General features: G+C 45.0%; 2 protein-coding genes across 5 annotated transcripts; both read left to right on the top strand.

The window, feature by feature from the left end:
• Positions 1-9,724: 9,724 nt before the first annotated feature.
• On the top strand, positions 9,725-43,812 carry THAP1 (THAP domain containing 1). 3 transcript variants are annotated; one of them, XM_068234260.1, is made up of 4 exons: positions 9,725-10,041; positions 23,272-23,365; positions 33,602-33,797; positions 40,861-43,812. In XM_068234260.1, the coding sequence occupies exons 1-4, from the start codon at positions 10,011-10,013 to the stop codon at positions 41,245-41,247; spliced, it is 708 nt and encodes a 235-aa protein (XP_068090361.1). In that variant the 5' UTR covers positions 9,725-10,010; the 3' UTR covers positions 41,248-43,812. The 3 variants fall into 3 exon arrangements, with proteins under 3 accessions (XP_068090361.1, XP_068090363.1, XP_068090362.1); XM_068234261.1 differs by lacking the exon at positions 9,725-10,041 and adding an exon at positions 14,311-14,347 and having other exon boundaries at positions 23,275-23,365; XM_068234262.1 differs by lacking the exon at positions 23,272-23,365 and having other exon boundaries at positions 9,727-10,041; positions 40,861-43,811.
• A 20,194-nt stretch (positions 43,813-64,006) lies between these two features.
• LOC137551191 (coiled-coil domain-containing protein 17-like) lies at positions 64,007-130,662 on the top strand. Of its 2 annotated transcripts, none has more exons than XM_068271327.1 (13): positions 64,007-64,359; positions 85,824-85,943; positions 88,688-88,817; positions 95,872-96,025; positions 98,105-98,230; positions 99,818-99,954; positions 101,292-101,429; positions 106,159-106,340; positions 106,452-106,537; positions 116,403-116,612; positions 120,649-120,871; positions 122,337-122,447; positions 130,105-130,662. In XM_068271327.1, the coding sequence occupies exons 1-13, from the start codon at positions 64,225-64,227 to the stop codon at positions 130,243-130,245; spliced, it is 1,893 nt and encodes a 630-aa protein (XP_068127428.1). In that variant the 5' UTR covers positions 64,007-64,224; the 3' UTR covers positions 130,246-130,662. The 2 variants fall into 2 exon arrangements, with proteins under 2 accessions (XP_068127428.1, XP_068127427.1); XM_068271326.1 differs by having other exon boundaries at positions 101,289-101,429.
• The last annotated feature ends 13,517 nt before the right edge of the window (positions 130,663-144,179 follow it).

Here is a 144,179-nt window from a genome sequence, read left to right as displayed (position 1 = left end):
GCAGTGTAATCACTCTGAAAATACTGCAAGACCAGCGATTGCGACTGCACTTTCAGCATATCACTATTTGGGATCATCGGCCATCCCAAAACGCTGTGGAAAGCGATGTAGTGGGCCCTGGGGCTTAAGGAATGCTTGTATAGATAATTATAAACTGGCTAAGTGGCTTGTTATGTTTTATTTGTCCTCTAAATTCCTCAAATCGCAGTCGAATCAAGTGTCAGTGGGATGTACTGGAAAAAATATTCTAAACCATGGAAGCTCCACCTCAGAACTTACAGGACTGTAGCAAAATTGCTCAGTTACATTTCTAATTTTATGAAAACTTGTAGTCACCAACTGGGCTATTTGTGGCTTCTATGCTGTTTGCATGTCCTTGCAAATAGCTTATTTTAATGGTTGGATGCTCTGGCATGTGGCATGTCCCAGGTTATTGTGAGTTTTACACTGGAGAAGTTCTTGAAGGGAATGTGAGACATTTCACATAAATATGTACACATGCCTTCAAGTAGGCTGTCAACAAAATGCACTTCTATTTTTTAACTGACAAATAGAAGCATATCTAGTACTCCATTGTATTTCATATTGTGATAAAGGGGAAATGCTGGACTCAATCTGCGAGTCTTCAGCAAAATGAGTATATGGTGGACTTACATGGATGGAGCTGCCATGAAGTTGTTATAGCGTAATCTGGTTGGTCTTTGTGTGGCAGGCTTAGCAAAGCTCTTTCTTGCAGGGCTTGGGCAGATTAAGAGGTCCATTTGGTTGGATTTTTGTATGTCTTCTCTTATTATGATGACTGCTTCTTCTTGGAGATGATAACCTGGAACTGAACCTTACCTTCCTCTTATGCCTGCTGTACATTTTGTCTCCTGTCACTCTCTCTTCTCCAACATTATTTCTTCTCCTACCCATATGTCTGCAGGCCAGGACTTGATATACCCAAGTCCACTTTGGGGGTTGGCAGGTTATTATATAGAGGTAATAGAAAATGATCTACAAATCATTATAAGATCCCTTATCCACCTAAACTGTACCGGTTGAAGTGCTAGTGGTCCTGGGTCACCATGAGCTATCTGGGTACTCTGTAATACTGGTAACGTGTCAAGATTTTTGGAGGTTTAAATACACAAAACTGTAAAAACAAGGCAGCAAACACAACCTACACCACATATGCTAAAAAAGATGATTCCTATTAGTACAGTTGTTCTTCACACGACAATATTAACATGCTTATCTCTATCCCCTCCCCCCCTCACAATTTTCCTCCTTGTCCTTAGTCCCTTTCTTCTCCCCTTCCAACCACACCAAGTCCAACAGCTGTGTTTTTTACTGTTGCTAGTCTCCCTAAAGACATGAGTGTTTATTAGTTGATATGGTAGCTTAACTGGATTTACACAGAAAGTGCAATGCCAAATAGTAGTAATTAAGACACACCTATGATTAAAAAATTGCCTTCTCTGTATCTCCGGCACTGGAGACAGAGAAAGTCTCAGCCTTTTTTTTTCCAAGGGGGTAAAGCTATGCACCGCAACCCAGCAGAAACGGGGCTGCGGAGGGCCTTCTTACTAACACAATGGCCTCAATTCACCAGAGAGGCGTTAGTAAGAGATAAAAGGTCGGTATTTTATCTCATGTGGTATTTTAACACTTTGTTTGCAATTCACCACTGTGAGAGGATAGAGAGAGGAGTGTTCGGTAGCAGTCGATAATGGAGCGATATGGATGCGGTGTTAGTGATTTGCATGCGACACTTTGCCTCTCTGGATGCTGGAAGTAAAGGATTGTGGGTAGGAGGAGGAGGTTATTACCAGCATGTGACTGCAGAGGGTTTCTCTCCCTGTATTTTGACCCTCTCCTTCCATTACAAATCCCTCCCTCCATTCTGCATATTAAGCAATATTAAGCATTTACAATATTAAGTGGATGGGTGAAACGGAGGAGGTATTTGGATACATTTTCACCCTCACTCCCGATGAAAAATGTATCCAGATTCCTCCTTCGTTTCACCCATCCATTAAGCATGTAAATGCTTAATATTGCTTAATATGCTAAATAGTGTAAATGGGCTGCTCTCTGGTGCCTGAAATATGTACAGTATAGGCTGTTACTGTGTGCTGCTAGCAAACTAGCTGCAGAGTGAGCTGCAGCAGCTGTGAGAAAAAACAGATATCTCCAGGTACATTCAGGGGATAAATAGATGAAAAACTAATGAATGGCCACACCCCCTTTTTTCCTTGGTGATTTGTGATTTTGAGAAAAATTAACGACTAACTATCGCCTATTTATCTCACATTTATTGCATGGATTTCTCTCTGTCGATATTTCATCCTATACTTCTGGAGAACTATTTGAAAATATTACAGGAGGTAAATTACCTCCCATGAGATAAATAGGTCAGTAACCTCTGGTGAATTGAGGCCAATGTGCTGGGGTATTATAACTCTACTTCATTAAATTACCGATTAGTTTATTTGTTTTAGCAGAGATATTCTATAAAGCAGTTTTTACATCTGTTAGGCCTCTTTTCCATGGGCAGTTGAACTGTGTGCTCAGCAAGCAGTTACCAGGCAGCAGTGCAGCAGTGAGCAGTTATCTGGCAGCAGCAGGCAGTTGTGAGGGTTTGATACGGATTTCACTACCTATCAACTGTCCATGGAAAAGCGGCCTAAGATGGCTGATTACTAATAGGGATAGTCAATGGAATTCCCATTTAATGCCAATGTATGCATCTTGAAAATAGACCCATAGACTGAAGCGAGGGTGATGTTTGATAGGTCCATTTTCAAACTGCAGAAGTCTGTATAATTCTGTGTCAACTTGGAATTATTTGCATCTCATTGACAACCCCTAATGGTCAATGAGCTCTTTAAAATGAGACTTAAATTACAATAAAAAATGTGTTTAACTTGTCTGGGGCTTCTTGCAGCTCCCTGAAGTGATCTTGCTTCCACGCAGTCCTTCTGAGTCCCTCCAGCAAGCAGCGGCAACCACGCAAAGCTGGCCTTTTACCACCACTGGTCGGTGGCTACTGCGCATGCGCGACCCCGAAGCCGTGTGTACCCTGATCGCGCTCCTGCTGCCAGGAGCAACCTTATAAGCAAGTAGCCATTTTTGTGCACTGTGCAAGTGCAGCATGTTCCCAGTGTCGAGAGCGGAGTGAGAAGGCACGTGGCCTGCCAGCTTAGGGGGGGTCGCCACTGCTGGCCGGAGAGACTCAGGACGGCGTGGGAGCAGAATCACTCAGGGGGCTGCAAAAAGCCACAGGTAAGTAAAACTATTTTTTTTTTATTGTCGCATAAGATTTCCTTTAAAGAGAATCTGTACTCTGAAATTCTTACAATAAAAAGCATACCATTCTATTCATTATGTGCTCCTGGTCCCCTCTGTGCTGTTTCTGCCATTCTCTGCTGCAAACCTGGCTTGTAATTGCCAGTTTTAGGCAGTGTTTACAAACAAACTAAACAGCTTCTAATAGGCTCAGCTAAGCAGAGTGTGTTAGTCACACAGAGCCTGCAGGGGGTGTGTACAGCTTCTAGCTAATCACAAGCAGCCCTGCACATTCCAGTCTGACTGCCTCAGCCTGACTGTGCCGACTATAGAGAGAAGATTAGATCATATAACAGAGATAACACAGCTACTGTGCAATTAGGAAAAGCTGCAGTAAGCCAGACCACATTAGAAAAGGCATAGGAACTTATAGCATAGAAGAAATAAAGATAAACAATTTGTTACAGAGTCTCTTTAAGCCTGACACACAGCTTCAATTTTGTTTGGTCCATGAGTAGGTAATTTTGCCACCTCCATGTAATATGAGGGTCCAACAGATATTGAATACTAAGAACAGATTGTGTAGGTAAACCTACTACATGGAGGAGGTAAAATTGGTCAGTGATTGGCCCTTCAAAATTGAAGGTGTGTTCAAGGATTAACAATTTTGAGTTGATGCAACTTTTTTTGCTAATTTTATACAAATGTATTCAGCTTAGAACAGGACCAACTGGATCAAAATCATCAGATACAGCAATACATTTAATTGGTCCAATTCATAACTGCTTATACTTTCATACAATTAACATAGAATTTGCATCATCAATTTTAAATTATTCGTACTTGTAGTTATGCACACCGTCTAGACAAACTGTGATGTGCCCGACCAAAAGATCACCACTCCAGTATTTCTTGAGTGAAGCTGGCGCCATCTGATGGTGCCGGCTACTTCATTCAATCAATTTTAATATTATTAGCATCTCATGATTAGCTTTACCGCTTACTATAAACACTTATTTCCATGTAAAAAAAGCAATCCTGGCTTTGTGCAGTATCAAATATTTTGAATAAATGACATCTACTTACCCGGGGCTTCCTCCAGCCCCTAGCAGCTGATCTGGCCCTTGCCGCTGCTCCAGTGTTCAGTCCACAGTACTACTGCACCTGCACAGTCCGCTCCGGCCCACTTGGCGGTGATTGACAGCGTCGCTCGAGCAGGCGCAGTACAGAGCGACCTGGAGGTCGCTCTGACGTCATCGCCGGGGACCGCGATGGACCTGCGGCGAACGGCTGCGGGCAGAGCTGCGACGAGGGACGTCCTGGGAGCTTGGAGCTGGAGGAAGCCCCCGTAAGTACAACTTCTTTTAGAATATTTAACCTGATGACTCCTTTAAGAACAGAGGTTCATTCAAGTGTTTTCGATCAGGTATTGAAAACACCTGTGGATGTTAACGAGCAGCAATCAAGCATAAGCACCAATTAGGCAGATTTAAAATGACTGTGATACTTAGCTCCTTCTAGACATTTACTGGTGTGTTTACAAACGTGGTGAAGTCAAGAGAATGGTCCAGGAAGACAAGAGAAGAGGTGATTTCTCTTCACAGGAAGGGCAATGGCTATAAGAAGATTGCAAAGATGTTAAACATACCAAGAGACACCATAGGAAGCATCATTCGCAAATTCAAGGCAAAGGGCACTGTTGAAACGCTACCTGGTCATGGCAGAAAAAAGATGCTAACTTTGACTGCTGTGTGCTTTTGCCATGAAGAATGGGCTAAGATACCCGTAGATCGCTGCAAGACACTTGTGTCAAGCTATGCTTCACGTTTAAAAGCTGTTATAAGTGGAAAAGGATGTTGTACTAAGTACTAAAGCTGGCCATACACTGGCCAGATTTACCGCCGTTTCGACAGCAGATTCGATCACTGGGATCGAATCTGCTGCCAATCGTTCGCGCTACACGACGAATTTCGATTCATTTCGTCCGATCCCGTCGATCGCGCCGTGCGGAAAATTACCGTCGATCGCCCGCGGGTAAAGAGCGCATCGCTAGCGGCGTTCGAGTGCTCGACGACCGACGCAATAGAGCCCGCATACATTACCTGGTCCGCCGGCGCGACTGCCCCCGCTCGTCTCCGCTCTGGTCTCGGGCATGCCTTCACTTATTCCTGCCCGGCAGGAAGTTTAAACAGTAGAGGGCGCTCTACTGTTTAAACTTCCTGCCGGGCAGGAAGAAGTGAAGCATGCTGGAGCCGGAGACCAGAGCGAAGAAGAAGAGCGGAGAGAGACCCGGGAGTCGCGCCGGCGAAGCAGGTAATGTATGCGGCGGGGGGGAGCGGCGGCAGCAGCACCACCACCACAACAGATTGTGATCGGTTTCAGGCTGAAATCGGTTCACAATCTGTTTGCAGTAAAGGTAGCCATACGATCCCTCTCTGATCAGATTCGATCAGATAGGGATCTGTCTGTTGGTCGAATCTGATGGCAAATCGACCAGTGTATGGCCACCTTAAAGGGAACCTTAACTGAGAGTGATATGGATGTTTCCTTATAAACAATACCAGTTGCTTGGCAGTCCTGCTGATCTCTTTCACCAAAGTAGTGGCTGAATCACAGACCTGAAACAAGCATGCAGTAATCCAGTCTGACTTCAGTCAGAGCACCGGATATGCATGCTTGTTCAGGGGCTGTGGCTAAAAGTAGAGACACAGGATCAGCAGGAGAGTCAGGCAACTGGTATTGTTTTAAGAGGAAATATCCATATCCTTCTTAGTTTAGGTTCCCTTTAAGAATGAATGTCACTTGGGGGTTGAATAAAACTGATAATGATGTGAGCACAGAAAAGACATTTGTGGTTATTTCATTATAAATGTTATGTTATATTTGTCTGACTTACAAGTGCCTCTTTGATTTAATTGTAAACAAGATGACTGAAATTATGAAAATCAATGTCAAACTGGCCAAAACATTCAATTTCAGTGGGAGATGAATAATTTTGAACACAACTATATGCTGTAAATAATGTTTTAGAGCAAAGAGGAAATGCTGGGTTATATTTTGCTTTAATAGAGGACCCGTTGAATTTAAAATAAACAGGGTGATCCTTGCAGCAATAATAGCAGACTCTCTATTTTACACTGGAAGTAGATTTTAAAGGACCACTATCGTAAAATTTTAAATACATGTAAATGTATTTAAATAAAAAGTATATTTCTTCCAGAGTAAAAAGAGCCATACATTACTTTACTCCTATGTTGCTGTCACTTATGGTAGGTAGTAGAAATCTGACAACAGTCAACAAGTTTTGGAGTAGCCAATCCTCTCATGGGGGATTCTCAGGGTATTATTTATTTTCAAAAGCACTTAGACCTAGTGCACACCAGAGCGGTTCGGCTGCGGTTTGCGATCCACTTGCGGGTGCGGATCCGCTTGGGTAATGTATTTCAATGGGCTGGTGCACACCAGAGCAGGAGGCGTTTTGCAGAAACGCATACTCCCGGGCCGCAGCAGATTTTGGATTGCGGAGGCGTTTCTGCCTCAATGTTAAGTATAGGAAAAACGCAAACCGCTCTGAAAAACGGCACTTCAGAGCGGTTTTTGTTACAGTAGCTGTTCAGTAACAGCTTTACTGTAACAATACATGAAATCTACTACACCAAAAACGCTTCACAAAACCGCAAAATGTTAGGTAAAAACGCTACAGAAAAATAAGAAAAAGCGTTTCAAAATCTGGTAGCATTTTGCGGATCTGCTAACGGTTTTTGGTGTGCACCAGGCCTTAGTGAATGGCAGTTGCTCCGTCCAACTGCCAAAAAAGTGTGCAGCGAGCAGCAAGGCTGGCCAGCATCACTGTATAAATCCATTTCAGGGAGTGTCTTTATAAATAATAAAGGCTATGCTGAGAATCCCCCATGAAGAGATCGACTAGCCCAAACCTGTCAGCTCTGTTATATTTCTACTACTTACTGTAAGTGACAGCAACATAGGGAAAAGTAATTTATAGCTCATTTTACTCTGGAAGAAATGTACTTCTTATTCGTATGTATTTACATGTATTTTAAATTTTACATTTTTTCGCGATTGTAGTCCTTTCAAGGACACCAGTCACAAATTTAAAAAAAATGCATGATATAAACAGCAATTAATTGACGTAAGGAAAGATGTAATTAGATTTAATAAAAAAAATTTTTTAATGAAATGTCATTAGAACGTCAATGCATGCTATGACTGACATCTGACAGAGGGGCGCGAAAAACCAAGTGGAAAGGGAGTTTCAAATAACGTTTCTTTTTTCTTCCTCATGAAATGAACTGCAGCCTACCTCTTGTAGATGGTACTTTCCTGTACCATGCTAATGCGCCATTATCTAACTGCCACAAGCTACACTTTGAATTCATCTGCAGGAGCTCCTCACAGAGAGACTCGAGGACCCTGTATGTGTAGCTGGTGCCGTGGCAGCTGCATCTGTATCTATGTGTCCCCCAACTCCCAAGTGTTTCAAATAGCTGTAGTGAAGGCAGAGAAGCAGCAGACGTTTTCCTCTATAGCGGAATAAAAAAAAGCTCATTGGTTAACATAGGTTCTCAGTTTTCCTATGCAGAAAATGCACAGAAAAACAAGTGTAAATCCAGCCAAAGTGTAGCTTGCAGCAGTTAGATAACAGCACGTTAGGCCCCATTTACACTTAATCAGTTGGTAGGCGTTTTTTTTTTCTTCCATAGAAATGCATCATGAAAACATTTTCAGTTAAAACACTTTAGTCTGGACTGAGCAATTGAACTGAGCCATTGACTGACTCCAAGCATATCACCTGTTCTAGGTTCTTGTATTGGATTTAAATAGCAAAAAGGTGCTGGGTAATTTGGGAAATACTGCCGATATTCTACTACCTACACTTAATTCTACCCCTAGCCAATTCCTATTACAGCCCCTCCTGTAAACTCTACACCTAACACTGCTTGTCCCTTCTTGCAATGATCCGGGCTCCAGCTATTGCCCATGCCCAAATTAAACACTGGGCACCGCTAAAGACGCAATTAACATTACGGTCTATGGCGGCGCCCAAATTACCTGCTTTGTATACAGGAAGGAAACTAAGTGTGACCACAGAGGCATGGGAAGTGTAAAGGCCCATACACAAACCAGATGAAATTCGCCTGAGGCAGCTAACGCAGCAGTGTGATGCGCTATCGCACTGCTGCTCGCATTTTTGACAAAGCACATTGCTGATCCTATTCACTGTAATGAATGGGATCAGCAACACACTGCAATGCAGATGGCGTGCGATCGAATACGCTTGCATCCCGAATGCACAGCCATACACGTTGCTTTATGTGAACAAGGCCTAACTTGCCAAGGGTACAACACGTCTGGATCGGATGCCGATCCCCTTCGGCCTTTAAGGTGGCCACACACCATACAATAAAATGATCCGATTTTACGGCAATTCGATAAAAACGATTGGATCTCCCGAAAAATCTAAAGCTTTTTTTCCATTTGACTGAAAAATCTGATCGGATTTCCCGTTTTCTTCGATTTTTATCGATCCGGAATGCCAGATATTTTTCTTCAATCTTTCTAAAGATTGTATGGTGTGTGTTAGATTGTCAATTTATTAATATACACACCCTAGCAATTTTCTCAGATTTTCCAATCATTTTTATCATAATTGGGGAAAAATTTAACACAGGTGTGTGGTACATTGGTCATATTTTTGAAATGTTAGTCAGAAAAATTGATTGCAATTGTTAAATTGAACAGATTTTTAAAAAATTGTATGGTGTGTGGCCACCTTAAGGGCCTGTTTCCACTACGGCGATTCTGCAGTTTCCCCGCACATGATTCGCACGGGGAAACTCTGCCATAGGGGATGATGGGGCCGCGGCGGAATCGCTTGTGGGAGCGATTCGGACAGAACCCCCCGCAGAATTCACGGTTCATGGGATTCGCCTGCGATCCCGCCCACCCGCTCAGTGCCGGCGTGCGTCTATGAGATGCACACCGCACTAGTGGAAACGGGCCCTAAAGAGGGACTGAATATATTACCTATTTCTCCTACTTAGTGCTAGCCCCTAGCACTTGCAAGCTCCTTTTTTTTCTCCACTGCGATATCAAGTCAGCTTTCAGGCTAAGCTTAACACAAAAGCTTTGCTTCTTGATAAAATGTGCTAGGTGCATTTTTCAATATAATAAAGAGAGTTATCCATCACTGCTGAGGTTATCGCGTTCCCGGGGTACCACAGCCTCAGCCTGCCTAGCAGCCATTGTGCATACAAGCGCACACCTCAGCTTGTTCATTGTCCGCCCATGAGCACAATGCCAAACCTCATCTGATGTAATGACAATCGTTCAGTTACATATTCCTTAGGAAACATTTCGCATTGAACATACGAGATAGGCGTGCCTTATGCAAATATGACCACATGACTTAACATAGCAAATTAGAGAGGGCGTTTATTTAACAAACGTTACGCTGGATGAAGCGCTGTCGGCCATCTTGGACCAGGGAGGGGAGCGCCCCACTAATTTGCTCTCTTATAATTCTTTATTTTCGGGCATACGGGAAAGTTAGCGCAACAACACTCATTGCGATACTGACGAGGGGAGACCGGTAAGTCTCATTACAAAAGTCGGAGACCACAAGACGCGGCGAGGCCAGCGAGGTTCCCCGAGGAACACAAAGCGAAGCGAGCGGGCAATCATGGTGCAATCCTGCTCTGCCTACGGATGCAAGAATCGCTATGATAAGGATAAGCCCGTTTCCTTCCACAAGTAAGTACCGGGAACGCCTGAGTTTAGCACCGAGTTGTTACCATTCGCGGTACCATTGAATATAAGACTGCGCATGATCCTCCGGTGCACGAGCTGCGCGTTCTGCTGCTATAGGAGGGGAGTCTCCAGCGTGGAAGCGGGAGCGGCTTGCGCGCCTCTGATCGTTGACCTGTATGGTTCTCTAGCGTGGTCCAGTCTGTATAGGGCGGGGAAGATGAGCCAAAAATGATTATGCTGTTGTGTATCTTTCAGAGCAGAGTATATATATATATATATATATATATATATATATATATATATAATCTCTGCTCTGAAAGATACACAACAGCATAATAACGTTTAAACAAAAACATTTTTTTGTTACAGCTGATAGGAATCCTAAAAAAAATCTGCAGTGTCTACTTCCTGCTTTCATGTTAACATCCTGTGGTGCTTTCAAATGAGCTTATCTGCTGTGGCAGTCAGCTGACATGGGAGAACGCAAATTACAACTTGTGTTTAGTCACAGAGGGGGAATTAGACAGGCTAAAATCTCTAAATAGATACAGGGTGCATTTCTATATGTTTTACTTCTGTCCTGTTCAAGAATTCAGGTTCACTTTAATCTTAACGAGAACCTGTAACAAAAAAAAGTTCCCCTGGAAGGTACTAACCTCGGGAGGGGGAAGCCTCAGGGTCCCAATGAGGCTTCCCCCACCCCTGTAGCTGCAGGCAGTCCAGTGCTGGTTCCCCCGAAGTGTCGGGCAATCCTCCCTTGACAAGCGTGATTTGTTTACCTTTCCTGGGTCCAGCGGGGGCGCTGTTTTGGCTCTCCGGACGGAGATAGGCGGAAATAGCCGATCTCTGTCGGGTCCGCTCTACTGCGCAGGCGACTTGCACCTGTGCAGTAGAGCGGGCCAACAGCGATCGGCTATTTCTGCCTATCTCTGAGCGGAGAGCCGATACTGCGCCTGCGCTGGAGCCAGGAAGGTAAATATTTACATCCCCGCTGTTCGGGGAGCTTTATCGCCGCTGCCATGGAACCGAGGAGGACAGGGGAAGCCTCAATAGGATCCAGAGGTTTCCCCCACCTGAGGTGAGTACCCCCCAAGGGAGAGGTTTTCTTTTTTTTTTGTTACAGGTTTTCTGTAAAAGAAACCTAAAGTAAAACATAGCCGTCTGGTTACTGTAAACTGCCCAGTAACTTACCTTGGACGTCTTCTGCAAATGCTGTAATTACTACGCAGGAGATTTGGGCGCAGCCGGCGCCACCATAGTCCGTAATAGGAATTACGGCCATAGCGGCACTCAGTCAGTAACTTACTAATACAAGGATCGCACACACGTCGGTAGGTAGGCTGGTGCTGGACCCCCAGGCAATGTGCAAGTAATTTTCATGAAGGAGTCCGCACACAAACCGTAGAAGCAATAAACGTGAAGTATTTATTCTCCCATCACATACATGTGCAGACACGGTCTGACCTGCTTAGGTGACCTAAGCAGGTCAGACCGTGTCTGCACATGTATGTGATGGGAGAATAAATACTTCACGTTTATTGCTTCTACGGTTTGTGTGCGGACTCCTTCATGAAAATTACTCAGTCAGTAACTTAGGCACCGTCAGAAGATGGAGCTGAAGTTACTTTTAAAACACTGTAATTCGGCCTCCAGCAATAGCTGGAAGCTGAATTACGTAATTCCCCACTATCCACGTCGACCTAGAGGGGGAATAGTATTTAACGCCGCTGGGATCCTACGCCCAAGTCTCCCAGTGGCGAATTCATATGTATGCTTCTCCCAGCCCCTGTAGTTGTTTTAGTCCCTTGTCATTGTGGTGAAAGATTTTGCAAATTTGCCATACAGTGCATGTTCACTGTACGGACTGTGCAAAACTGCACGTGCGTGGCACCTATCTGATTTTTGGGGTGGGTTTATTTATTTATTTTTTGCCGGATTTGAAGCTGGAGGGGAGCGGTTAACGTTAGTTAGGGTTAGGCATTGGCGGGTGGTAGTTAGGGTTAGGCCTTGTCAGGGGTATACTTAAAGGACTTCCGAGGCCAAATAAAAAAAAAAAAAAAGTTAAATACCTGCATCATATTTGAAGGCACGGAGGACGCCGTCCGCGCCCACCGTGCCGTTCCGCTGGGTCCCCGCCGCTCAATAGCCCCCCGGGCCGGCTCCCGACCTCACGGCCCGGGTCGGGCTCTCCTGCCTCTACAAACATGGCCGCATGAGCTGGCCGCGGCTGCGCAGTCCGCATAGGCGCAAGTGCGGCTGCTCAGCTCTAGGACCAACCCCCCCCGATCCACGCTACAGGCTGTTTCCTGTAGCATGGAGCTGCGCCGCCGCGGCCAGCTCATGCGGCCATGTTTGTAGAGTTATGAGAGCCCGATCCGGGCCCTGAAGTCGGGAGCTGGCCCGGGGGGCTATTGAGTGGTGGGGACCCGGCCGAACGGCATGGGGGGCGCGGACGGCGTCCTCTGTGCCTTCAAATATGATGCAAACATCTGTACCCACCAGATACACTTAAACCCATCCCACCGGCCGGCAAGTAGAAACAGCCATGCAGCTATTAGGGGAGTGCAAGTTTTGTACTGCAAGATTGTGCTATAGTCAATTCTTTTACGAATGTTTTAGTCCTCTGTACAAGAAAAGCCAACGGTCTGTTCTGTGTGACAATAGGGTTAGGTTGGGTTGGATTTTCTGACACTAATAGCTTTAAGTCAGTGGTTATGTTGCAGTTTTTGATAGTAATACCTATAAATTATTGCAACTACTTGCAAAATCTGACAAAGTTGCAAAATCTTTCACCACACTCATTTCGCTCTGATCTATTCCGCTCTCCCCTCTGAAAGCTGCATGTGCAGACTGCTCCCAGCTATGGGAGTGCAATCGAGGAGGCGCGGCGCTGCTCAAGTGCAGTATCTTACTAATGGACCAGTCGGCCAGCTTTCAGAGGTACACAGTGTCTGAATGGAGAAGAGCAGAACGACAGTGTGGGACCTGAAGAACTGGAAGAAGCCTCAGGTTACCGTAGTTAAAGTGTACCAGAGCTGAAAAAAAGATTTATACATACTTGGGGCTTTCTCCAGCCCCATCCACTCCAATCGCTCCTACGCCGCCATCGTCTGCTGTCCACAGCTTGGGGAACCGGGTCCCATCACTTACATCAATCGGAGCCAGTCTACGCAGGAGAAGTGTGCCCTCTATGTATGTCTCCAGCGGCTGCTGGAGAGATACATAAACAGCACACTTCGCCTTCGTAGACTGGTCCCGACTGACTTAACCACTTGAGGACCACAGTGGTAAACCCCCCTAAAGACCAGGCACATTATTAATAAATTGGCCACTGAAGCTTTAAGGTCAAGCTGCAGGGCCTGGGGTTTGATCGCTCCACTGTTGTTGTTGTTGTTTTTTTTTTTTTTCCCACTTCCCCCTGCACCCTCCCCCACCAGCCGATCAACGTGATCGGCCGTCATAGGCTTCAGCCTATGGCAGTCGTTCACTGTCCAGCATATGGAGGGGACAGCAGTGTCACATGGCTGTCCCCAGTACATCGCTGCTGCCGATCGCAGCGCTGTACATGTAAATAGACGGCGATTACGCCATCTAACAGTCTCCCGAGCGAGGGGGGGAGCTTCGCCCCCCCCCCCGAGCAGGAGATGCGCGCGCAGCCTGCACGCGATCTCCTGCAAACTGCAGCCCCAGGACTTGACGCCGATCGGCATTAGGTGGTCCTGGGGCTGCCGCCGTGGCCATGCCCATTGGCTTTAGGCAGTCCCCAGGAGGATAAAGAGGGACTGTCTGTTTCTCCTATGTTGGTGTCACTTACAGCAGGTAGTAGAAATCTGACATTACTGACAGGTTTTGGGTTAGTCCATCTCTTCCTGGGGGATTCTCAGCATGGCCTTTATTCTTTATAAAGACATTCCCTGAAAAAGATTTATACAAAGATGCTGGCCAGCTTCCCTGCTCGCTGCACATTTTTTTGGCAGTTGGATGGAGCAACTGCCATTCACTAAGTGCTTTTAAAAATAAAGAAAACCCTGAGTACCCCCCATGACAAGATGGGCTAGTCCAAAATCTGTCGGTAATGTCATATTTCTACTACTTACTGTAAGTGACAGCAATATAGGAGAAATGTAATTTATGGCTTATTTTTACTCTGGAAGAAACGTACTTATTTGTACATGTTTACATGTATTTTTAATTTTAAGATTTTAGCGACAGAGGTCCTTTAAGTGACGGGACCAGGTTCCCAACACTGGGCAGGGGAAGACGGCGGCGTGGGAGCGATCAGAGCGGATGGGACTAGAGGAAGCCCCAGGTATGTATAAATCTTTACTTTTTTTTTTCAGCTCTGAGTCCCTTTAAACTGTGTACATTACTTTAACAACCATTTATGGTTAATTTCCTAGCTAGATCAGTTTTTGTATACTTTTATGTCTCATCTCCCCTTCCCTATACAAATTTTAAAATGGACTGCAATAGAAGCATGCAGGTCAATGATTTGCAGCTCGAGAGCTGCTTCCACTTCCATGCTAGCGACTCCCCCTCCGACATCAATAGAAAACCACATGTTAGCTTACCTGCTAACGGTATTTTTAGTCACTCCAGGACAGGTACACTTTGAGACCTGGCTCCTCCCAGAAACAGGAAACATCCCAGAGCCTCCCTATAAATTAAAAATGGAACCGGAGGTCAGGCAGTATAATGACAAGTAACAGGAACAAACCTAACTTCATGTTTATACATACTATATAAAACACAACCATTCCATTTACAAGATCGTGAATATACAGATATTAATAAAATCATATGTACATTAGATACATTATTTCCCCATTGAAAGGGTGGGTACCCCTACCTGTCCTGGAGTGACTAAAAATACCGTTAGCAGGTAAGCTAACATGTGGTTTTTCCAGTACACTCCAGGACAGGTACACTTTGAGATGATAAACAAGAAAATACGTTTACACACACCTTAGGGCGGGTTTACTGCCTCCAGGACAGTTCTCCCAAAGCTTTGATCCTTTGCAGATAGTCGGTCAAGCTTGTAAGGTTTCATGAAGGTGTTGAGACTCTTCCACGTTGCAGCTTTACAGATGTCCAAAGGCGATATTCCCTGCCTATAGGCCCAGGTCGTAGCAGCTGCCCTTGTAGAGTGAGCTTTTAAGTCTAAAGGTGGGTCTCTCCCTGCGGCTCTATAAGCTTCTATTATACAATCTTTGATCCATCTGGCTATCGTTGTGGCTGAAGCTTTAGCTCCTTTATGTTTACCTGAAAAGTTTACAAACAAAGATTCCGTCTTCCTAAACTCTTTCACTTTGTCCAGGTATGCTAATAGGTTTTCTTTAACATCCAGTCTATGCCATCTTACTTCTTCCTTCGTTTTAGGGTTTGTATAGAATGATGGTAGTATAATCTCCTGTGTTCTATGGTAAATATCACTTACTTTAGGAAGAAATTCCTGACTTGTTCTTAACACTACCCTATCCTCATAAAAAGAACAAAACGGCTGTCTGCAAGATAACGCTTGTAGCTCACTAACCCTTCTCGCAGAGGTAATGGCTACCAGAAATACTGTCTTTAACGTAGAAATACGTAAGGAATCTTTCTCCGTAAAAAAATCAGATGAAAGAGACTGTAAAACAAAAGGCAAATCCCATCTGGGAAAATTTTTAACCAAAATTGGTTTACTCCTTTCAATTGACGTAATAAACCGTATAACGAGCGGATCCATCGCTAACTTTTTATAAAAAAAAAACGATAGGGCTGAAATTTGGACTTTTATCGTGCTCAAAGCCAGCCCCTTATCCACGCCTTCCTGTAAAAATTCTAGAATGGAAGCGATTTCAGTGGATTTGAAGTTTGACGTTTGCAACCATAAATTATGTTTTCCAGTATTTCTGGTAAATTAATCTAGTATTACGTTTTCTGCTGTTTAGCAGTGTTGTAATCATTCTTGAAGACAGCCCTTTGGTTCTAAGGACTGCTTCCTCAGTAGCCATGCTGTTAGCTTCCACGTAGTTGCTTGTTGGATAGGCTGTCCCTGACAGAGAATCATATCCTTCGCTACTGGCAGTCTCCATGGAGGATCCACCGAGAGAGCCAGCAGCAAGGGGTACCATGACCTTCTGGGCCAATCCGGAGCAATTAACATCATTGTTCCGGTTGACCTTAACAATTTTTGTAACACTAGGGCCATCAGATTCAGAGGTGGGAATGCATACATCAATGGCTTGTTCCAGTCCTGCGACAGAGCATCTATTCCTAATGGATTGTCCATCACATTCAGAGAGTAGAAATGACTGCATTTCTTGTTCCTCCTGTTCGCAAATGAATCTACGTGAGGACGACCCCATCTGATCACCAACTGATCGAAAATTCTGTCGTTTAGACTCCACTCCGTATTGGAGATTTGTTGTCTGCTTAACTGGTCGGCTAGAACATTCAATGTCCCCTTCAAATGTACTGCCGTTAAAGATAGAAATTTCTTTTCTGCAATTTTCAAAATTTCTAACGCCAACTGCAACAGTCTTTTTGACTTTGTTCCCCCTTGACGGTTGATGTAGGCCACCACCGTGGAATTGTCCGTTCGTACTTGAACGTGAGTGGTCTGTAACATATGCATCATGCTGATGATTGCCATCTTTACCGCATACAACTCTCTGAGATTGGAAGAACTTCTGGCCATTGACTGATCCCAAATGCCCTGTGTCTGAAAAGAGTCCACATGTGCCCCCCAACCGACTGCACTTGCATCTGTGGTCAGAATTTTTTGTATCAGAAATCTCCATAATTTTCCTATCTCTAGGTTGCTCACTGCCAACCACCATTGAAGATCTATTTTTACTTCGTCCTCTACTTTTATTAATTGGTCTAACGAATGTGGATCTTTGTTCCAGTTGTCTAACAGCCAGGCCTGCAAAATTCTGGCGTGCATCATTGCCCACTGTACTGCCGGCGCAGATGACGTCAGAAGGCCCAGCAACCGCATGATCTGTCTCAAGGATATCACCTGAAGCGTCATGAATTGATTTATCTCGTTTATAATCTTTAGGATCTTTTCCTTTGGTAAATATAACTTTTGGTCTATCGAATTTATGATAAATCCGAGAAACTGGATTTCCTGAGTGGGCTGAAGCTGCGATTTTTCTTTGCTGACTAACCAGCCGGCTAACTGAAGTTCCTGCAACGCTGTTTCCCTGTGTCCTATCAAATTTTGCTTTGATTTTGCAATAATTAATAGGTCGTCTAGATAGGGGACTATTAGTACCCCCTTTTTGTGCAGTGCTGCGACTACTTCTGCCATGACCTTTGTAAAGATCCTTGGAGCAGAAGTAATCCCAAACGGGAGGCAACGGAACTGTAGATGTTGTATTCCGCTTCCCGTCTGGACAGCGAACCTCAGAAACTTTTGAGATTGCAGTTCTATCGGAATGTGCCAGTACGCGTCTTTTAAATCTATGCTGAGCATAAATCCTCCCGGAATTAAAAGATTCCTGATCGAGTGAATTGGTTCCATACGAAACTTTTCGTATTTTATGAAAGGATTGATCGGTTTTAAATTCAGAATCAATCTGAATTTTCCCGACTGTTTTGGAACCAGAAAGATTTTTGAATAAAAACCTTTCCTCCTTTGATCCACTGGCACTACCGATACAACCTTCCTCTCCAACATATCCTGTATTATTGAGTGTATGGCCTCCTGATGGACCGAGGATATCAAATTCTTGGTTATCACAAATCTTGATGGTGGGATCTTTTGGAATACTATGTGATAACCGTCTTTTATCGTATTGATAATAAATGGGCTGTCTGACATTTCTCTCCAATGTGTTAGGAAGTAGCCCAACCTACCTCCCACCGGAATTATGTCACTGTTTAAATTGGGTTGCAGGATTCCTAACTGTCGAGTCCTGCCTCTTCTGACCTTTCGAAAAAGGCCAGTCTCTTTTTTTGGTTTGAAATTTTTTTTTAAAGTTCTTAAAGTTTTGTGGGTCTTTTCGAAAAGGACGCTTCCCTTGAACCTGTGATTTCTTTCTGGGAAACTACTTTTTCCTGTCAGCTGTACGTTCTAGAATTTGCTCTAGTTCCGGCCCAAACAGTGTATCCCCCACTACCGGCATTGATACCACCCTATTCTTTGATGACATACTAGCTTGCCAGGTTTTTAGCCATAGATGACGTCTAGCCACACTGAGAATACCCGCAGCTCTGGCCGTAATTCTTACTGACTCTGATATTGCGTCGGTAATGTAAGATACTGCTTTGTCCATTACCGTCATAGAGTTCAGTAATTGATCTTTAGGAGTCTCAGCAACTATATTCTCCCGCAACTGGGACATCCACAGACCCAGTACTCTGATAACACAGGTAATTGCCGTTGCCGGCCTGAAATTTGTACAAATCGCAGGCCACAACTTTTTAAGCGCAAATTCAATCTTTTTGTCAGATTGGTCTTTTAAGTGACCCAAGTCCTCAAAAGCCAATTCGTCATCTCTGTCCACCTGTGAAAAAGCTGCATCTAGTTTAGGTGACTTATCCCAATTTTTACAATCGTCCTCGGCAAAGGGAAACCGTCTCTTAAATCCTCTAGACATAAAAAGTTTCCTATCAGGATTCTTCCACTGGCTGCTAATCATATTTTTTGTGGATTGATGTATTGGAAATACTAAATCCTCCATGGACTCCATTCCTTCATATAGCCTATCATGAACGGATAATTCAGTGGGCTTTGACTTTTTAATTTGTAATTCCTCATATATTGCTTCCAATAACATCTCTGTCTCTGATACTGGAAATTTAAATCGAGATGGCTTCTCCTGACTATTCCCATCCTGTGACATATCAGACTCCGCCCGAGGAATCGTAAACACTTAATGGTTCATTTTCTTCATCTGACTCCACCACCCGATTAGATTTTCTAGATGCTTTTTTATGTATGTGTTCCACCACTGATTGTTCCTGCACTTGTGCCTGACCCTGTGGCTGTGCTTGTGCCTGGGACTGTATTTGAGACTGAAACTGCACCTGAGGTTGTGCTTGTGTTTGAGTCTTAGACAGTGTTTGTATCTGAACCTGCTGAGGCCCTTCAGGCTGTTGAGATACTGCCGGCACTGATAATGAAGCTTTAAAGTCTTTTAAAGTATCCTTCAATTCTTTCCTAAAAGAGTTTATTAATTCTTTAGTAGAACCTCCATCCTCCTTTACTGCTTTAGATAGACAATGCTGGCATAGAAATTTCTTCCAGTTAGTATCTAATTTTTTGCTACATGCAGGGCACTGCTTATGACTGGGCCTAGGCACCGAATCGCCTGGGTTAGTCTGAAATACAAAGAAACAAACCCATATGTGATTAAATGCATGATATCCCATAACCAACAGTGAAGAAACTCCTGTTCATATACTGTTATCCACCAGATCAGTTAAAGTATTGCTGGCAAACAATTTACAGGATATCAGTCAAACATGCATAAAAACAAAATGCCCACAGTGCATGAACAGCATATTCCAAAGTTTAAGTCAAGAAACCACATGCTGATATTACAAAACAATTGCACTTCATACTGCACCGTAGTCAGATGAATAGGCGAGGACCATACACCGCTCCCCACAGGCAAAACACAGCCCCAGCCCCAGCCCCATCCCAGCACCCTACCGCTCTCACCTTCGGCGGCTCCTGTGTCTCCTCCATTGCCACGAGGAGATTGTGGTGCTGGGACGCTAACAGGCCGCTCCTCTTCAGTCAGCGCGCATGCGGTGACGTCATCTGCCCCGGAAACTGACTCCGGACCCGGAAGTGCTCCACATGCGGCCTCTGCCCGCACAATCCGGCGTCCACCGCCCGGCTGAAAGCCTCCTGCAACACTGCGTCCTCGGAGCGGCCCTCCCGCAAGCTCTCTCTCTTCCCCAGGAAAAAAACAGTCTGCTGCAGGGACCTGGGTAAGCTAAATGGGTACTTTTGATAACCCAGCCTCCCAGAAAAAACTCTGCGTGCACCACTCGCCCCTAGCCCCCCAGGCTCTCCGGGACAGCTGTACACTTAGAGAGGCATGTTCCTGGAACAGGAAACATCCTAAACTGCCTGACCTCCGGTTCCATTTTTAATTTATAGGGAGGCTCTGGGATGTTTCCTGTTTCTGGGAGGAGCCAGGTCTCAAAGTGTACCTGTCCTGGAGTGTACTGGAAAAACAAAGCTTGTGCAGTAGAGGCTCATGCACAGTCTTATGTTCTTCCCCCATTCGATCGCCAAAACTGAGGTTACTATGGGCCACTATGAGAATTATAGTAACTATAATCTATAGTTAAGTGTAGGTACTTGTCAACTTTTTAAATGATAGTGAAAAAGACTGTGCCTGTCTTTTTAGTCGCTTGCCATTGTGGTGAAAGATTTTGCAAGGCTCTGTCTTAATGATTCCGTGACCGGTAGGTGTGTAAGAAATACGATATTGCTGAAAATATTGCATCAACACTGGGATATTCATAAAGACAACAATACCGATTTCTCGTAAGTTCTAGGTGGTCGTTTGGCAAAGAAATACACATCAACAAGAGTATAAATAACGTTTATATTGCAAGTGGTATTTGGGATACAGGTACAGATACTGATGAACTACAGAAAACAACATGCACAGCGCAATCCAACCATATAAACACATAAAGTTTAGGAAACCATGCCCGCAATGTATCCATTAATACATAACATTAGTGCAGCTTCCCAATATATCCTAAAATACAGCCCACAATGCGCAGAGACAGCTTACCTAGCCATGGTTTCCCGCTAACAGCCTCACCAGTCCATTCCAGCAAAAGCCCCCATTCCAGCAAAAGCCCCCCTCACAGCACATGCTCAAAGCCTTTATCCTGCTTGACTCCACCCCCTCACCCTACATCACTTCCCTTAATGAAGCTCAATGTCATTGGCTGAAAGGATGCAGATTTGAACTTTATCTTCGCCTAAGGTCAGTTAAACAGGAAGTGTCTTTTGTCTCTAGGGCTTTTGTTTAACTGTTGCTTGTGGAAGAAGAATCCAGCACCCAGACTATTGTTTACCTGTGTGATTGGAAATGGCTGCTCACACAGACAAAAGCATTGAGACCTGTATAGTCCATATCTTACAGGTGTCTGTTAATAACTCACCCGTAAATCATCCCCCCGCCCCACTTCCTTGGCAAAGCCACCTTGGCATTCTTTTTTTTTTTTTTTTTTTTTCTCCTAACACTTCCAAAGTTCTAACCACCCCCATCTGCATTGCCATGGCCAGTCCCCAGCTTGGCAGTCATTGGGGATCTGCATATATTATCTGACATCTTTAAAAATATTAATGAAAGCCAGAAGAAGGGTTATTGGCCGCTTTCAGATTACTGCCTTAGATTCCTCTGTTGTAACGGATAGACACAGTAAGACCAACCAGCCCATGCCACCAAAACCTTAAAAACAACTGACTTGAGAACGATATGGAGACTGCCATTTTTATGTACTTTCAAACAATAGCAGTTTCCTGGCAGTCTGCTGATCTTTCAAGCATCAGTAGTGTCTGAATCATACACCTAAAACAAGTAAACGGCAAGTGCAACCAGACTTCAGAAACCCCAGACCTGCATGATTGTTCAGGGTCTATGACTAAAATTACTGGAGCACTGGATCAGCAGGACATCCAGGCACTCTGCATTAATACATTTATAAAACAATTATGGCAGCCTCCATATCCCTGTCAGGTCAGTTGTCCTTTAAGGCTCTGGTCACACCTTTTTGTGAGTTTTGTGGAAAAGGGCTGCATTTTTCCTTGGCTGAATAAGCAGTCTGCACTCTATTGGCTGACAGCAGCTGATTTTTGGCAATAGGGAATTGCACATGCAAAAAAGCCAACAGAGCCGGTATTTTTCCCCCCACATCGTGAAAATGCACATTACCTCCACTTCCCTGCAATTCTTCATAGGATGTGCATTTTCACATGGCGAAAAAGCATGCAAATCCTTGCAAGTGTGACTTCCCCCACTTATGGTGCCCATACATGGTACAATTTTTTTTTTTCATCCAATCTTACCATTTCTATGTAATATAAGGGAACTGCCTAAATTATCATTTCAGTATATTCACTTAATTTACCCTAATATTACATAGAAATGGTAAGATTGGATGAAAACAATTGTACCATGTGGGGTCCCATTAGGGATTTTTAACAGGCATAGTTTAGAAGATGTGGATTCAATCATTTGGATTTCCAGTGTAGGATATTGTGCCCAGAGAGCTTGTCATATCTGAAACTGCCTACAGTTAGTGTTTGGGCAAAAAGAAAATTCATCTTTGATACTACCAAATGCTGAGAATTTGGCATTTTCAAACACCTGTCATAATGACCAGACCCCGTGTATTTTTTTTTCCTTCTATTTAAAGCCAGTCTAGTCCGGCAAACTCATCAAGGCCATGATTTTTCTATAGTGGGGTATGAGAATCTCAGCCTTCTAATATGGTCATCTTGCATGCCATTGACCATTTTAATTTCTCTTCACATAGTGCTGTGTGTCCCCAGTTTATACCGGGGACACCATCTATTAGTAGTAGTTTGAATTTGCCATTGCCTGGGTAAGGCTCTGTTCCCACTTGAGCGGAAAAATGGAAATTTTTTGGTCGCCTCCGCTCATTGCTAAACAGACAGCGAACGGCTCCTATTTTTTTTTTAAACACGGTTTTATTGATAGATCTGCAAATTGTATACATCAGAATAACATTGTCTCCAGTAGAGTAATACACAAATAGGTACAGCACATTATTTATAATAAGTATAAACCTGAGACCAATTATTACATTTGCAGGATAAACTATCATATTACAACCAATAACATACGTCAACATGACATATTATAACATAATAACAACAAGGCTATCATTGATTAAAGAAAATAGCATCATAATGAAGGGTTATCAAACAGGGTGAAGATTATTAGGAGATACTTGTATCACGACTGTCAGTGGTGATAAGGTTCATTTACCCCATACTTTAGTAAATTTACCAGGATAATTCCTTTGTTGATATACCAGTTTAATATACGGCAAGACTTTATTAACCTGGAGAACCCATTCAGAAATTGATGGAACTCTGGTAGTAATCCAACACATTGTAAGAGACCTACGTGCAGATAAAAGGGACTCCCGTCACATAGTATGTTCAAATTTGGTGTATTGGTGCTCTGGAATTAAACTAAGTAAACAAAATTTGGGGCATACATCTATTTGTTTCTCCAGCAGCTGGACCACTTGTATCCAAAAGGATCCTATCGAGGGACATTCCCATAGCATGTGCCAAAAGTCAGCTGATGGAGCCGTACATTTGGGACAGGTCGGAGAATAGTTAATTTTGATTTTAGACAATCTAAGAGGTGTAAGATATGCCTGTCTAATGAGATAGAACTGCATTAATTTACCACTTGCTGAAATTGATGTATAAAAGTAAGATTTAAGAGCATCCTCCCGCTCCTCATCCATATCTGTCAAAAAAAATCAGACCATTTACACTTTAACCACTTGCCGACCGCCCACAGCCCATGGGCGGCGGCAAAGTGGATCCCCTAAGGACCGCAATACGCCTTAAGGCGGTGCGTCCTTTTCCTTAGCCGGGGGAGCGATCGCGTCATTGATGACGCGCGCTTCCCCCGGCAACTGGCTCCGCCCACCCGCCGTAACATCCCGCCGGCCATACGGAAGCGCCGGTGGGATGTTAACCCCGCGATCGCCGCTACAAAGTGTATAATACACTTTGTAATGTATACAAAGTGTATTATACAGGCTGCCTCCTGCCCTGGTGGTCCCAGTGTCGGAGGGACCACCAGGGCAGGCTGCAGCCACCCTAGTCTGCACCCAAACACACTGATCTGCCCCGCCCACTGATCGCCCACAGCACCCCTCAGACCCCCCCTGCCCACCCCCCAGACCCCTGTTTGCACCCAATCACCCCCCTAATAACCCATCAATAACTCCCTGTCACTATCTGTCAACGCTATTTTTTTTTTTATCTCCCCCCCCCCCCCTGCCCCCTCCTGATCACCCCCCCACCCCACCCCTCAGATTCTCCCCAGACCCCCCCCCCCCCCGTGTACTGTATGCATCTATCCCCCCTGATAACCTGTCAATCACCCCCTGTCACTGCCACCCAACAATCAGCCCCTAACCTGCCCCTTGCGGGCAATCTGATCACCCACCCACACCAATAGATCGCCCGCAGATCCTACATCAGATCACCTCCCAAATCCATTGTTTACATCTATTCTCTCCTCTAAACACCCACTAATTACCCATCAATCACCCCCTATCACCACCTGTCACTGTTACCTATCAGATCAGACCCTAATCTGCCCCTTGCGGGCACCCAATCACCCGCCCACACGCTCAGATTGCCCTCAGACCCCCCCCTCCCCCCCTTATCAATTCGCCAGTGCATTAATTACATCTGTTCTTCCCTGTAATAACCCACTGATCACCTGTCAATCACCTGCCAATCACCTATCACCCATCAATCACCCCCTATCACTGCTACCCATCAATCAGCCCCTAACCTGCCCCTTGCGGGCAATCTGATCACCCACCCACACCATCCGATCGCCTGCAGACCCGCAGTCAGATCACCTCCCAAGTGCATTGCATCTGTTCTCTCCTCTAAACACCCACTAATTACCCATCAATCACCCCCTGTCACTGCTACCCATCAGATTAGTCCCCCATCTGCCCCTAGGGCACCCAATCACCCGCCCACACCCTCAGACCCCAGCCCTGATCACCTCGCCATTGCATTACTTGCATCTATTCCCCCCACTAATCACACCTTGAGACACCCATCAATCACCTCCTGTCACCCCCTAGCACACCTACCCATCAGATCAGGCCCTAATTTGCCCCGTGTGGGCTCCTGATCACTCGGCCAAACCCTCAGATCCCCCTCAGACCCCCTTCCGATCACCTCCCCAGTGCATTGAGTGCATCTATTTTCCCCTCTAATCACCCCCTGAGACACCCATCAATCACCTCCTGTCACCCCCTAGCACTCCTATCCATCAGATCAGGCCCAATACAACCTGTCATCTAAAAGGCCACCCTGCTTATGACCGGTTCCACAAAATTCGGCCCCTCATAGACCACCTGTCATCAAAATTTGCAGATGCTTATACCCCTGAACAGTCATTTTGAGACATTTGGTTTCCAGACTACTCACGGTTTTGGGCCCGTAAAATGCCAGGGCGGTATAGGAACCCCACAAGTGACCCCATTTTAGAAAAGACACCCCAAGGTATTCTGTTAGGTGTATGACGAGTTCATAGAAGATTTTATTCTTTGTCAAAAGTTAGCGGAAATTGATTTTTATTGGTTTTTTTTCACAAAGTGTCATTTTTCACTAACTTGTGACTAAAAATAAAATCTTCGATGACCTCGCCATACACCTAATGGAATACCTTGGGGTGTCTTCTTTCTAAAATGGGGTCACTTGTGGGGTTCCTATACTGCCCTGGCATTTTAGGGGCCCTAAACCGTGAGGAGTAGTCTAGAAAACAAATGCCTCAAAATGACCTGTGAATAGGACGTTGGGCCCCTTAGCGCACCTAGGCTGCAAAAAAGTGTCACACATGTGGTACCGCCGTACTCAGGAAAAGTAGTATAATGTGTTTTGGGGTGTATTTTTACACATACCCATGCTGGGTGGGAGAAATCTCTCTGTAAATGGACAATTGTGTGTAAAAAAAATCAAACAATTGTCATGTACAGAGATATTTCTCCCACCCAGCATGGGTATGTGTAAAAATACACCACAAAACACATTATACTACTTCTCCTGAGTACGGCGGTACCACATGTGTGGCACTTTTTTACACCCTAAGTGCGCTAAGGGGCCCAAAGTCCAATGAGTACCTTTAGGATTTCACAGGTCATTTTGCGACATTTGGTTTCAAGACTACTCCTCACGGTTTAGGGCCCCTAAAATGCCAGGGCAGTATAGGAACCCCACAAATGACCCCATTCTAGAAAGGAGACACCCAAAGGTATTCCGTTAGCAGTATGGTGAGTTCATAGAAGATTTTATTTTTTGTCACAAGTTAGCGGAATATGACACTTTGTGAAGAAAAACAATTCAAATCAATTTCCGCTAACTTGTGGCAAAAAATAAAATCTTCTATGAACTCACCATACTCCTAACGGAATACCTTGGGGTGTCTTCTTTGTAAAATGGGGTCATTAGTGGGGTTCCTATACTGCCCTGGCATTTTAGGGGCCCTAAACCGTGAGGAGTAGTCTTGAAACAAAAATGACCTGTGAAATCCTAAAGGTACTCATTGGACTTTGGGCCCTTTAGCGCAGTTAGGGTGCAAAAAAAGTGCCACACGTGGTATTGCCGTACTCGGGAGAAGTAGTATAATGTGTTTTGGGGTGTATTTTTACACATACCCATGCTGGGTGGGAGAAATACCTCTGTAAATGACAATCTTTTGATTTTTTTACACACAATTGTCCATTTACAGAGTTATTTCTCCCACCCAGCATGGGTATGTGTAAAAATACACCCCAAAACACATTGTACTACTTCTCCCGAGTACGGCGATACCACATGTGTGGCACTTTTTTGCACCCTAACTGCGCTAAAGGGCCCAAAGTCCAATGAGTACCTTTAGGATTTCACAGGTCATTTTGCGGAATTTGATTTCCAGACTACTCCTCATGGTTTAGGGCTCCTAAAATGCCAGGGCAGTATAGGAACCCCACAAATGACCCCATTTTAGAAAGAAGACACCCAAAGGTATTCCGTTAGGAGTATGGTGAGTTCATAGAAGTTTTTATTTTTTTGTCACAAGTTAGCGGAAATTGATTTTAATTGTTTGTTTTCATGTTTAATTGTTTTTTTTCAGTGTCATGTTCCGCTAACTTGTGACAAAAAATAAAATCTTCTATGAACTCACCATACTCCTAACGGAATACCTTGGGGTGTCTTCTTTCTAAAATGGGGTCATTTGTGGGGTTCCTATAATGCCCTGGCATTTTAGGGGCCCTAAACCATGAGGAGTAGTCTTGAAACCAAATGTCGCAAAATGACCTGTGAAATCCTAAAGGTACTCATTGGACTTTGGGCCCTTTAGCGCAGTTAGGGTGCAAAAAAGTGCCACACATGTGGTATCTCCATACTCAGGAGAAGTAGTATAATGTGTTTTGTGGTGTATTTTTACACATACCCATGCTGGGTGGGAGAAATAACTCTGTAAATGGACAATTGTGTGTAAAAAAAATGAAAACATTGACATTTACAGAGATATTTCTCCCACCCAGCATGGGTATGTGTAAAAATACACCCCAAAACACATTATAGTACTTCTACTGAGTATGGCAATACCACATGTGTGGCACTTTTTTGCAGCCTAACTGAGCTAAGGGGTCCAAAGTCCAATGAGCACCTTTAGGCTTTACAGGGGTGCTTACAATTTAGCACCCCCCAAAATGTCTGGACAGTAAACACACCCCACAAATGACCCCATTTTAGAAAGTAGACACTTCAAGGTATTCAGAGAGGGGCATGGTGAGTCCGTGGCAGATTTCATTTTTTTTTGTCGCAAGTTAGCAGAAATGGAATTTTTTTTTTTTTATTTTTTTTTTGTCATTAAGTGTCATTTTCCGCTTACTTGTGACAAAAAATAATATCTTCTATGAACTCACTATGCCTCTCAGTGAATACTTTGGGATGTCTTCTTTCCAAAATGGGGTCATTTGGGGGGTATTTATACTATCCTGGAATTCTAGCCCCTCATGAAACATGACAGGGGGTCAGAAAAGTCATAGATGCTTGAAAATGGGAAAATTCACTTTTTGCACCATAGTTTGTAAACGCTATAACTTTTGCCCAAACCAATAAATATACACTGGGTTTTTTTTTATCAAAAACATGTTTGTCCACATTTTTCGCGCTGCATGTATACAGAAATTTTACTTTATTTGAAAAATGTCAGCACAGAAAGTTAAAAAAATCATTTTTTTGCCAAAATTCATGTCTTTTTTGGTAATTATAATAAAAAGTAAAAATCGCAGGAGCAATCAAATAGCACCAAAAGAAAGCTTTATTCGTGAAAAGAAAAGGAGGTAAAATTCATTTAGGTGGTAGGTTGTATGAGCGAGCAATAAACCGTGAAAGCTGCAGTGGTCTGAATGGGGAAAAAGTGCCTGGTCCTTAAGGGGTAGAAAGACTGTGGTCCTCAAGTGGTTAAAAAGATCTGTATCTTGAGTTGCCAATACAGTAATGAGAGAGGTGTATAGCATAGATACAAGTCCCCCTACCCCCCCCCCCCCCCCCAATACCCTGCATGCGAAGTACACCAATTATCGGAAAATCAGAAAATGGCATTTGAAGGTTGCCAAATTAAGCGTGCCAGCAATGTCGTAGTTGTAGGTACTTACAAAACTGAGCATTCGTAAGGTTATGATTCTGTTTGAGTTGGTCAAAAGATCTGAAAGAGCCCTGATCCAGAACGTGATTAAATGAGGTAATCCCTATCTGTTGCAATTCCAAAGCACCATGAAATGAAGCCAGTTGCGGATACTTATAATTGGACCACAAGGGGGTAACATCAAGTAAACCGCTCACACCATAAATACGGTTAGATTCATCCAAAACCCTAACAGCCAATCTATGAATCGAAGTACCACTCCCAATTAACTGAGGTTTTTTAGGGGTTTGAATGGCTCCTATTTTATAAATAGTAGCCGGTCACACTTGTCACTCTGCAACAGATCTGTGGGATCTATTGTAGTAAGCGGACCTTGTGTGCAGTGCGCGATAATCCTGGGCAGGCAGATGCATTCCCACATATAGCCTATGGGGGTAACGCATCTGTCCCAGGCTCCAGCCTGACCATGTCCGCTTCTGCTGATCTGGTACAAGTGGGAACCAGGCCTTAAAACTACGGACTTCAGATTTATGTATGCCACCTAGAAACCCATGCGCAAGATAAGATAATTGAACAGCAACATAAAATTTCTGTAGAGACGACTGGTAGGCCTTACTAAAAATTCACATTTTCCAGTTGTGTGTATTTAACTCTGGGTCTGGATTTGTTTTAGACGAGGGATACAAGGATTGACTAAGACTTCTAAATATTGCAAATGCAAAATACATTGGCAACTGCTGTACTTGGTACAAAATTACTATTTTAGTTAAAGTAACCCATCGTGCCACTGATTGTGGGAGCATAGGCCATGCCAAAGGTGTGACCAGCACTCACAAGTACAATCCATTCTTTTCTAGTCCTTTTGATTGCTTAGAGATACTGACACCTAAATAGACCATAGTGTCTGTACATTTTATGGAAGCGCTTAACGTGGATCTGGACAGTTCTAGTTGTATGCTTCCTCCTAGTGCCTGATTGAAGCAGGGTCACGCCTGCGAAATGCGTTACAAATTTATGTGGAGTGTATAAATAAAATTTCTTTGTTTAAACGTCACTATGGTTATGGTATGTTATTTGGAGTAGGTAAGTGCACCACTACCTCTCCTATTTTTAAGAATTTTAGCTGTATGCGGGATCTGACCGGCTTATTGGTTTCGCCCACGTACATCCAGCAGAGGGTCATGCATGTAATAAGACTGCAGTTAATTTTAAAATGCAGTAAATAATCGCAGGCGGCCAGGATGCCCAGTATGTCCTGCCCTCATCATGTGGATAGTGCCACTGCAGTTCCACATAATGGGAAAGACTTCTCACCCAGTTGCAGGGGAAAAAATGCCTTTAAACATAAGTGTTTTAGTAGCCAGACAATGACTTGAATGCCCATTCAGAGATGCATCTAATGGCATTGCAGGTTGTTGTGCAATGTGTTTACAAACCTTGCAATTAATTCAATTAATAGAACTGAAGTAATTCAAGATTGCAGAACATTTTCCACTATACTGCATTGCAGTACTAAAGGCCACCATATACAGTATAGAACTGTTGTATATATTTATTGTGCACTCTGCATTTGTTGTGACACTCCAGGCCACATGGTTGTGTGCTAACAGGCCAAAAGCATTGTAAAATGCTGATCCATTAATTCAGGTGTACAAATTCAACTGTTGCCCTGTTCAGCAAATCACATGAAATAAACTCTCTAGCCAATCCTTCGTAGATAACTGCTCGCAGTTTGAATTTGGCATTGGCCTTTCGTACCTTGCAGTGCTTGATATTGATACATGTTTTGTTAATATAGCTATAAAGAAACCTAGCAGTACACAAATTTTTGAATTTGTGTAAGATCAGAAGTTCTACTCCATGTTTTAGTGTAGATAAAATAGTTAAAGGGGCACTATGGCGAAAAATTGTAAAATTTAAAATCTGTGCAAACATAAACAAATAAGTACGTGTTTTTTTTTTTGTTTTTTTTTTGTTTTGTTTTTTTTTTTCCAGAGTAAAATGAGCCATAAATTACTGTTTTCTTATGTTGCTGTCACTTAAATAAGGTAGTAGAAATATGACAGAAGCGACAGGTTTTGGACTAGTCCATCTCTTCATGGGGGGATTCTGAGGGATTTATTTATTTTCAAAAGCACTTAGTGAATAGCAGTTTTTCTGTCCAACTGCCAAAAAACTGTGTAGCGAGCAGGGAAACTGGCCAGCATCACTGTTAAATTTTTTTTTTTTTTTTTTTTTTTTTTTTAGCGAATATCTTTTTAACCTCCTGAGCGGTCTGGACGAGCTCAGCTCGTCCATCACCGCCGGAGGCTGCCGCTCAGGCCCTGCTGGGCCGATTTTTATCAAATAAAGTGCAGCACACGCAGCCGGCACTTTGCCAGCCGCGTGTGCTGCCTGATCGCCGCCGCTCTGCGGCGATTCGCCGCGAGCAGCGGCGAAAGAGGGCCCCCCTAGCCGCCTGAGCCCTGCGCAGCCGGAACAAAAAGTTCCGGCCAGCGCTAAGGGCTGGATCGGAGGCGGCTGACGTCAGGACGTCGGCTGACGTCGATGACGTCACTCCGCTCGTCGCTATGGCGACGATATAAGCAAAACAAGGAAGGCCGCTCATTGCGGCCTTCCTTGTTTATTCTGGGCGCCGGAGGCGATCGGAAGATCGCCTCCGGAGCGCCCTCTAGTGGGCTTTCATGCAGCCAACTTTCAGTTGGCTGCATGAAATAGTTTTTTTTTTATTTAAAAAAAACCCTCCCGCAGCCACCCTGGCGATTTAATCAGAACGCCAGGGTGGTTAAAGAATAAAAGCCTTGCTGAGAATCCCCTATGAAGAGATAGACTAGTCCAAAACCTGTCGCTTCTGTCAAATTTTGAATACCTACTGTGACAGCAACATAGGGGAAAAGTAATTTATGGCTCATTTTACTCTGGAAAAAAAGTACTTCTTATTTATATATGTTTGCACATATTTAAAATTTTACAATTTTTCACCATAGGGTCCCTTTTAATGCAGAATATTACCTGAATAGTTATAGCTAGGAAAAGGTCCATACTACATGGCAACCACTCATTTTTGAGGTCAATAAGTCTTTATGACGCATGCCATTGCAGCTTAAGGATTTACTTTTATGAAGTATTGCAAGGTTCCTGCTGTTGTAGAAGTGATTTAGGCACCCATAATGCAACCCGATCAGCTCTGTAGGTTCTGCAATGCTTATTGTCGGAGTTGTCACAAGTTGCTAAGCAACATAAACTAGGGATAACTCTAACATACACTGCAGACAGCAAAGGTCTTATTAGACCCCTGAAGTCTCTGTAAAGAGGAACTGTCAGTCATTATTTTACATGGGGGCATATCTAGCGGCGGTAAACTGCTAGTACACTACATACATATTGGATATCCCCACATGCATTAGAGATTCAGAATGAGTGTTTTAGGGGGTTTATTTTATCGTTTAAACTAAATCACCATTTTGTATTCAGTTTGTTACTGCCTTTTTTTTTAATTTATTTTTTTGTAGATTATGCAATTTATATGGGAGAAAATATTTGTTTGTAATTTTAGTTATTTTTAACTACCTGCGGACCGCCGCAGTTTAAATCTACAGTGGGCGGGTGGCGCTGCGGTCCCATTGACCGCGCGCCACCGCCCGTCCCTGCCGCAATGTGCTGCCCTGCCATCTCAACGACGGCAGAGCACTGTGAGCCGGGAAGGAGCCGTTTTCATTGGCTCCTGGCCCTGTCATTCCTGTAAGCCGTTCCCATTGGCTTACATTGAGTGACAGGGTCAGGAGCCAATGAAAGCGGCTCCTGACCGGCGCACAGCACTCTGCCGTTGTAGCGACGGCAGAGAGAGCAGCCTGCGGCGAGGACAGAGCGGCGTGACCGTCGGGAGCGGCGCATTTTAGTGGCGATTCGTCGGGAAGCGGCGGTTTACTGTACCAGCACCCTCTGGTCCTTAAGGGGGCAGAGGATGCTGGTACTGAAGTGGTTAAACATCTCAAATATCAAGGGCTAATAATCATGGTAATGCTACTCTTAAATTTAAAGTGGAATATAACCCTGCATTTCAACTTTGCTCTAAAACATTATTTACAGCATATTATATGCAACCAGCATTTTTTTTTTTTTACTAGAGCAGCATTCGAAGGGTTACACACAGAGCTTGAAAGGTCCATGCAGAGAGATGCTTCCGCAGCCGAACTTTCACATAATGATACATTTTAAAGATAACCTAAAGTTAAAAAAAAAAAAGAGATTAACTCACCTGGGCCTTCCCTCAGCCCCCTGCAGACGATCGGTGTCCTCGCAGCTCCGGTCCGATGCTTCTGGACCCGCCGGCGAGCACTTCCGGTTTGGCCGTCACCGGCCGACAGGCATGGAAACGCGAGTGATTCTTCGCGTTCCCAGCCTGTATATCGCCCCCTATGCTGCTATTGCGGCCTCCTGGCAGCTCCTAACGGCTGCCTTCTTTGTTCTCCCCACTCACCCTGCCCGCTGTCAAAACCGATGCTCTGTCTGCCCTCATTTTCCGCGCATAGCAACAGAATAAATTGCTAGCCTGTGTCCGTTCTGCAATGTCGCCTGAGGGATCGGGTTTTAGATCCCTTCTGGGAGACATAAAAACCACTTCTGGACCACATTAATTAAAATCTACGTCCTGTTTGTGAATTGTTATCCCTGCCAGGACGTTGATTTCAATTAGCCTACCGCTGATCTCGCTGCTGCAGCCCACTTGCATTGCCATTGGTATGACGGCAGAGCTCTGTGAGCCGGTTTCATTAGCTCCTGACCCCATGATCACTGTGAGCCAATCTCATTGGCTTACACTGATCACGGGGTCAGGAGACGATGAAATGCAGTCATAGCGACGGCATAGCGAGTGAGCTTCAGCGACGGATGATCATCATCAGCAGCAAATCTGTGCGACATGACGCTGGTAGGCTCAGTTTTCCTTACCAGTGATCTCTGGTCCTTAAGGGGCCATAGACTGCTGGTACTGAAGTGGTTAAACGAGCGTGTGTACAGGCCTTAAATCTGGATTGTGACTTTTATTCCTGTCATTTGAAAATTGCAATTAGAATGTTTCATTACTAACGTAAGCCAAATAACTCATTTCAGTTAGATGTATTTATAGCATAGTTCTCATGAGTTTTGCATCTTTTCAACAGATTTCCTCTGACCAGACCTCTCTTGTGTAAGAAATGGGAAGCCGCAGTTAGGAGGGCAGACTTCAAACCAACGAAATATAGTAGCATCTGCTCTGATCATTTTACTCCTGACTGCTTTAAGAGAGCCTGCAATAATAAACTTCTGAAGGACAATGCAGTTCCAACTGTATTCTCGTACACAGAGTCTAAACCATCAGTAAGTTTAAGACATGTAGATTTTTTTATTATTATTATTATTTAATATTTATATAATGCCGACATCTTATGCATCGCTGTACAGTATCTATCTATCTATGTGTATGTATGTGTGTATGTATGTGTGTGTGTATATATATGTGTGTATATACATACAGGATCTTCTCAAAAAATTAGCATATTGTGATAAAGTTCATTATTTTCTGTAATGTACTGATACACATTAGACTTTTATATATTTCAGATTCAAATACACACAACTGAAGTAGTTCAAGCCTTTTATTGTTTTAATATTGATGATTTTGGCATACAGCTCATGAAAACCCAAAATTCCTATCTCAAAAAATTAGCATATTCTATCCGACCAATAAAAGAAAAGTGTTTTTAAAACAAAAAGTCAACCCTTACATAATTATGTTCAGTTATGCATTCAATACTTGGTCGGGAATCCTTTTGCAGAAATGACTGCTTCAATGCGGCGTGGCATGGAGGCAATCAGCCTGTGGCACTGCTCAGGTGTTATAGAGGCCCAAGATGCTTCAATGTGGCCTTAAGCTCATCCAGAGTGTTGGGTCTTGCGTCTCTCAACTTTCTCTTCACAATATCCCACAGTTTCTCTATGGGGTTCAGGTCAGGAGAGTTGGCAGGCCAGACTCTGCCACCTTGATCTCCGAATGACATGTAAAAGTTGCTTTCATCCGAAAAAAGTAGTTTAGACCACTGACCAACAGTCCAGTGCTGCTTCTCTGTAGCCCAGGTCAGGCGCTTCTGCCGCTGTTTCTGGTTCAAAAGTGGGTTCATGCTTCCATCTGCTGAAAAGCTTTATGGAGATGAAGATTTCATTTTTCAGCACATCCTGGCACCTGCTCACAGTGCCAAAACCACTGGTAAATGGTTTACTGACCATGGTATTACTGTGCTCAATTGGCCTGCCAACTCTCCTGACCTGAACCCCATAGAGAATCTGTGGGATATTGTGAAGAGAAAGTTGAGACACAAGACCCAACACTCTGAATGAGCTTAAGGCTGCTATCGAAGCATCCTGGGCCTCCATAACACCTGAGCAGTGCCACAGGCTGATTGCCTCCATGCCATGCCGCATTGAAGCAGTCATTTCTGCAAAGGGATTTCCGACCAAGTATTGAGTGCATAACTGAACATAATTATTTGAAGGTTGACTCTTTTTTTTGTTTTAAAAACACTTTTCTTTTATTGGTCAGATGAAATATGCTAATTTTTGAGCTAGGAATTTTGGGTTTTCATGAGCTGTATGCCAAAATCATCAATATTAAAACAATAAAAGGCTTGAACTACTTCTGTTGTGTGTATTTGAATCTAAAATATATGAAAGTCTAATGTTTATCAGTACATTACAGAAAATAATGAACTTTATCACAGTATGCTAATTTTTTGAGAAGATCCTGTGTGTGTGTGTGTATGTATGTATGTGTATGTGTGTGTGTATATGTATATATATATATATATATATATATATATATATATATATATATATATATATATATATATATATATATATATATATATATATATATATATATATATATATATATATATATATATATATATATATATATATAGTGTATGTCTGTGTATATATATATATATATATATATATATATATATATGTGTATGTCTGTATATATATATATATATATATATATATGTATATATATGTGTATGTCTGTGTATATATATATATATATATGTATGTGTATGTGTATGTCTGTATATATATATATATATATATATATATATATATATATATATATATATATATATATATATATATATATATATATATATAATCTTGCCACGAACTGTCCCTCTAAGGAGCTCACAAACTAATCCCTACCATTGTCATATGTTTATGAATGTATCATGTAGTGTATACTTTTGGGACGTGGGAGGAAACCGGAGTGCCTGGAGGAAACCCACGTAGACACGGGGAGAACATACAAATGTTGTAGTGTTTTCTGTTCAGAGCTGAAGTCCAAGCAGACAGTGAAATACACAGTCAAAATACAGTCTGTGAACAAAAAAAATGTAAAAATACTCTTAAAGGATACCTGACCTCTGAGGCAAAGCTACCTTAGATTAGCATAGAGGTATGTTCATGCTGGATCCACATACCTTTGTGTATTGTCCATTCCTCCACTCATTCCACCAAGTATCCTTTAATGGTAGTGCTTAATCTTAATTTACATGTTTGTTTAGACTAGTTTTAGCTTATTAAACCATTTTTTTAAACTAGATTTTACATTTGAAATGCATTCAGTATATTTTTTCTCAGTTTTGAGGTTTTTTTTTTATTGATTTTTTTTTTAACTATTTTTTTATTAATCTGAATCCTGAGAACTGGATTAATCTAGCAAAAATAAAATCGATTATGGTGAACCCACATGCTACAAAGCCTTGAGCGTACATTTTAACCACTTCCCTACTGAGGGTTTTTTCACTTTCTGTACCAGAGCAATTTTCACCTTTCAGAGCTCCTTCCATTCATTCACCTGTAACTGTACCACTACTTATCACAACAAAACGATCTATGTCTTGTTTTTGTTTTTTTTTCTCCACCACTTAGGCTTTTTTTATGTGGTACATTTTGCAGAGTTATTTTATTCTAATTGGAAAAATAAGAAAAGAATGAAAAAAATACATTTTTCAGTTTCTGGCCATTATAGTTTTAAAATAAAACTCTCTACTGTGGATAAAACCCACACACTTTATTTGCCCATTTGTCCTGGTTGTTGCAACTATTACATTGTTTCCCTAGTGCAATGTATGGCGATAATATTTTATTTGGAAATAAAGGTTTTTTTTTCCCGTAATAGTGTTTTGTTTTTTTTTGTTTTTTTTACCTTAACAATAATTACAAGCCTTTATTTACAAAAGCAACAGTAATATACCCTAACGACATACATATTAAAAAAAGTCCCCAAGGTAACGTTTTATGTAGTGTTTTTTTGTTTTTTATTATGTAATGTTTTATTTTGGTAACTATGGGGTAAGGGTGGTAGGAGTTAGAAAAATTATTCATTTTTATGTAAAAGTGTATAATGTAGTATTAGGGTGTATTTTACTTTTTGGCCACAAGATTCTGCTACCCTAACCCAACTCAACTCAGAGCTGCTGCCGGAGGCTCTGATTCATTACAGTGATCAGGGGTTGGAAACAGCTGTTTCCTATTCCCCGATTACAGAAGTACAGGATTGCGGCGGTTAGTAAACAGAGGCGTATCTATGACCCTGTGCCTGAAGTGAAATTCGCAGGGATGAAGATACAGTGGTGTGAAAAACTATTTGCCCCCTTCCTGATTTCTTATTCTTTTGCATGTTTGTCACACTTAAATGTTTCTGCTCATCAAAAACCGTTAACTATTAGTCAAAGATAACATAATTGAACACAAAATGCAGTTTTAAATGATGTTTTTTATTATTTAGTGAGGAAAAAAAAACTCCAAATCTACATGGCCCTGTGTGAAAATGAAATTGCCCCCCTTGTTAAAAAAATAACTTAACTGTGGTTTATCACACCTGAGTTCAATTTCTGTAGTCACCCCCAGGCCTGATTACTGACACACCTGTTTCAATCAAGAAATCACTTAAATAGGAGCTATCTGACACAGAGAAGTAGACAAAAAGCACCTCAAAAGCTAGACATCATGCCAAGATCCAAAGAAATTCAGGAACAAATGAGAACAAAAGTAATTGAGATGTATCAGTCTGGTAAAGGTTATAAAGCCATTTCTAAAGCTTTGGGACTCCAGTGAACCACAGTGAGAGCCATTATCCACAAATGGCAAAAACATGGAACAGTGATGAACCTTCCCAGGAGTGGCCGGCTGACCAATATTACCCCAAGAGCGCAGAGAAAACTCATCCAAGAGGCCACAAAAGACCCCAGGACAACATCTAAAGAACTGCAGGCCTCACTTGCCTCAATTAAGGTCAGTGTTCACGACTCCACCATAAGAAAGAGACTGGGCAAAAACTGCCTGCATGGCAGATATCCAAGGTGCAAACCACTTTTAAGCAAAAAGAACGTCAAGGCTCGTCTCAATTTTGCTAAAAAAAACATCTCAATGATTGCCAAGACTTTTGGGAAAATACCTTATGGACCGACGAGACAAAAAGTTGAACTTTTTGGAAGGTGCATGTCCTGTTACATCTGGCGTAGAAGTAACACAGCATTTCAGCAAAAGAACATCATACCAACAGTAAAATATGGTGGTGGTAGTGTGATGGTCTGGGGTTGTTTTGCTGCTTCAGGACCTGGAAGGCTTGCTGTGATAGATGGAACCATGAATTCTACTGTCTACCAAAAAATCCTGAAGGAGAATGTCCGGCCATCTGTTTGTCAACTCAAGCTGAAGCGATCTTGGGTGCTGCAGCAGGACAATGACCCAAAACACATCAGCAAATCCACCTCTGAATGGCTGAAGAAAAACAAAATGAAGACTTTGGAGTGGCCTAGTCAAAGTCCTGACCTGAATCCTATTGAGATGTTGTGGCATGACCTTAAAAAGGCGGTTCATGCTAGAAAACCCTCAAATAAAGCTGAATTACAACAATTCTGCAAAGATGAGTGGGCCAAAATTCCTCCAGAGCGCTGTAAAAGACTCGTTGCAAGTTATCGCAAACGCTTGATTGCAATTATTGCTGCTAAGTGTGGCCCAACCAGTTATTAGGTTTAGGGGGCAATTTCTTTTTCACACAGCTCCATGTAGGTTTTGAGTTTTTTATCTCACTAAATAATAAAAACCATCATTTAAAACTGCATTTTGTGTTCAATTATGTTATCTTTGACTAATAGTTAACGGTTTTTGATGAGCAGAAACATTTTAAGTGTGACAAACATGCAAAAGAATAAGAAATCAGGAAGGGGGCAAATAGTTTTTCACACCACTGTATGCGTGGCAAGGGGACAGAAGTGGTAAAAAGTACGCATGTTAATTTGGGCTCAAGAGAATGTGGATAGTAATAACTTCACCGATATTTTACCATTACCTCTTATCAATAGTGGAATACTGGTGATGTTACCAATATTCTACAATTTTAGTTTTTCATTATTTCTGTATTTTTTTTTTTTTTTAAACCCACAGTTTATTTTATTTTGTGCTTTGAAAGCTAAAAAAGTAGGTTTAATATTTTTGTCTCAGTTGAATGACACAGATTTGTAGTGTTCTACGGCAAAAGCAAAACAAGCAAGCACCTTTTTTTTTTTTTGTTTGTTTTTTTGTTTTAGGGCTCGATTCCACTGTTGCGGTGCAAAATTGCCTGGATTCCACCGCGGACGAAATCGCATGCGGATGCGTTTCCGCATGATGTTTTCCCCGCGATTTCGCATGGCTAAGAAGCATGTGAATTTAACCATGTCACTGCCTGTGTAAATTGTCATAGCAGTACATGCGAAATCGCGGGGGAAAACTGCATGACAAAGCCGCATGCGATTTTCCCTATTAAAAGCATTGCGGGCGATTCGTCCGCATTCCAGCCGCACACGAAATCTGACGGCTTGTATTGCCTATGCGAACCCGCATGCGGTGCCTGCATGCGGATTCGCTATAGTGGAAACGAGCCCTTATTTTTTTTTTTATTCTAATCCCTGAAACGAAAAGTTTGTTTGCCGGAGAAGCGTCTTATGGCTTGTAATTAGTCATCAATGAGGGTTACACTGAAATGCAATAGTCTGACTGAGGTTCGACTAGAGAAAAACTGTATTCTTAACCCGAAGGGCCTATCGCCAATAGTGCCAGTGCCAACTCTAACAGAAATCTGTAGCGTTTCCCCACACACGAGAGGGGCAGGAAAACTCTGCCGACCCCTAACATGGGCTTGCCGTCCAGATTGCACTTTGGTGCAAATCTGGACAGCATGCTGCAATGTTATGCAGCACGCAGCTGAATCACTATAGCCGGGCATAGCATGGCTTAGAGATACGGGCTGCGGCTGGGCAGCAGAACAGGAGCCGCGGCTGAATCAGAAATGGCCACAGCTCCCGGTGGAAATCAGCCCTTACAGTGAGATAAAGGAACACCGACTACTTACATGCAGAAATATTAGTGTACATCTTTATCTCATCATGTGATCTGTCCGTTCCCCAACTCTGTCCCCAAGGCCCATCAGCAGTACATGTTTTGCAGGAAACCACCAGCATTCACAGGTGCATGCAAAGCTGATTACCTAGCTTCTCTTTATTTCCACAAAACGTGGACTGTTGGTGAGTCTTGAGGACCTGGTTAGGGAACAATGCTTTAACACTTTTCTGTCCTTGTGGTTGCTATTAAAAATAAATTTAAAAAACGTGTGTTTAGCTTTACAGATAATTTTTTTTTTCTGGCTACCTGGTCAAAAGCCTGGTACACACATCCAGTTTTGATTGGCTCATTTTACCACTACCATGCAGTATGCGAGCTTACCTACACAATTTGTTCATAGTATTCACAATCTGTTGGCCCTCATACTTCATGGAGATGGTAAAATTGCCAGTGATTGGCCATTGCAGTGTTCTCCCCAGGCTCTTTTAGCCGGGTGCTCCACCCGGCTAGATTTGGTGACCACCCGGCTGTCATTGGCTCACCTCCTCACCACCTCCTATGCTGTAAGCAGAGTTGCCCTGCATTTTCATCTCTCCCCACCCGGCTGCTTTTTCATGCCACCCGGCTACTATTTCATGCCACCCGGCTGGAAAATAATTCTGGGGAGAACACTGCATTGGATGTGTGTACCAGGCTTAATTGTCCTCGTGACTGTTTTTATGTGGGGTCACCCATTCATCCTCCCACCACTAGATGTTGCTGCTTGCATATTAAGCATAACTGTGAGTCTGTCATGTCTGTCATCTGTACCGAAAGCTGTCTCTTATACACTAAACAGTGAACGCTAGCTGCGACAGAGAGTAGACGTTGCTGTCCTCTACACCTCCTGAATAAATGTATTCATCCTGGAATATAAAAAAAGAAAGCAGTTACATTTATTTGGGATAACTGTATGTTCTTTCAAATCAATGTGCTATAAAACTCTTGTTTTTGTTTGTTATTATAGAGTGGAGGCTCTGTTAAAAGAGAGGAGATCACTTCACCTATACCTGTTGCTGCTCCTGAAATAGACCCTGCTATTGGATTATTGCTGCCTCCTCCATACACACCAAGTCACATAGCAGTGATTTGTGACCACAATTACACAGTGGAAGATACTGTCCATCAGAGAAGGAGAATACAACAGCTAGAAGAGCAAGTTGACAAACTCAGGAAGAAACTCCGGATTGCAAACCAGAGATGCAGAAGACAAGAACGTACTTTGGAAAAACTTGAGAAAGAGGTTACTGATTACAGAAATGGAGCTGGTATTGTGCTTGTTCCCAGCAATTACTTTGAACTGTACAATGAATGTGAAGCTGAAACAACTGAAGCTCAAACGATTATCATCTGAATGTTTAGCTTGCGTGTTTCATCGTGTAGTAGTGAGATAACTGTTTGCTATTTAAAAAAAAAGAAAAAAAGAAAAAAAATCTAATGTGTTTTAGTAAACTGCCTTAGACCAACACCTGTTTTGTAATAACTGCTTGCTGGTATTGAGGATATTTGTTATTTCAATAGTACAGGGGAGAAGGATTTATTTTTTCTCTTGAGATCTTAAATGATATTAATATCTGCTTGTATACCTCACTACTGCACTGTTCAGTTCCACCTTTTTAGTTTCTGTAAAATAATTCTTCTCATTACAAGTTAATGAATTAGTGTAAATATAGTTGAACAGTTTCATTACAGAAAATGCATCCTGGGTTATGGGATACGATGATGGGCAACTAGTATGAATCAGTAAATTTCAGCACAGTGGTGTGGGTGCCGCCATAGGCTGTAATGAGAATTACGGCTATAGCAGTGCTCAGAATATCATTTGGCTGCCAGCAATACCCAGAGCTCAAATTAGAAAGAAATAAGAGGTAATTCTGCTGCCGGCAATGGCCGGTGGCCAAATTAAGTAGCCACCCAGTTGCGACAACTCTGAGGGGAAATAGCATGAGCACCACCCAGGAGTTTTCCTGCAGCAGGGTGAGTAGTCTGTTGGCTTCACCCTGCACCGGAATTTGTCTGTGGCCATTTCAAATGTACACAACTAGCATGCTTCTGATTACCTAAAGAATGATCTATGATCAGATTTGAAGTCTAGGTAATATTTACGTACGTGATTTCTCACAATAACATAGTATCTTAGAGCCATCCCTAGCAAAACCTTGCACCTCCACCATCATCGTCCACATTTATTTCCACCTCCTCTCGAGATGACCCCCACTGCCTTTAGCCAGCATTCATATGAAGCAGCATTATCTGGGAAAAAATGTAAGATTTAAAATGCTTAGATATAAAATGTACTCCAAATTACTTATTTCCTATGTTGCTGTCACTTACAGTAGGTAGTAAAAAACTGACAGATATAATGGATTTTGGTCTAGTTCCTCTCGTCCTAGGAGATTCAGTATTACTTTTTTATTCTTTACAAAAACACTCCCTGTAAGGGCTCGTTCCCACTGTTGCGACGCGATTTCGGCCGCATTCCGACGCTTGTAAAAAACGCATGCGGATGCGTTTCCGCATGCGTTTTTACCCGCGATTTCGCATGCGATTTCGCATGGCAGGGTGCCATGCGAAATTAACCATGACACTGCCAGGGCTAAATAAAATTGAAAAAGGTGCGAAATCGCGGGTAAAAACGCATGTAACAAACGCATGCGTTTTTACTATTAAATACATTAGCGGCGATTCGCTCGGATTCCCGACGCAGGCGAAATCGTTGGCTCTTTTGTGCGTTTTTTTACCGCTGAAAAAAACGCACATCACCAACGCTACAGTGGAAACAGGCCCACCTACTTGCATACCATGTGCGAATCTGCATGCGTTGGACGCATGCAGATTCGCGATAGTGGAAACGAGCCCTAAAGGATCTATACAAAGATGTATGGATCCAGCTTCCCTACTCATTTGTACACTATTTTGGCAGTTGGACTGAGCAACTGCAGTTTATTGTTTTTGTAAATAAAGAAATGACTTCCCCATGAGGAGACTAGCCCAAAACCTGAAAGATCTGTCAGATTTTCACTTCCTACTGTACATGACAGTGACATAGGGAAAAAAAAGTAATTTATAGCGCATGTTACTTTGGGCGAAATGTACATTTATATGTATTTAAATTCTACAGTTTTTCATTATGGTCATTTTTAAGTGTGGCTATTATGACTCTTTGTTTCACTCTTGTGCTTTCTCTCTCATTTAGCCATTTTTCTCTGATACTGTGTGTCCCCTCTTTGCCTGCCTTTTATGCACCCTCTCCCTGTCTCTGCACCACTTTGTGTACTGTTCTTTCAATCTCTCCTTCTCTGCACTAAATCACACTCTCTGCCACTTCAACTTCTCTATCTCTATGCCACCTTGTGCTTGCTTTCCCTGTCTCCCTCTCTTGGCACCAGTTGATGCTTCTGCCACTTTGCCAGGGCGCGTGTGTTCCCTTTCTCTGCGACATTCTTTTGATAGCAATTTATAATTACGTGATGTGTTTTCATACAGCCTTTTTACCTGTCTCGAAGGGATAGAACCTTTGACAGATCATTATCGCTGTCAATTTTTATATCCCCCCCCCCCCCCCCCCCTTCCCATGCATCTAGAGGTGAAATGGCATTCAATATATGGGTGGCTCTTCCTAGTGGTAGTTTAAAAGAAAATAAAAATAAATCCTAAAATGCAGGTTTCCTATGACGGACCCAGAAAGGGTGTGAGAGCTAACCAAAGCAGGTAGCCAGTCAGTTATCAAATTATTTAACCAATGATTAAAGGGTTTATTGGTTACTTGTTAACACCCTTTCTGAATCAATGCAGAGTTGTGTGTTAAGGCCACATACACACATCAGACTATAGTCTTTGGAAAATGAAAGATCACAGACCAATCCTACCCCCTTCCATGTAGTATGAGAGCCATACCTACACAGTCTATTCTATTGAGCTGAACTCCCCATCAGAAAAAAAATCTTTGCAAAATGCTGCACACAAAGATGCTGTACAGACACAAAAGATCAGTATCTGCAAAAGATCTGTTCCTGCCAAAGACTCGTTCCTGCAAACTGCATTCATAGTCTATGAGATTTGCAGATCATCATACACACCTTGTTTAACTGACATTCATCTGCAGATCAGACAATCATCTGCAGATCTGAAAATCCATCCTGGTGGATCTGATCTGCAGATGAATGTCAGTTAAACAAGGTGTGTATGATCTGCAGATCTCATAGACTATGAATGCATTTTGCAGGAACAGATCTTTTGCAGATACTGATCTTTTATATGTCTACAGCATCTTTGTGTGCAGCGTCTTGCAAAGATTTCTGTCTGATGGGGAGTTCAGCTCCATAGAATAGACTGTGACGGTATGGCTCTCATACTACATGGAAGGGGGTAACATTGGTCTGTGATCTTCCATTTTCCAAAGACTATGGTCTGAGTTCTGTATGAGCCTTCAGGAGAATGTTTTGCTCCTCGTTCGTTGTTTTTATCATCTCTGATTTGCAGTCTTGAAGTATCGTGTGAATTGGAATCCACAGTGTCTGGGAAGTTTTTTTTTTTTTTTTTTATAGTCCTCAAGTACCTATAAACTTCACATTATTTGTCTCATTGTCATTACACTATCAAAAAGTGCTACAAAATGTAACTAATGTAACCTGTTCTGCTTTTCCTGCTTAAGTGAAAGTTTTTAATTGGAATTTGTTGTGCCTGTTATGTATGACAATCGTCTGCAAATTCTATGTGCACATTTTCAAATGATTTAATTGTAAAAGGTTCAAAACACGCTTTCCTTATGTTTTGCATTTAAAATTGGAAATTGCCTCTTTTTTGTGAGTCTTACATTAAAATAGAATATGTGATGAAACAAAATATCTAAAAGCATTTCTACTTACATGTATTTTGCGTATAGTTTCCAAGGTTTCTTATTCTGTTGTACTGAAGAAGTATACTGGGTTTTTCAGGTACTTAAAAACAATAAATCCAGCAATGTAAAAAAAATCAAGTTGCTGATTTTTTCCTTTGGCTGATTTCTATATCTATCATATAATGTGTACACTGAGGAACATATACTCAGCACCAACAATTCTATTAGGACTTAGCTATGCAAACAGAAAGTATAACGTAAATATAAGGAAAAAGGAGGGTCGGGGAGCATATGTCACAAATAACAAAATCCAAAAATAAGTGAAAATTTACAAAAATGTATTAATGTTATAATTAAACATATTAAAAAAGCACCAATGTAACCTGCCAAGAAGCCACGCTCGGCCACCAATCACACATCAAACACACCACTGCCTGAGACCACCTAGTATGGTCAGGGATCCCAAATAAAAAATAGGCCTAGACAAATATGTAGTAAAAAAATGGGGGTAATAGGAAAATGATGGTTGAAGCAAGCCGGTACAAATAACAGAAGCAGAGTGAGTCAATGCATCCAGCAGAGGCTAGAAAGCCAATATCGCATCTGCAAATCAAGTTCAGATGAAACAGCACAGCCAGCATGGACAGATGGAATGCAAGTAGCAACAAGCACAGATCAAAAGGAATGGCATAAAGCATGAGCCATACTATACCCAATCCTGGTACAGCGATGCGGAGTCCAGTTAGCTCCTGAAGGTTGTCTGGTCGCTCAGCCCCATGTGTAGAAGCCCAAGGCTGGGGGAGTGATTAAGAATCCAGTAAAGGAGTCAGGTCCAATATGCTGGTATAGCAGGCTGTGATGGCTGTAATGATCAAGCAGAGTCCCATATGGCAAAGTCCCATGTGTGCAGGAAGCTAGTAGCCTTTCCAGGTGGAGGTCAGAAAAGTGCCTCAGGCCAGCAGAGGGTGGATGCGGAGGGTGGGCGGGTGGCAAAGCAAGGCAGTCATGTGCTAACACCACGCCTGCAGCCCTGACATGTTTCGCCGGGTCTACCGGCTTTTTCAAAGGGAGGCGTGGCTAGAGACGTGTGCCGCCAGAGGCTCCTTATAGGGCCGCGTTATCAGCCGCGCGCACGCACGCATGCGTAATTACGTACGCGTCAACCAACGCGCACGCGTACACATGCGCACTAACGCGGCGACGGACACGCAGCTCAGCCTCGCCCCCACCAGAGCCCAATAGGCAGGCCAGACAAATTAGGTCGGCCTGATGCGTAGGATGGCAAAAATACGTGAAAGGGCAAGGCGGGGGCGAGGGGAAAGGGGGCCATATGGCGGCACACGAGGACAAAAGAGTTTTTTTATTATATGTGTAAACAACCAAACATATATGAAAATAAAATAGTGCAAAATCATGCAAACACAACAAACACAAGCAAACCAAAAGAAATGTATATATAACATAGCTCAGAGTCAGCAAATATTATCATGCTACCATCAGCGACTACAGAAGTTGGATCATGGGGGACTGTGAAAACACAGTGCCAAGATCCAAACCGTGCGAGAAATCAACGCACTCAAAGAGCAAAAAGGTGAGCAACAACATATGCCAGCTATAAGCGGCGAATGTCACAGGGAAAAACACATGGAGGCAACAGTTCGGAGCATGTACAAGCCCGCAAACACAGGGGGCAGTGGAGGAGCAGAGCAGCGGAGGGGGGCAGGGAAAGGGACAGCAGGACAGGTAGGAAAAAGTGATGAGCATCAATTAGGCAGAAAGGCCGCAAAACCGACCGTTTCATTAAGGCCAGGATATTCAGTGGCCTCTAACTCGTAGATCCACCTGGATTCTTTCTGTAACAGTAAGCGATCGAAGTTACCCCCTCTGATCGTAGTATGTATACGGTCGAGACCGACAAAACGTATACCTGAGGGCCTACCATCGTGCTCAGATCTAAAGTGCCTCGCAACGGGTGTGGTGGATGCAATGCTTTTAATATTGGCGATGTGTTCGCCAATTCTAGACTTCAATTCACGTCCGGTCTTACCTATATAGAATGCGCCACAGGGACACAATAGGAGGTAGACCACAAATTTGGTATTACAATTCACAAAATGTTGTAAACGCCAGTGATGACCGTTGGGGAGGACAACCTCCCTCCCAATAAATAAAAAGCGGCAAACAGTGCATCCACCACAGCCGTATGTCCCGGTTACAGTACAATGGGGGCGCGTGATCTCAGTGCCCCGAAAATGGCTCCTGACGATCAGGTCGCGGAGAGACGGCGCGCGCCTGCACGTGATCTTGGGTTCCGGTGTCACCAATGGTTCAATTTTGGGGTCATTGGTAAGAATATACCAATGGCGTTGTAAAACGCGTGTGATTTCTTTAAACTGCGCAGAATAGCGCACGCAAAGGCGTGCACATTCCGCCACGTCTCTCCGAGACCCACCAGAGGCCAATAGGGCACTTCGATCAGCCATCCGAGCCCGTTGGTACGCCTGTCGTAAAGTGCGATCGGGGTATCACCGATCCCTGATCCCTAAAGCGTGATCTTAAGGTCACAGCCTCCTCCCCAAAGTTCTCAAGAGAGGAACAAACAGAAAGTAACCTGATATCTTTATTATTAACTCTTTGAACTTTGAAATTGAAAAAAAAAAATTCAGAGTAAAGGTAAAGAGTAGAGTCTGCAGGCAGCGCATTTAGCCAATGCTAAAACTTCTGCAACTGAGCAGAAAAGCATTTGGCATCTTTCTGTTGTCACATCGCAATTCACCGCGGCGGATCGATTCTGCACTTGATCCCCACGGGCGGACAATAGAAAAACGAGCGGCTGATAAGCGCCTGTGCGGGAATCGATCCGCGGGAACGTGCCGGCATTGAGCCAGCGGCTCGATTCCGTCGCATAAACGTACCATCTATGCCCAGCATTAGGGCTCGTTTCCATATGCATGCTTTTAGACGCGCTTCTGGAAACGCGTTCTCAGGGACATCAGAGAGTGCATAGACCACACTGTCTGATCTTTCTATACATGCTCTGCGATTCACCCCTGAATCACAGCACATGGTTGCACGCAGTTCGGCATGTTTGCACTGCTATCCCATTCATAATAAATTAATGGGATCGCAAGCGCCGCCTCCAGAGAAAGCGTTGCCTGCAATGCAGAGCCGCGCTGACACACGCCCACCTGCATTGCAGAAGGAAATAGCCTGGTTACAGAGTAGTGTAAAGAATGATACAGGTCTCTGAGTAGAGGCAGAAGGCCATTGGATTGGATCAAAACCAGATAGATACCTTTTTAAAAGAGGGAAGCCTCAGGATCCTATCGAGGCTTCCCCCGCTTCTCTTCTTCGGGAAGTGGGTCCGTGCAGTAGCCACACAAGCCCATGCAAAGTAACACGGAGCCTGCGGCTCCAGCTTACTGCGTATGGGCAGGCTGGGTCGGATATTATGCGGCCATGCTGGAGCAGGAAGAGCTGCACGGCCTCATTAGTATTAGTGACAATGCATTGTTGCTAATCTTCTGGGGGGCCCTGCACTCAGCAATGTGGGAGGCTTCCCTCTCTTTAGGTAAGTATCTAATTCTGTGCACCCTGAGCTTCAGCTCGGGTACTCTTTAACCAGCTGAGCGGTCTGGACGAGCTCAGCTCGTCCAACACCACCAGCGGCTGCCGCTCAGGCCCTGCTGGGCCGATTTTAATGAAATAAAAAGCAGCACACGCAGCCGGCACTTTGCCAGCCGCGTGTGCTGCCTGATCGCCGCCGCTCTGCGGCGATTCGCCGCGAGCAGCGGCGAAAGAGGGTCCCCCCAGCCGCCTGAGCCCAGCGTAGCCGGAACAAAAAGTTACGGCCAGCGCTAAGGGCTGGATCGGAGGCGGCTGACGTCAGGACGTCGGCTGACGTCAATGACGTCACTCCGCTCGTCGCTATGGCGACGATATAAGCAAAACAAGGAAGGCCGCTCATTGCGGCCTTCCTTGTTTATTCTGGGCGCCGGAGGCGATCGGAAGATCGCCTCCGGAGCGCCCTCTAGTGGGCTTTCATGCAGCCAACTTTCAGTTGGCTGCATGAAATAGTTTTTTTTTTATTTAAAAAAAACCCTCCCGCAGCCACCCTGGCGATTTAATCAGAACGCCAGGGTGGTTAAACTGGGGATGGCTGACATCAAGTTCAAGCCTGTTAGAATTACTGCAAGAGGGGAGTCGAGGGCCTCAAGTGAGTCAATCCCGGTTAATTTGTAAACCTGCCATTCACACACCTCTCGATGCCGCCCCCCCTCCCTTCCCATGCACTGAACACTGTTTTGGATAACACACTTTCAGCAAGGCGGGCACGCACCTCTAATTCAGCAACCCTTGACCCGGAAGGCTGTACTCTGCAGTGCTCAACAATTCAGACCTACACTCACCTAAAGGATTATTAGGAACACCTGTTTAATTTCTCATTAATGCAATTATCTAATCAACCAATCACATGGCAGTTGCTTCAATGCATTTAGGGGTGTGGTCCTGGTCAAGACAATCTCCTGAACTCCAAACTGAATGTCAGAGTGGGAAAGAAAGGTCATTTAAGCAATTTTGAGCGTGGCATGGTTGTTGGTGCCAGACGGGCCGGTCTGACTGAGTATTTCACAATCTGCTCAGTTACTGGGATTTTCACGCACAACCATTTCTAGGGTTTACAAAGAATGTTGTGAAAAGGGAAAAACATCCAGTATGCGGCAGTCCTGTTTGCGAAAATGCCTTATTGATGCTAGAGGTCAGAGGAGAATGGGCCGACTGATTCAAGCTGATCGAAAAGCAACGTTGACTGAAATAACCACTCGTTACAACCAAGGTATACAGCAAAGCATTTGTGAAGCCACAACACGGACAACCCTGAGGCGGATGGGCTGCAACAGCAGAAAACCCCATCGGGTACCACTTATCTCCACTACAAATAGGAAAAAGAGGCTACAATTTGCACGAGCTCACCAAAATTGGACAGTTGAAGACTGGAAAAATGTCTGAGTCTCGATAGTCAGAATTTGGCGTAAACACAATGAGAACATGGATCCATCACGCCTTTGTTACCACTGTGCAGACTGGTGGTGGTAGTGTAATGGTGTGGGGGATATTTTCTTGGCACACTTTAGGCCCCTTAGTGCCAATTGGGCATTGTTTCAATGCCACGGGCTACCTGAGCATAGTTTCTGACCATGTCCATCCCTTCATGACCACCATGTACCCATCCTCTGATGGCTACTTCCAGCAGGATAATACACCATGTTACAAAGCTCAAATCATTTCAAATTGGTTTCTTGAACATAACAATTAGTTCACTGTACTAAAATGGCCCCCACAGTCCCCAGAACTCAACCCAATAGAGCATCTTTGGGATGTGATGGAACGGGAGCTCCGTGCCCTGGATGTGCATCCCACAAATCTCCATCAACTGCAAGATGCTATCCTATCAATATGGGCCATTATTTCTAAAGAATGCTTTCAGCACCTTGTTGAATGAATGCCACGTAGAATTAAAGGGACTCCGAGCTCAGGAAAAAAAGGAAAGTCGTACTCACCAGGGGCTTTTTCCAGCCCAGTGCTGGTCGGGAGGTCCCACGCCGGCGTCCTGGCTCCTCTCCTTCTCCCCGCTCCGGAATGGCTGGCAGGCCGCAGCCCGGGCGACACTCTCCCGAGTGTCGGGCTGCTTCTTCCGCATATGACGCGGATTACGTCACACGCCGGCCGCCTCGCGTCATCACGGCGGCCGGCGTGAAAGTACTGCGCATGCGCGAACAAAGCGCGCATGCGCAGTACTTTCACGCCGGCCGCCGTGATGACGCGAGGCGGCCGGCGTGTGACGTAATCCGCGTCATATGCGGAAGGAGCAGCCCGACACTCGGGAGAGTGTCGCCCGGGCTGCGGCCTGTCAGCCATTCCGGAGCGGGGTGAAGAAGAGGAGCCAGGACGCCGGCGTGGGACCTCCCGACCAGCACTGGGCTGGAAAAAGCCCCTGGTGAGTACAACTTTCCTTTTTTTTCTGAGCTCGGAGTCCCTTTAAGGCAGTTCTGAAGGCGAAAGGGGGTCAAACACCGCATTAGTATGGTGTTCCTAATAATCCTTTAGGTGAGTGTATGTGACGGGAGCGTGCATGCTCATAAAGCTTAGTAAGGAGTTGCTGTGCATTTGCAGAAATCTTTTTTTTTTTTTTTTTTAGTCTGGGAAAATAAATTCTGGTTATCCCCACATCTTTGCCATATATACGGTAATATTTACATAATAATTCTGGTGCTTAACATCCTCTACATTTTTTTATTTTTTTTATTATTCTTATTCTGAGCAGTAAGCCAACTTTTTCACTTTTTTTCTTTAAAGGATACCCGAACTGACATGTGACATGATGAGATAGACATGTGTATGTACAGTGCCTAGCACACAAATAACTATGCTGTGTTCCTATTTTTCTTTCTCTGCCTGAAAGAGTTAAATTTTAGGCATGTAAGTAGCTGACTCAGTCCTGACTCAGACAGGAAGTGACTACAGTGTGACCCTCACTGATAAGAAATTCCAACAATAAAACACTTTCCTAGCAGAAAAATGGCTTCTGAGAGCAAGAAAGAGATAAAAAAGGGGAAAATCTTATCAGTGAGGGTCACACTGTAGTTACTTCCTGTCTGAGTCAGTATGAGTCAGCCATTTACATACCTGATATTTAACTCTTTCAGGCAGAGAAAGAAAAAAAGGAACTCGGCATAGTTATTTGTGTGCTAGGCACTGTACATACACATGTCTATCTCATCATGTCAAATGTCAGTTCGGGTATCCTTTAAACCTCATCACCTGCCTATTTATCTCTTCCTTGCAATCAGCAAGATATTACATGGTTGTTATATTCAGTGTGATTCCCCATAGAAATGTGTGCTTGGTCTGAGGCAAAGGCAAATACTGTTCTTTGGAGATAAAAGTAGGAGCAATTGGTTTAAAAAAATTCCATGACTGATGGCAATTCTGCTGAGCATTTTTGCTGTGCAGGATAGTGGCTACCTCCACAGACAATACATTTCCCTCAGTCCATCATAAATCATTATCTGTTTGGTTGACTGAAGGCTGGTATACATGATGCAATTTCCTGTGACATTGATAATTTCCACCATGTATAAAGTGCTCCGGATCGATAACTGGATCGATTTTTATTTATTTGTTGTATTTATAAAGTACCAACATATTACACAGCGCTGGACATTAGTTGAGGTTACAGACAATATTTAGGGGTTACTTACAGCAATACAACAATACAGGAATACAAGAAATACCAGATAACGCAGCACAGTATGAGTACAAGGTAATGCTTAGTCAGTCACTGGATGGGAGCATGGGGATTAAGCAAGTTGAGTTCACTCACATCCATAGGATGGGTGTACGGTAATGGAGGTGCATGAACAGGTTGGAGACATAAGGAGGACCCTGCCCGAAGGCTTACAATCTAGAGGGTGAGGTAGGGACATGAAAGGTAGGGGACCAGAGTTCAGTTGTGGGTTTAGAGCACTATTGAGGGGTGGTAGGCCAGAGTGAAAAGGTGAGTTTTGAGGGCCTTCTAGAAGATAATGGAGGGGACTGCTGTATTGGATGGAGGTAGGAAGTTCCATAGTGTTGGAGCAGCTCTTGAGAAGTCCTGGAGGCGTGCATGGGACTGGGTGATGCAGGGGGGCGGTCAGGTGAAGTTCATTGGAGGAGCGGAGTGAGTGGCTAGGTGTGTCTGAGTAAGATTGGACATGTAGGTTGGACAGGTTTTGTGGACAGATTTGTAGGTCAGACATGGTATCTTGAATCTGATTCTTGAGTGGATAGGATGCTAGTGGAGGGATTCACAGAGGGCAGCCGCCGTATTAAAACAATGGGAGGAGTGGATAATTCTGGCTGCCACATTCATGATGGTCTGCAGTGTGGCAATTCGGGTCATAGGGAGACTAAACAGAAGGGCATTGCAGTAGTCAAGGCAGGAAATTATGAGGGCATAGATGAGGAGTTTGGTGGTGGCAGAAGTCAGGAAAGGGCAGATCTTGCTGATGTTACAGAGATGGAAGTTGCAGGACTGTGACACCGGGCGACGCCCAGTCGGCCAAAACGCAATTGCGGTCGGTTTGCGACACAAATCGTTAAACCAAGATTTGATGTGTAGTCTCCATCTGTCTAGGAACAGCTGGGGGATTTGTCTTAGCTGAGTAACAGCCTGGGGGGAGGTGTTAATTAGCTTGGACATATTCCCTGTGGAAGGCAGAATAACATGGAGGCATGAATTCCCTTTTCTGTTCTAGGAACCAGGTGACACCTAGATGTTAATTAGCCTGAGCCTTTCATAACTTGGAGAGCCAGGAAGCTAATCCCAGCAGGGGGCTATTCAAAACCTGCTTCCACTCCAGACTCAACGGCACCGAGCACGGGCCATAAGAAAGCATGGGTGGTAGGATTTCCTGTCGGTATACGAAAACCGTATATCGCACAGCTATGATATTCATATAGTCTTGTTCGGTAAAATCTGGCCATCAGGTTGATATGAAATTCATTGTGATGGCACATCCCGGTATTGAGATATGAATCTTCTTGGGAGCCTGACCCGCTGGCTTAGCCATGTCTGATGTCATATTAATCTGTATTTTCCAACAAGTATGAATCTCTTACCCCCCTAAATATAACGTGTATGGTTCAGGAGTTACAGCATTTCATAAGTTTAGCCCTTAAATTTCTCAGAGGGAATGAACTGTCATTTGTTGGTAACTCAGAGGGGGTCGACATTGCCACACCCCCAAACCAGCTTCATCAAAAGCACAGAGCCAGCAGGCGGGATTGAGTCCTCCAAATTACACCTTCCTGAGAGCACATTGCCAGCCAGAGGACACATGGTTGGCGGCCATCTTGTCTAAGCTGAAACAAAGGACACATGGCTAGCGGCCATCTTGATTGGCCATCTTCTGTAACCTGGAACAAAGAACTCTGCTGAACTTGAAACCAAGGACTTGATGATTTTCCCACAAAAGGATGTATTTCCACAAACCCTAAGTATTTTCTCCCTTTTATTTTTCATACTGGCTATTACTGTTTTAATAATTGTTGATTTTAATAATTGTCTGTATATATTAATTATTTATTTTGCCTGTGAATAAAATACTTTATCAAAGTCATTCACTTTTCCGCTACCCTGCTTTTCAGCACGCACAGAACTGAACTCAGATCTCTGAAGAGACGCTACTATTGGTTGTCGTTGGCTAGACAGAATAGAGTGTGTTTAACCGTTTTTATTCGCAGGACTAGTCAGTCAGCGGGCTCCTCGGGCCCATGGTAACCGAGGTGGTGGCAGTTATACCCTGAATTAGTGTGTATTTTTGTAATTACCGTACCTCACAGGCTCCCTTCTGGTTTGTCTGCAGCTAATTCCCAACGGTTCCTGCGCATTGACTGCGACCAGAGTTCGCACGATACGTGCGCTGGCACCGTTTAGAAGGCCATTTGTGGTCAGCCACCAGGGCCTCCTGTGACAGTGTTAGGCAGCGGTTGGGACCTGTGTTGTGCTAAAAAGTATCTAAGATAGCGCTAGCGCTATCCAGAAACGAACTAATTCGTTGGTGTAGCTGGAAGGCAATATATTTTTTATATATACAGAGAGACTGTGTAGCCAGTACCCCTCCCCAAAAGTTTTATTTTATTTGGCATGGAAATGTCCGGGAACTACCAGAACATGTGCCTAGCAGACCTGGAAAATCTTTGCGAAGCGAGGGGCATTGACATCCTCCGCAAGAACAAACGGGACCTGATAGCAGACCTGTCCAGATGGGATACCCAGCAACTGCGGGAGCCGGGAGTGTCCGCTGAAGTGGATACCAGCCCATCTGACCCAAATCGAGGGGAACCAGAGACTGAGAATCCTGACCGTACAGAGGTTGTGCATCCTGAGGGCCCTGCATTAATGGCTACGCAGGAGGCTGTCAGTGTGGTCCCCAATCCCAGAGTATCTGAAAGTACTCGCCCGGAACTGGTCAGTACTGGACTGTCCACCGGTGCTGACCCGGTAATGCAGCAGGCATTACGAAAGCTGATGGAGACTGACCTGGACAAGTACCTGCAGTACATGGCGGAGCAAAAGCGAGAGGCTGCTACGGAATGGGAGCTCCAACGACAGCATGAGCTGAACCTGGCAAAAGTTCAACAGGCCAGCCGGAGTTCTTCGCCCAGCCTCCCTGCTGAAGGAGCTGCATCACCCGTAAGTACAAAATTTAAATTTGCTAATATTGAAAAAGACACTGACATTGACTTGTTTCTGCGGTCTTTTGAAAAAGCATGCCGTCAGTATCGTCTGTCCCAAGACTAGTGGGCCAGACATCTGACACCTTTGCTGCGCTACAAAGCGCTTGATGCTTTCGCAGAATTGCCTGCGGAGAAAGATAATGATTATGCCGCTATAAAAGACGCTATCATTACTAAGTACCAGCTGACGCCAGAAGCCTATCGCAAAAAGTTCAGGTCCTGGCAGAAAAAGCCTTCTGATTCGTACCGAGATGTGGTCAGCAGCTTGCTTACCACACTCCGCCAGTGGACTCTAGGCCTCACCAAAGGGTCTTATGGTGTCCTGGAGGACTTGATAGTCCTGGAACAATTTCTGAACATTTGCCCTGCTGAGGTACGACAGTTTGTGCTAGAGCGCAAGCCGGCGTCAGCAACTGTCGCTGCAGACCTCGCTGAGACTTTTGCGACTACCCGGGTGCCTGATGCACGCAGAACCGCACCATCCAGCTGGAGGGGAGGTCAGCCCAATACCTCGGCAGACTCTCCTGCCCCTGTGGGCCGTCAGCCACAGAGGCCACTCAGCGCAGCTGCTGCACCCAGGTCTGCAGCCCCTGGGGAGGTCACCTGTCACTACTGCCACAAGACAGGACACATGAAATTCACCTGTCCGGAGCGGAGGCAGACCACCCCAACACCTGGACCACCTGCACCTCGCCCGCGGCAGACACCACCCGCCAGTGTACCCCAACCAGGAGCCGCATCCAACATGATGTCTGCCAAGGAGGCAGGGAACTCCCCCATCACAAGCAATCACCAGCTGGTTACTGTGAATGACCAGCTTGTCACTGGTTTCCGTGACACCGGAGCAGATGTCACTCTGGTGCGTACGCACCTTGTCCCCGCAGATGCCATCATTCCTGACAAGTACCTCACCCTCACTGGAGTGGGGGGCACTCTTTCTCACATTCCCCAAGCTCGAGTGTCCATCGACTGGGGGGTGGGAGTTCAAGAGAAAGTTGTTGGGATCCTGGACCAACTACCGGTCCCTGTTTTGCTGGGGACCGACTTGGGCACGCTGGTGTCGTACTATGAACCTGCACCAAGCCCTGTGGAATGCCAGGACGGAGACGGACTCTCTGCCCACACCCAGGTACTTTGCACCCAGGGGCAAGAACAGGGGGGGGATGGGTTGAACGGGCCCAGTTCAAGGGTACCTGTGTTTAATGTACGAACTGTCTGTGATGAAAATGTTCCTATTACTGTTATTAATGCTTGTAACAATGATGTAGGTAATGCCAATATGTGCCATTCTGAAGGTATACCTGTGCTAGCGGTAACACGCAGCCGTACTGCTTAGAACCTGAGCTCAGAACAGGTGGAGGAGGTTCCGGCCTCCTCCCCCTCCTCTCACCACAGAGATGGTACCCTTCAGCCACTAACCTCATATGCCACGGGCCAGCTGGCTGAGAGTGAGAGCGCTGCATTTGTGCAAACACTCCAGACTGACCCTAGCCTCGAGGCCCTCAGAAGACAGGCTTCTGAGCCCCTCACAGACGAGGCTACATTCAAGGTATACTGGGAAGGTGGGAAGTTGTACAGTGAGCCTGTACACCCCACCGAAGGTGAAATGAGGATGGGTACCAAGTTGCTTGTGGTACCTAGTGCCTTCCGGGGGCATGTGCTGAAGTCCGCACATGACATTCCCCTGGCCGGGCACTTGGGGATCCACAGGACACTTGATCGTATCCGGGGACATTTCTGCTGGCCTCGAATGCGGATAGATGTGACAAACTACTGCCGCTCATGTACCATTTGCCAAAAGGTAAAAAGGGCTGGGAATCCCCACAAGGCTCCCTTGTGTCCACTGCCAATCATAGGTGAGCCCTTTCACAGAGTGGCAGTCGACATAATTGGACCGTTGCCCACAGGGCCGGCCTTAGGTTTCACAGCGCCCTGAGCGTAACCAGATTTTGGTGCCCCCCACATTCATTCTCTTCGCGTGTGAGCGCACTACACACATACACTAATGGGGGGGGGGGGCTTAGTGCCAGTGTAGGTGCCAGGATTCTGGGAGCAGGAGATAAGGACTCGTCGTCACTCAGGATATTGTCACAGGGCTGAGTGGCACACGTGCTGCGTGCTTCTCTGCTGCAGCCTGAGGCTCAGCGTGCCTCCGACCATCCTGATTCCTGACATATAGCTATAAGTCCCCCCCCAGTATAGGTAGCCAGGCATAGGTGACCCAGTAAAGGTAGCCAGCTATAGATTCCCCCCAGTATAGGTTAGCCAGGTAGGTGCCCCCAGTATAGGTAGCCAGTATACTTGCCCCAGTATAGGTTAGGTAGGCATTTGTCACAGCTATAGGTTAGATAGGTAGGTAGGTACCTGCAATATAGGTTAGATAGGTAGCTGCCCCCAGTATACATTAGATAGGTAGTTGCCCCCAGCATAGATTAGATAGGTAGCTGCCCCCAGTATAGATTAGATAGGTAGCTGCCCCCAGTATAGATTAGATAGGTAGCTGCCCCCCAGTATAGGTTAGATAGGTAGCTGCCCCCCAGTATAGGTTAGATAGGTAGCTGCCCCCAGTATAGGTTAGATAGGTAGCTGCCCCCAGTATAGATTAGATAGGTACCTGCCCCCCAGTATAGGTTAGATAGGTAGCTGCCCCCCAGTATAGGTTAGATAGGTAGCTGCCCCCCAGTATAGGTTAGATAGGTAGCTGCCCCCAGTATAGGTTAGATAGGTAGCTGCCCCCAGTATTGGCTAGATAGGTAGCTGCCCCCAGTATTGGCTAGATAGGTAGCTGCCCCCAGTATAGTAGTAGGTAGGTAGGTAGGCACCCCCCCTCCCCTCCTCCTCTCCCCTCATAGTGGAGGGGGGAGCCGCGGAGAGGGCTCATAGTTACTGATACACACTAAACTTCCTGTTAAGCAGGAAGTTTAGTGTGCATCAGTGACTAATGTAGAAGATACCAGCGGCAAGTGAGAGGCGCCGGTGATCGGAACCAGGGAGGTGAGTTGTTCTCTCTGCTGCATCGGAGGGGGGAGCACGGAGGGTGGCCCGGAGAGGAAGGGAGGGAGAGGTCGGGCTGCCCTCCCCGAGCTGCGGCTCCCCCCTCCATCACGGCGGCCGCACGGACATGTTTGCCCCCCCCATCACCCGCAGCAGCGGCACCAGGGGGCGGAGCGGGAGGACCCAGCTGGGGCCGCAGCAGCAGCTTCCAGGTTTAAACATGCAGCCAGGGGACAGGAGTGCCCCCTGGAAGCCGGCGCCCTGACCGATCGCACCGGTCGCTCAGGTCAAAGGCCGGCCCTGGTTGCCCACTCCCAGCAGCAGTGGCAAAAGGTACATTCTGACGGTGGTGGATTACGCCACCCGCTATCCTGAGGCCATGGCACTCTCCTCCCTGAGGGCGGACAAGGTAGCCGACGCGCTACTTAACATTTTCTCCCGAGTCGGGTTCCCTGCGGAGATGCTCTCTGATCAGGGAACCCAGTTTATGTCCGGACTCATGGAGGCCCTGTGCAAAAAGATACAGATGACGCACATTGTCTCCAGTCCCTACCACCCGCAGACCAATGGACTGTGTGAAAGGTTCAACGGGTCGCTGAAGCAAATGCTGACCACGTTTGTTGAGTCACAAGGTGGGGACTGGGAACGATACCTGCCTCATCTGTTGTTTGCATACAGGGAGGTGCCGCAGGAATCTACCGGGTTCTCCCCGTTCAAGCTCCTGTATGGTAGGAATGTCCGAGGACCCCTACGATTGATGCGGGAGACGTGGGAGGGCAAGGGGGACCCCACAGATGTCTCTGTAGTTGATTATGTTCTCAAGTTCAGGGACAAGATGGAGTCCCTCACGGAAATGGTAACGGAAAACATGGCCCAGGCTCAGGCCAAACAAAAACTCTGGTATGACCGCACTGCTGGAGAGAGGTCATTTGAAGTAGGTGACAAAGTGTATGCCCTTCTTCCAGTAAGGCAGAACAAGCTGCAAGCGGCCTGGGAGGGACCCTACACTATAGTGCAACGGTCAAACCCTCTGACATATCTGGTGAACATGAGAGGCAGGAAACAGAAAAGCTTTCATGTCAACATGCTGAAGGCCCACCATGACAGGACCAAGTATGTGCTGCCAGTGTGCAGCCGGTTAGAGCAGGGAGAGGCAGACCCCCTGTTAGACCTGCTGGCTGACATACGAGATGTGGACAGCGACCTAAGCGTCAACCCACAACTCTCCTCGTCCCAGCAAGAGCAGTTGCAGGAGGTGCTGGGTCCGTACCAGCACACCTTCTCTGGTGTCCCGGGGCGGACCAGTCTGGCAGTGCATAGGGTAGATACGGGCACCCATCCCCCCATCAGGCAATGCGCTTACCGCGTCTCCCCAGAGGTGCAAGCGGACATGCAGAAAGAGGGGAGGGAGATGCTGGAGCTAGGGGTGGTTCAAAAGTCCTGTAGTGCCTGGGCAGCCCCTGTTGTCCTGGTCCTCAAGACGGACCAGACAACTCGGTTCTGCGTGGACTACAGGAAATTGAACGCCATCACCACTACAGACGCCTACCCCATGTTGGATACACTGGCGTCCACCAGGTACCTATCATGGATCTGAGCCGGGGGTACTGGCAGATACCACTTGCACCTGACGCGAGGCAGAAGTCGGCCTTCATCACCCCTTTTGGCCTCTTCGAGTTCACGATGATGCCCTTTGGGATGAAGAACGCTCCTGCCACGTTTCAGCGGGCCGTAAACGACCTGCTGGAGGGACTGCAAGGGTTCGCTGTAGCGTACTTGGATGACATTGCGGTGTTCAGCCCCACCTGGGAGGAACACCTCAAACACCTGTCCCAGGTACTAGAGAGGCTGGCCGCAGCCAATCTGACAGTTAAGCCGAGTAAGTGTCAGATTGGTATGGCCGAGGTGCAGTACTTAGGTCACCGGGTGGGGGGTAACACCCTGAAACCTGACACGGGAAAGGTTGACGCCATCCTGGCATGGCCTCGGCCTATCACGAAAAGGCAGGTCCAGGCGTTCCTGGGGACCGCCGGCTACTATAGGAAATTTGTTCCAGCCTATAGTACCCTGGCGAAGCCCCTGACCGATGCCACTAGCAAGAAACACCCCAAGGTTGTTAGCTGGACCCCCGCTTGCGAGAACGCCTTCCAAGCGTTGAAGCAGGCACTCGCGAGTGCCCTTGTGCTTCAAGCCCCGGATTTCAGTCGTCGGTTTGTTGTGCAAACCGATGCCTCTGACTACGGTCTCGGCGCAGTCCTCAGCCAGGTGGATGGAAAGGGAGATGAACACCCTATCCTCTACCTGAGCCAGAAGCTCCTGCCCCGAGAGGTAGCCTACTCCACAACTGAAAAGGAGTGCCTAGCCATCGTGTGGGCCCTACAGAAACTACAATCGTATCTGTACGGCCGCTCTTTCACGATCATTACCGACCATAACCCCCTCAGTTGGCTAAACCGTACTGCTGGGACCAATGGCAAGCTCCTACAGTGGAGCCTGTCATTGCAACAGTAGGACTTTATGATCCAACACAAAGCAGGCAGCCGACACCAAAACGCCGATGGGCTGTCCCGGTGTCAGGGGGAACTAGACCCAACAGCGCCAATGGCTGCTACGGAGGATGTCTTGGTGACACCCCCCTACACAGCGTCAGGAGGGGGAGGTGTGACGCCGGGCAACGCCCAGTCGGCCAAAACGCAATTGCGTTCGGTTTGCGACACAAATCGTTAAACCAAGATTTGATGTGTAGTCTCCCTCTGCCTAGGAACAGCTGGGGGATTTGTCTTAGCTGAGTAAGAGCCTGGGGGGAGGTGTTAATTAGCTTGGACATATTCCCTGTGGAAGGCAGAATAAGATGGAGGCATGAATTCCCTTTTCTGTTCTGGGAACCAGGTGACACCTAGATGTTAATTAGCCTGAGCCTTTCATAACTTGGAGAGCCAGGAAGCTAATCCCAGCAGGGGGCTATTCAAAACCTGCTTCCACTCCAGACTCAACGGCACCGAGCACGGGCCATAAGAAAGCATGGGTGGTAGGATTTCCTGTCGGTATACGAAAACCGTATATCGCACAGCTATGATATTCATATAGTCTTGTTCGGTAAAATCTGGCCATCAGGTTGATATGGAATTCATTGTGATGGCACATCCCGGTATTGAGATATGAATCTTCTTGGGAGCCTGACCCGCTGGCTTAGCCATGTCTGATGTCATATTAATCTGTATTTTCCAAGTATGAATCTCTTACTCCCCTAAATATAACGTGTATGGTTCAGGAGTTACAGCATTTCATAAGTTTAGCCCTAAAATCTCTCAGAGGGAATGAACTGTCATTTGTTGGTAACTCAGAGGGGGCCGGCATTGCCACACCCCCAAACCAGCTTCATCAAAAGCACAAAGCCAGCAGGCGAGCTTGAGTCCTCCAAATTACACCTTCCTGAGAGGATATTGCCAGCCAGAGGACACATGGTTGGCGGCCATCTTGTCTAAGCTGAAACAAAGGACACATGGCTAGCGGCCATCTTGATTGGCCATCTTCTGTAACCTGGAACAAAGAACTCTGCTGAACTTGAAACCAAGGACTTGATGATTTTCCCACAAAAGGATGTATTTCCACAAACCCTAAGTATTTTCTCCCTTTTATTTTTCATACTGGCTATTACTGTTTTAATAATTGTTGATTTTAATAATTGTCTGTATATATTAATTATTTATTTTGCCTGTGAATAAAATACTTTATCAAAGTCATTCACTTTTCCGCTACCCTGCTTTTCAGCACGCACAGAACTGAACTCAGATCTCTGAAGAGACGCTACTATTGGTTGTCGTTGGCTAGACAGAATAGAGTGTGTTTAACCGTTTTTATTCGCAGGACTAGTCAGTCAGCGGGCTCCTCGGGCCCATGGTAACCGAGGTGGTGGCAGTTATACCCTGAATTAGTGTGTATTTTTGTAATTACCGTACCTCACAGGCTCCCTTCTGGTTTGTCTGCGGCTAATTCCCAACGGTTCCTGCGCATTGACTGCGACCAGAGTTCGCACGATACGTGCGCTGGCACCGTTTAGAAGGCCATTTGCGGTCAGCCACCAGGGCCTCCTGTGACAAGGACTTTGTGAGGTTTTGGTTGTGGGGAGCGAAGGAGAGTGCAGAGTCCAGGGTGACACCCAGACAGCAGGCTTGAGAGGTAGGGCGAATGGTAGTGTTGTTAACAGTGACATGCACACCTGGGAGGTTCAGGCATGGCCAGGGTGGGAAGATCATAAATTTTGTTTTGTCCAGATTTAGTTTCAGGAACGTAGTAGACATCCAGGAGGAGACCTTGTCCATAGTAGTGGTGGATAGGTCAGGGATGTGGAGGTAGATCTGGGTGTCATCTGCATACAGATGATAGTTAAAACCCATGGAAGAGTTAACCTTGCCAATGGAGGATGTGTATAGGGAGAACAGTAGGGGGTCGAAGACCGAGCCTTGGGGGACTTCCGCCGAGAGGTGGTTGTGGGTGGATGAGGACTCATTGAAGGAGGTCGTGAAGGAGCAGTTGGAAAGGTAGGATGAGAGCCAGGCCAGGGCAAGGTCGTGAATGCCCATAGACTGGAGGAGTAGAGGGGGGGTCCACCGTGTCAAAAGCTGCTGAAAGGTCAAGGAGGAGGAGAATGTAGTATTTGCCTTCAGCTTTAGCTAAGGCAAGGTCATTGACCAATTCGGTGGGAGCTGTTTTCGGTTGAGTGGGCAGGTCGAAATCCAGATTGCAGTGGGTCTAAAAGGGAGTTGGCATTGAGGTACTGGGTCAGGCGTTTGTGAACCAGACGCTCAAGGAGTTTTGAGGCAAAGGCGAGGAGGGAGATAGGGCGGTAGTTAGAGGGTAGTAAGGGTTCGATGGAGAGTTTCTTGAGTTACAGTGACCTGCTGGAAGTCTGAGCGGATCAGACTTCTGAGGGGATCTCATCTGACGGGATCAGATCATTACTGCACAGAATCAATCCCATTATTGATCGAGAGTAGATCGGACATGCTGGATATTATCCATAAACCCGTTGATCTGGCAGGAAGTTGCTTTGTGTGTATCAGGCATAGTGTCTGTCTGCTTGTTAGCTAGTAAGAACATTGCATAGCTTTCTCCAATAAGGTAGCCACATACATGTAGATTGCCACCCAATGTGGCAAAAAGATCGACCCTTCCCTGAACTGAATCTGACCACAGATGGATCGATTCCTTCCACGCACTATACATACATTTTCATATGATTTCAGCATGAAATCTATTAAAAATTGATTGAACTGCAGTGTTGTACTTATTGATGCAGTACAACATTATAGGCTGTCGATCTACCGCCACTCCTGCCTCTCCCCCAATCGATGAGGGACTTTTCGTCAGGTCTGATTTCTGGCAGAATTGATCTGCGTGATCGATTCAGTCAGGAATCGAGCTAAAAAAAATCAATACTAATGCCTGGTACACACCGTGCAATTTCCCGTCAAATAGACGGGTCAAATAGATCTTTTCCGACAGGTCTGATCTGATTTCCAATCGTTTTTCTGATCAATTTTGTATAAAAGTGATTGGAAAATCAATCAGAAAAATGAGTTGGAAATGATCTATTTGACCCATTTATTTGAAGGGAAATTGCTTGGTGTGTACCAGGCATAAACCACTACACTAATCACGACTGTGTAATGTGCGTACACATCTGTCACCTCTATTTACAATTTAAAGCTAAGCTGTTTACCTGTTTATTTCCTGTATCCCATCATTGCTCTTGCAACTAGTATGTAGTATGTACTGTCTATTGTACAGTGCTATTTTATGTAAATCAGCAATACTGTAATAATAATAGGAGGCTTTCTGTAGTGGTTGGAGCATTGTAATTTGCAATGCTGAGGTTTAGCTGTAGATGTCACTCCCAAGCCTTCCTAATCAGTAGCTGCAGCTTTGCTGTGAGTTAGATTAGTTACACACAAACACAGGTTGCCAACCAAGTCTCATTGTTAGAAAACTCGAGGAGGGGCAAAGCTACATTGAGAAACTGGGACACTTCAGCTGACAAATTCTATGATCACATTGGACATAAAAAAATATATTCCAGGACATCATGTGCTTTTTTTATTTGATATGAAGCCCACATATGTGAAGTGGCTGCGGAAGCACTATAAGAAGCACCTAAGAGGATGTAAACCCTGACTGATAAAAAGCCCTGATTTACAAGCCATCCGAGTTCTCAGAATGACAGACTTGTTGCGATGCCCAAGCTGCAATATGACTTTCAAGTCTTCACTGTTACTTGAAAAACACAGGGAGAGGTTTTGCATTGGTGGAGACGTTGGCAGGGTGAGGGAGGCACAGACACCCCAGGACATGGTAAATGTTTGTTTTCATTTTTTTATTTTTTTTTTAATACTTCTACTGTATTGTAGTAATCTGTTTATATAATTTTTGTTAATGTATTTTATCATTTATGTTAGCTATACCTATGTATATATTTATTGGAGTATTGTAATATGATCTTTTTCTTTCCTTTTTCTTTTTCTTTTCTGTGGTTTATTTTGATCATACGTAGCCTAATTAAACATTTCAGTTTATTTGCGTTTCAGGTATTATATACATTTAATACAAGCAGGATTTGTGTTTCATGGTTTAAACACAATTTAAAGTGACCTGTTGTGATGATTTGCTCAGCTGCCTGTGCAGACAGGCAGCCCTTTGACCATTGTGTAAGTTTGCATGCTGCAGGACTCTGGAAAGAAGAGTTTCTGTCAGTTTTGCAGCTTGTGCTTGCAGAGGAATTTGCATACGTTGTCATGCAAATTGCCTGGCCACATTCATTGGAGGCGTGTACTATAAGTACTATGTCTTTCCCACAATGCTTGGCTGGTCATTTCCCTTCCATGCTCAGTTCCTGATGGACACTGCTGGAGTGTCAGCCATTGCTATCTAGTATAGTTAATTCCTGGGGGTTGCTTTAGGCTCCCCTTCTAGCCCAGTCAGGTTGTATTATCTGTATTGCCTGTTCTGTCTTGTCTTGCCTGTTTGCCATTGTCCTGTCCCTATGGTGGTTGACAGGAAATGGTTCTGATCTATGTTCTTGGAGTATAGCTGGTGCAGCGGTTGCTGCCAGCTATCTCTTCTGTTCTGTTTCCTGGGATCACGCTAGCTACTTTGTGCTAGCGCTGGGGATCCTTCTGTTCTGTTTCCTGGGATCGCGCTAGCTACTTTGTGCGAGCGCTGGGGATCCTTCTGTTCTGTCTTGTCGGTCGCGATTGCGCTGTCACCAACGGCGGTTGATAGCGAATCGTTCTGTCTTGCTGAGATCGCACTAGCCGCTAGCGTTAGCGGCTGTGGATCTTTCTGATCTGTGTTCCTGCTTGGATCACACTTGCTCTGGCGGAAGAGCGGTGGATCCTTCCTGCCTAGTTCTTGTTTTTCGTGTGTCTGTCTTGTCCGCTGCGCTTGCTACAGGCTCGGTGAGGTAACCGTTAAGCAAGCGCTCGCGTCCCCTGTTTCATGTTTGTCTGTTTATGGTTAGTTAGGCGTGCTTGTCTCTATTGTGCTTATCACGTGGAGATCGCGCATAACCGCGTGCACTGTTGCGAATGAGTGCGGTGTTCGCGGTTAGCTAGCGGTTGTTATTTTCCGTATCTCCTTATTGTATTTGCTGTGCCTTTGCTACCCTCGTATTCTATTCTGTTCTGCCTTGTGTCACGTCTCGCGATCGCACCTCTCGCGATCGCGTTCCTATTTCGTATCTGCTGTTGTGTGTGCGCGGTCGCGGAGTGGCGACTGGATTGGCGCACACACATACAACCTATCCCTTTTGCTCAATCTCATTCGCAATCGCCTCTCTTGCGATTGCGTTCTGCGCTTCGTACAATTCCTGTCTGGCACTTGTGGAGGTACAGAGGATTGGTTCCTCTGCACTCCCCAGCGCCATCTGCCGACAGGAATTTCCCTCTACAGGTGCATAGCACCTTTTGCTGGGTTCCTGCAATTATACGCTTGTGGAGGATCTCCGCCGTGTCAGCGCACGCGTTGTGCGCTGATCACGGGGAAAGTTCCACAATCGTGACACCTGTATAATGAAATATTTGCTTATATACGGTACTTGGATATCAGATTTTCTTTAAGTCGTACCAGTGCTGGTTTTCCCAGTGACAGTGACTTTGGGCTGCATATAGTCACCTCTGGCCTATTTCTTTTGATTTATTGTCTGTATTCACTGTATTCTGAATATTAATTGAATATCACAAATCAATAAAAACCGTTGTTTCACATTGGCAGGCATACTCTGTTCGCAGACATTAATGTTGCTGTGCCTTTTAAATGAGTCTGTATTACTCCCAAGTGTGTCTATAATACTCCCATTGTAGTAGTTTACCCATAACGGAGGGTACCTCAGTCCTGGTCTTAGTCACCAGTACATATTACTTTGGTTCCAATATCTCAATATCTAATTTGTAGTTACCTGAGTCTCCAGGCCTGTCACCCTATTGTGAAGAAACGCGGAAAATCCGCCGCATGGACGCAGGATGAGGCGGCTGTTTCCGCGGCTGGCATAGCAGAACGCGGAAAAACCGCCGCGTCTGACGCGGCGGTTTGCGCGCACAGGCCTGCTACTGACGGTCTGACCAGGCGCGGGGAGGCCCCCGCATGTGCAGATAGCGGTGCATCTCACCCCGCGTGTAGGCCAGCAGAGACATTGCAAAACGTGACTGGTGTGGCTGGGACTGATAGTCCACACAGGTTCAGAATGACGCCCGCGCACGCTGAGAGGCAGAGTTTATATGACAGCCAGAAGAAGGTCAGCTGACCAAGCTGGTCAGCTGACATCTCCACCACTTTTCATTGGTCCAGCACTTAGGGTGGCGCTGGAGAGCGCTATAGTATATATACTGGGTGCTGGTCATTCTCTGGTTGTCTGTCGTTGCGATCACAACGTGGTAGCACTCAGGCCTTGTCTGTTTCTGTGTTCTAGCATAGTTTCCAAAGGTGTTGACATCAAGGAGTTCACACCTTAGCTTTAGGAATATTGTATTGTATTATTTTGTTATGACCTTCTGCCTGCCTGACTATTCTTCTGAACTCTGATCTTGTACCTTGCTATTTCTGATATCCTGTTGCCAATCTCTGCTCGTTCCTGGACTCTGTACCTGCCTCCTGATTCTGTACCTCGTTATTTCTGATTCTCCGTTGCCTGACCCTGCCTGTTATTGGATTCCGTATGTCTGCCTTCTGATTCTGTACCTTATCTGTCTATGGGCTCGTCACTCACGCTCTGTCCTTCCCACATTCTGCTTAGCTACTCCCCCGGGAGAGTCTAGGCTTACGGAAGGAGCATACTTCTGTGCAGTATACCTTACTGTCTCTGTACCTACCACTTAGGTACAGTCCACTGTATTACTGTTACACCCAATCACTCACTTCTCTCTCAGGTGTCCAGAGGTTAGTAGATATATCTGATTATCGGTGATACTGCAGATCATCAATAATCGGGTATATTCTGCATTCTCGGTGATACTGCAGATCACCGGTAATCAGACCCTCTCTGTGTTACACCGATCGTTACACCTATCTATTCAAAACTCAGTCCTAACTCCCTGCCTTTTGCCTAAAGGTGGCCACACACGATACAATAACATTATTTGATTTTACAATTTGATCAAAACAATCCATTTGTACAGAAAAATCTAAAGATTTTTTTATATTCAAGTGAAAATACGATTGGAATTCCTGTTTTGTTTTTTTTGTTTTTTTTTATTCCTTGATCAGGAGTGGTGGGAATATTTTTGCAAGATTGTATGGTGTACGGTAGATTGACAATTTTTTAATGTAGAGACGCAAGCAATTTTTCAAATGTTACAATCAATCAGAAAGATTGATTGTAAATCTTGAAAAGAAATTTAAAAAAATGTATGGTGTGTGGCCACCTTAACCCTAACCTTTGCTTAAAGAGAACCCGAGGTGGGAATTACTTTTACTATTGGGGCACAGAGGCTGGTTGTGCGCACTAAGACCAGCCTCTGTTGCCCCATCGTGTGCCTCCATGTCCCCCCTGCTCGCCGCTATACCCCCCGCATTGCTGGCTGTGTCGCCAGCTCAATGTTTACCTTGCGCTGTCAGTCAGCGCCGCTCCCCCGCCTCCTCCGCATCGGCGCCACCCGCCGCGTCACTTCCCTCCTATCAGCGGGAGGGAAGGGACACGGGCGGGTGCGCCGATGCGGAGGAGGCAGGAGAGCAGCGCTGACTGACAGCGCAAGGTAAACATTGAGCTGGCGACACGCTGCGTGTCGCCAGCAATGCGGGGGGTATAGCGGCGAGCAGGGGGGACATGGAGACACACGATGGGGCAACAGAGGCTGGTCTTAGTGCGCACAACCAGCCTCTGTGCCCCAATAGTAAAAGTAATTCCCACCTCGGGTTCTCTTTAAAGAAAACCTGTAACTTTTAGAAAAAAAAAAGTCAGATACTTTCCTTGGTAGAGGGAAGACTCTGGATTTACAGAGGTTTTTCAAGTCCTCCTCGAGACCACAGCTGGATTTTGGGACCCTCTGAAATTTTGCAAATACTCTTACGCCCGGGAACAAGCATGGCCGTACTGCGCAGCCGCAGGACAGCCTCGCAGTAGCATGTGTTTGGCTGGAAAAAAAACGGACCCTGAGATTCTCCGCGGCTCTGCACAGGCACAGTGTGACCGCACTCACGCAGACACGCCCTTGTCGAGGAGCTTGGAAGGGTCCAAGCGCTGTATCGGCGAGGTGGGGGGGGGGGGGGGGGGCAGGGGAAGCCTCTGGATTATCTAGAAGCTTCCCTCTACTAAGTGAGAATCTAGCTTTTGCATTTTCTAAAGTCATAGGTCCCCTTTAAAGCTCAACTAAACCATAAAAATGCACATTTTTATAGCAGTTAGGCATATAAGACAAATAACATTTATATCGCGCTTTTCTCCAGGCGCACTCAAAGCGCCAGAGCTGCAGCCACTAGGGCGCGCTCTATAGGCAGTAGCAGTGTTAGGGAGACTTGCCCAAGGTCTCCTACTGAATAGCTGCTGGCTTACTTAACAGGCAGAGCCGAGATTTGAACCCTGGTCTCCTGTGTCAGAGGCAGAGCCCTTAACCATTACACCGCCCAGCCACCACCATATACAGTGGGTTGCAAAAGTATTCGGCCCCCTTGAAGTTTTCCACATTTTGTCATATTACTGCCACATACATGAATCAATTTTATTGGAATTCCACATGAAAGACCAACACAAAGTGGTGTACACATGAGAAGTGGAACAAAAATCCTACATGATTCCAAACATTTTTTTTTACAAATAAATAACAGCAAAGTGGGGTGTGCATAATTATTCGGCCCCCTTTGATCTGAGTGCAGTCAGTTGCCTATAGACATTGCCTGATGAGTGCTAATGACTAAATAGAGTGCACCTGTGTGTAATCTAATGTCAGTACAAATACAGCTGCTCTGTGAGGGCCTCAGAGGTTGTCTAAGAGAATATTGGGAGCAACAACACTGTGAAGTCCAAAGAACACACAAGACAGGTCAGGGATCAAGTTATTGAGAAATTTAAAGCAGGCTTAGGCTACAAAAAGATTTCCAAAGCCTTGAACATCCCACGGAGCACTGTTCAAGCGATCATTCAGAAATGGAAGGAGTATGGCACAACTGTAAACCTACCAAGACAAGGCCATCCACCTAAACTCACAGGCCGAACAAGGAGAGCACTGATCAGAAATGCATTTAAGAGGCCCATGGTGACTCTGGACGAGCTGCAGAGATCTACAGCTCAGGTGGGAGACTCTGTCCATAGGACAACTATTAGTCATGCACTGTACAAAGTTGGCCTTTATGGAAGAGTGGCAAGAAGAAAGGCATTGTTAACAGAAAGCATAAGAAGTCCTGTTTGCAGTTTGCCACAAGCCATGTGGGGGACACAGCAACCATGTGGAAGAAGGTGCTCTGGTGGGATGAGATCAAAATTGAACTTTTTGGCCAAAATGCAAAACGCTATGTGTGGCGGAAAACTAACACTGCACATCACTCTGAACACACCATCCCCACTGTCAAATATGGTGGTGGCAGCATCATGCTCAGGGGGTGCGTCTCTTCAGCAGGGACAGGGAAGCTGGTCAGAGTTGATGGGAAGATGATTGGAGCCAAATACAGGGCAAACTTGGAAGAAAACCTCTTGGAGACTGCAAAAGACTTAAGACTTGGGCGGAGGTTCACCTTCCAGCAGGACAATGACCCTAAACATAAAGCCAGGGCAACAATGGAATGGTTTAAAACAAAACATATCTATGTGTTAGAATGGCCCAGTCAAAGTCCAGATCTAAATCCAATCGAGAATCTGTGGCAAGATCTGAAAGCTGCTGTTCACAAACGCTGTCCATCTAATCTGACTGAGCTGGAGCTGTTTTGCAAAGAAGAATGGGCAAGGATTTCAGTCTCTAGATGTGCAAAGCTGGTAGAGACATACCCTAAAAAGACTGGCAGCTGTAATTGCAGCAAAAGGTGATTCTACAAAGTATTGACTCAGGGGGCTGAATAATTACACACACCCCACTTTGCAGTTATTTATTTCTAAAAATGTTTGGAATGATGTATGATTTTCGATCCACTTCTCACGTGTACACCACTTTGTATTGGTCTTTCACATGGAATTCCAATAAAATTGATGCATGTTTGTGGCAGTAATGTGACAAAATGTGGAAACCGTCAAGGGGGCCCAATACTTTTGCAACCCACTGTAAGTGAATAAAAAAAGTGTGTAGAAGGAAATTGGTGGGCAAAATACTTATTTTCATGTGTCAAAATCTGCTTGGAGATGCACTACAGTTTGCTTTCTCCCTTAGGGATCACTTTCCCTTTTGCATGTGTTGCTCCCTATTTTAAGCTCTCTTTTTGGTGCCCCCTTGGGTTGCAGCTGCCCAAGGCCTAGGCCTTTGTTGCCTTTTTAGAAATCCGGCCCTGGCTCTAAATTGCATTAAGAATAATTGTGTGTAAAGTATTACACACAATGAGAAGGCCGTAATGCATTGCGTGTAATGTATGGCATTCTCCTGTACTCATCGTGCGGTAAGTCTTAACACACATAATTCTGCTTGATGCAGTTTATTGCATACACCCCTCTGCAACTCTAAAAATAAAAAAGAACAATAGATGCCAGAGTACATTTCCCACCATTACAGTAAAATACGTGATGAAGGTGCTGGCAAAGGGTGGTAACAGAGGCAGAAACAAGGGTGGAACATGGGAATGGTTTGCTCATATTGTTCTTGAGCTGCACATTTCACTGCCGGCTTCATTCATATTGAGCTCATTGCACATGGGATGGGTGGGATCATTTGTCACAGGAAGTGTAATTTCAGCCCCCTTTTTCTGAACAGGAAAGCAGCCAGTGCAGGAGTCTTGTACCTGTATGCATAGCTGGCCAGCTCAGCTGCCGTTAAGCACAACTAAATAGTTATCTAAATTTAAAAATGCATTTTAAGCTAAACATCAAGCATGCTTCCAACATTTATCAACTTCAGTCTTGGGTTTACTTGGGCTTTAAAGGGACTCTGAGCACCTCTCATAGCACCTCTCATAGGCATGCCTTTAAGACTTCGACCAGTACTGCAAAGTACTTAAAGATGCATACCTTTCTGTAGCTTGTGCTCTCCTCCTTCATTTGATGCCTGAATTGCCATTCTACACCAAATAGTTTTCGTTCTATTTCAATTTAAAAATCGCGGCAGCCATCTTGGCTATGTTATAACTTCCGAGTCACCCCTGTCTTCTCTGTTAGAGAAGTGCATCACTGAATGAAGCAGGAAGAGGAAGTGACACGCATGGGCAAGAGGCTCCTTCAGAGGGGTCATAGCACAACTTTGTTGGAAGTCGTCTGGCTTAAGGGCATGCCCATGAGAGGTGCTTGGAGTCCCTTTAACACTGCTGGGCTTTGTCTCTTAACTTAGAACTCCAGTAAACCTCCTCTCCGATGATCAGACCAGATGCATGAGTGTCTGAAGGGTAGGCAGAGCAGATAACAGAAAATGGGGAAACCATTTGAGAGGTGGTGACAGGGCATCAGGCACTACTTTAGAAAAAAAAATTATATGTACTAGGTATTGTATTATTTTCTCATACTGCTGGAAGCTGTGATTAATTTCATCAGAATTGAAAGACACAAACAAAATAGAGCTAGAATACTGCTGCTCTGTCTGCTGTTTGTGATATTTGGAAAAATCAATTGAAGGAAGTCATACACTGCCACAAAACAGATTATATCAGTTTGACAGCAATAGTATTTACATGAAATCATGATGGATGTTGTTTGTTGTATCTCTGTCATATAAATTCAGAAATTTATAGGACAGAGATTTGCTGTAGGGTTAGTTCCACTTTCATTTACAGTACACAACCCCCCCACCCAGCCTACCTTAGCACCTAACCTTACACCCTGTTCTAGTTGATCCTTTCACATAACCCTAACTGACAACACTAGTCTAAACAAATTCTAATATTTTCGTCTTTCACCAATTGGAAACATATCTCCTATGCTTTGTTCTTTGCTGATTCCTATTGAAGTAAATGTGCTGTGTTCATTTGGCCCTGAGGCCCCATTCACACTTACAAAACGCAAAACGCTAGTGCTTTTGCTAGCGTTTTGCTCTGGCGTTTTTTGTCGATTAACGCCATTCACACTTGTGGCGATTTTCTGCGATTGCGATTAGCGCTTCTATAGCACTAAACACGGTCGCCGGGAAATCGCCTCAAAAATGGTGCAGGATACAAATTTTTGGGGGCAATTTCCGTTAATCGCCGGCGATTAACGCAAATCGCCCAAGTGAGAACAAGCCCATAGGTTATTATTGCACTAGCACTTCAAAAAGCGCTAGCACTTGAGCTCTAGTGTGAATAGGGCCTAAGAATAGTCAACTTCTGCTCCACTGAAGCTTCTCATGTCTATTATGTCGGAGGCACGTCTTATATACAGTACCGTATGTTAGAGTGTGATTGATTTGATTCCTTGTAATCAAAGGAAAAGTTATCTTAAACACAAAAGGAAGCATACCAGACGTTATATAATAACCCTGTTATTTTATCCTGTTGAAATGTATTAGATAAATATCCTAAGGTTTCATATTGTATAATACATTTTTACAGTACTTTAAATGGTAGTAAATGTTTGCTTTTGTATAGTTACCTAATGCTGTGTAGTTTAAACAGAATGTCACAAATTACATTAAAACTTGCTTTATTGTTTGTATTAAGTGCTTGCGTTATTGTTTTTATTTGGGCCTGAGCTCACTGACGCAGTTGTGGGCGCTTTTCAGTTACACATCAATGATAGAAATGCTGAAAAGCGGACAGAAGCGGACACAACTGTGATAGTGGGCTCAGGCCCTTCAGTGCTGCATAGACCTCTAGCACAATCCATAGTTTCATATTAAAAAGGGGTTTGGCTGAAAGTTCCTGTGCAATTGGCAGGAGATATTCTCAAATTATAGCCACTCCTGAGCATGCGCGGTTCTTGAAAGACTGAACTGCGCATGCGCAGAAGGCTTGTGATCCAGCCAGGTGTGCGGGCGGGCCGCGCATGTGCAGTTGCACACAACTTCTCTGAAGTCGCTAGGCTAAGACCACAGAGGGGACCCAAAGGATGTCGAGGGACCTTGCAGGCTATAGGAAGCTCTAAGAAGCCCCAGGTAAGTGCAGATTTTAATTTTAAGATTCTGTTCAGGGTCCCTTTAAAGGGAACCTTAAAGAAAACCTGAACTGAAAATTAAAAGTCAAAATAAGCATACACAAGTCATACTTACCTTCCATGTAGTCTACTCCTCAGTGTCTTTCTCCTGTCCCGCGTCCTGTTTGTTCACTGTGATCAAGGGAATTTTCCGTCCTCCATTTTGAAAATGGCCATTACCCATAACAGCTTTCTGGTCAGCACACAGTTAAACTGTAACATCGCCCACTTGAGCCATGGGGAAACATGGACATTACCTGGTACATCAGTTTTCCTCTCAGCTATAACTGACAGCAACTGATATTTTATTGACAGCAACTGATCTATTCCAGATCTGACAAAATATTGTCAGAACTGGAAGGGATTATTGTCAGAAGAAAATGGTGAGCTTCTGAGAGGAACTGATGGCAAGGTAACTATGTAATGTTCCTTTGAAGTTACCTCATGTGCTTATTTTAAATATTTTTACTCAGTACAGGTTCTCTTTAAGGGCCTGTTGCCACTAGAGCGAATCTGCATGCGTTTTCTGCATGCAGATTTGCATAACCAATATAAATCAATGGACCTGTTTCCAATTGTCAACAATTCTGTGCAGTGGACTGTCCAGAAAAAATCTGCACAGTAGAGCCATCAGAATTCGCACACCGCAAGGCTAGTGTGCGATTCGCCTGTAATGTAATTAATAGCAAAATTTTCACTATGCAAATTTTCTATGCGAGTTTGCGTACGTTTTCACTTAAAATCAATGTAAAAGCACACAGGCACTGACATGGTTAAATTCGCTTACTTACAAACAGATGCGAATTTTAACGCATTTTCGCATTAAAATTTGCATGCAAACGTACGAATTTGCATGCAAATTCGTTTTTGCATTTTCCCCAATGGAATCACACTGCACTAGTGGAAATGGGCCCTAACTGAACTGACAAAGAGTTTTACTAACCTAGGGCTTCTACCAGCCCCCTGCAGCAGCCCATGCTGTCCTGGAACAATCCTCCGGAGTTTTGATTTTGTTGACAGAGTCAGTCGCCGGCCAGTGCACCTGCGCGGCCTTGGCTGTGCATGTCCTGCGCATTTTCTCGTACTGCGCATGTGCAGGACACTCCCGGCGGTTAGTTAAGGTTAAGTTAAGGGTTGGTTAAGGTTCCCTTTAACTATTTAATGTTATGTCTTTTTCTTTTTGTTTACTCTCTTAAAATGTTAATTAGGAATAGCATGCTTAGATATACAGTTCATTTGAAATATTTACTTTGTTTTTCCAAAGCCAATTGTTTTTTCCCGACTAAATGCACAACGCAAATTATCAGATAAAGTTTAAGATACTGTTGGTTTTCATGCATTTCATGAAAAAAAATTCCAGATGAATCTGCATAGTGCTAACTATAATCTAAGACAGGAGATTAATCACCAAGGAGAGTATACACTCTCTACACAAACGCGGCATTGTGTTCATCAGCCATGAAGCCTTCAGTGAGAATGCTGTTCTGCCTCATTTACAGCTCTCATTACCACTGATCCATCCTTTGAGATAGTTATACATAGGATACAATTATCACACAACTTTATTCTATTTTATTTTTTTTTATCACAATCGTTTTTATTGTTTTCAATATTAAAGTCAACAAATCCATATAAACATATATGAAATATATAACTGCATTAATATGTGCAAAACATAAGGTACAATAGAGTCTGCAACAGCAGAATTTTAACATAAAATTAACATAGGTTCCGGCAGCACAAGGCATCATTACCGACACCACAGTAAGTCAACAAATAGCTTAACCATTTAAGGACCAGCAGTCTCTGGGCACTTAAAGACCAGAGACCGCTCGTCCAATCCAGACGAAATCCTGACGAATCGCCGCACATACCCGCCACAACCGCCGTCATCGCCGCTCGCCGAGACCCCCAGGACATAGACTCTGCCGTCTCTATGACGGCAGAGTCATGTGAGCCGGTCAGGAGCCGCTTTCATTGGCTCCTGACCCTGTTTTTCAATGTAAGCCAATGGGAACGGCTTACATTGAAAGACAGGGCCAGGAGCCAATGAAATCGGCTCCTGACCCGCTCACATGACTCTGCCGTCATAGAGACAGGCAGAGCCTGTGAGATGCGGCGAGAATCGTCGGGTTTCAGCGGCGTGGTCGGCGTGGAGCAGCAGAAGCGGCGGATGCGCGCTGCGGACAGTGATTGAGATCTACGCCCTGCCAGCCAGGAGCCCACCAATACAGGGCATAGATCTCAATCACTGCGGTCCTTAAATGGTTAAGGTAAGACATTATAACGATGGCCACCACACAGTCTCGGAGGCCCATTAGCTCTCGACTAAAGGTACCCTATTTCCAGTTACATGGTCTGGGAATTGTTTAATTGATAACGTAACATAAAGGGGAATATATCCAGACTCAATTGGTCACATAGCTAAAAAGCTACAGGATTTGCTAGGTAAATAGGACAGAACCATTTAGAAGGAAGTAGAAAGGGGAAAGATAAGGGAGTAGAGAAGTAGAGAAAGTAGAACCGTTCGCCACTTCGTTGCCCCTCCTAGATGCAGGTACCATAGGTCAGAAAGCGGTAAGAGAGGCCGGGAGCCAATGTTACTAGTAGGCAAAGTATGGCTTCCACACTTTTTCAAATGTTTGGAGTGAGTCATCTAAAATAGCCTTCATCTTCTCAAAACAGTGCGCATAGCTTAGTTTGGTTTTAATCTCTTGCCAACCGTGTCACGCCGATGAGCGTGGCCGCGGCGGCAGCCCCAGGACCGCCTAATGCCGATTGGCGTAAAGTCCTGGGGCCAGCTAATGCAGGAGATTGCGTGCAGGCTGTAAAAAAAATAAATAAACAATCTGGGGGCGATCAGACCCACCAACAGAGAGCTCTGTTGGTGGGGAGAAAAGAGGGAGGGGGTAATCACTTGTGTGCTGTGTTGTGCGGCCCTGCAGCTTAGCCTTAAAGCTGCAGTGGCCTATTTTAATAAAAATGGCCCCCCGTTTAGCACTGCAGTCCTCAAGAGGTTAAATGAGCTAAAGGGAAGTGAGGGAGTCTTCCAGGAGCCTGCAATCACTCTTTTAACAGCGAGGCAAAGGTTCATTAGCAGTTTATGCTGAGATTTTGTGAGATCAGGGGGCTTTATACCCAGAAGGGCAACCTCTGGGAGCTTCTGTACTTGTGTACGAATGGTGGAATAAATTACTTGGTAAACTCTGATCCAGAATCTGCGTACTCTTGGACAAGACCACCACACGTGTGAAAAGGTACCCCGTTGGCCGCATGCCCTAAAGCATAATCCTTTATTTGAAGAGCAGAATTTTTCAATACGATTTGGGGTCAGATACCATTGCAAAAGTACTTTTTACAGTGGCTTGCAAAAGTATTTGGCCCGCTTGAAGTTTTCCACATTTTTTCATATTACTGCCACAAACATGAATCAATTTTATTGGAATTCTACGTGAAAGACCAATACAAAGTGGTGTACATGTAAGAAGTGGAACGAAAATCATACATGATTCCAAACATTTTTTACAAATCAATAACTTCAAAGTGGGGTGTGCGTAATTATTCAGCCCCCTGAGTCAATCCTTTGTAGAACCACCTTTTGCTGCAATTACAGCTGCCAGTCTTTTTAGGGTATGTCTCTACCAGCTTTGCACATCTAGAGACTGAAATCCTTGCCCATTCTTCTTTTGCAAAACAGCTCCAGCTCAGTCAAATTAGATGGACAGCGTATGTGAACAGCAGTTTTCAGATCTTGCCACAGATTCTCGATTGGATTTAGATCTGGACTTTGAATGGGCCATTCTAGCACATGAATATGTTTTGTTTTAAACCATTCCATTGTTGCCCTGGCTTTATGTTTAGGTTGTTGTCCTGCTGGAAGGTGAACCTCCGCCCCAGTCTCAAGTCTTTTGCAGAATCCAAGAGGTTTCCTTCCAAGATTGCCCTGTATTTGGCTCCATCCATCTTCCCATCAACTCTGACCAGCTTCCCTTTCCCTGCTGAAGAAAGGCACCCCCAGAGCATGATGCTGCCACCACCATATTGAACAGTGGGGATGGTGTGTTCAGAGTGATGTGCAGTGTTCGTTTTCTGCTACACATAGCGTTTTGCATTTTGGCCAAAAAGTTCCATTTTGGTCTCATCTGACCAGAGCACCTTCTTCCACATGTTTGCTGTGTCCCCCACATGGCTTGTGGCAAACTGCAAACAGGACTTCTTATGCTTTTCTGTTAACAATGGCTCTCTTCTTGCCACTCTTCCATAAAGGCCAACTTTGTACAGTGCATGACTAATAGTTGTCCTATAGATAGATTCCCTCACCTGAGCTGTAGATCTCTGCAGCTTGTCCAGAGTCACCATGGGCCTCTTAAATGCATTTCTGATCAGTGCTCTCCTTGTTCGGCCTGTGAGTTTAGGTGGACAGCCTTGTCTTGGTAGGTTTACAGTTGTGCCATACTCCTTCCATTTCTGAATGATCGCTTGAACAGTGCTCCATGGGATGTTCAAGGCTTTAGAAATCTTTTTGTAGCCTAAGCCTGCTTTAAAATTCTCAATAACTTTATCCCTGACCTGTCTGGTGTATTCTTTGGACTTCATGGTGTTGTTGCTCCCAATATTCTCTTAGACAACCTCTGAGGCCATCGCAGAGCAGCTGTATTTGTACTGACATTAGATTACACACAGGTGCACTCTATTTAATCATTAGCACTCATCAGACAATGTCTATGGTCAACAGACTGCACTCAGACCAAAGGGGGCCGAATAATTATGCTCACCCTACTTTGCAGTTATCTATTTGTAAAAAATTTTTGGAATCATGTATGATTTTCGTTCCACTTTCCACGTGTACACCACTTTGTATTGGTCTTTCACGTGGAATTCCAATAAAATTGATTCATGTTTGTGGCAGTAATGTGACAAAATGTGGAAAACTTCAAGGGGGCCGAATACTTTTGCAAGCCACTGTATTTTAGTTTATGGGGTTCCCATTTGAATTCAAAGGAGTTTTGTAAATCTCTGTACTACTTCCGGGGGGGGGGGGGGGGGGGAAGGTGATGTTTAGTGCTTTAGATTTAAGGCCATTTATTTTTAATCCGGATACGTCTTCGAAGGTCAGAAGGATATCTGCTAAGTTAGATAGGGATTTACGTGGGCGTGTTGCGGTTAATATTACGTCGTCAGCAGCATACATACATACTGTACATAGCTTATGCTGTCTGCCTGCCAGCTCGATCCCGTGTATATTTTTATGGTGATTTATTAAAAAGGGCCAATGGTTCCATAATGAGGGCGAATAGTAACGGGGATAGAGGACAGCCTTGGCAGGTGCCCCTGCCAATGGGAAATGTAGCAGATTTAAACCTACTATATTTGACAAAGGCGCTAGGGAAAGAGTAGAGGGCCCCAAGCCATTTGAGGAAGTTAGGGCCAAAGCCCCAAGTGGACAGTAACATAAACAGATACTCCCATGATACAGTATCAAAAGCTTTTTGAATGTCAAGAGATAGCAGCATCATGGGAGCATTCGCAAACGACTCTGATGAGATCTAATGGAGATGTCTCCTTACGTTATCTCTAACTTGGCGGTGTGGCATAAAGCCCACTTGATCTCACCCGATTATATCCCCAATACCTCCGCTGAGCCTAGTGGCTAACCCTTTTGCTAAAATGTTTATGTCATTGTTCAGCAATGAAATAGGCCTATAATTTGTCCACAATGTGTGATCTGTGTCCAGCTTGGGAATCATGCTAATGCTAGCCAATAAAGATTCAGAACCGGGTTTCTCTACATGCAATCGTTTATTAAAAGCTCTATTCAGCAGGGTAACAAGGATATCTGCATATTTTTTATAGTATAGGGCAGGGAAGCCGTCTGGGCCAGGGGATTTATTGATCTTAGAGGATTGTATGGCGCGCAGAACTTCTTCGGGGTAATTGCCTGTTCGAACATTTGCTTGAATGCTTCATCAATAGTGGGTAAGGGTAATTTACGCAGTGTATTAAGGAGCAGAGTTGAGTTAGTAAATGTAGGTTGTTGATATAATTTGGCCAGACCCTTATGGAAGACATCCACGATTTTTAGGGGGTTACAAGTGTATGCGCCATTACCTATATTTAGATTGATTGGCTTATAGCAAGGGTCAGATCGCTTGAGGCAGCGGGTGAACATAGAGGACGGTTTATTATAGTTAACGAATAGTCTATATTTACTCCATCTTAGGTGTCTTTCAGCTCTGCTAGTAAGGAAAATATTTAAAGCTTCCTCTGCTTTAAACCTGGCATGTTTATTTGTGGGAATGGGATCACTACTAAAGTTCTCTTCTGCCTCAAAGTAAGATTGCTCAAAAAGAGCTAATTCATGTGCATACTTTTTTTTTTCTGCTGGAGGCTAGAGCTATAAAATGGCCCTGCAGAACTGCTTTATGCGCTTCCCAGATAATGTAATCTGTAACTTCATTATTGCTCGGGTGGAGTGCAAAATAGTCTTTTATGTGCAATTCCACTGTGGCCTGTAACAATCGGTGTAGCAACACAGATGTCTGATTATGTGTGATCTGCAGAATCACCAATAATTCAGACGCTATACCTGATTATGTGGTGATCTGCAAAATCACCAATAATGCAAGTATAGCTAACAGGATAATGCAATAGTGTATAGTGCTTGGTGCAACAGTAACAGAGTAGAATAACTGGGCCTCACCAGAGGAGCTGGTGGGCACTATTAGAACACAGTATCGGATAGATAGATAGAACCTCACCAGAGGAGCTGATGGGAACTATTAGAACACAGGAACTGGCTAGTTTGGCAGAACCTCACCAGAGGAGCTGGTGGGTACTATTAGAACGCAGTTACTGACTAGTTTGGCAGAACCTCACCAGAGGAGCAGGTGGGCACTGTTAGAACACAGTAACTAACTAGTTTGGCAGAACCTCACCAGAGGAGCTGGTGGGTACTATTAGATCACAGTTACTGACTAGTTTGGCAGAACCTCACCAGAGGAGCTGGTGGGTACTGTTAGAACACCTCACCAGTGGCAAGGGCCCACTGGTGAGTAGAGAGGTCAGACAGGCTGGGTTCGGCAACTGAGAGACAGATACAGTACAGAATCAGTAAGCAAGAGAGTAGTAAGTATTCAGGCAGTGTTTCAGCAACTAGATCAGATCGGCAGAGGTACAGAATCAATAAGCAAGAGCAGAGTCAGAGATAGCCAGAGTCATACACAGAGTATCAAATATACAGTAATAATAATAATCCTAGTCTTGTGTGAAATCTCTGGTTTCCTCCCAGATCAAAGCACACCGGATACTAGTCTAAGGTCTGAGCACTAACATGTATGTATTCGCAACCGCAGACAGGGTGCGAGTGAGCAGAAAAGGCTTAAGAAGCAGAGGAGACCTCACAGCCGCGCCCACCAATAATCAACCAATCCAGAGCGGTGTGATTCCCCTCTGACGTCAGCTGACCAGCGGGTCAGCTGACGCGCCTCCTCCCAGCATAAAGGTCCTGTCTACGTGCGCGGCCGCGCGATGCAGCAACCCTCTGTGTAAATGACAATCCTGTCCTCGGCGTGCCAGACGCTGACGGAACGGAAAACACCTCTGAACAGGGACCCGAGGCGGCTGCGGAGACACCCGGCGTGCCCGCAGCCGCAGATGTTACATGGCCGCAATGGCTGGATCGGACAACAGCGACTGATTGAGAGACCATCGGGGTTCAGTTGGTTTAGTGAGTAATGAGGAAAGTGAGATAAAGACTGCTTTGTGATCTGACCATGAAATTGGTTTGAGCTCTGCTTTGGTGAGGTTAGCTAGGAAATTAGTATATACAAAACAATGATCAATACAGGACTGTGTATTATGTGGGTGGGAGTAGAAAGTAAATCCTTTTTTATTGGAGTGCATTTCTCTCCAACAATCAGCTAACGAGATTGACTGTAGAAGGCCCCTAAACTGTTTGGCTTGAAGGGCCTCTGAAGGTGCTGATCGCAGGTGGGAAGGGTTGTCTCTATCAAGATTGGGCCATAAAACAAGATTAGAATCACCACATAGGAGCAAGGTGCCAACTGTATGAGCGCCCAGAACGTCCACAAGGTGGCGTAAGAAAGGTATTTGCTCTGTGTTAGGGGCATAGTATGATACAATTGTGACTTCTGTGTCCTGCATTGTGCCCACCAGGATGAGATACTTTCCATCTGGATCTTTAATTTCCTTATTACATATAAAGTTGACTGATCTCCTGAAAGCAATAAGAACACCCCTTTGCTTTGTTTTGGCATTCGCCATATAAAATTGGGGAAACGTACTGTGAAGGTATTTAGGAGTATAGTTTATTGGGAAGTGCGTTTCCTGCAGGCACACAATATCAGCGTGCATAGTTCGAAAGGAAGCAAATGCTTTGAAGCGTTTAACAGGGGAATTAAATCCCTGAACACTCAGGGATAGTATGTTAAGAGACATGGATCTGTATTAGAGAGCAAGATACCAGCAAGATACCAGCACAGCACAGCAGGTGTTGGTGTTTGCACCTACATACCGTATGATGACAGAGGAGCAGAGGATGGATTCAATGGTAAAGGTGGAAAGGCTGATCAACAGCTCTTATGGCATTTTACATTTCTTCAGTTGGTGCAGGAAGAATAACCTCTGCTGTGCCTTTTTATGAATTTTCTGGCGTTCTGTCCCCATCTTAAGTCATTAATTATGGTTGTGCCAAGGAGCCAGACACCTGATACCCTTGAGACTTCAGTCTCACTAATGAGGACAAGGTAGAATTTGGAACAGTGTTTCCTGAAGTCCGCAATCAGTTCAACAGTTTTTGCCTTGTTGAGGTTGAGCTTATTGTCTTTGCATCAGCTGCAGAGGTATAACTGCTGTATTTTATTATTATTGTCTTTTATTATTATTGTACTGTATGTCCTGTTTCACACCAGCCCTGTACCTGCCAAAACCAATTCTGGGCCCAACCCAGTTGTGCTTGGCAAAATAAAAGATTCTGATTCTGATTTTCTGTGTGTGTATTTGCAAGCAAGATGAAATAAGGGTTTCCATTAACCCTTGCAAAGTGTAGATTTGAACTGAAGAGACTGCCATTTTCACAGTAATACTGCTGTTTTACTTTAAATACTTCTGTTGAGTAGAACGGCAGAAAAAACTCAAATATGAGTGTGTAAAGCTTGTCATACCATACCCAAGAGGTCTTTAAAGGGAACCTGAAGCAAGAAGTATATGGAGACTGCCATATTTATTTCATTTTGCCTGGCAGCCTTGCTGATCTATTTGGCTGCAGTAGTGTCTGAATCGCATTAGAAACAAGCATGCAGCTAATCCTGTCAGATCTGACAATAATGTCAGAAACATCTGATCTGCATGCTTGTTCAAAGTCTATGGCTAAAAGTATTAGAGGCAGAAGATCAACAGGACTGCCAGGCAACTGGTATTGCTTAAAAGGAAATAAATATGGCAGCCTCCATATACCTCTCGCTTCAGGTTTCCTTTAAGTGCTAATTATTGCCAAAAATGCTTTAAGTATGCAGTAAGTAAAGTGTCCAAATGCATGTCTCGACATAATCTGTTCATGCTTTCAAATTATAGTTATAGAGTTCAGCAACAGGGATGAGAAAAGCTGAGTTTCGCCTTCCGGGAATCAGAACCATGCTGTTAATGACTGCAGGCTAGAGAGAGTTAGCTCACAGTCTCTAAACTCTGCTCTCCATCTTCACGACACTTCTGCCTTTACAGCCAGAGGTAGGGAGGATGGAGAGCATGTACACAGCTTATTCTGGTGTGTACACAGGTTATTCTGGTGTGTTTGGTATGGTGCACATACATTTGTTTTGTTAGCAATTAGTTTGTGCAATTAGTTTGATGCACTATCTGTCCCAAAAGAGTTTAGGATATGTGCTTCTAATCTTTAGGTTTGATGCACTGAATGCTTGCATGCTTGCACTATGCATGTTATAGGGCCAGAGAAGGACACATAGGAATTCCGGGGAACCTCTGTGTGGCGTATGTGACTATGTAAGAGAATGTATTTGTATTTAACATAGACACTGGCTTTTAACTGTAGCTGCAGGGATAGCAGTGGTTCCTGGATGATTGATTTGAATGAAAACATTTGCACATGAGTGTGCAAAGGGATAAATGATTTTGCAGCCTAGACATCACAGTTTGGCCCTTGTCAAATCTATTCATATATTTTATGCTTGCCCATTTCTCCTGGTTACAACACATCACCTTCAAGAACTGACTGTTGCCTAATATAGTGCCCAGTGGCGGCTCCAGTTTCAGATTTTTTGGGGGGACTCAATGACTGGCAGGCGGGGCTCACGCCAGCAGAATGTGGGCGTGGTAATGGGTGGGGCCAAATATACATGACCTTAGCAGTGGTGTAAAAGGTCTGCCAGGAAAGTTTGAGCTCTGCCATAGTGTCCCCAACCCCCCGCCCCCCCCCCCCCAATTTTTTTTTTTTTTTTATATTTTTTTTTAATGTATTCTGACAGCATTTCACCAACAATACACATAATCTGGCAGAGGTTCCTCCAAAATACAGATAATATGGCAGTAGTTTTCCAAAAAAAGACATAATCTGGCAGCTGTTCCCCAAAATACACTTAATCTGGCAGCATCGGTTCCCCAAAAATACAGTTAATCTGGCAGCAGTTCCCCAAAATAGGTGCCCCCAGTATAGGTAACCAGGTCTATAGATGTCCCTAATGGAAGTAACCAGGCCTATAGGTGTCCCCAGAATATGTAGCCAGGTGTATAGGTGTCTCCAGTATAGGTAAGCCAGGTGTATAGATGTCCTCAGAATAGGTAACCAGGTGTATTAATATCCCCAGAATAGGTAACCAGGTGTATTAATGTCCCCAGTATGCATGGCCAGGTGTATAGTTGTCCTCAGAATAAGTAGCCAGGTGTATAGATGTCCCCAGTATAGGTAAGCCAGGTGTATAAATGTCCCCAATATAGATAGCTAGGTGTATAGATGTCCCCAGTAAAGGTAGCCAGGACTTTGGGTTTCCCCAAGCAGGAGGGGTGGCAGCGCAGTGAATCGGGAGCAGCATGCACAGTGGCGGGAAAGGGGGGACGTCTCCCTCCCTTCCCTCACCTTGGGGCTCCCCCTTCCTCACTCCCCTCTCCAGATTTGAGCACCTCACTATGGGCGGCGGCAGAACACTTCCTATTCCTGGCGCAAAAGAGATCTGTGCGCCACTGCTCTGGTCTAGTGACTTCACCAGAGCAGCGGCGCACAGGTCTCCTTCACGTCGGGTATAGGAAGTGTTCTGCCGCCGCCCGCTGCCAGTCGCTCAAATCTGGAGGGAAGAGTAAGGAAGAGGGAGCCCCAAGGTTAGGGAAGGGGGGGGGGGGAAATGGCCCCCCTTCCCTGCTGCTGTACCCTCTGCTCCCCCCTCACTGCGCTGAGTCGGTGGGGGGGCTTATGGGAAGGCTAGCTACTTGTGAGCTGGGGCTTGAGCCACGGCAAGCCCCAGTGTAGCCCCGCCACTGATAGTGCCATTGTAACATGAGAATCAATGTTATTCGCTATACTTGTCAGTAGTAGTTCTAATGCTATGACTGATACTGACATACACTAACAGTGTATAATCATGATGACTAAGTGGATGGTACTTTTTCCTTGCTAGGATCCTGAGTTTGATTCTTAACAAAGTAACTGCTGTGCCAGTATGGGGTTTGTGCCTGTCTCCTCTGAATGCCCCAGCTTCTAACCACATCCCAAAGAGATGACCCTGGCCTAGACTGTGGTTGGGACTTTTAGCCTGTGAAACTTGAGGCATTTCAAGTACAGAATTAGTGCAACTTTCTCTGTAAAGTTCTACAGAAACATTTCAGCATTCAGTAAATTTATATATGAAAAAAAAATATTCATTACTGTTGACTTGCATCATACTTTAACAAAGCCTCCAAGATGATTTTGTTGTTAAAATACAAACACTATACATGTAAATTAAAGCCTTGGTTGGTTGCTACTACTGTATCTAGGTAAATACATCCTCGCAAGTGCTAATTTGGGCTCATTAAAATTGTTTTGCTTGAAATACAAAGGCATTATAAACATGTGTATGTGTATCTGTCTTAGGTTAACAGACTGAGAAGCTTAAGAGGAAACAGGAATGAGCATATTATTGAGACAAATAGTTATAAAATGCCTCTGCTAAATCATTTGTTACAATCAAGAGAAAAGACAGATTTGGGACAGGTAAGTAGCCTGGAGTTGTCATCATTTATCATCATAGTAGAATGCATGCCTTCCAACATTTTTAAAACAGAAACAGTTACACTTTATTCTAATCCAATGTTTCATCACAAGCTTCACCCAAGCCATGCCGAGTATCTCTGCTCCTAAAGCTACCCTGAGGCTAGGGTCACACTTGCTAAAAATTGTGGACGTTTTCCACAACGTGAAAATGCTTCCCATTGCACAATCGCAGTGCATCAGGAGCAATGTGTGGTTTTCCCGAAGTGGGGAGAAAAAAGCCGATACTGCTTCTTTTTATCACACAACACATGCTATTCACTATTGCTGACAGTCCACTGTTCTCAACTGGCTGCCAGCCAAATTTGCAGGAAAACGCTGTCGTTTTTTTCCACGGCCTCAAGTGTGACCCTACCCTAAGAATCAGACACATTAGAATTCTACACAGACTAAGCTCCTATTAAGGGTGCTCATTCGGATTTTGCAGAATTTACATTTTGAAATTTTGGACTCCGATCGGAACGCGGAAAACAGAAATCAGATTTTGGGGGAAATACTGCATTACCACTTTTCGGTAATTTCAGACCAATCACAGACAGGACTCAGAAGTATTGGACCAATCAGAGAATGCACAGTCAACTTAGAAGTATTTGGCTAGTCAGAGAATGCAAAAAATAACAAACAAAAAAAGGCTACTCGGAAATTGGAATTCGGAAATCAATCAGAAATCCCAATTGGCATTGGTGGAATCAGATTTTCTGTGGAATTGGAAATCTGCATTTCCGACCACCCCTAGTGCCTATTACTATTCTATACAAATTGGGATTGCTGCCATTTACAGAGACCATGTCCCACTGTGTAAGGCCTGCTGTAGAAAACATTGCCCCTGTAACATGCCACTTGTAGATGGTAGTTTCCTCTGTATAGTATTCCCTGCAGATATTGGTGGAGCCATTCCTGACCTATTTGGTACCCCAGATAATGTACCTGAGTCACCTCCTCTATCCCCCACCACCCAGAGACATGCACAATATGCTATAAATACAGGCAAATCACTTATTTTACTATATATAATTAATTTTCTATAGGATAAAATAATGGTAGTACAACTCGGGAACCTTTCCCTTAACAAGCTCTATCCAATGAAAGACAAGCAGTAGGTAGTGAGTGACAAGTAGCGAGATATGGGCAAGTAGCAGATGGTAGGTAATAGTGGATGCTATGCAGCAATGGATGCCAAGTTGTAATGGGAAATAAGCAGCAGTAGGTGCCAAACAGCAGTGTTTGCCAGGCTGCATTAGTTGCTAAGCTGCAATGGGTGCTAAGCAGCACTAGGTGCCAAGTTACTAGGGGCCCAATGCATCCTATGCTGGTAAAGCTGCTGTGCGTAAGTAGTGCACAACAATTTTACTGGCACTATGGTAAAATTACGAGAACACCACCCATTTACCCATTAGCGCTATGCATATTACCAGGTTAGCGCTCATGTTGCTATGGTAACAACACACACGTTAACCTGGTAATGCATGTAGGGCTAATGGGTTAGTGGTGTTCTTACCACTTTAAAACTGGTAAAATTGCCATGTGCTACCTGTGCACACTAACTTTTCTCGAGTATGGTGCATCAGGCCCAATGGGTGCTAAGTTACAGTGAGTGCTAAGTTACTGTAGGTGTTAAATTGCAGTGGGTGCTAAGTTGGTGTGGATGATAAGCTGATAAGTTGCTGACCACTTTATTAGTTAAGTTGCTGTGGGAGCAAAGTTGATTTGCATGCTAAGAGGTAGAAGGTGCCAGGCTCCAGTAGGTGCCAAGCTGCAGTGCATGCCAAGTTGCAGTTAGTGCAAAAATACTGTGGTTACAAGCCCTTTAATTCCCTAGTGGTTCTAGTGGGCTGTATTGGCAATCCTAACTGCTTGGTGGTAGTGGCAGATGCAGAGGAGAGCAGCAGAGGACAGGATCTCTACCTGTTACTCACCTTTCACCCATAAACATGCAAAGCCTACAATGGAGCATGACCCCCCCCCCCCCTCATCCTTTAGAGCAGTGTTCCCCAACCCTGTCCTCAAGGCCCACCAACAGTGCAGGTTTTGTAGAAATCCAGAGGTAGTTAATTAGCTCTACTGAGACACTAATTACCTCACCTGTGAATGTTTGTGGTTTCCTGCAAAACATGCACGGTTGGTGGGCCTTGAGGACAGGGTTGGGGAACTCTGCTTTAGAGTGTGGTATGGAGAGTGCAAGGAAAAGCGCTGTTACCTACTCAGTGACTTCGATACACCCTTTGAGATCTCACAGAATACAGCACAGGTACCATTCAAATAAGCAACTACATTTCTCCTGGTATTTTCCATTACAGTGGGGGAGATACTCAAAAGCAGGCTCTATGTACAGGATGGAGCCTGTGGATTGCTGGTCCACAGAGCCATATGGTCAGCTTGGTGGCAGTAAGATACTAACCAGTTAGTGCTACACCAGCTAATTATGTATTGTTGGAACATGAGTCAGTAATAACAGCAGCACAGATGGCTCTATACTGTATGTAGCCTTTGATCTGATGCATACTGGGGATCAATTACTAACAGTGGAGTTCACTACTGCTGAATTCAGTTCACTGCGCTCATCAATCCTAAAGACTGTGAATCATACCCACTAATGAAGGCCTACTGACTTTAATCTGTGACTCATTGTGAGATGTTTGTATCATATTGTATATAATACATCTCTGTGAAAATTAATCTCTTTATAGATTAATGAAGGTGCTAGAACTGACGTTGCAAGTGATAATGACACACAGCTGCGTTATCTTGCCGAAGCTCACAGCAAGCAAATCAATGAAATCTTAACTCAGAATAAACTTTTAGAGAAACAAAGAGACGGTATGCTATTATTACTTGTCATTTTTCCTCTTCACAATTGTTTGTTTTTAGCTTTTTGTTTTCAATTATTTATTTAGTATTTTTAGAATTTATATTAATTTCAGTGTTTGATGTAAGTCACTGGTTATCAACAATGGAGGGTGGTTAATTAAAGGAGAAATAGACACCAGGAGCATTCTGCACATGCGCAGTATGAGATTTTTTTTTTACTTTTGGTTTTCTTTAAAATGTTGAACTGTGAACTCCACCCAAAGCCTTGTTAAAGGAACACTATCAAACCAAGTGTTTTAAAATAACAATGTACAAATAACGTCTAAGTAGCTGTGTAAACATTTTCCTACTTTTCATGTTAAGTATCAGAGGCAAAAGCTTTAATTCATTGTGTGTAGATTTTAGCTATGTTTGGAATGTCTCATTTGCAGAGGTATGAATCTCTGCAGTCTGACATGCTAAGAACAGTGTAATATTTAAGTAGAGTTATATGAAAAGCCTGTCAGGTGTCAGGTTTCATACAAAATATTACAAATGTTTATGTTGCACATAAGATACATTTCCTCTGCTTTCTGCAGAGAGCTCAGTCAGAGACAGGCAGGGCTTTCTCTCACACACACAGAGTTAACAGATGCACTGTGAGGGAATTCCCCCCTCCCCTCATGGCTCACTCTGCTGTCAGATTAGAGCAGACTGACATCAGAAAAGTGTGAAAGGAATTAGATAACAGTAAGCAAAGATATAAGCATTAAAATGTATACACCAGTACTTAGCAGAACTTCCCAAACATTTCCTATTTCAATTTAAAAAAAATGTTAATCCATGGTGTTCCTTTAATTTTGGATGAAGTGGTGAATGGTTAGAGGCTCTACCATAGTGTTATTGATGTCTGAGTGGCCGGAAAGTGTAATGGTGCTCTTTCTCTGACACAGGAGACCTGGGTTAAAATCTTGGCTTTTCCTGTTCAGTAAGCCAGCATCTATTCAGTAAAGAATTCTCGTGCTAGACTCCCTAACACTGCTACTGCCTACTGAGTGCGCCCTAGTGGCTGCAGCTCAAGTGCTTTGCATCCACTAGAAGAAAAGCGCAATATAAATGTTATTTGCTTTGCCATGCCTGCAGTACTACTGGGAAGAATTTATCTCACTTACTGTATTAGTAACTTTCAAGGTCCCAATCTGCACAAGGCAGGAAATAAAAAGCCAATTTAGTACAAACTTCATAAAGATTCTAACTCTTTCCCAGCCTACATGAAAAATGTTATTTTGTGTTACTGTCTGTCCCTGGGGTCTTACTTCCCTCTATAGGATCACATTACATTAGGAGTGGCAGAACCCTGCCCCTTCCACAGACCCCACACCATGCTACACAACATCATGTGCTGCATCCATTTAACTCCAGCAACAACCACTCCCACACCTACAGACGTAAATGGGAAGACTGGGGAGTGGCTAATGTAGCCAGAAAGTAGGGTCACAGTACTGAAACCCCGCCAATTCCAGGTAGTCAATCAGCCAGCACCCTGCTCTTTTTTCTTGAGTGCCTAATGCAGCAATGCCCCCTCCTGAAAGGACTATATGGTAGGGTTAGGAAGTGGCACTGGATTCCATGTTATCTCCTAAAAGGCACTTCAAGAGGCCATTCTGTTGTGATGATGGGCTGGCCACTTACCTTTGTAAGACCCTGAGGACAAAGCCAAAAGATGCATATTTATGTTTTTAGAAGGAAATTTTATTTCTATAGGAGGGAGACCCTGTTGTGGCTAGATTTTGAAATTCTTGGCCATTTGCTTTAAATGAAACCTGAAGTGAGAGGGATATGGAGGCTGACATTTTATTTTTAATTTTAAAGAGAGTCTGAAGCCATTTTCAAAATTAGTTTTTACCTCTTACTTAGCTTAAACCTCTTACGTAGCTCTGCCTCTACTTGTGTCAATCCCCGCTGATCGCCGCCTCTCCCCGCCCCTCTCAGTCTTCTTTCACTGAGATTCCCTTTGATTAAAAAAAACACAAAACTGCTCCACTGAAGCCTCACTGCCTGCTTAGTAAATCATTTCAACCTACAGATATAGACAATCTTCAGGACACGTACATCTCAATTATACATATTTTGTGTGTTCAGCCACAAAAGATACTTCATTATCCCTGGAGCTATAATTGCAGAGCTCTAGCTATAAGCCAGGAATGTCCAGCATTGGGAGGCTGTGCCAAATTGATTGACTTCAGTAATTCCTTCACAAGTTATGATAAAAAAAATACACTGATTAAGGAAAGCTCAACTTAGGGTATCATTCATAAACAGGCTGTCGGTAGTGCGGGAAAACACCGTTCTTCTCCGCAACCGGTAATTAAGACTTCTGGGTGGCCATTCATAAAGAAGTCTGCCTGTTGCGGAAGAAGTGCGGAGGTTTTCTGGAGGAAGCTGGCGGCAGCGTGGCGGAAGACATGCGGAAACTTAAAAGCTGCCCGATTCCCTCCGTGCGCTGCTCTGTCTGATGCTGCTTGGGAGGTCCCTCCCATTCATTTATATGTATTCCGCCCGCCTATCGCTACTGTCGAGCAAGCGGTATTTTCCTTCCGGATACCGCTTGCTCTAATCTTTATGAATGGATGTGTTTGTTACTTTTTCTAGATTAATCTAGAAAAACTCCACACAAGGCGGAAATGTATCGCTCTGTCACCTTTTCATGCGGAAAGAGCCTTTATGAATGGGGCTTATGCTGAGTGGTCGGGAAAGTCACCGGTGTTAAGCATTTCCGCATGCGGAAATGCTTTATGAATGATACCGTTAGTCTCTCAAAAATATTCTGTCATCCATGACCATATGTCTATGATTACTATACTTTTAAAACAATGCTTTCCTTTCCTATACATTTTGAAATATTGCTGTCAGTAAACTGCTTTAATTTTTTTATACATTTTATTTAACCTTGATTAATAGGAATGGGAACATCACTCTCTCATATTCATGCATACATATTTGATCTTACTGAAATAATTATACTTTTGGCTTTCCAAACCTCTGCAGAATGTATTATTATTATTATCTGCTGCATGGAAAGCAGCTACCATAGCATTACTAGCACCACTTCCACCACTACCACTAGCATTAGCAGTGTCATTACATCTGAAAACTCACCGCATTAAGTCACAGATCCCAGGCAGCAACTGAATGGAAAGAGAAATAATAATCCTTAATATTCCAACCGAGTATACAGTTAGCAACATGTATAAATGTTGCATAAAAAGAAAACATTTCACATCATCATTAAGGCTAGACCATTACAGATGTGTTGTTTGCTAAAGTGAGAGTGAGCATTTTAAAGGTCAAAGCTGCTCATTCAGACTCATTGGGCCCTCTGGGTCTGGCATTATCTGCTATATAAGATGTTCTTTCTGTGTAATTTTACTTGCATCTGTCAGGTTATCCTCCTCTCTCCTTGCACCGCTTGATACATGGCTGCAGAACACCAGTAACTGTTCAGTGGCATTAGCATGAAACTCCAACCCCCCTAACCTTAGCTATAATATTATGCCTAAGCCCAACACAAATCTTAGCTCACCAGCTGAGGATAATTGCAGTAACCTGTTGGCATCATTCCGGTAATACCGGTAGGTGTGGAAATGGAATTAGGATGTGAGAGGTCATACACAAGGCTCGTGAAAATATCAGTTGCAATAGTAACAAAGCCAGTGAACAAATTTCAGGGGAAGGTTATGCGCACTATAGGAAAAGTTGAGCTATTGAAGACCACCTGTCAACTTAAAGTGAAAACTGCCATTTTTGTTTTCTGTTAAACAATACCAGTTGCCTGGCACTCCAGCTGATCTATTTGGCTGCAGTAGTGTCTGAATCACACCAGAAACAAGCATGCATCTAATCTTTTTAGATCTGGAAATATTGTCAGAAACACCGGATCTGTTGCATGCTTGTTCAGGGTCTATGGCTTAAAGTATTAGTGGCAGAGGATCAGCAGGATAGCCAGGCAACTGGTAATAAGGAAATAAATATGGTAGCCTCTATATAACTCTCATCTTGGGTTCACTTTAAAGAATACCACCAAGAATTTTGATTGGTTTGTGCATTAATTACTATTACGGTTCTTTTACGCAGTGTCCACTGTATTTCGTCACAATGGAAATTCTGGGATAGCATCTCCCTCTTTGCTGGCAAGCTATTAAGAGAACATTTTGCTCTAACAGTTGACGAAGCCATCTTTAGTTATGCCGGCAAGTGGGATAGCACAGGATGCTCCTTGATTAAAGAGTTGGGTACTATCGTAGCCGAAAGTATTATCATTAATCACTGGAAGAGCCCCGATCCCCCAGATCTAAAAGAATGGATCTCCACAACAGGAACAAAGTGACTGTATGGATATGAGGTAGTATGGTTGGAGGATGAATGGTTGTAAGGATAACAAGTTTGAAGGTGGCCACACACCATACAATTTTTTAAATATCTGTTCAATTAAGGCTGGTTTCACACCAGGACGTTCCGTTTTAGGGGACGTTATGGTCGCATAACGTGCCCCTAACGCAACGCCTGGTGCTCTCTGCTGTGGACGTCAGAGTGAGCCGCGTTGTGCAGCTCACTCTGGCGTCCGTGATGCGTACTCTAGTACGCATGCGGCATCACGTGGTCCCGCCCGGCCAATCGCCGCACAGATTTGCCGCTCCAGGGAGTAAACACTGCACGTCACTGAGTGCAGTGAATATTAATTAGCCATGTGCCTGGCCGCTCTCCGCTCCTCCCCAGCGTTACTGAGCATGTGCAAGCAGTCTAACGCGGCTCTGCCGCTTATAAAGTACTGCATGCAGTACGTTGTCTTATGGCGCAGCGTTACTAAGTAACGCAACGTGGGCACTGTGAACAGCCCATTGATTTTTCATTGCTGTGCGGTGGGGTGCGTTAGAGGCTGCTCTGACGTGCGCCTGTAACGTCCCACTGTGAAACCAGCCTTAAGAATTGCGATCAATTTTTCTGACTGATTGTAACATTTCAAAACTATTACCAATGTACCACACACATATGTTACATTTTTCCCTAATTATGATAAAAATGATTGGAAACTCTGACAAAATTGCTAGAGTGTGTATATTAATAAATTGACAATCTAACACACACCATACAATCTTTAGAAAGATTGAAGAAAAATATCTGGCATTCCGGATCGATAAAAATCGAAGAAAACGGGAAATCCGATCGGATTTTTCAGTCGAATGAAAAAAAAAAGCTTTAGATTTTTTCGGGAGATTCGATCGTTTTTTATCGAATTGCCGTAAAATCGGATAATTTTATTGTATCGTGTGTGGCCACCTTAAGGATGGGGTTGGATCAGCCTTGCTTAAAACATAGACTACACTACTCTGGAAAATTTGACATTGGTCCGCTCTAGAATGTAAGATATGTATAGGTGGTTGTATGAAGAGAATCGTTGTATTTGGACCCCAGGATTGGTAGAGGTAATGAGATATCATTGTAAATCGCATAGAGAAATTGCGCCCTGGGTGACATGGGTAGTATGGAGTCGGGGAAGGGGGAAGCTATCGGCCCTCCGCCTCTCCCCCCCACTCCGCTCCTCCAACCTGTTTTGTTTCCTCTCAGTTCCTTTTTGTTTTTCTTTGCTTCTTTTTTGGCTTTAACCTTTAAACGGGAAATTTAATAAAAACAATTCTCAATTAATCTACTTATTTTTCAAACTATGATGATCACACAATTCAACTCAGGAATGCGGCAAGGGAGAAATACTGCTGCTGCACCACTAGTTGAATACTCACCAATAGGACTGTGTGCTGAGTTTGAAAAAAAATTATAATAGTATTTATATACAGCGCTGATATCTTCTGCAGCACTGTACAGAGTATATTGTCTTGTCACTAACTGTCCCTCAGAGGGGCTCACAATCTAGTCCCTACCATAGTCCTATGTCTATGTATGTTTCCTGTAGTGTATGTATCATAGTCTAGAGCCAATTTATGTGAAAGCCAGTTAACTTATCTGTATGTTTTTTGAATGTGGGAGGAAACCGGAGTGCCCAGAGGAAACCCACACAGACACAGAGAGAACATACAAACTCCGTGCAGTTAGTACTCTGGTTGAGATTCAAACCAGGGACCCAACGCTGCAAGGCGAAAGTGCTAACCACTATGAATTGTATGTGTAGTACACCTAAAAAAATACAATATTAGTAGCAAAGAAAAGAGTTTCATATTCTTTTCCTGTACAAGAAGAGTTCAAAAACATCAGTTGTTATTTATCCAATCAATCAGCCAAGAAACAGTGAGAGATGGCTTGAGATAAGGTTTTACTGCAAGAAAGTTAAAAGGGTCATTATGTATTCTTTGTTTTATAGCTTAAAAGACAGGGGACTTGATTCACAAAGCCGTGATAACCCGCGCGTAACATTTTTCATGTGCAAACGCGAATTTGCACACGAAATTGCGGCCATTTTCACATGAAAATTAGCGGTTTCAAACGTTACGCGCGATATAACGCTAGCGCGACCATGATAAGAGTTATCACAGCTTTGTGAATCAAGCTCAGAGTGTGGTTTCTAAACTGCAAATGTGACAGAATGATATATAAAAAAGCTATATAACTGAAAATTTAAAAAAAAAATGTTAGACTCTTTTCTTTGCTACTAATGTCTTATTGTTATCCGTACTACCAATACAATTCATTATATCATTTTTTTCCCACTTCAGGTTTGCTTCAAATGCAAGGTAATAATATTAACAGATAAATTAGAAAAACTTATAAAACTAAGGGAATACTTTTGTTTAAAATATTCTGGCTTCTGATGATAAATGCAGGGAATCCCCTTCATTAAGAAATGAATAGTCATGACATTTCCTGTACTCCTAGAACAAGTATTGAATGGTCATTTCAATGGCATTTAGTTTGTAAAGCTCAACAGGGGGCATATATACCAATTAATGGCCATTGATACAATGTGTTATGTATATCAGGTCAAGACTAAATTTGTCTAAAACTTCTAAGATAGACTAAAACTACTTGTAGTATTGATGTTTAAAATGTTTTACCTGATCCAATTGAATTACAGATATCATGCAGAGGCTTAATGACATCACTGCTCAGAGTCGGAATACAGGATACTTAGAAAAAATGATACGACATTTGAATGCTCAGGAGCAAAAGAATGAACAACTCCTGGCTTCTATGAAGCAACAAATAGATGTTCTGCGAGCTGAATCCGAGTAAGATCATCACAGTGCTTTATTACCAATTGACCTATTGTCTTTGTACATGATAACTGCTGAGAAGACAAGCACAGAGGCAGCAAGCCAATAAATGTAATGATGATATTTTCCTCATGAAAACAATACATGTACCCAAACCACGGGACCCAAAGTCAGTGTTAGCTCCTCAATCACCAACACTGAATCCAAACGTACACCCATGGAGGTCAATGTTCATGGCACGTGGGTTTTATGGTCAAATGAACCCTTAAATAATACTGGTAGGACAGAGTATGTTACAATGCGTAATGTTTCCAATCATCCTTCAAAAATAATGGGAGAGGAAAAGAAAATCAGAAAAAGCATGGGGCTTTCGATCAACATAATAGATAATAAAGCAGATAACAATTATTTCCACCTAAACTGTAAACATACCTAACCTCAACTGAGAGTGAACAAAAAAACACATAATAATATTATTATTCTTTTTTTTATTTATATAGTGCCAACATCTTCCATAGCGCTGTACATAGTACAAAAACATACAATAATGGGAAGCATAGATAAATGAGATGTCCAACACATGTACAATCAGGACATCTAGTGACACAAGTACAAATACATGCAATTGATGTGTAGTTTGAAAACATCACCAATAATTAGTACATGTTCATTCGGTAAAGTGCAACAGAAACAGGAAACACAAGGGGGAGGTCCCTGCCATTGTGAACTTACAATCTAGAAGGTAGTGGGGTGGAGACACTATGTTAGTAGGTGAAGGAGCTAACAGATGAGGCAGTGAGCTTCAATTGTAGCTATAAAAAATTATAAGCTTGTCTAAAAAGGTGTGTCTTGAGGGTGCGTTTAAAATTTCCAGGCTTGGAGCATGATGGACTGAGGCTGTGGTAGAGGATTCCAAAGGAGAGGTGACACTCATTAGAAGTCCTGGATGTGAGAGTGAAAGGAGGTGACCAAGCTGGATGACGAGAGTCTCATGGGAAGAGCAAAGGTCCTGGGAGGGAGAGTATCTGGAGATTATTGAAAAAATGTATGGAGCTTATGTAGAGCTTTGTATGAAAGTGTTAGGAGTTTGAGCTGGATCATTTGTGTGTTTTGCAGCCAATGAAAGAATTGGCAGAGATGGGCAGCATCAGAGGAGCAAGAGGAGAGGTGAACAAGAGCAGCAGAGTTCAGTAGGGACTGGAGAGGTGGCAGTCTATTTGGTAGGCCGCAGAGAAGGGTGGTGCAGTAGACATGATGGGAAATGATTAAAGCATATTCAAGCATTTTAGTGGTGTCTTGCAAAGCAGGGGAGATTAACCAAGCCAGGTCAGGATCAATAGTCAGTCAAGGTTAGAGCAAGTTCAGCAACATTAATGTCACACACTATTACCAAAGCTGACAGAGATATCAGCACTGAGCCTGAGAGTAGGCTGCTTTTTATGGGCAAGAGTTAGCTGGATTGGGGAGTTAATTGACCAAAATTAGATTTGTCGAAAATTCATCATATCATATGGTTAATCTGAGTGTCTTTTGTCAGTAATTTTAAAGCTTCTTTTGTCTTATTAAGAACTTGCATTTCAAGGAAGACATTAGTAAACTATATTTTTCTTTTTCCCAAAATAGTTTTGAATTGCTGCTGAGTTTATGCAAATGTGTGTATGGAGGGAGAGAGGTCTGTGATGGTACATGTATTTCTAGCTGCTGCAGCATTTGATTGGTCCATTTTCCACCTCCATACATTTGTGTAACATTACCATCAAATTTATATCAACTCAGAATTATTTTAAGTTCACTGACCATTCCTACCCATTAAAATGAGATAGAAGTATCTGTTTTTCACTATTTATAATTTGTTTTTAATGCACATGACTGGTTTCACTATAGATATTTTAACTAGGTCAAACTGAGTATGCTGAAACAATTAGGGACACCTCACTTTAAAATAAAAAAAATAAACCAAGGTAGATTAATGGCACCCAATCATCCTCGTGAGACTGCATATCAAAAAGGAGGGGAAGGTTTTATAATTGATTGTTTGATTTTAAGTTTATTGAAATGATCACAGCTCAGACATCTTTGTTTTTGGTACTTTAGGAAAAGGGGAGTTCTTAGCAGGCACAGCGAATCTCCAGCCTCTCAAAAGGTTGATAAAAGAGTGCCATCTTTTCAGAAGCCATTTGTTCCGTACTATGGAGGAGGATCTTTATCTTCTGAGATCAGGTAAACCTTTATTGTGGACTGCAGAGGATCATATCAATTACAGAGAAATGATAGAAGAGTAAAAAAAAGGACTTTTTGCTGTTTTATCGACCTCCCATCAATAAATCTACCCTGTGAGAACACACAGCAATCCATTAAATATAACTTTTTTTGATGGAATCCAAGACATTTTAAAGAAGCATAGCTCACCATGAAGAGAGTGAATCTAGGAGTACACATATTATATTCCAGTATATGTATTTTGCCTATTGGGCTTTCTCAAGACCAGTCTTGAGAAAGCCCAGTGGGCGAAATGATCGGCGACCATCCTCGACACTTCTTGTTGGTCTTCATCCACTGCTATTTGCAATATGCTTTTACCTTAAGAGTATCCATTAACCTCTTCCCGACCGTGTCACACCGATGAGCGTGGCCGCCGCGGCAGCCCCAGGACCGCCTAACACCAATTGGCGTAAAGTCCTGGGGCCAGCTAATGCAGGAGATCGCGTGCAGGCTGCGCGCGCATCTCCTGCTTGGGGGGCGGAGCACCGCCCCGCCTTCAGTCTCCGACTGCGCAATCGCCATCTATTTACATGTACAGCGCTGTACTGGGGACAGCCGTGTCACACGGCTGTCCCCCTGGGGGACAAGAGAGCGATCGGCTCTCATTGGCAGAAGCCTATGACAGCCGATCGCCGTAATTGTCTGGCTGTGGGGAGGGAGGGAGGGAGGGAGGGAAGGTATTTAAAGAAACAGTTTTTTTGTTTTTTTTTAAACACCAATAATAATATTTATTAAAAAAATAATAAACATGGGGGGAGCGATCAGACCCCACCAACAGAGAGCTCTGTTGGTGGGGAGAAAAGGGGGGGGGGGGAATCACTTGTGTGCTGTGTTGTGCAGCCCTGCAGCTTGGCCTTAAAGCTGCAGTGGCCTATTTTACTAAAAATGGCCTGGTCACTAAGGGGTTTAGCCCTGTGGTCCTCAAGAGGTTAAAGTGTTGGATAGTGGCTGGATAGTGTAATGGTTAAGGGCTCTGCCTCTGATACAGGAGACCTGGGTTTGAATTTCAGCTCTTTCTTATTTAGTAAGCCAGCACTTATTCAGTAAGGTGATTTTGGGCGAGACTCCCTAGCACTGCTACTGCCCACTGAGTGCGCTCTAGTGGCTGCTTCGTAAGTGCTTTGAGTCCTACAGGTGAAAAGCACTATACAAATACTGGAGTTATATATCGGGTGTGCTCAGGGATTCACTCTCTTCATGGTGAGCCATATACCAGTATTTCTTCAATTCTTATGAATCTGGAGGCTGCACCGTTACTGTGTTGAAAGTTGCACTAAATAGCAATTATTTACTACGTATGCATCAAGTTGTTTCTTGTTTCAGCATTCTTTTTTTAAGAAACAGCTCCCGTTCTATTTGCTGTTCATTTTGCTTTTGACATCTGACAAAAATGTAATTTTGGGCTTGTACATCTTTAAATATTTTACTAAGTATTTAGTTTAAGTTCTTATACATATTCAGTAAGTTAAAATAAAGTTTACTTGAACTCCTTTTTATTCAATAATCTTAAGGGATTGTATGGTTCTTTTTTTCCCATGGACACAGTGCATTACGCATGACTTATCTGCAAAATGGCGGAAATGATCAGATCATCTTGGCACATTTGCAGGACCTATTCACAGAAGCACAACTCATAGAGCAGAAAGAAAAACATGCTCGATCCATTCGCAAAAGAAGTAAAAGTAGGTTATATTCCTTTTATTTTATTCATGACATCTTTTCACAGTGTCTTTGGGACACGGTATTGGATATGTATTAATCTTGTAAGGTAGCCTTTGATAGTTGTTAGTAGTAATTTACACCATCAGTAAGATAAGCAAGCCATTGCTGAAGGATTTCTGCACAGCTTTTTTTATGAACATCATTATGCTAGTAGTCTATTGCAATTCATTGGTCTCACAGTAACTAACTGATACATGGTAGACATCAGTGGCGTAGCTAAGGAGCTGTGGGCCCCGATGCAAGTTTTACACTGGGGCCCCCCAAGCACTCTATACATAACAATTGATATGGCGCGCCAAAACCTGCCAATGGCAACTACAGTGTCAGAGATGCAAGAAGGGGATGGGAGACAGTTTATTAATGATTACCACTATTCAAAGTATCTATAGAAGTGATTATTATGAACACAGGACTAATAGAGAGCTAATACTGTAGTTGAGAGAGGGCCCTTTGGTACCCCTCTGGCCCAAGGGCCCCGATGCGGTGACTACCTCTGCAACCCCTATTGCTACGCCCCTGGTAGACATCAATACTGCAACACTTCTGCCCAGATTTTTTAAAATGTGAAATTGTATAGCTTAGTACTGCCACTGACTACAGTGCACCATTTGGATTCATATTTGCCAACTGGTGCACTGTAGCCAAAGGCAGGCAGTCAACTATACAATGGTTGAATGCCAGCAACCAAACACCTGCTAACAAAACAATAAGAGTGAGTATCGGTTATGATTAGGGGCTGGGCTTTGGTGCTGTTGAAGGAGAGTTAGTATTAGAAGATAGAGGGAGTTTAGATTGAACAGTAAGGGCTAGGAGGTTAGGGTTGGGTGTTAAGCATTTGGAAAAGGTTTATATTGTGAGGGATAAGGTTAGGCCTTAGGAAAGTGAAGGGAAGTATTAAGGCATAGCCAGTCAACAAAACTGAAAAGGCAATACTGGAAAGTGGAAATGACTCTTTACTGATATTGTAAATATATGCCTCAGCTAGTGCCTAAAATAGCCAGCAGTGGAACTAAATGTTCCCTGGCAATGGCCGGCTGGACCTTCCCTCCTTTAGTAGAGGAGCAACCGAGATCAGGAACTTCCCTGCCAGTCTCCACCTGTCTTTGAGCACTTTATTTTTACCAGTGGTGACATTCTGTCTGTTACCATCCCTTTACTCTCTTATAGCAGAAAGTTTTGAATTAGGATGATACCATTTATTGGCTAACTTTACAAGGTTTATTCTTATATGATTTTCTTTACAAAAAGTTCTCAGGTTCATTTTTTCCCTTCCCTTATTTTTCCCTTGTCTTAGAAGGAAATCCTGCTACAAAATGGCATTTGAATGAAAAATTAATCACACTTGAAATTGAAAACCAACAACTGGAAGATGAACTCTTCAAACTGCAACTTCAGCGACAAAAGAATAACAGGATGCCCAAATCAAAAACGGGAGGTACATTTTCCACATCATACTCGTTTTTCCATTATTAGAAAGCTGTTATTAGTTTTATGAAAAGTAAACACTGGAGCCTCCCAACTCCTTCCTCTTTGCCGAAGCTTATTAATCCCCTAATCAACCATGTACCTTGGATGGCCAGCAAGCAAAAGCCAGTGGGCATGGAGGTGACCAGGCAGTGCCATATGCACGCCCCTTCCCCCCCCCCCCCCCCCCCACACACCCATTATGCATACCTCCTTTTGTGTACTGAGAGTCAGGAAGAAAACCTTGTTCTTAACATGGAGACAAAGGTGCTTTGCTGGAGCGGAGTGACTCTTGGCAAATCCCCTTACCTCACAATGTTGAAAGCCATGTTGGATAATTCTGCCTCCCTGAGCACTGAACCTGCATGGCTGGATAAGAGTTTGAATAGCCTGAAGTGTACCCGAGGCAAAAGCTGCAACCAAACACAAACTTTCCTAGGTAGACTATCCAGAGGCTTCCTGTGCCCTCCTCGCCCCCCACCTTTGCCACGCATGGAAACCTGGAACTATTCTACAAGAGCCTGTCGGATATGTTACGTGACCACGCTCCTATTTATGCACAGGCATGGCCGTACTGCGCCTGCGCAAGTACAGCTGCACCTAAGCAATAAACCACAGCTACTCATCCGTGACTGGTTCCTTGCTACTGTGCAGGCACAGCAGGACTTGGGTGGGCACAGTATGGCCACACTCGTGCATGAAGAGCGTGGCTGCGATCTTTCGGTGGTGATATGGAGGATTCAGAGGCTTCCCCCTTCATAGGATTGTTTTGTGGGGTTTTTTATTTTCAACCTCGGGTTTACTTTCAAGGCTGGAGCCCATGGTGTCATGAGTCACCTGTACTAAGGCTAGATTTTCACTTTAATTTATCATGAACAATGAATGTGGGCAATGAAAATTTAGTGTCTGTACAATATAGATCATGCTGGCAGCTTTGCTGTTGGACTTGGGTATGGGATATAGGCATAGCCCTATGATGGATCCTTAAAGTAAATGATTTAAATATTTAAAGGGAAGCTTTCCCTGAGTTACGCTCCATACATACGCTAAACCACCTTCGTCCAAAATGAACAACAGGTTTGGCGAGAATTATTTTAACCCTCCTGGCGGTATAAAAAAATACGCCAGGAGGCAGCGCGGCAGTTTTTTTTTAAATTTTTTTTTTCTATATCATGTAGCGAGCCCAGGGCTCGCTACATGATAGCCGCTGCTCAGCGGCATCCCTCCGCCCTCTTCGATCGCCTTCGGCGATCTCCGATCAGGAAATCCCGTTCAAAGAACGGGATTTCCTGGAGGGCTTCCCCCGTCGCCATGGCGACGGGGCGGAATGACGTCACCGACGTCACTGACGTCGGGTCGTCATTGGGAGTCCCGGGCCACCCCTCGGCGCTGCCTGGCACTGATTGGCCAGGCAGCGCACGGGGTCTGGAGGGGGGGGGGGGCGCGCGCCGGACCGTATAGCGGCGATCGGGCGCGCGGCGGCGGCGATCAGGGTGCTGGCGCAGCTAGCAAAGTGCTAGCTGCGTCCAGCAAAAAAAAAATTAAACAAATCGGCCCAGCAGGGCCTGAGCGGCACCCTCCGGCGGCTTACCCCGAACTACGTTCGGGGTTACCGCCAAGAAGGATGTCCCAACGACAGTAAATAACAATAACTATCATCCATATAGACTGATCCATCCTAGTGGATTGGCTCAAGCTAGAATTGCTGTTAGTCGTTTATACCGAAAAATGACAAACAATCGCTTCATTCAAAGCACTTAAGTGGGGCAAATTTCGCACTTCTGGGTCCTCCTGCTAACTATCTAACCAGCAGACCGTATTTGTGCTGTTGTTCAATCACATATATTCCGATATTGTTTGCTCATCACTAACCTTCGAGGTTCGCCTGTATTATAGTGATGGTGATCAAGAGCGTGTATGGGCCTTAAGATGTCTCTGTCAAAGACCTCCCATGGAAGCCCCCATTTTCTGTCCACCTCACCACACATTTGTATTTATAAATAAAATTCCAAAAACTAGAATGCAGCCCAGTGAAAAGAGCAAAATAATGGCAGCTCATATGTTAAATTTCTCCTTTAGTGGAAGCTTCTACTGGGGCTGTCTGTTGTTGGCTGTTGCCCAGCAAGTCCTTAGAATCAACTGATAACAAAATTATCTAAAGGGCTAAGTGATTATTTACTTATGCGTTAATACACATTAATCCCAGTTAATGCTACAGATGAAAAAGATAGGACCATAAGTGAAATGCCTAGTATATATAAACATGGGTGAGGCATTCCCTTAGTTACAACAGATAATGTAATAAAGAAAGCAATGTTAAAACACAACATGCATAAGGAAACGATACTATGGCAGTGTAATCTACACTGCTTTGTCAGCAGTCTTGGTTACAAGTTCATATTGTCAGTTATGCCTTCATGTTTCCCTGTTATTACTTGCCTTATAATCATTGTGTAGCATTCAATGTGTGTTGGTGATTAGAGGTTAGCAAAATTCCTTTTGCCAGTCCAATCGTCAGTCTGGTTCCTGGAGAATTGGTTGTGTGAGTTTTGGTATCACCAACTGCCACAGTAGCTCAACATAGGGTTGGTTCACACTGAAGCCACTCTGTGTCTGAAGTTTTAAGTTGGCCATACATCTAGTAATTTGGCTGTACGATCGACCATTCGATTTGATCATTTTGTAGAATCGAGAAGGAATCAAGTATGTTCCAGAATTCCCAATCGATGAAAAGTGGCTAATTTCATGTCGAATCGACCAGCTTAGTTAATCGAGCAGGATACAAGATATAGGTAGATCGCACAGGAATCGGCTTCTGTTCACGTCATTCGAACGACTATGAATCGATTTTTGCATTCAGAGCATGGAGACACAACATTGGTCAAATCGAATGTGAAGTTGGATCGCATAGGATATCATTTGCAGTGTGTGGGTCACTAGTCAATTGACTTTCGATCAACCATAATGAAGTTGATCGCTTTGTTGATTGAATCAGAATCGCTAGATGTATGGCTAGCTTAACAAAACTGCTATTAACAACTCATCTTGATAATTGGAGTACCCACTGCAGAACATTGAAGATACTATGTGGACTCCTAATTTCTCCATTGGAGTTCATGGAGAAAACATGGCAAATGAGTGATTGCTATGTTCCTTGAGTTTCAAAGGGAAGGCTGTATAATGTGAAAGTCATACTGGCATCGTGAATAGATGACATCACATATGCTTTTACTCACTACTTTTTACCAAGGCTAGAATTGCCTTTTTACCCATCATCACTTAAAGAGGAACAGTTAATACACCATTCAAATGCATAGTTAGAGATGTATTATTTCTATCAAATTTTAATACTATGCATCAACTTTTGTTACCTAGACAATTCTGCTACACAAGACCACCAGTAAGGCTTCCTACATCCCTGTTACATGTTCCAGCTTTGTGGTTACCTGCCACAACTTGGGCCAATCAAAATTGACAGGAAGTGCGTTTGATTGGCCCAGTTCAAATCTGCATACAAGTAGGCTAGGTTCACAGCGGGTGTTGAATTCTCTGTAACAGAAGGAGGGCAACGGAAGGAAAAGTCGTGCTGCACATAATCTGCACATTGAGTCGCATACAGTGACGCATACAAACAATAAAAAGTATGTTTCATTATCAGTGTTAACGTGCACATTTTGCAGTAACTCACTGCATGCATTACTGCAAAATTGTAGGCAGGTAGCATGCCATTGACCATCTCTAGTGGTGATCCGTGTTTGTGGTATTGCTGATGCTGTCTCTTGCTTTTAGCATTAGCTTCAGTTATTAATAGACATTGTTATGTTTTCTTCTGCAGCCTATCCTAATTATACTGTATTTTCGTATTCATTTTAATAAATAAAACTCTTTCTTGTAGAGTAGGAAAAAATCAGAGACTTTGTTAAGTTTCATAGCCATTCCTCCTTTGCTGTGTTTAGGACCACTAAGGTTCGCTTTAAGGCTGTGGAAGTCCGTGGTGGTCTCAGAGACAGGAAGTGAGGACATTTCTCTCTTAACCAGCCTGGCGTTCTATTAAGATCGCCAGGCTGGCGACCGGACGGTTTAAAAAAAAAAAAGAAATAAACTATTGCATGCAGCCAACTGAAAGTTGACTGCATTAAAACCCACTAGAGGGCGCTCCTAATACGTACTTCTGATCGCCTCCGGTGATCAGAAGTAACAAGAAAGGCCGTGATGAGCGGCCCTTCTTGTTATGCTTTCCTTGTCGCCATGGCGATGAGCGGAGTGACGTCATGGACGTCAGCCGACGTCCTGACGTCAGCCGCCTCCGATTCAGCCCTTAGCGCTGGCCTGAACTGTTTGGTCCGGCTGCGCTGGGCTCGGGCGGCTGGGGGGACCCTCTTTCGCCACTGCACATGGCGGATCGCCGCGCTGCAGCGGCGATCAGGTAGCACACGCGGCTGGCAAAGTGCCGGCTGCATGTGCTCCTTTTTATTTGATTAAAATCGGCCCAGCAGGGCCTGAGCGGCAGCCTCCGGCGGTAATGGACGAGCTGAGCTCGTCCATACCGCCAGGCTGGTTAAATTGATAACAGCAGGGATAACTTGACAAGCATTATAACCTTTAAACACTGTTCAAAAGTAATTAAACCAAAAGTCAAGTTTAAATTGTGCTGTAAGGTTATAAATTAAATTGTATAATTTCTTTTTTTCAATGGTTAGACTATGAAAAGGGTTTACTGTTTCCCAGATTCCTAAAAGAGCCCAGACAACAAAATGTAAAAACCCTAAACGCAGAGCTGGAAGTCTTAAAGCAAGAATTAGAAATTCAGAAGCTAAAGCGCCGCTTGAAGACCACTGCTTTTCATCGAGCGAAACCTCAGATGGATACGATCCTTTCAATGGTGAGTAACGCCAGTGATTGTTTATGTTTGTGTGCTGGGAATATTTTTCAGTAGAGCAAGTACCATAACTAAACTCAGTAGAGAAACTGACTTTATTGAATGATGTTACAGGATAGGAACAACCCTGATAACCAGAATATTTCCAGTCATTTTTTGAACTTCAGTCAAGGTTTGGAGCCAGCGCCATATGACCCCATGTAAGTACTGGTCTATGGATTAATTATGGATTAACTGATGTGCTTTTGTTTATTCTGATGAAAGTGGCAGTGTATAGAGATGGGCCGAACTGTTCGCCGGCGAACGGTTCCAGGCGAACTTCGGGTGGTTCGCCTTCGCCGGCGAAGGCGAACTTTCCCGGAAGTTCGATTCACCCCATAATGCTCTATGAGGGTCAACTTTGACCCTCTGCATCACAGTCAGCAGGCGCATTGTAGCCAATCCGGCTATACTAAGCCCTGGAGCCTCACCCCCCTTATATATGGCAGGCTCCGACGGCCATTAGCCTCACTCGTGAGCCTGCTAGAGACAGAATAGGGACAGCTGCTGCAGACTTGTTCTCCTAGGGACAGATTAGTGAGGCTCTTGCCTTCTTTGCTTGCTTAGCTGAATCTTATTGCTATAATAGCGCCCCAGAAAAGCTCTTTTCAGAGCTCATCCTGCTCATGTGATCAATTTTTTTTTTCTGTGTTTGAAACTGACACTTGTGTTGTTTAGACAGCATTGCTAATTCATACTGTGTGTCCCACTGCCAGCAGCAGCAGCAGCACATTCAGTGACTACCTGTGTGTGTGTGAGACACTTGTGTTGCTTAGACAGCATTGCTAATTCATAATGTGTGTGTCCCACTGCCAGCAGCCCACCAGCATTCAGCAGCACATTCAGTGACACCTGTGTGTGTGACAGGGAGCTGCACATTGTACTACCTACCCAGTACTGCATTTACCTACTACTAGTACCTGTTGTGTTTAGTTAACCCACCTCATCACTGCATACACCTACGTTTGTGTTGGGTGAACCCAACTCGCTGCACATAACTACCTTTTGTGTTTAGTGAACTTGCGTCACTGCATATAACTACCTTTTAAGTTGAGTGAACTTACCTCACTGCATATCTACCTTTTCTGTAGAGTGAACTCACCTCACTGCATATAACTACGTTTGTGTTGAGTGAACTCAGCTGACTGCATCTAACTACCTTTTGTGTTCAGTGAACTCACCTCACTGCATATATAACTACCTTTGTGTTGAGTGAACTCAGCTAACTGCATTTAACGACCTGTTGTGTTCAGTGAACTCACCTCACTGCATATATAACTACCTTTGGGTTGAGTGAACTCACCTCACTGCATCTAACTACCTGTTGTGTTCAGTGAACTCACCTCACTGCATATATAACTACCTTTGGGTTGAGTGAACTCACATCACTGCATATCTACCTTTTCTGTTGAGTGAACTCACCTCACTGCATATATAACTACCTTTGGGTTGAATGAACTCACCTCACTGCATATCTACCTTTTCTGTTGAGTGAACTCACCTCACTGCATATAACTACGTTTGTGTTGAGTGAACTCAGCTGACTGCATCTAACTACCTGTTGTGTTCAGTGAACTCACCTCACTGCATATATAACTACCTTTGGGTTGAGTGAACTCACCTCACTGCACATAGCTACCTTTTGTGTTCAGTGAACTCACCTCACTGCATATATAACTACCTTTGTGTTGAGTGAACTCAGCTAACTGCATCTAACTACCTGTTGTGTTCAGTGAACTCACCTCACTGCATATATAACTACCTTTGGGTTGAGTGAACTCAGCTGACTGCATCTAACTACCTGTTGTGTTCAGTGAACTCACCTCACTGCATATATAACTACCTTTGGGTTGAGTGAACTCACCTCACTGCACATAGCTACCTTTTGTGTTCAGTGAACTCACCTCACTGCATATATAACTACCTTTGTGTTGAGTGAACTCAGCTAACTGCATCTAACTACCTGTTGTGTTCAGTGAACTCACCTCAATGCATATATAACTACCTTTGGGTTGAGTGAACTCACCTCACTGCACATAGCTACCTTTTGTGTTCAGTGAACTCACCTCACTGCATATGTAACTACCTTTGGGTTGAGTGAACTCACCTCACTGCACATAGCTACCTGTTGTGTTCAGTGAACTCACCTCACTGCATATATAACTACCTTTGGGTTGAATGAACTCACCTCACTGCATATCTACCTTTTCTGTTGAGTGAACTCACCTCACTGCATATAACTACGTTTGTGTTGAGTGAACTCAGCTGACTGCATCTAACTACCTGTTGTGTTCAGTGAACTCACCTCACTGCATATATAACTACCTTTGGGTTGAGTGAATTCACCTCACTGCACATAGCTACCTTTTGTGTTCAGTGAACTCACCTCACTGCATATATAACTACCTTTGTGTTGAGTGAACTCACCTCACTGCACATAGCTACCTTTTGTGTTCAGTGAACTCACCTCACTGCATATATAACTACCTTTGGGTTGAGTGAACTCACCTCACTGCACATAGCTACCTTTTGTGTTCAGTGAACTCACCTCACTGCATATATAACTACCTTTGTGTTGAGTGAACTCAGCTAACTGCATCTAACTACCTGTTTTGTTCAGTGAACTCACCTCACTGCATATATAACTACCTTTGGGTTGAGTGAACTCACCTCACTGCACATAGCTACCTTTTGTGTTCAGTGAACTCACCTCACTGCATATATAACTACCTTTGTGTTGAGTGAACTCAGCTAACTGCATCTAACTACCTGTTGTGTTCAGTGAACTCACCTCACTGCATATATAACTACCTTTGGGTTGAGTAAACTCACCTCACTGCACATAGCTACCTTTTGTGTTCAGTGAACTCACCTCACTGCATATATAACTACCTTTGGGTTGAGTGAACTCACCTCACTGCATATATAGCTACCTTTGGGTTGAGTGAACTCACCTCACTGCATATCTACCTTTTCTGTTGAGTGAACTCACCTCACTGCATATACCTAGCTTCCCCCCGAGATGGACAAAATGGACAAACCAGGTAGAGAAGGAGGTAGAGGCAGACCCAGAGGAAGGCCACCTGGCACTAGCAGGTCTGTGCGAGGTGGTGTTGCTGTGATTTCGTGCGGACCTGGACCAAAGTACAGTGCTCAGAAGAAGGCACGTGCCATCACTTCCCAAAATTGTGAGGACGTGCTTGAGTATTTAACACAGAACACCTCATCTCCCGCAGCCACCAGCGCTACGACAAGCACCACATCCGCTGCATTTGATACTTCGCAGGAGTTATTTGGTGGTGGTGGTGGTGAAATCACTGATTCACAGCCACTACTGCAACAACAAGAAGAAGGTGCAGGTACACCACCTCATACATCTGAGTTAGGTGGCGATAGTATGGACGTAATGTGTGAGGAGGGGCATGATGAACCACCTGAAGTTGGTGCAGTTGTGGAGTTGTCTGAGGAAAGCGAAGCTGGGCAGGAGGATTATGATGATGATTATACGGATGTCACGTATGTTCCCAATAGAGAAGATGACCAGAGGGACAGTTCAGAGGGGGAGCCAGAGAGGAGGAGTAGGAGGAGACGACTCCATGATAGAAGCAGAGGGAGCTCGTCCTCAGAAACAGCTGGGGGCAGTGTCCGGCGCCATGTATCGTCAGCTATGGCCAGCCAGCCAACATGCCCTTCAAGGTCAGCTGTTGATGCCACCGTTGTGCCATCACCCCAGGGGGGCTCAGCGGTTTGGAAATATTTTACGGTGTGTGCCTCAGATAGGAGCAAAGCCATCTGTTCTCTCTGCCTCCAAAAATTGAGCCGTGGAAAGGCCAACACTCACGTAGGGACAAGTGCCTTACGAAGGCACCTGGAGAAAAGGCACAAACAGCTATGGGAAGAACACCTGAGGAAAAGCAGCACCCCTCAAAAGACAAGCCACCCTCCTTCTCCTCTTCCTCCTTCAGGTGCATCGTCTTCATCCGCTTTCTCCCTTGAACCTTCACAGCCACCCTCCTTCACACCGCCTCTGCCCTTGAGCGGTTCCTGCTCCTCTGCCCACAGCAGTAGCCAGGTGTCCGTGAAGGAAGTCTTTGAGCGAAAGAAGCCAATTTCGGCCAGTCACCCTCTTGCCCGGCATCTGACAGCTGGTGTGGCGGAACTATTAGCTCGCCAGCTATTACCATACAAGCTGGTGGAGTCAGAGGCTTTCCGTAAATTTGAGGCCATTGGGACACCGCAGTGGAAGATACCAGGCCGCACTTATTTTTCACGAAAGGCCATACCCAAACTGTACCGTGCAGTTCAGAGGCAAGTGGTGTCATCTATTGCGAAGAGCGTTGGGTCAAGGGTCCACCTGACCACGGATGCCTGGTCTGCCAAGCAAGGGCAGGGCCGCTACATTACGTACACAGCCCATTGGGTCAACCTGGTGACCGATGGCAGCAAGCAGGGAGTACGTGGCTGTTCAGCAGACCGACTTGTCACACCTCCACGGCTTGCAGGCAGGCCTCCTGCCACCTCCTCTCCTTCTCCTCCAGCTACATCCTCTTCGCTGTGAACCTCCTCCTCCTCAGCTGAGTGTCAGTTGAACTCTAGCGGTGCTGCCATCTCCTCTTCCTCTCCAGCTACATAGCCCCATCTCCCCAGAGCCTACGCTGCATGCCAGGTACGACGGTGTCACGCAATTTTAGATATGTCTTGCCTCAAAGCGGAGAGTCACACTGGAGCAGCTCTCCTGGCTGCTCTTAACAAACAGGTGGAGCAATGGCTGACCCCGCCCCAGCTGGAGATCGGCAACGTGGTGTGTGACAACGGCAGCAATCTCCTTTCCGCTTTGAATTTGGGAAAGCTGACACATGTACCCTGCATGGCACATGTGCTGAATCTGGTCGTGCAAAGATTTGTCTCAAAGTACCCAGGCTTAGAGGACGTCCTGAAGCAGACCAGGAAGTTGTATGGGCATTTCAGGCGGTCTTATACGGCCATGGCACGCTTTGCGGACATTCAGCAGAAAAACAACTTGCCGGTGAGACGCTTGATATGCGATAGCCCGACTTGCTGGAATTCCACCCTGCTCATGTTCTCTCGCCTGCCAGACCAGGAGAAAGCCGTCACCCAGTACCTGTACAACTACAGTAGAAGGACACAATCTGGGAAGATGGGGATATTGTGGCCCAACAGCTGGACACTGATGCGAAATGCATGCAGGACCATGCGGCCGTTTGAGGAGGTGTCCAACCTGGTGAGTCGCGCTGAAGGCACCATCAGCGACTTGATCCCCTACGCTTACTTCCTGGAGCGTGCCATGCGTAGAGTGGTGGATGAAGCTGTGGAGGAGCGGGAACAGGAACAACTATGGCAGGAGGAGTCGTGGGACCAATTTTCAGCCGAACCACAGGTTTCCTCAACACCTGCGGCACCACAGAGGGGGGAGGAGGAGGAAGAAGAGGAGTCATGTGGGGAAGGAAAGGAGTCAGACGCGGATGATTATGAGGAAGGTGTTTCTGTGGAGGAGGAAGAGGCGGCAGCGGCAGAAGAACAACCGCAGCAGCCGTCACAGGGGGCTTCTGCTGCTCCACGTTCCCATGGTTTTGTTCGTGGCTGGGGGGAGGAAGAGGAGTTGCGTGACGTCACTGTGGAGCAAGAGGAGATGGAGAGTACGTCTGGATCCGACTTTGTGCAGATGGCCTCTTTCATGTTGTCCAGCCTGTTGAGGGACCCCCGTATCAAAAAACTCAAGGGGAATGACCTGTACTGGGTGGCCACGCTACTAGACCCTCGGTACAGGCACAAAGTGGCAGACCCGTTACCAACTCAACACAAGGCGGAAAGGATGCAGCACTTGCAGAACAAGCTGTCAATGATGCTTTACAATGCATTTAAGGGTGATGTGACAGTACAACGCAATAAAGGTACCACTGGCAGTATTCCTCCTCCTCCTCACCAGTCCACGCAGGCAAGGACAGGATGCTCCAGCGATCTCGGGGTGATGTCGGACATGCGGGCATTCTTTAGTCCAACGCCTCGCAGTAGCCCTTCGGGATCAACCCTCCACCAACGCCTGGACCGGCAGGTAGCCGACTATCTGGCCTTAAGTGTGGATGTACACACTGCGACTGCGAGCAGCGACGATGAACCCTTGCTCTACTGGTTGCGCATGCTTGACCTGTGGCCAGAGCTGTCCCAATTTGCCATACAACTTCTCTCTTGCCCTGCCGCAAGCGTCCTGTCAGAAAGGACCTTCAGTGCAGCTGGAGGCATTGTCACTGAGAAGAGAAGTCGCCTAAGTCATGACAGTGTTCAGTACCTGACCTTTATCAAAATGAATGAGGCATGGATCCCTGAGGGCTATTGCACAACCGAAGACTAAGTCAGTCCCCACACACAGCATCTCTGCCTGCAGGCCGCTTGACTGCCTTCTCTGCCACCACCACCAGGGTCCAGGACTCTAGGCGGATTCCAGAATTTTTAAGGCCGCTGCTAGCAGCGGCCGCTATACTAATTTTTCTGGAGCGTGCACATGCCTGTCTAATTTTTCTGGCTGAACTGCAGGCGGCTGCAACAAAAAAACAAAAGGCATGTACATGTGCCCATCCCCCTTCGTGATCATTACCTTGCCGCGGTGAAGGGGCTTGCATATCACAATGAAGCAATGACCGCCGGCTATATGAGTGTCTCGGGTGGGGGTGGCACACCAAAGATAATAAGGTCGTTGTTTCATTGTGGTCAGACCAAATTTGATCAGCTGGACAGTCACTGTTCTGTTATTCGGCTACATCAGCCGGGCGACCATATGGGCTGAAAAGCCACCATCACCTGCACTCTCGTCATGGTGCGCACCAGTCCAGCACGCCCGTCACTACACAAACGGCTGTTTGCAGTCACTGCATACCTTTTACTGCATCTGTGACTGTACATTATACCTGGCAGTCAGTGCATAACTTGCACTTGAATGGATACAGTTTTAAGCAATTGAAAAATACAACCATCTACATTTTCAAACAATTTAAAAATACAACCATCTACATTTTCAAACAATTTAAAAATACAACCATCTACATTTTCAAACAATTTAAAAATACAACCATCTACAGTTTCAAACAATTGAAAAAAAAAGGCAAAAAACTTGCACTCTGTAAAACATTCTTGGCAAATGCTTTCGACTTGGTTTATCTTCCGCTGGGTCAAGGGTCCATCTGATCACAGATGCCTGGTCTGCAAAGCACGGTCAGGGCAGCTACAGCAAGGGTCTCAGCAGGCTCCCACTTCGGGCTGGAATCCAACCTTCATACCCCGCCCATTACCCGTGGTGACAAACAATGGCAGACTTGCCCTCCATAACGGATTACCGTTAAAGGATTTAAAGTTGATTCATTACAATTAGGGCCTCAAAAGTCCTCCTGAGTCCTGTATTGTTATTTTTGGTCACTACCTCGGGGCGGGCGTGCATGCCTGCCTGCTGCCCTCCTTGCCGGTGCAGTGGTAGCCGTTGCTCAGGCTCCACCCTGGATTCCATCCCTCATTCCCCGGCCATTACCCGGGGTCACAAATAGCAGACTTGCCCGCCTCTATATGATTCTCGTGAAAGGAATGTGGTGTCATCTTTGCCTGCCATAACTGGTTCTCGTTAAAGGATTTAAAGTACATTCATTTCAAATACAGCAAGCCCTCGATAGTCCTCCTGTATTGTTATTTTTGGTCACTACCTCGGGGCGGGCGGGCGTGCATGCCTGCCCGCTGCCCTCCTTGGATGTGTAGTGGTAGCCGTTGCTCAGGCTCCACACCGGATTCAAACCACTCATTCCCCGGCCATTACCCGGGGTCACAATGGCAGACTTGCCCGCCTCCATAGGATTCTCATTGTAGCGGTACTGAACAAGTACACAGCAAGTAGAAAATGTAATTTAAAAACAAAACGTAAGCTTTTTAACAATGCCATGGAAAGTTGGGAAGGCAGTCACACATTACCTGACATCACTGAGCGAGGAAGAGCAATCTCGCCATGTTGCGCAGTAGTCCAGCATGGCCACCACTACACAAACAGCTGGTAACTTGCGGTGCGTTACACAGTTAGTTTGGTGCATCAGTGTGAAGCAGTACTCTAATTACACTACCTGATTGATGTATACACATGCAAGATGTTTTAAAGCACGTTAGGCCTGCAATTTAGCATTTAATGTGATTTCTGCCCTTAAAACGCTGTTTTGCGTCACATCCAGATTTTTCCCCGGGACTTTTGGCATGTATCCCACTCCGCCATGCCCCCCTCCAGGTGTTAGACCCCTTGAAACATCTTTTCCATCACTTTTGGGGCCAGCATAATTTTTTCTATTTTTCAAAGTTCGCCTCCCCATTGAAGTCTATTGCGGTTCGCGAACTTTTCCGCGAACCGAACCTTCTGCGGAAGTTCGCGAACCCAGTTCGCGAACCTAAAATCGGAGGTTCGGCCCATCACTAGCAGTGTATTACAATACTCTCCAGGCTCCCCAATCTAGTGTTGTCTATGTGTGTCACATTTCTGGCTGCAGACTTCTGGGCACGTGCGTGCTTTCCTGACCAAGAGGGTTGCTTGCTCCCTAGCATGTGGCACTGTGTCATATATACTGGCATGTAGCACTGTGTCATATGGTGGCACCCCACACTTCAACAGGCCTACCACCTCCAGTAAATGCATTTCAATACCTGCGAGCTCATACAGTATCAGTGGGTTTCCTGTGGCCCTAGCCTCAACCCATTAACATAAATGAATACTGTATTATTGCTCTGGGATGCTCCTGAATATTTCTTGTTTACCATATTCGGCTTGCTCACAGTTTTGTATGAATGACACTTGACCTGGCGCTGATTTGCTTGTTGTGCTGCCTGAATGCTGTTTTACCTCAGCACTGCATTAGCTTTATCTACTTTATCTAACATCAGCTACTCCACCATCTTGTTTAAATGCTGACTTACTTGACCTCACCTTGTCTACTGTGTTGCTCACTTGTTTGAAGTCACTCTACAGGGATCTCACCTGTTCCTGGCAATTGGCAGTGGTGTGATCTTGGGGAGTCCTTGGCAGCAAAGAGTTGGGTGCCCACTAGGGCTCGGCACTGACTCCTTTGGCCTTGACTCACACTTAGCCTGCACCTGTATCAACTGCAAGATTACTTCCCCTCCAAACCATGATTCCTCCTCTGGCCAGTCATATGGATCTTCTCAGTGCCCTATACCTGTTCCTGATTTGCAGGAGCAATGTCATGCAGACTGACCTATATAAGTTAAGGAGTATGTAAAACTATAAAACTATACCATAAACATGCTAAGACATCTCTAAATTGCCCCAATCAATAATGCAATTATAATCCATACTTCTCCCCTGAAGAGATCTGAAATCTCACTGACTGACTTTTGATTACCTTTGCCCTTTATACTATAAAAAAACAGACAGACAGCAGAGCTAGTGCTCACTACTTTAGCTCTGCTCTGCATTTCTTGCTGGTCAGGGCTACACTTTCCATAGTATAGTGTCTGGTCCCTTTCCAGGTGCCCATCTTTTAAGTTGTAGTTTCTTTTTAGCTTCCAGAGTACCAAATCAACAATGCTAGATGGATATACTACACTCTATGAAAAACAAAAGCTTTGGCTGATGACACATTATGCTGTGGTGAACTTGTCAGTACTAGCGCTACTGCCTGATTTTCTTTTAGCTGGGCTTTAATGGGTTGCACAGAAGCTTGGAAATGAATGCCTCCAGCTTGCAGTGCTAATGTGCCATTTTTAAACTCACTACCGTCATGAAGGGTTTATGCTATTTCTGTTGTTGTCTGAGTTTATTCCATGTGCTCTGGTTTCCTTCCACACCCCTTAAACATACTGGATTGGTTTCCCAGACTGTGGTAAGGGCCGTAGCCACACAGAATATGTATTTAGCATACAGAGATGCAGCTGTTATGCTTCAATTCAAAATCAGCAATTAAAGAGTGTAATCTAAATGTATCTTAAGAGTGTAATCTAAATGTATCATGTGTTTCTGTGTTTTACCAGCTCTGGTTTTGTGGTATTTTATGACTACCTCCTCGGCCTGGATCCGTGTTACCGAGTCTGCAGACTAGCAGTGAGTATCTGCAGTGGGGGACAGGAGATGGGAAATCCTTCCACCCTCCCTCCAGTGTATTGCGAAGCTGCTGCATCCAAGTTCCATGACAACAAGCGACAGACTATAGCTATTTTGGCTACAAAACAGGCTGTCCCCAGGTACCTATTCAGGGTGAAATCATGTTACGTACTCTTTTACAGATGGTTACAAATGATGCTAATAAGAATTATAAAGCTTTATTTACATATCTATGAAAGCCTCTTTAAGCCCACCTACTATCATATTATGTTTAATTTACAGTTTGTTATTTTCCTCTGTTTTGTTAACCTTTGGTGGCTTTTAGTTATAGCTCAGCTCCTGCTGGGAATAATTATGTTATTTATCTGGAATAATTGCCTATATTTATGCCGTAACATGTTTTGTTTGGTGCATTCACAAAGTAAACTTGCACATCAGGTCACCGTGGATGCTTTTAATGTGTTCTCTGTTTTCCTTTTGTGTTACATTACGCTATGGTCCTGATTTACGTCAGACTGGAGATCGCTGAAAATTTTCATTGAACCTGCAAACATGGCCTGGATAAATGCTCATTACTAGTGACTGTATATGACTGCAACCACCCAATGGCTAAATTCACCACTTTCACTGCAGCCCTCTCAATGATGCAATATGATTAAGGCAAAGGTTGCAAACCGTAGCTTTCTAAATCCAATACAGTTTTGTAGACTGATGAATGGTCTCCAGTGATCTAAAACCTTAATGACGGGTTCACATTGGCTTAAAAAACGGGAGGTATTGCGGACCACAACAGAACAGACGAGAACGGATGCAAATGGATCCAATGTTAAACGCTGAATCCATTCACATTGGTCTGTTCGAACTGATCCATTTGGCATGTTCCGTGAAAAACAAACCACAAGTTTGGGTCTGCTATGATTTTTCCGCACCAATTGAATGGAAAACTGAGGCTTTTAAAAAATCTTATTCGTGCCATGGATCAGCTTTTACACGGACCAGTTTTCATATGTGCCAGTGTGAACTGGGCCTAAGTCAGACCCTATATGACTTGCACTGGTAGGCATCTCTGGATTTCCCAATAGCCACAGTAGAATGTGCCTGTATGCACATATTTTTCAATGTGTGTCTCTGGATGATGTGTTCTAATGTCTGTCAGTTGTGTCAGATGACATGCTGTTTAGTATGCTGTTTAGATGTAGGAACAATGGGATGCAGAGGTCCGATCATGATTAGGCCCTGTGGTTTATTTGAATTTGCTGCCAAGGATCCCCATTGGTCCATTTGTCTGTATGGAATATAGAAAATGTGTTGCTTAGTTATTGACATAACCGGATCAATAAATTAGCCGCTGTCACTTCAGCAGACTGCTTCCACTCAATACACCTGAGAATCTTTTTTTTCACAATAATGATGATTTAATGAGGTTTGATTGTTGATTACATGTTTGGCTTTTTTTTTGTTTTTAGTCAAATATTGACTGAAGTGAGAGGGATATGGTGGCTACCATATTTATTTCCTTTTAAACACTCAAACTACCTGGCTGTCCTGCTGATCCTCTGCCTAATGCTGGGTACACACTATGAGATTTTCTGTCCGATTTACTGTCAGATCGGTTATTTCCAACATGTTCGATTTGCTTTCCGATCAATATCCGAGCATTTTCCGATCTACGTCCTATTAAGCTGAACGGAAATCGATTGGAAAATGCTCGGAAATGGATCGGAAAGCAAATCGGACATATTGGAAATAATCGATCTGACAGTAAATCGGCCAGAAAATCTCATAGTGTGTACCCAGCATAATACTTTTAGCCATAAACCCTGAACAAACATGCTGTTTAGATGTTTCTGACAAAAATCTGACACAATTAGCTACATGCTTGTTTAATGGTGTATGATTCAGACCCTACTGACCAGAAAGATCAGCAGGACTGCCATGCAACTGGCATTGTTTAAAAGCAAATAAATATGGCATATCCCTATCACTTCAGGTGTCCTTTAAAAAGTAAATAAAAAACATATATTGTAATACTAATGTAATATAATTTGAACTTGCAATTATATTTTTGTTGTGCTGGAGAAAAGCAGCATGTCCAGCTATATGCTGGCTATCACAGCAATCCTCGCATAGAACATTAGGCTTCATAGCAAACAGCTGACCTTATCATCTCCCTGGTGAAACCAGGTGAAACCAATGCAGGTGACAAAATAAGTGAGAGTTTTGCCTTGGGAAAGAAACAGTGAAGCCATACTGTGGTGGCCATGTTTATCATTCAAGACTCAAGAGACAGATAGTGTTGAATTTTTAGAGTAAGTGCTTAGGACTGTAATGTTAAAATCACAATGGCCTCAATTCACTAGCGTTATCACCATAAGGAGTGTAGTTGTAACAATCGGTGTAACAGAGAGGATCTCATTACCGGCGATCTGCAGTATCACCGAGAATACAGATATACACCCGATTATAGATGATCTGCAGTATCACCGATAATCAGATATATCTCTAACCTCTGGACACCTGAGTAATATATGAGTGTTTGGTGCAACAGTAATACTTTGAGGAGAGCACCCTTACAGTGGGTGCGAGGCAGTAGGAGGTACTGCCCTGAGAACAGATTCCTTCCAAAGGCCTGAGGCTCCCCAAGGGGCGGAGCCAGGCTGAGAGTAGGAAGGATCAGAGAGTGAGTGACTCCAAAGGAGAAGTGTCACTGACAGGTCTGTGAACTATTTCCCAACAGGAGAAATAGTTCTCGAGGTCGGACAGGCCAGGTCGGCAACAGACTGACAGATCAGGTACAGAGACAGGAGACAGATGCGGAACTAGCCGAGTTTGGCAACAGAGTATCAGAATGACGAAGGTACAAAATCAGAGATCAGAAGAATGGTCAGGAAAAGCAGAAGGTCATAACAAATAATCAACAATTCCTAGACTAAGGTGTGAGTTCCGTGATCATCAACACCTTGGAAACTGGTCTAGATAATAACATAATAGATAACAGAATTTCCTAGACTAAGGTGTGAGCTCCGTGATCATCAACACCTTGGAAACTGGTCTAATATAACACAGATACTGACAGGGTCTGAGTGCTACCACGTAGTGATCGCAACGCCAGACACCAGAGGAATGACCAGCACCCAGTATATATACATCAGCGCTCACCTGCGCCTCCCCTAAGTGCTGGACCAATGAGAACTGAAAGAATTGTCAGCTGACCGGCCTGATCAGCTGACACCCCTCTGGCTGTCATAAATGCTCTGCCTCTCCGCGCGCGCACGCGTCCTTCTGTACCAGTGTGGACTTTCAGTCCCAGCCACACCAGACATGTGTTGTAATGCCGCAGCGCTGTCCGAGCGTGCGGCGTTCTCTCCGCATTAAGCACTGATGAGAGAGGTAGGCCTATGCGTGCAAATCGGCGCGTCGAACGCGGAATCCCCCGCCCTGTTCTCTGGGCATGCGGCGGTTTCTCCACGTTCCGTCAGGCCAGTGAGTGCAGGTCCCTGCGCGCAAGCTGCCATGTTGAACGCGGAATTAGCCGCCTGACTCTGAGTATTTGCGGCGGCTTTTCCGCGTTTTCTCACAGTAGTATTCAGGAAACATTTTACCTCAGGCAAACCTAAAGTTAACTCTTCTGTCTTTAAGTTAAGGAGAGATCTCTAAAGTTAACTCTTCAATCCTTAAAATAACTCCAGAATTCTAAAGTTAAAGACAGGCTGTTAATTAACTGCATGTGAAAATAACTACAGAGGAGGTAACTTAAGGCCTGAAGTGATAAGATAACTCTCTCACTGTAAAAACATATCTCTACACCTTAATAAGGCAAGATCGATGTGCGGAGGTAAGTTTTCTCTTGCCTTATTATCTCCAGCATGATCTTAGTAAATTGAGGCCTTTATATCATAATTTCACCTCAGAATAGCCCATTAAACAATTAAAAATATGATTAATTTGACCAATGTGTCAACGTTTCTCAACTCTAATAAAATGTGAGGATGAATCATTCAATAAATAGATCATTCTAATGGTAAAAATGAATCACATTTACTCAATCAAAAGTTTAAAGCTGTGTATATATATTTATTTATTTATACCATAGATTAAGTGGAAGGATAGATTTTTAATATGTCCAGTGGAATACAGTATGTGTATTGATACTTCTCAATGTGTATTTGTCCCCAGAGTACGGCCTTCTCCAAATATTTCTCTGATAATTGAGCTACAAGCATCTGGTGGTTATGATCCATATGGCCAGGAAGTCAGTCGTCTAATACCTCGCGGTTGGGTGAAACTGGACATTTTTGACAATCAGAACAGAGTTATAAGCGGACAGTGGAAAATCCCAATTCGTATACTTCCTGTAAAACCATCACTCACTACAGGAGCGCTAAACGGAGTACCTCAGGTATCATGCTGTGATTATTTTAATAAATCAATTAAGGGACAACTATCTCAAAAATTGTAACATTTAGAATGCAAACATATAAAATATCGATTTTTCCCAGAGTAAAAGGCACTATAAATTACTTTTCCCCTTACAGTGAAAATTTGACACACTGGTAGATCCTTTCCAGGGAATGCTTTTGTAAAGAATAAAGGTAATACTGATATTCCACCATGAGGAGTGCATCATCAATAACTGGGGAAAAGTATCCGGTGCCAGTTAACTGATCAGCAGCTTGCACTTCTGACTAGCTAGTTTTCTGATACACAGATATTTGCTTAGAAGGCAAACCTTTTGCTCATTCCTAATTCCCAATATATTTTACATAGGCGTAAACCTTAACCACTTGCCGACCGCGCACTCATAACGCGCGTCGGCAAAGTGGCAGCTGCAGGACCAGCGACGCAGATCTGCATCGCCAGCTGCAGGCTAATTAATCAGGAAACAGCCGCTCGCGCGAGCGGCTGCTTCCTGTCAATTCACGGTGGGGGGCTCCGTGAATAGCCTGCGGGCCGCCGATCGCGGCTCGCAGGCTAAATGTAAACACAAGCGGAAATAATCCGCTTTGTTTACATTTCTACAACGCTGCTAACAGTAGCAGCGTTGTACCAGATCAGCGATCCCCGGCCAATCAGCGGCCGGGGATCACTGTCACATGTCAGGCAGGAGCCTGTTAGAGGCTGCACAGGACAGATCCATTCCTGTGCAGCCTCTGATCTCCGGGGAAGGGAGGGAGGAGAGGGAGAGGGGGAATCCTGTGGTGGAGGGGGCTTTGAGGTGCCCCCCCCACCAGCCACACGCAGGCAGGAGCGATCAGACCCCCCCAGCACATCATCATCATCAGTGGGGAAAAAAAGGGGTCGATCTGGTCGCTCTGCCTGGTGTTTGATCTGTGCTGGGGGCTGTAGAGCCCACCCAGCACAGATCAGCAAAATCAGCGCTGGTCCTTAAGGGGGGGTAAAGGCTGGATCATCAAGTGGTTAAACCTTCTTCACTGCTCAGCCTCCTCGCTATCAGCCCTGATAAAACCCCCAACTGAGCATTCAGTCTGGCTTTGCTCAGGAATCATTATAGCTGAGTCATTATAGCAAAGCCAGAAGGGGTCAGGCTTGGGCTTGAAAAGACATCAGAGAAGACAGACTCATCTATAATGATTCCTGAGCAAAGCCAGACTGAATGCTCAGTCAGGAATTTTATCAGGGCTGATAAGAAGCAGGCTGAGCAGTGAAGAATGAAACAGAGAGCAGGGTAGGTGTTTTCTCTAATGTTCCCACTGATATACAGCATATGGTAAAATACATGAGGGCGCTTCGTCTCTGGTTCACTTCAAACTGCTATATACAGTATGTTGTCTTGTTATACCAATTTTTGCCTTTATGGGCTGAGTAAAGCAATTTATATATATACATTATTTTTACTGTTTTAGCTGGAACATGCAGAATTGTACATTCGACTTGTTAATGCACGAGATGCCGACATTCATAGTACTCATCCCATTGATATCACCAACTCAGTATTCTATAAATACCCTCCACTGGTAAGTCCCAAATTCAACCTACTTTGTAAATTCAACCTACTTTGTAAATGTTCAACCTACTTTGTAAATGTTTCAGTATATAAGAGAACCATGGGATACTTAAAGTCAAAGGATAAATATAACCGTTTATCTCATCAATTTATTTTCACCTTCGGGTTCACTTTAACCACTTGCCGACCGCACGCTTATACCGTGCGTCGGCAAAGTGGCAGCTGCAGGACCAGCGACGCAGTACTGCGTCGCCAGCTGCAGGCTGATTAATCAGGAAGCAGCCGCTCGCGCGAGCGGCTGCTTCCTGTCAAATCACGGCGGGGGGCTCCGTGAATAGCCTGCGGGCCGCCGATGGCGGCTCGCAGGCTAAATGTAAACACAAGCGGAAATAATCCGCTTTGTTTACATTTGTACGGCGCTGCTGCGCAGCAGCGCCGTAAGGCAGATCGGCGATCCCCGGCCAATCAGCGGCCGGGGATCGCCGCCATGTGACAGGGGACGTCCTGTCACTGGCTGCACAGGACGGATAGCGTCCTGTGCAGCCCGGATCACCGGGTAGGGGACAGGTAGGAGAGGGAGGGGGGAATTTCGCTGCGGAGGGAGGCTTTGAGGTGCCCCCCCGCCAGCCACACGCAGGCAGCAGAGATCAGACCCCCTCTGCACATCATCCCCATAGGGGGGAAAAAGGGGGGCAATCTGATCTCTCTGCCTGCACCCTGATCTGTGCTGGGGGCTGTAGAGCCCACCCAGCACAGATCACTAATAACCACGCTGGTCCTTAAGGGGGGGTAAAGGGTGGGTCATCAAGTGGTTAAGCAAGTCGTTCACATAATAGTTTGTGTAATTACATACTATTTAATGAGCAGCAGAAAGTAATTTACCTAAAGGAATGTGGCTGTTTAGAAATTGTGCTGGCATTACACTGCATATGCAAAGTGTAAGAAGAAAAAAGAGAATAGATCATACACACTGCCATACATATATTTGGAAAGTGAGATAGAGAGGGAAATGGAAGATAGTGCAAGAGAATAAGAGAAAAATAAGCTTGTTTTATTAGTCAGAATCAGAATCAGAATCAGAATCATTTATTTCGCCAAGTACAACGGGGGTTGTACCCGGAATTATTTTTGGCACATACAGGGTCGGTGATGGTACAGCAAAACACAAGCAGTAATGTACATTACATTAGTAGTGAGTACACAGTGCATGGAACATAATACTTAGTTACATAGTTACATAGTGGAAGGTCCCGAGGAGGCATCCAGTGCTATGTGAGTGGAACGCTACGTTCTCTGCAGCGCTCAACAGCTCTGCAGCTATTTGGATGCCCCCCAGGATCCCGGGAAAAGAACTGTAGAGAGATAGCGAGAATAGAAGCTTACAGGAGGACCCAGCGAGAAAGACTGGAGGGGGTAATCCGCTGCCGTATATGGCACTCAAACGCTTCTGCAGCGATACTTGAATCAGATGCACCCCCCCCCCCTCCAACCTTGGGGAAGAGAGAGATGCGAGAGAAGATGCAAAAGAAAAGGAGGAAGATAAAGTGATAAAGTGAGAGAGAAAGTGAGGACAGAGCAGAGAGAGAGGAGAGAGATAGTCCCTGGGCATTGCCGCAGCTGGCTAGTGGCCTGGTCAAATGTCCCAATGGCTGTCGGAGCAGCTGATGTACAGCAGTGGGGCTGCAGGCACAGTGGTGGTGGGGTGCAGGACATCAGGTACCCTGTTGCCCCTGTGGTGGAGAGGCTCAGGCAGCGGTGGAGGAGAGCATGGGTCCAATGGCTGCTGGGGCAGTGTGATGCCGGTGTCCCTGATGATTGCTTGAGTCAGTGGTTGGTGGCTGAAGGGGCAGCATGGCCATTGACCCAGAGCAGGAGCTGCTGTGCCCGGAACAGTGACTCGGCTCCCATGTGCATTGGAAGGCTGGAAGCAGCAGCGTGGTACTAGCTCTGGCTCCTCTCTGGGTCTCCATGGCTGAGGCTCCACGTGGCTTGGTCGGCTGTGTGCACTGTGGGAGTCTCCGTGTGGCTGTAGCCGTCTGGGAACGGCTGCAGAGAAGCTGCGTGGGTTGTCTCCTGGGGCTCCATGCTCCTGTGATCGGTGGCTCCTGCAGCAGCTGTAGCTTCCCTCCATGTGTCATCCTCATCAGCGGCTCAGCATCAGCTGATCGTGGTAGTTGGAACAGCCGAGAGCGGCGTCATCTGTGCAGGCCATGTTCTGTAGACCATACGGCCTGCACCACGTGGACGCTCTCCCTTGACCCTGCGGTCTCTGAAGCCTCTGTCGTGGTTGAAGGGGCTGGCTCGGGGCAGCGACGACAGTGGCAGTGCACGAGCACCAGAACAACTGATCGGCTGTGTGAAGCTGGGCACACCCGACCAGCAGGGTGGCCGGTGGCCTGCACGGCAACGTCCTTCGTAGCTGGAAGGTGTGGAGGACGGAAGCCTCTCCGCTGGGAGCCATCCATGCCATGATGGGGTCGGCGCAGGTGGTGTCGCTGATGATCCGGGGGCAGCGGCGGCAGATCAGCAGAGTTCCGCACTGCCTCTCCATGCCTGCGTACTGTGCGAACAGCTGATTCTCTCGCCGGCCCCGATCAGCTGATCCTCTCGCCGGCCGTCGTCTGCTGCAGTCCGTGGCTGATGCAGAGCCAGACCGGCAGTGCCCATGTCCTCCACCTCCTTCTCAGCAAGAGGTAGAAACACAGTGGTGAGTGGAGGAGAGATAGCCCTTAAAAAAGCAAAAAAGGCCGGAGCCCTGTGGCCGAGGCGTCCGAGTCCGGCGCCATCTTAGTATTTTAGTAGTATTTTGTTTGTTTCTATAGTAATTGATCTAATGCAGTAACAAGAAATAAGCATATCACATTCTGAAAAGTGACTAGGACTAGGCTTTGGGAACTCACCTGTTGCTATAATTTGTGATATATTTGTTACAGTATTAATATAAATGGGGTGCTCTGTGTGATAGCTGTCCCTTAATCTAAACATTATTTAGATCTTTATTTTCTGCTCCGTAATAAAAACCTTTGCTTTACACTTTAGTTCATTTAAATTCAGTACTGCATTTTTCATGTTGCAGAATTTGCCTGATCTTGGCACCTGACCCTAATGGATATTCACCTTCTATTATCCTTTGGCTTCATCTTTCTACTGATTCCTTGTATTGTCGCTTATCCCTTGGTGCCTGTTGGTAACCCAGTTCTTGGGCACCCAAACCATGCATTCTATGCTAACAAAGTTTCTCATGCCGGTGATCCACCTCTAGGCATTCAGGGGTGAAATCAGGGTCATGTGACTACTGTGTTGTGTAAAATAGTAAAGGTATGCACAGATTTTAAACCCTGTATCTAAGCATGCATTGTTTGGCCTTTGAAACCATTATTGCCAACTGCTGTTGTATTTTGCTACAGTTTTAGGTTTTCTGTTTTCCTCCCCTTTCCAAGCATAATTGTGAAAGCAGCAAAGCAGACAAATCCAAGAAACAGATATTACAACAGTGAGCACTGTTAAAACAGCACAGGAGATTTTGGCGCTGCCGGTGCCACCATAGGCAAAGTAAGCAAGTAATTTGGGCGCTGTAAAAAGATGGAGCTCAAATTTCTTTTAAAACACTGTAATTCGGCCGACAGCAATAGCTGGAATCTGAATTACATTATTTCCCGCTATCCATTGCGGCCTGGAGGGGGAATAGTAATTAACGCCACCGGGACTTGTGCAGGAGCAGAGTAAGCAGTATATCGGCTACATCCTGTGCCCAAATCTCCCGGCGGCTATTTCATAGGTATGCACCTGGAGAGCTAATGGAAACACAAATAACTATACTCTGATCCACTTTTTCTGTCTACTTTCTTGCTGGATATGTCTATACACAAAGGCTTGGCTTACTGAAAGTACTTACCACATACCACAGTGTTGCCCATCCGGATCAAGCTCAATCCAAGTAGTGTATGGGAAAAGGAGCAGGGACAACAGGAGAGGAGCAATGTGCTCGGGGGTCACTGTTGTTTCAGCAGCTAGCATGCAAGTTTGGGCGATATCGTTACACGCTAGACAACATGCACTCATCAATCTCAGGCTACATGCACGTTATACTAAACTCAGCCAGAATTTAGTATAGTGTGCATATAGTGCAAAGGACACTGGAATTGAGAGGGATTAGGGATATGGAGCTTACCAAATGTATTTCCTTTTAAACAATGGACGTTGCCTGGCAGTCCTGCTGATCCTCTACCTCTAATACTTTTAGCCATAGACCCTAAAAAGTATGCAGATCAGATGTCTGACTGAGGTCCGGAGGACAGTGCAGGGAGCCTCTAAAGGACTCAGAGGCTTCCCTCTTCTTAGGTAAGTATGTGTTTTTTCAGAATCAGAATCAGAATCTTTTATTTTCGCCAAGCATGACTGGGTCATGCCCGGAATTGGTCTTGGCACGTACAGGATACAAATAGGATATATATACATACACATACGTCAGAAGAATCAACATTATATCACACATTATTTTTGATCCGAGATTCACCTCAGATACACTTTAACGTGACACAGAAGTGAAAAAAAGCTTCTGTTATAATTAACTGTATGTGTAGTGCAGATAAGTAATGGAACATTAGTAGCAACAACAAAAAGTCTCATTTTTATTTTCAGTTATATAGCTTTTTTATTATAACATTGCATCATTCTGTCATATTTGCTGTTTACAGATTACACTCCGTATTTTAAATAATGAAACAGAGCAGAGCTAATAAACCTTTGAACTTCCTGGCAGAAAAACCTTAAACAAATAAGAAACAGTGAGAGACAGGTTGAGATAAGAGCTTAAGAAAACAGCACTGAAGCCGACCCAAGTTGGATTGGAGAGCTCAGAGAAGCTTTTTTGCATAGATAACAAGAGAAGTTTCTTAACTCTTCCTATACTGGAAACAATATGAGACTCATATACTGTATGTTCTACTAATGTTCTATTTTTTAGTTGTACTACACATACAAATCATTATATCTATTTCCACTTCAGACTCCCTTTAAAGGGGTTCTGTGGGGGTTGTGCAAGAGAAAACCGGACACTTACCTTGGGCTTCTATTAGCCCCGTGCAGCGGTAATGTCCCACGCCGTCCTCTTCCCATCTGCCGTTCTCCGCCGCCGGCCCCGGTCTTAGCGGCATGGAATCCAACTGCGGCTGCGCTAGAGTGGCCGCGCACCCGCTCGCTTCCGCCTGCGTCATCGGAAGCTTACTGCGCAAGCGCAGTACAAGGCTCCGTTGTACTGCGCCTGCGCAGTAAGCCTCAGATGACGCGAGCGGAGGCACGGCAACGCGCATTATTCGTCTGTATGTCAGACGAATAATAGCCCGGTGCCGGCTGCGGGGAACGGCGGATGGGAGCAGGACGTCGTGGGACATTACCGCTGCACGGGCTGATAGAAGCCCAAGGTAAGTGTCAGTTTTTCTCTTCCACAACCCCCTCAGAACCCCTTTAAAGGGAACCTAAACTGAGAAGGATATGGATTTTTCCTTTTCAAATAATACCAGTTGCCTGATTGCTGATCCTGTGTCTCTAATACTTTTAGCCACAGCCCCTCAACAAGCATGCAGATCAGGTGCTCTGACTGAAGTCAGACTGGATTAGCTGCATGTTTGTTTCAGGTGTGTGAATCAAGCACTACTGTTGCCAAAGAGATTAGCAAGACTGACAAGCAACTGGTATTGTTTAAAAGGAAACATCCCTCTCAGTTAAGGTTCCCTTTAAAAGGAATCTAAAGTTAAAGTAATGTGGCCAGTTTAAAGAGAATCTGTATTGTTAAAATCGCACAAAAGTAAACATACCAGTGCGTTAGAGGACATCTCCTATTCCCCTCTGTCACAATTTCGCCGCTCCCCGCCGCATTAAAAGTGGTTAAAAACAGCTTTAAAAAGTTTGTTTATAAACAAACAAAATGGCCACCAAAACAGGAAGTAGGTTGATGTACAGTATGTCCACACATAGAAAATACATCCATACACAAGCAGGCTGTATACAGCCTTCCTTTTGAATCTCAAGAGATCATTTGTGTGTTTCTTTATACCCTGAGGGGGGAGTGCATAGCAGAACCACAACACTGAAGAACTTGGCAGCCTTCCAGACACAGGCTGACAAGTCTGACAAGGGAAAGATACATTGATTTATTACAGAGACAGTGATAGTATAAAGTGCTGCAGTAAGCCAGAACACATTAGAATAGCTTTTGGAACTTGTAGGATGATAAAAAACATGATGCAATTTTTGTTACGGAGTCTCTTTAAGTTACCTGGGGCCCAGTCGGCCAGCTTTTGGAGGGTAAAGCTGCTGAATGGAAGGGTGCAGAAAAAAAATGACGAAAGACCAGGAGAACTACAGAGGGCTCAAAGAAACCCAATATAAGTTAAGCTGGCCACATTACTTTCACTTTAGATTCCCTTTAAGCTAAGTGCACAAGTCACAGTGCAAAAGTTAGATTAAACTCCAGAGCAACCTTAAGGACCACATTGGCCAAGAATCAAGCATGTGTACAGAAGCCCCCCAATGTCACCTTAAAGTGGACCCAAATTAAAAATACAAGATTTCAGAAATAAAATCTATTTTCTAAATTATAATAATAAATGGCAGCCTTTTTTCAGCTACATGATGACATATTGCCGGGACAGAATCCGGCAAACTGGTGGAGTAGATGGTGTCCAGCAAAGGAGGAATTGCTAATGGCTCTCACCTGTATAACCCTAATTATGAAAAGAGAAGGGTGAAAAGCATGCACTGAAATGCTCATAGGCTTGAAGGAGTGTTTATTTATCTTTGTATGTGTCAGAATATTGCAACTAAATATTTTGAATAAACAAAAATGTTTAGTTTGTGTCCGCTTTAAGGTCTGGCATGCGACATCTAACCCTAGACCAACCCCCAAGAGCATTGTTTTCTTGCTCCCCCTGCCTGCTGTGAGACATATTGTTGTGTGCTGTGCGTTGTCCCTCCTCCCCCTTCCATAGCAACTCTGCTAGCCTCTAGTTTGGTGAAATTTCTGTACAGCACATGGACCTGAACTGTTGTCTGAGGAATAGAGTCTTGATCCCTGTGAGATCCCACATGTAAGAGGCCTTAAAGAGAACCCGAGGTGGGGATCTTAGAATTAAATCTATACACAGAGGCTGGGTCTGTCTATAGTGCCCAGCCTCTGTTGCTAGTTGAATCTTCCCTAAATCCCCCCTGCGCTCTGCACGAGCCCATAAATTACAGCCGCGCTGGCGACACTGAGCGTGTCGCAGCGGGCTCTGTTTACCATTCTAGTGCCACTCATGCCGCTCCCCCGCCTCCTGCAGGGCGCCGATCCCCGCCCACGTCCCTTCCCTCGCCGCTGATTAGAGAGAAGGGACGCGGGCGGGGACCGATGTTTTGCTGGAGGGGGGGTGCGGCGTGAGTGGCACTAAAAAGGTAAACAGAGCCCGACAGCGCGGCTGTAATTTATGGGCTCGTGCAGAGCGCAGGGGGGATTTAGGGAATATTCAACTAGCAACAGGGGCACTATAGCCAGACCCAGCCTCTGGGTATTTATTTAACTCTAAGATCCCCACCTCGGGTTCTCTTTAATGGCAATATTTTAACGCTTCTTTACAGTATACTGACGTTGTATTACTTTTTGTGCATGATTGTGTTGGATCTCTTTGCAGACTGCAGCCTATTTCTACCCAGAAGAAGTGGTTGTGCCATCCCCTTACTATAATTCTTCATACCTTCTCCCAAACATGCAGCCCATCTATGGGGACAATGTGGATTCTCCTCCTTCCAGAGACAGGATAAAGACCTACTGAAACTTGCAATAATACCCGACTTTCTTCTGCTGAAAACATTCAGTGTTTCTGCTAGCAATACAAATACTTTCTGATATTATTAATCTATTACAGACTGTTGTACATTATTTTCTTTAGATCTTTATTTTTCATTGTTTGCTACATTCTACATGGGGTTCTATTTGTGTGCCTGACTTGTGTTCTATAAACATGAATGCAATTTTTTGGATAACTATTATCAGTAGTTTTCAACAGAAAACAGTGTAAACTGCTAAAACGGTAAACATACTTTTGAACCTACCTATTAACCGGGCATGATGAGGCCCACTCAGACTAACTGCCCTGTGTTGTGCTACTTCACATTCCTAAACTTTCTGGATACAGATACGTTTTTTTTTTTTCAAAGAATGTTGCTAATTAAAAAAATTGTAACAAATTGTAGCTAAACTGGTTTCATAAATAAAGTTTTGTTTTGCAGTTTAATACAACTCATTTGTCTTTAGCAATTTTTGTTATAAACATTGTTACAAAGTACTGCATTAAATGTATCAGGATATACTTCCAATACTTCCTAGATCACCACCCTCCTGCTGTGCGACAGAAACATTGGACATTAACCACTTTAGTGGCGAGATTGCTCTCCTGATCACATAACAGGTGCGCGAGGTGCTTTCGATGCATATTTAACAACTTAGCATGTCCCTGTGTAATGCTGGCCATACACTACTAGTCAAAGTTTTCTTGTCGATATACAGCAGATTTGATCGCTGTGACCGAATCTGCTTGAGATGGGTAAAGCAAACGTTGCCCCACTTTAATATATTGATTGAAGCATGCTCTGCTTCATTGAAATCCTACCACATATCATTGGTAATCTGATGGATGAGAACGTGAAAACCACTTGCAAACTACATCCTAGTCACCTGTATCTGCCATTAACCACTTAACGACCGCCCACTGCACAGGGGCGGCCGGAAAGTGGATCCCGCAAGGACCAGCTCATGCCCAGAGGCGTCGGTCCTTGTAGGGGCATGGGCGGAGCGATCGCGTCATTCATGACGCGATCGGCCGCCGGGGACTGGCTCCGCCCCCTCGCTCTGTAACCCGCCGGCCGTTCAGAAGCGCCGGCGGGTTACTAGCACCCGGATCGCCGCATACAAAGTGTATAATGTATACAAAGTGTATTATACAGGCTGCCTCCTGCCCTGGTGGTCCCAGTGTCCGAGGGACCACCAAGGCAGGCTGCAGCCACCCTAGTCTGCACCCAAGCACACTGATTTCCCCCCCCCCTGCCTCCTGATCGCCCACAGCACCCCTCAGACCCCCCCCCGCCCACCCCCAGACCACTGTTTGCACCCAATCACCCCCCTAATCACCCATCAATCACTCCCTGTCACTATCTGTCAACGCTATTTTTTTTATTCCCTAAACTGCCCCTTGCTCCCTCCTGATCACCCCCCACCCCTCAGATTCTCCCCAGACCCCCTCTAGACCCCCCCTCCCCCGTGTACTGTATGCATCTATCCCCCTGATCACCTGTCAATCACCTGTCAATCACCCATCAATCACCCATCAATCACCGCCTGTCACTGCCACCCATCAATCAGCCCCTAACCTGCCCCTTGCGGGCAATCTAATCACCCACCAACACCAATAGATCGCCCGCAGATCCGACGTCAGATCACCTCCCAAGTGCAGTGTTTACATCTGTTCTCTACCCTAAACACCAACTAATTACCCATCAATCACCCCCTATCACCACCTGTCACTGTTACCCATCAGATGAGACCCTAATCTGCCCCTTGCGGGCACCCAATCACCCGCCTACACGCTCAGATTGCCCTCAGACCCCCTGGCGGGGCGGGGTGAGACACGGAAACAAACAGAGCTACACACGTGGAGTCCCTGAGCGGCGTCCGGAACTGTGTGGGAAGTGGAGGTGCTCCCCATTCCAGCTACAGTAGAGGGACTGCAGGTGCCAGCCGGGGCCCAACGAAACGGGGGAGAGCCCGTATAGAAATTACTCTGTGCTGATCCAAAAGAAGCAACTCTGTGAGTGTAATTTTATGCTTTTTATAAATAAATGTCGCTGGTTTTATGCTATGTGAGGCGTTTCTTTTGAGGAAAAACCATATGGGAGTTTTGGAAACCATACTGCAAGGATAAGGAGTATCCGGTACATCAGTGGCAGCAACATCAGTTCGGTGCGGTGGGGGACGGCCCGCAGTGTCCCAAGGCGCATATAGACCTAATTGAAGGTCTTTATGTCTGGTGAGTGTCTGTTCACCTGGGTGCTGGTGAAGGTGATAGCAAGATTATAGACTGTGAATTACAAGATTCCTTGGCAGAAGTGGAATTATCCCATTGGATTATTAACGTTTTTTATGTCAGTTGTAAGAAGCGCCACCTTCTAGGTTTTTGTGGCAATATTTACATCTGTTCTTCCCTGTAATAACCCACTGATCACCTGTCAATCACCTGTCAATCACCCATCAATCACCCCCTGACGCTGCCACCCATCACTCACCCCCTGTCACTGCCACCTCATCAATCAGCCCCTAACCTGCCCCTTGCGGGCAATCTGATCACCCACCCACACCAATAGATCGCCCGCAGATCCGACGTCAGATCACCTCCCAAGTGCAGTGTTTACATCTGTTCTCTACCCTAAACACCCACCAATTACCCATCAATCACCCCCTATCACCACCTGTCACTGTTACCCATCAGATCAGACCCTAATCTGCCCCTTGCAGGCACCCAATCACCCGCCTACACGCTCAGATTGCCCTCAGACCCCCCCTTATCAATTTGCCAGTGCAATATTTACATCTGTTCTTCCCTGTAATAACCCACTGATCACCTGTCAATCACCTGTCAATCACCCATCAATCACCCCCTGTCACTGCCACCCATCAATCATCCCCTGTCACTGCCACCCATCAATCAGCCCCTAACCTGCCCCTTGCGGGCAATCTGATCACCCACTCACACCAATAGATCGCCCGCAGATCCGACGTCCGATCACCTCCCAAGTGCAGAGTTTACATCTGTTCTCTACCCTAAACACCCACTAATTACCCATCAATCACCCCCTGTCACTGCTACCTATCAGATTAGACCCCTATCTGCCCCTAGGGCACTCAATCACCCGCCCACACCCTCAGAACGCCCTCAGACCCCAGCCCTGATCACCTTGCCAGTTGTCAGGAACCGGCCCGCGGCACGCCTGCGTATACGGTTCCCGACTGCGGGTTTGACCAGATTAAGCGGGGAACAGCCTTATTTAAGCTACAAACAAGGCTGGAACCCCTCAAACACTTCTCACTGCCACCACTAGCTGTGCGCTAGACACTTCCACTCTGCTGTCGAGTCCTCAGCGCGCACTCCGCGTTTTCGTATCTGGGTCAGCTTTGCGCTTAGGCCAAATACGGGAACGCCACGCACCCACACACACACACAGTTGCAATCTTACACTGTCGTGAAGCAAAGACCCACTAACAGTCGTTCCGAACGATACTGTTAGCTACTCGCACTGGCGTTGTTCGTACGTTGGGTCAGCTGCGCGCTTAGGCCAACGTATGACAAACGCCCCCACACCCAATGCAATTACAATTTCCTACGGTAGTGTTGCTCAAGCGTACAATTAGGCATGAACTTATACACGGTTACACTTCAGTCTCTTCTAGGCTATGAGGGTTAGTTTAGTACGGCAGAAGTCAAACTTATTAAATAATAATTTAATATTCTAGAAAAACATAGAACAGTGCAAACTTAATATATACAGAAAAATTACAAAAAACAAAGTAAAAATAGTTACAAGATAAAGTTACAAAGATAACACACAAAGCGATTTTGCTTACCAAAATAAAGGGATCCCGATAGAAGAATCGTGGACTTTGGTGTGGACGGACACAGTCTGGCTAGACCAGGAGTTCACTAGCTTGGGCCAGGAGACCGGCTGCCACTACCGTCAGAAGAGAACTCCTTTGAGGTAGCTGTCCCCTGGTTTTTATAATGAAATATTCGCCTCGAGGCTGTAAGCCTGTGTGGACGGGGGGGAAGCTGGATTTAATTACATCCTCAGTCATAATTGGATTTCCAGAGATCCAACATCCACTATAGTCCACACACCCAACAAAAGACTTCCTTAGCCCAATTTCCCCAGGTTACAATGTCTTTACATCAAGAGATTGTTAAATGAGGCTTTTCAACTCCACCAATAATTCAATTTCCACAGGTAGAAATGGTATCAAAAGGACTTCACCTCTTCAATAATTTCCAGTAGGCTGTCAAATACATTTCAAACATTCAGGTGTCAGCTTCCCCCTGCCCCCAAGATTCTAGCAGGCTTGCCTTGTCCCAATGGCTGACACCAGACTCAAAAGCCATGCCGACCAGCCTATTCTTCCTCAATTGGCAGGTAATTAGCAGTAGACACAGTTTCCCCTGCTGGACAATGGGGCAGAGGTAATGGACATCTACATACAGAATTACATTAGACAGACTTCAGTTTACTCTGGCCAGGTGACCAATTACTCCCAAGCCCAATACACATCTGAGGCATTATTCAGACAACATGGTCTGACCACCTGTATAGGCTTCACAGCAACTGTCTAATTAAGGGTTTCCTCATTAGAAGCAGACAATGATAGGTAATTTACACTTTATACGGAATTCCAGGAAGACTGGCTAACAGACAATCCCATATGTTACAGTCAAAAAATGAAGGAAATATGTTCCTGTTATCCTTAATATCATCAGCACCTCAATATATCTCCACACCTCCGCCGTTAACTTGGTGCAAGGCAGATGATCTTCCCAGATCATCCTGCCTGCACCTACACTGTTGGTTCTGCTTGACGGGACAGCCCATCAGCATTCCCATGATTGCTCCCCTTCCTATGTTGAATGGTGAAGCTATATTGTTGGAGAACTAAGCTCCATCTCAGCAGTTTTCCATTGTCCCCAGAAACCCGATGTAACCAACTAAGAGGGTTGTGGTCGGTTACGACGGTGAATACACGACCGTAGAGATAGTGCTGCAGCTTTTGTAGGGCCCATACAATTGCCAAGCACTCCTTCTCTATGGTGGCGTAAGCTACCTCCCGGGGTAGCAGCTTCCGACTTAAGTACAGAATCGGATGTTCTTCCCCAGTTTGGTTTACCTGGCTTAATACAGCACCTAGGCCAAAGGCTGAGGCGTCCGTCTGGACTACAAACCGTCGGCTGAAGTCTGGCGCTTGCAACACGGGAGGGCTGGCTAGGGCCCTCTTCAGAGCTGTGAATGACTGTTCACATTCTGGTGTCCAGAGAATCTGCTTGGGCAGCTTCTTTTTTGTGAGGTCTGTCAAGGGCTTGGCGAGGGCACTGTAGCTGGGGACAAACTTTCTATAGTACCCCGCAGTCCCTAAGAAGGACTGAATCTGCTTCTTCGTGTGGGGGGTGGGCCAGGACACAATGGCATCTACCTTCCCAGTATCTGGACGAAGCTCTCCCCCCCCCACCACATGTCCCAGGTACTGTACCTGTTTCATGCCTATCTGACACTTGCTAGGCTTGACTGTTAGTCCTGCTGCAGTGATGCGCCCCAAAACCTGTGACAGCTGCGCTAAGTGGTCGTTCCAGTTGGCGCTAAACACGGCGATGTCATCTAGGTAGGCGACAGCGCAGTGTTCCAAACCTTCCAGGAGACCATTTACAACCCTTTGGAAGGTGGCTGGGGCGTTTTTCATCCCAAAAGGCATCACATTAAACTCAAACAGACCTGAGGGGGTGATAAAGGCAGACCTCTCCCGTGCCTCAGCTGTTAGAGGGACCTGCCAGTATCCCCGACTCAAATCCACGATTGTTAGATATTGCGCGCCAGCTAGCTTATCTAACAATTCGTCGACCCTCGGCATTGGGTAAGCATCTGATGCAGTTATCAAATTTAGTTTTCGATAATCTACACAGAACCGAGTGGTCTGGTCCCGTTTGGGTACTAGCACTACAGGTGATGCCCATGCGCTGTGCGACCGTTGGATCACCCCTAGTGACAGCATTTCCTCAATCTCCTTGCTGATGTGGGCCTGAACCTCAGGGGAGACTCTATAGGCTGACTGTCTAACCGGCTTGTTATTTCCGGTGTCAACATGGTGTACAGCCAGGCTGGTCAGACCAGGGCGGGCTGTAAAGGTACCACGGTAAAGGATCAGCACATCAGATAGCCCAGCCTGCTGCTCTGCTGTCAACTCCGGATTGATCTGCACCTCGGTAACAGAGTCGGTTTCCTGGGTGGATGCCAGGATGTCAACCAGGGCCTCTGCTTCACCGTCCGGTAGCAAACTGCAGACAGGGAGAGCGCAAGCGGTTCTAGCATGATGTTCCTTTAACATATTTACATGGTATGTTTTCAGCTGCTTACCTCGGTCATCCAGCGCGACCACATAGGTCACATCACTAATCTTCCTATGTATGGTATAGGGCCCATCCCAAGCGGCCTGCAGCTTATTCTGTCGCATCGGGTTTAGGACCCATACCTTGCGACCTACCTCATAAACTCTCTCCCTAGCCCCGTGGTCATACCACTGCTTCTGGGTGGCCTGGGCTTGAGTCAGATTCTCTCGCACTAACCCCACCAGGGTGTCCATCTTTTCCCGGAACTTCAGAACGTATTCCACTATGGAGACCCCGTGGCCCATATCCTGCCCCTCCCAGACCTCTCGAATGAGATCGAGGGGTCCGCGTACCCTCCTCCCATATAATAACTCAAAGGGCGAGAACCCGGTGGATGCCTGGGGCACCTCACGATAAGCAAACAGTAAGTGGGGCAGGTATCGCTCCCAGTCTCTCCCTTGCGATTCAACAAACACCCTTAGCATCTGTTTCAGAGTACCATTGAACCGCTCACATAACCCATTTGTCTGGGGGTGGTAAGGGCTGGCCATGATGTGTTCTACCTGCATTTGTTTACAGAGGCATTCCATTAGGCGCGACATGAATTGCGGGCCGTGATCGGTGAGCATTTCACGGGGAAAACCGACCCGTGAGAAAATGCGCACCAATGCGTCCGCAACCTTGTCTGCCCGTATGGAGCTCAGGGCTACAGCTTCAGGGTAGCGAGTGGCATAATCGACCACCGTAAGAATGAAACGTTTCCCTGTGCTGCTGGGTATCGCTAGAGGCCCAATTATGTCAACAGCAACCCTTTGGAAGGGCTCCTCTATGATGGGTAAGGGCCTTAGTGGGGCTTTGTCGGTGTCACCTGCTTTGCCGACCCGCTGACAGGCGACACAAGACCGGCAAAAATCAGCAACATCTGTCCCCATGTGGGGCCAATAAAAATTGTGGGCAAGCCGGGATTTGGTCTTGCGGATCCCCAAGTGACCAGCCAGGGGCACCTCATGTGCTATTCTCAATAGCTGCTCCCTGTACCTGTGAGGAACAATCAACTGCCGGTCGGCCTCCTCCACTTCAGACGGCTCAGAGGGAATAACCTCTCTGTACAGTCTGCCGTGTTCCCAGTACACCCTCACTTTGTCGCCCTCCACCGGTGCCCTGTCCGCCAGACTCCTGAGCTCTTCCAGGCTGCTATCAAGTCGCACAGCCTCGGAGAACTCAGCGCTGTCGGCCACAGGCACCAGGGAGGTGGCAAACTGAGAGGCCTCTGGGTCCTCAGAGCCAAGCTCTGAAGTGGAAGAGCCCGACCCAGTGACATCAGCCCCTTCAGTGGACAATTCGTCTGCTGCAGCCCGGTGAGCACTGCGGGTCACCACTGCAGCTGACGGAGCATTCACTGTACACATGTCATCATGCAACACATCACATATTACATCAACATTATCTGCATTCATGGTAACAACGTGTCCTCCTCCAGGCCTGGGCACTGGAGACTCACTAGGGCTGGCTCCTAGTACACAGTCCGTAGCCCCTGGGGCCTCACCAGCACTCCCCGCTTGCACAGCATTATCACACAGTACCTTGCAAGAGTCCTGAACTTCTGCGGGGGATGCAGGCTCCACGGGGTTTGGAGTAGGCTCATACCGGGCCACTAACCGTCCCAGGTCAGTACCCAACAAAACGTTCGTGGGGATGGCATCCGTTACCCCCACTTCTTTCATTCCGCTGCCGGCCCCCCAATCCAGGTGGACCAAGGCGGTGGGTATGGCAGGGGTGACGCCCCCAACTCCTTTGACAGCCATAGTCTTGCCAGGAATGTACTCCTCAGGGTTCACAAGCTGGGGGTGCACTAGAGTCACCTCTGCTCCAGTGTCTCTTAGACCGGTGGTAACTGTATCACCAACCGTGACAGGTTGCAGATTCTCTGCATAGCTACCTGCATTCCGGGTGGCACACAACGCATTCCGGGCCCCGCCAGAGTTTGGGGCTTCCTTCTTCTTTTCTGGGCACGTAGCACTGATGTGACCCGGTTTGTTACAGGCAAAACATCTCCGAGTGTCAACGGTGGCTGTTCTACCTCCAGGCGGCTGCGGGACTTGACTTCGCTGGGTGCTCAGAGGAGAAGGTCTCGCAGGCTTTTCTCCCTTCCAGCTGGGCGCCGTAGTCCTCCGAAAATCAGATGCTCGATTGGACGTGTAGGCATCAGCAACTTTCGCGGCCTCATCCACGGTCTTTGGCTCTCGGTCCCGTACAAACTGCCGGACCTCAACAGGACAAGTGTGGAGGAACTGGTCTTTTATTATCAGTTCCTGCAGGGCATCAAAGGTCTCAACCGCCAGTCCTTTTACCCACTGCTGGAAGGCAGTGCGCAGGTTGCATGCATGATCCAGGTAACTGTCATTAGGACCTCGCTGCACTGTCCTGAAACGTTTTCGATACACCTCTGGCGTGAGGTGGTATCGCGCAATGATGGCTTTCTTAATCGCCTCAAAGTCTGTTTCTTCCTCCTGGGGGAGACTCACAAACGCCTCCAGGGCCTTGCCTCTCAGCCCTGGTGTGAGGTATCTTGCCCACTGCTCACGGGGCACCCCATACTGCCGACAAGTCCTTTCAAACCCCTGTAGGAAAGTGTCTATGTCAGAGTCCTTGTCCATAGCGGGGAACTTATCCAGGGGGATTCTGTGGACTCGCTCACCTTCGCGTTCTGCGGGTCCAGCAGACCGGTTCTGCTGCTGAAGTTTAGCCAGCTCCAGCTGGTGTCGCTGTGCCACTTGTTCCTTCTCTGCCTGTCGGTGCAGTAGGATCAGCTTTAGGCGCAGTTCAGGATCAGCCGAGTTCAGTAGCTGTAGATCAGCTTCCAGAGATGTCATCTCCGTGTTCGGTGGATCATCCCGGACATCGTCTCCCCTCGCATTCTGTGGCGGGAGCGATTCCTCCTCTGGCGTGTCGTGAGCTGCATCCGCTGACGTTGAAGCACGGGCTTGCTCTGCCGCATCATGCTCCTCGAGCGCACGAACTAACTGCTCCTTAGTCTGGCCGCTCACCGTCTCGATGCCTTTGTGCTCACACAGGTTGAGTAGTATCTCCTTGTTTTGCCTTGCATAGCTGGATGCTTTCTGAGCCATCGTGTTGCAAAAAATAAAAGAAAAGAAAAAAAAGGGGGGGGGGAAGGGAAAGCAAAACACCAAGTGTGTATCTTTGAACAAAAAAAAAAACGTATATAGATTCTGCACTGAGTAGACTTCTGTAGGCTAGTTGCTTCTAGCAAGCTTCCAGCCTTTAGTACTCAGAATAGCGGGCTAAACTGCGTACTAATGTACTAAACGATCCCACCGCTGCCAGCCAATTATGTCAGGAACCGGCCCGCGGCACGCCTGCGTATACGGTTCCCGACTGCGGGTTTGACCAGATTAAGCGGGGAACAGCCTTATTTAAGCTACAAACAAGGCTGGAACCCCTCAAACACTTCTCACTGCCACCACTAGCTGTGCGCTAGACACTTCCACTCTGCTGTCGAGTCCTCAGCGCGCACTCCGCGTTTTCGTATCTGGGTCAGCTTTGCGCTTAGGCCAAATACGGGAACGCCACGCACCCACACACACACACAGTTGCAATCTTACACTGTCGTGAAGCAAAGACCCACTAACAGTCGTTCCGAACGATACTGTTAGCTACTCGCACTGGCGTTGTTCGTACGTTGGGTCAGCTGCGCGCTTAGGCCAACGTATGACAAACGCCCCCACACCCAATGCAATTACAATTTCCTACGGTAGTGTTGCTCAAGCGTACAATTAGGCATGAACTTATACACGGTTACACTTCAGTCTCTTCTAGGCTATGAGGGTTAGTTTAGTACGGCAGAAGTCAAACTTATTAAATAATAATTTAATATTCTAGAAAAACATAGAACAGTGCAAACTTAATATATACAGAAAAATTACAAAAAACAAAGTAAAAATAGTTACAAGATAAAGTTACAAAGATAACACACAAAGCGATTTTGCTTACCAAAATAAAGGGATCCCGATAGAAGAATCGTGGACTTTGGTGTGGACGGACACAGTCTGGCTAGACCAGGAGTTCACTAGCTTGGGCCAGGAGACCGGCTGCCACTACCGTCAGAAGAGAACTCCTTTGAGGTAGCTGTCCCCTGGTTTTTATAATGAAATATTCGCCTCGAGGCTGTAAGCCTGTGTGGACGGGGGGGAAGCTGGATTTAATTACATCCTCAGTCATAATTGGATTTCCAGAGATCCAACATCCACTATAGTCCACACACCCAACAAAAGACTTCCTTAGCCCAATTTCCCCAGGTTACAATGTCTTTACATCAAGAGATTGTTAAATGAGGCTTTTCAACTCCACCAATAATTCAATTTCCACAGGTAGAAATGGTATCAAAAGGACTTCACCTCTTCAATAATTTCCAGTAGGCTGTCAAATACATTTCAAACATTCAGGTGTCAGCTTCCCCCTGCCCCCAAGATTCTAGCAGGCTTGCCTTGTCCCAATGGCTGACACCAGACTCAAAAGCCATGCCGACCAGCCTATTCTTCCTCAATTGGCAGGTAATTAGCAGTAGACACAGTTTCCCCTGCTGGACAATGGGGCAGAGGTAATGGACATCTACATACAGAATTACATTAGACAGACTTCAGTTTACTCTGGCCAGGTGACCAATTACTCCCAAGCCCAATACACATCTGAGGCATTATTCAGACAACATGGTCTGACCACCTGTATAGGCTTCACAGCAACTGTCTAATTAAGGGTTTCCTCATTAGAAGCAGACAATGATAGGTAATTTACACTTTATACGGAATTCCAGGAAGACTGGCTAACAGACAATCCCATATGTTACAGTCAAAAAATGAAGGAAATATGTTCCTGTTATCCTTAATATCATCAGCACCTCAATATATCTCCACACCAGTGCATTGCTTGCATCTATTCCCCCCTCTAATCACACCTTGAGACACCCATCAATCACCTCCTGTCACCCCCCTAGCACTCCTATCCATCAGATCAGGCCCAATACAACCTGTCATCTAAAAGGCCACCCTGCTTATGACCGGTTCCACAAAATTCGTCCCCTCATAGACCACCTGTCATCAAAATTTGCAGATGCTTATACCCCCGTATAGTCATTTTGAGAAATTTGGTTTCCAGACTACTCACGGTTTTGGGCCCGTAAAATGCCAGGGCGGTATAGGAACCCCACAAGTGACCCCATTTTAGAAAAAAAGACACCCCAAGGTATTGTGTTAGGTGTATGACAAGTTCATAGAAGATTTTATTTTTTGTCAAAAGTTAGTGGAAATTGATTTTTATTGTTTTTTTTTTCACAAAGTGTCATTTTTCACTAACTTGTGACAAAAAATAAAATCTTCTATGAACTCGCCATACACCTAACGGAATACCTTGGGGTGTCTTCTTTCTAAAATGGGGTCACTTGTGGGGTTCCTATACTGCCCTGGCATTTTAGGGGCCCTAAACCGTGAGGAGTAGTCTTGAAAACAAATGCCTTAAAATGACTTGTGAATAGGACGTTGGGCCCCTTAGCGCACCTAGGCTGCAAAAAAGTGTCACACATGTGGTACCGCCGTACTCAGGAAAAGTAGTATAATGTGTTTTGGGGTGTATTTTTACACATACCCATGCTGGGTGGGAGAAATCTCTCTGTAAATGGACAATTGTGTGTAAAAAAAATCAAACAATTGTCATTTACAGAGTTATTTCTCCCACCCAGCATGGGTATGTGTAAAAATACACCCCAAAACACTGAGTATGGCGATACCACATGTGTGGCACTTTTTTGCACCCTAACTGCGCTAAGGGGCCCAAAGTCCAATGAGTACCTTTAGGATTTCACAGGTCATTTTGCGACATTTGGTTTCAAGACTACTCCTCACGGTTTAGGGCCCCTAAAATGCCAGGGCAGTATAGGAACCCCACAAATGACCCCATTCTAGAAAGAAGACACCCAAAGGTATTCCGTTAGGAGTATGGTGAGTTCATAGAAGATTTTATTTTTCTGTCACAAGTTAGCAGAAAATGACACTTTGTGAAAAAAAAACAATTAAAATCAATTTCCGCTAACTTGCGACAAAAAATAAAATCTTCTATGAACTCGCCATACTCCTAACGGAATACCTTGGGGTGTCTTCTTTCTAAAATGGGATCATTTGTGGGGTTCCTATACTGCCCTGGCATTTTAGGGGCCCTAAACCGTGAGTAGTAGTCTTGAAACCAAATGTCGCAAAATGACCTGTGAAATGCTAAAGGTACTCATTGGACTTTGGGCCCCTTAGCGCAGTTAGGGTGCAAAAAAGTACCACACATGTGGTATCGCCGTACCCAAAACATGTGTTTTGGGGTGTATTTTTACACATACCCATGCTAAGTGGGAGAAATATCTCTGTAAATGGACAATTGTGTGTAAAAAAAAAAATCAAACAATTGTCATTTACAGAGATATTTCTCCCACCCAGCATGGGTATGTGTAAAAATACACCACAAAACACAATATACTACTTCTCCTGAGTACGGCAATACCACATGTGTGGCACTTTTTTGCAGCCTAACTGCGCTAAGGGGCCCAAAGTCCAATGAGCACCTTTAGGCTTTACAGGGGTGCTTACAATTTAGCACCCCCCAAAATGTCAGGACAGTAAACACACCCCACAAATGACTCCATTTTGGAAAGTAGACACTTCAAGGTATTCAGAGAGGGGCATGGTGAGTCCGTGGCAGATTTCATTATTTTTTTTGTCGCAAGTTAGAAGAAATGGAAACTTTTTTTTTTGTTTTTGTCACAAAGTGTCATTTTTCGCTTACTTGTGACAAAAAATAATATCTTCTATGAACTCACTATGCCTCTCAGTGAATACTTTGGGATGCCTTCTTTCCAAAATGGGGTCATTTGGGGGGTATTTATACTATCCTGGAATTCTAGCCCCTCATGAAACATGTCAGGTGGTCAGAAAAGTCAGAGATGCTGGAAAATGGGAAAATTCACTTTTTGCACCATAGTTTGTAAACGCTATAACTTTTACCCAAACCAATAAATATAGGCTGAATGGGTTTTTTGTTATCAAAAACATGTTTGTCCACATTTTTCGTGCTGCATGTATACAGAAATTTTACTTTATTTGAAAAATGCCAGCACAGAAAGTTAAAAAAAAATCATTTTTTTGACAAAATTCATGTCTCTTTTGATCAATATAATAAAAAGTAAAATTCGCAGCAGCAATCAAATAGCACCAAAAGAAAGCTTTATTAGTGACAAGAAAAGGAGCCAAAATTCATTTAGGTGGTAGGTTGTATGAGCGAGCAATAAACCGTGAAAGCTGCAGTGGTCTGAATGGAAAAAAAGTGCCTGGTCCTTAAGGGGGGTAAAGCCCACGGTCCTCAAGTGGTTAAGTAGTTGAGAGAGTCCTGTGTCTGCAGCTAAATGTGGAGTGGGAGGTTCTGAGCACTGGCTTTCACCCAGCAACTTCAACCTACTTGTCAATCAAGACTAAGACAGCAACAAATGCCTTATATTCAGTTGGTATATATGTTACAGCTAAAGC

The sequence above is a fragment of the Hyperolius riggenbachi genome, chromosome 1 (genome assembly GCF_040937935.1).
Source record: "Hyperolius riggenbachi isolate aHypRig1 chromosome 1, aHypRig1.pri, whole genome shotgun sequence".
In the NCBI taxonomy this organism is placed as follows: Eukaryota; Metazoa; Chordata; class Amphibia; order Anura; family Hyperoliidae; genus Hyperolius; species Hyperolius riggenbachi.
Note: the sequence above shows the minus strand (reverse complement) of the source record. Positions and strands in the feature narration are given on the sequence as shown.

Bases quoted from the DNA above. Each gene is read 5' to 3' on its own strand.
- THAP1 (XM_068234260.1), top strand. From the start codon at position 10,011: ATGATAAGGATAAGCCCGTTTCCTTCCACAA. The intron at 23,366-33,601 runs GTCGGAGAATAG...TCTTTTCAACAG, and splicing joins GAGCCGTACATTTGGGACAG to ATTTCCTCTGACCAGACCTC. The intron at 33,798-40,860 runs GTAAGTTTAAGA...TTGTTATTATAG, and splicing joins ACACAGAGTCTAAACCATCA to AGTGGAGGCTCTGTTAAAAG.
- LOC137551191 (XM_068271326.1), top strand. From the start codon at position 64,225: ATGACAGACTTGTTGCGATGCCCAAGCTGCAATATGACTTTCAAGTCT. The intron at 64,360-85,823 runs GTAAATGTTTGT...TATCTGTCTTAG, and splicing joins CACAGACACCCCAGGACATG to GTTAACAGACTGAGAAGCTT. The intron at 99,955-101,288 runs GTAGGTTATATT...CCCTTGTCTTAG, and splicing joins CATTCGCAAAAGAAGTAAAA to AAGGAAATCCTGCTACAAAA.